Here is a 111,751-nt window from a genome sequence, read left to right as displayed (position 1 = left end):
GCAGAGGCAGCTAGGTGGCACAGTGGATAAAGCACTGGCCCTGGAGTCAGGAGTTCAAATCCAGTCTGACACTTAAAAATTACCTAGCTGTGTGGCCTTGGGCAAGCCACTTAACCCCATTTGCCTTGCCAAAAAAACCTAAAAAAAAAAGGTAAGTGCAAGGGATGATATAATGTTGGTATGGAAGTGAGAGAGAGCTGGAGGTTGTCATTGGGTTTTGACAAGATAAAGAGAGCAACAGAGATTCAACTAAACTATGAAAGATGTGTGGACATATTTTCCCAGAGTCATTTGGGTTGCTATTTCCATTTGTCTTTGGAGGGATTTGCACCTAGAATTTTCAAAATGTTTTGAAAAATACAGAAAGCAAACTCTGGAAAGTGGTGCAAAGTAGACTCTATTGCTTTTGGTGGTCTTGAGTCAGATGAGAACAAAGGAAGAGCTGAGAACTTTAAGACCTAGATCTAAAACAGACTGGAGAGAGATAGAGCAGATTAGAAACTTGTCACAGGAAGAGGAAAGACTTAGAGCAATCAACTATCACCATATTCCCCTGATCAAAGATAGAGCATGAGTGACCACCAATGAGATGATAATAATATTAATATTAATAATAATAATAATTAGTTCCCTGCCCTAATGCCTTCTGTCCCTGTTTCTTCAGAATGCTTGCTGACAAAATCTCAAATATCTATTCAATTCTTATTTTTCTCTCCCAGCTAAAATTAGAAAGGAGAGTTGGAAGGGGGATGGGAATTGACCATTGATTGGGGACTAAAAGTTTGTTTTATGGATTAGATTCTTATTCTTCTTGACTGCATTAATAAATCACATGATCTTTAACAGGGAATTATCAAATCTAATTAATTAGGGTGTTGTGATTGGAAAATGAATCTAGTCCATTGAATAGGAACTAAAAAAGAGAGATGGAATGGATTTCATAGCTTTGCTAATTTAGGGCATATCTAGATGTTATTATGAAATTTCTGCTATATCCCAAGGCCAGCAAGTGTCAAAGCAGACTTGAAAGAGAGAACAAGTGTGAGAACTTGGGTAGTAGGTTATGAAAAGAAAACCCAAGCACCAATTATGGACAAGTTATATATTAGACCACTTTCAACTGGAAGAATAAATTTTTAAAAGACTGGGAAGAAGGGAGAGAAGAAGACTGTGCTCTAGGTAGAGGGAAATAATAACAATGGAAGGAATGAGCTAACTGGAGAAGTACAACTCTTATTTTGCTTCTTTCTTTGAAGAAGAAAAAATATCTGACAGCAAACATAGACTCCATAATGGCTTTAATTGATATGAAGTTTGGTTCAAGGAAGTGGGAATTTTTTACCTTGAGAAAAGAAGACTTGCATTCCCCAAATGATAAAGTCAAAGGATATGAACTAAGGATATGAACTAAGAAATTAAAGTTATAAATGATCATATAAAAAAATCTCCAAATCACTATTGATTTGAGAAATGCAAATTAAAATAACTATGAGATACCACCTCACACCTTACAGATTGGCTAAGATGACAAAAAAGTAAAATGGTCGAAGTTAGAGAGGTTATGGAAAGATTGGGACATTAATGTGTTGTTAGTGGAGTTGTAACCTTATCCAAACTTTCTGGAGAGCAATATGAAACTATGCCTAAAGAGCAATAAAACTGATCCTAATTTTGACCAGTAATGTCAAGACTAGGCCTATATCCAGAAGAAATAAAAAAAATGTGAAAATTCCCACATGTCCAAAAATATTTATAGCAGTTCTTTTTGCAGTGGTAAAGATTTGGAAAATGAAGGAATACCTATCATTGAGGAATGACTGAGCAAGTTATGTTATATGAATGTTTTGAAGTATTATTGCTCTATAAGAAGCCATAAATGGTTAAACTTTAGAAAAATGTGGAAAGAATTACACAAACTGATGCTGAAAGGAGCAGAGCTAAGAGAACATTGTGCACATTAACAACAATATTGTGTGTTATCAACTATAATGAATGCAGCTCATCTCAGTAGTTCAGAGACCTGTTATGGGCAATGACATTCACATCTTGGGGGGAATGCAAAAAAATCCACCAGAATTGAATGATTGTTATGTTCAATTTTTTAAACATTTTTGTTATTTTTCTTCCTATCCCATGGTTTTCTTTCTTTTTCCTTAATGACTAATATGTAAACATGTTAAACACAAATGTACATGTATATTTACTTTTACCAAACTGTTCAACACTGAAGGGAGGAGGGTGGGAAGGAAGGATGTTAGAAAAATATGCAACTTATATATGCTAGTGGATGAATTTTGAAAAACTTCTATAACATGTAATTGGAAAAATAAAAGAAAATATCAATCTAAAAAAAGAAGAGAATACAAGATTTGGGGGATAGGGGAAGAGGTAATAGCTTTCTTAAAGCATTTAAATGATAGTCATATCAAAGATTAGATTAGTTCTAATTAGAATAATTCTGTTCCATCTTTGAGTATGTAAGAAAAAGTACTTATTTTTATTCCAATGGTCTATTTCTAAAGTCATAAAAACCCTCTAAATTTCCATATCAAAAATATCAAAATATGTTCCAAGTTATATCCTTTCTGTTCAATAGATTGATCCATGATGACAATATTTAATAAATCAATAGTGTTGAATTGATGGCTAAACTTGCAAAACTATTCCATAAAGAACAAATAAGCAAAATAAATGAGACAATAGATAAACAGTAAAGCAATTTCACTATTGAAAAGTTAAAAGTACAGCTTTTGGAGGTAATTAGTTTCTCTTATTGAAGGTCTTCAGATAAAATCTCTATAACTATTTGTTGAGTAGTTGTTATGTGTAAGGCTCTGTACAAAGCATTTCAAAAATGTCATCTTATCTGATCCTTACAACAACTCTGTGAGGTAGAAGCTATTATTATCTCCATTTTATAGTTGAGGCAATTAAGGCCAACAGAAATTGAATGAGTTGCTCAAGGTTACACAGCTAGTAACAATAACATTAAGAGTGTTGTTGTTGTTGCTGCTGTTTTTCTTCTACTATGTTTTAGACTAGGCCCTTTCCTGGTCTGAGATTCTGTGAGTCTGTGTAGGAACCATGTACACTCCCACAAAGGCAAAACCAGTTACCTCTTTCTTGGCTTGTACTTGTATCTTCAAGTTTTCTTGGCTTCATAACCCTGTATCTGTTCCAGATTAAATCATTGCTTATACTCTTTGGATACTACTTATTATATCATTTTGTGATTCATTTGTTGTCTACCATTGCAAGACATTGCTACATGTTTGAGTTCCTAGTTACATGGTAGCATCCCAGATTACACAACCCATCTCTTCTTTTGCAGGGGATAGTACAGTGGATAGAGCATTGAGACTTGTATTAGGAAGATTCATCTTCCTGGGTACAAATGTGGTCTCAAATATTTACTGGCTTTGTGACACTGGACAAGTCTCTTAACCCTGTTTGTCTCAATTGTCTTATCTATAATGTGAGTGAGAAAGGAAATGGCATAAGTATCTCTACTGAGAAAACCCAAAATGGGATAACAAGGAGTCAAACGTAACTGAAAGCAACTAAACAACAAAAGTCTTCTTTTCTCACATGGTTGGGTATGCTTGTGCAAAGCTTATTAAATGAACAACCAACTAGTAGTCTGACAAGTTCTTGCCATCTCTTCCAAATGTATTGTTAGAAACGGATCATTTGAGATCCACTGTCTAGGACAGCTGAAGTCAACATTCTAAGGTGCATTCTCATTTTTGAGAATTTTATAAATCAAGAATGATGTGTAAATTCAGAAATCTAATACTCAAGAGTCTACACATATTCAAAAGTCTAAAGTTCACTCTCTGAAATTTTCCTTCAAATAACTCACAGCACAGCTCAAATGCCATCAGGAGTTCTTTTTTTTTTTAGGTTTTTGCAAGGCAATGGTGTTAAGTGGCTTGCCCAGGGCCATACAACTAGATAATTATTAAGTGTCTGAGGCCAAATTTAAACTCAGGCCCTCCTGACTCCAGAGTGAGTGCTTTTTCCACTGTGCCACCTAGTCACCCCCCCCCCCCAGGAGCTCTTTTTTATTTCACATATGGAAGCTCTCTTGATTTGTTCCCCAGGAGAACAAGGGTCCTTTCCTGAGAAGATTCCCGACTTGAATCTATGATATTCCTCTGCAATTCAGAATCATCCCTAACCACAGAAAAGGTTTCTCTTTCTCCTGTAAAGATTATAGTTTTGGCCCTCCTCATGGACCCTCCTCTCTCTGCCACTGTGGATCAAGTTCAAGGTCTCTTTATAGATAAGACCTCCCTGTCTGGTATAGGGAACTTAGTTTTGACCTTACCCATAGGTAAACTTTTTCTTCTTGTTATAAGTAATGTTCTCACCCCCTTTTTTTTTAGTCTCTACAATTTGCTCTGTGACTCAGAAGACAGAAGACTGGAGACCTGAGTTCAAACCTGTTGTTAGAAATTTTCTAGCTGTATGACTTTGTGCAGGTCACTCAATCTCTGTTGGCTTTAATTGCCTCAACTGCAAAACAGGGATAGTATAAGCAACTACTTCCCAAAATTAATGAAATAATTTTTGTAAAGCACTTTGCACAGTGAATATTATGGTATTTGTTTTGTTGTTGTTAATCTACAACATCAAGCCTCATTTGCTCATTTAGGTCAATTATCTTTTAAGGCCTACCAATTTTTCCTTCTCAGGAAAGACTTTGGAGATCGATTCCTGGGGGTGTTTCCTTCTATGGATAGATCTGGTAGTTTGAATGATCATAAGGATCAGATAATTAATATATAAGTGGTCTCTCTAATTCTTACCTTGGTGTGATAGGGAAGCTAGATGTTGGAACAGAGGGAGCACCAGCCCTAGAGTCAGGAGGACCTAAGTTCAAATTGAATCTCAGACACTTGACTAGTTGTATGACCTTGAACAAGGCACTTAATTCTGACTTGCCCTCAAGGTCATCTTCAGTCATCCTCATCCAGTTTTGGCCACTAGATCCAGATAACTCCAGAGTAGAAAATGAGGCTGATGTCTTAGGTCAGCACCCCATTGCTCAGATCCAATTCACTTGCTTGTCATGACATCACCTCCCCTGATATCACTGTCTTCTTTGAGAAAGAAAAACAAATATTATCACTTGGCTGTGAATTATCTTGTAATTCCTTAATGCTTTTACCTTTCTTCAATGTACTTATTTTTATTCCAATGGTCTATTTCAAAAATCATAAAACCCTCTAAATTTCCATATCAAAAATTTCAAAATATGTTCCAAGTTATGTCCTATCTGTTCAATAGATAGATCCATGATGACAATATTTAATAAATCAGTAATGTTTAATTGATTGCTAAAACTTGCAAAACTATTCTATGAAGAACCAATAAGCAAAGCAAATGAGACAATAAACAGTAAAGCAATTTTTTTTGTTCAATTTTTCAGTTATGTCTGACTCTTTGTGATCTGATTTGAGGTCTTCTTGGCAAAGATAGTGGAATAATATGCAATTTTCTTCTCTAGTTCATGTTAAAGATAAGGAAAGTGAGATAAACAGCATTAAGTGGTTTGCTTAGAGGTCTTCTTGACTCCAGGTCTAGCACTCTATCCACTTTGCCACCTAACTGCCCCCTAGTAAATTGTATACTAACATTATTAATAATATAACAGCAACAACAACTTTTAAAGAAAGAATAGTTGGCATATCCACTTGATATGAGCAAAAGTATTCACATTCTTAAATATTATCAAAGCTCATACTTGATGCCATACTGAGCATTATTGCAATAGGTGCTTTGCATGAGTAGTTTATGATTTAAGCAAATTATGAGAGAGAAACAGAGACAGAAAGACAGAAACAGAGAGACACTGACAGAAGAGAAACATAGAGGAGGGAAGGTAAAGGAGGAGAGAAGATAGTGAGGAAAAGGAGGAAGAAAGGAGAGAGTCAGAGAGAGAGAGAGAGAGAGAGAGAGAGAGAAAGACAGAGACAGAGGCAAGGAAGGAGAGAGAGAGAGAGAGAGAGAGAGAGAGAGAGAGAGAGAGAGAGAGAGAATTAGGTGAGAATAAACAGTACATAAAACAAAATTTAAAGTAGTATCCAAAATATCAAAAGTGAAAAAAATTGAAATAAAAATTAAATATAGTAAACTAAAGTATTTACTTTATAAAATATAAGAATAAAAGAAAAATTCAGGGGCTAAATACAAAAATTAACATAATCAAATGAAGAAAATAAAAGGTAAAATGAAAAAAAACTGCTACTTCCAAAAAATATCTAGAAACTCTGGGCTAATGATGTGATAAAATTATAAAGAAAAATAAAAGAAATGCAAAATTTTGGTCAAGTGAGGTACACTCAGTTTACCCCTGCAAATATATTTAGGCAACCTGGAGAGAAAATATCTTCATACTTCCAGACTCAACTACCACTTATAATGACCAGGTATTTGAATAAGGAGTTTAGGTTTTGATTCACTCCTACAAAATAACATGTTCACACCAATTTAAATGATTTATACTGAATTTATTAAAGACACTGAAGCAAAACCATAATTACATATATGGGATAGAATACTTTCTAAAAGCACAGCTTAAGCATACAAATAGCAACAACAATCCCACTACAATCATTAAGGCAACTATAAGCATGGAGGAGAAAAAAAAAGAAAACATCACCAATCAGGGGAGCAACTGAATCAACAGCAGCTAGGGAGTTCTGGGAGATACAGCCTTGAGAATCCCAATTGGGGAAAAACCCCAGGCAGAGCGTCCTCTCCGATGGGGCTGCTCAATATTAGGGACTTTTAAGAGATCCCAAACAAAGGTGGCACACTGCCAATAGGCTTATAAAAGCTTTTTTGGCACTTAACCAGGGCATGTGAAAAGTACATGCATGACCATTGAAGAGTACATGCATGACCTGGGAAGACTTTCAGCCAAACTTCTGAAATTAATTAAATGTTGAACCTCTGGGCAGGTAGCCAACCCTCCCAAGATTCAGCCTCCAGGAATGGCTAGTTCCTAGAGGGAGTATCTGGCACACACAAAGACAGCCAAGTTCATGCAAAGATGATGGGGGACCTTAGGTGGGGGAACCAGTATATGGCCTTGATCAGGATCAGAATGGGTATTAACCCTTCACCAGGTGATGCTAAGAAACTGAGGGAGTGATCATGAATGTCCAGGAAACTACTCCCCTCATCTCCCTTCCTTTGGAGGAACAGGTGGAGCTTCTCTGGCAACTCACTTCTCTTTGGGGGAACCTTTATGCTTTTAAAACCATCTTGATTTGCCTTTTACAGTAAGGAAAATGGTTAAAGTATTAGGTCACTCTTTTCTGTGACTTTTACCAGCATCATGTTTATTAAGTGGCTTGTCCAGAAATTCTTTCCTTGGCACATAGAATATTTTATATCTAAAATATCGGAACTTATATTAGATCTGGTTGAACAAGTAGCTTCCCATCTTCAAAATAAGACACACACCCTTCCCCTTGCCCAGCACTATCTATGGATCAGATTTCTCACATTTGATGTCTTAGATGTAAAAGAGAACAAAATAGAGAATTAGAATAGAGAAGAAAGAGTATGCCACTGTTCTTTATCCTGGTCTGTGCTTTATCATCAGTGCAGATTTCAACCTGAAATTGTTCAAATTCCTTACTGTCCATGCACTCTCCATAATATTCCATGTGCTCCATTACAACTGCTATTATAGTGAGATCTCAGCAAATCACTCTTGATGCTTCCTTCTCATCACCTTTATTTATTTATGTATTTATCACATTTGCTTGACTTCTTGTTCCTTCCCCCCCATAATCCTACTTAACCATCTCCCCTTCCAAGACCAGAGTTACTTACTATTTAGTAGATCAATTTCTTCTGCTGAGTCTTTTTTGCTCTCTGTGGTCATAGTAAAATATGGGGTCCTGTGTGATAAATTTTCCCCATAACCATAGCTATGAAAGGTACATCTTTCCATTCTCTATGTAGGGGAGAGAATTTAGAGAAGGGAGAAGATCAAGAGAAACAATTCAGGAAAAGGAGAAATAAGTATCTTTGATTTCTTTGTTCATTCCACACAAGATAACTTCCTCAGCCTGAGGAAGAGAAATAAAAATTAACATATAAAATCTGGAAAGTCACCTTTTGCCTCAATCCCCTCATTATCCCAATCTACTTTATCTCAGAGAATTTATTAACTCAGAGAATCAGAACCATTGCCACCCCAACCCAACCACTTTCATTGCATTTGCCAAGATGTACTGCATACCAAGATACATCAATAAGTCTCACCTCTTGCTGTAATATAGATATCTAATCCCTGAGCACTATCACACTACAGAAACAAGATAAGAAACCTCTTATTTAGGGACCTCTTATTTAGAACAGGATTGTGATAACAGATGAAACCAAAGAGAGACAGTCTCTCCTCTTAGTTTCCATTTTCATATTCTAAGAGTAAATTTTGACCAGTTTTTTCTCTATACCCTGATAACATCTCTTTACTTAATTGAAGGTCAAAGTATAATCCCCCCTCTTCCATCTGGAAGAGAATATATTTATATTCATATAAATGTATATATATAGGACATGTATATGTATACATGTGTGAGTGTGTATATACACATATGTGTATATCTAGGACATGTGTGTGTGCATATATGTATGTATAGGCATGATTGATTGATTCTTGTCCTTCATTATTGAAGAAGACCAAAATGGCATCACTATGTTTGAGACTAATTACAGTGCCTGTGACTGTGGCTGATCAGAACAATACAAGCTTGAAATGCTCCACTCCAGGTTGGGCACAAATAGTCAATATTAACACCTGGAGCGGGCACTCCAAACTTATGAATTCCATCATTCCTTTGAGCTGCTTCAATTCTGCCTTTCTCATAGAGTGAAGTACTGATGAGGCATGCCATGCTAGGCAGTCCTTTGTCACTCTAATAACGTGTCCAGTCCATTGTAGTTGCACTCTCTTTAGTAATGTTGTGATACTTGACAGTTTAGCTCAAGAAAGGAACTCAATGTCTGGTATCTTCTCTTGCCAGGTAATCTTCAGAATTTTCCTAAGATAATTTAAATGTAAGCTATGCAAATTCTTGACATGATACTAGTACACTGTTCAGGTTTCAAAGGAATACAGCAATGAAGTCAACACACAGCTCCGATGATCTTCAGTTTGGTAGTCAGTCTACTACTTCTTCTCTTTCATATTCTCCTTCAGAGTCTCCAAAATATTGAGCTAGCTCTGGCAATGCATGTATCAAACTCATTGTCAATGTGTACCTCCCTGGAAAGTACACAGTCAGGGAGGCTAGGTGGCATAGTGGATAAGGCACTGGCCTTGGAGTCAGGAGTACCTGGGTTCAAATCCAGTCTCAGACACTTAATAATTACCTAGCTGTGTGGCCTTGGGCAAGCCACTTAACCCCATTTGCCTTGCAAAAACCTAAAAAAAACTTTTAAAAAAAGTACAGTCAAGATAAGTGAATTTCTCCATAATTCTCAAAACTCCTCCATTTGCTATAATCAATAGTTACACTACTATGTGGTCCTGGCTGATGCAGTTACAGCACTGATGGCAAATTCTTCAACTTGAAAAGACTACAAGCCAAGACCAAAATGGAAAGTGGGTTGGTGCATGATTTTCTGTTTGCAGAAGATTGTGCCCTCAATGCAGCTTCTGAAGCTAAGATGCAACAAAGTATGGATAAATTCTCTGCTGCTTGTGCTAATTTTGGTCTAATGATCATCACCAAGAATGTTCAGCCATACATATATACTGAGGCTTCAAAGGTTCATTTTTCTCTCTTTGTAGCCATTGTACCCAAGATAAATTCCTAGAATTGGAATATAAACCTATCCTCACCCCTCCCTAACTTTAAACAGGATCAGAATCCAGCAAGAATCAATCAATAATATTTATTTAGTACTTATTATGTTAGAAGAAAGATAAAATGGTACCTGTGTTCAAGAAACGACTGAAGACAACATGCAAATAAATAGATAAGTGCAAGTTACATACAGAGGGAACTGAGAGAAGTCTCCCTGCAAAAAGAATCACTTAAACTGAGTCCGCAGGAAACTAGAAATGTCAGAAAGGTGGGGAGAAGATGAAGAACATTCCAGATATGAAAGTTAGCCAGTAAAAAAGCATAATAAAGAGGGGATGTAGTATCATGCCTGACAAAGAGAAAGAAGAACTGGATCCCAGAGTGCTTGGAGGGGAGGAAAAGAAGATTAGAAAGGTAATAAAGGGTTATGTTCTAAGGAGTTTTAAATATCAGGTAGGTGACTTTAAATTGGATCATAAAGGCAAATGGGAACCCCTGGAAATTATCAATAAGGAGGTTGGCTTAGTCAGTTCTATCATTTAAGGAACATCACATTGGTAACTGAAGAAGATGGACTGAAGTGGGATAAGATTTGAGGCACAACCCACTAAAAGCCTATTGCAATATCCAGGAAAGAGATATTAAGGATCTAAAGTAGGATGGAGGATGTTAGAGTGAAGAAGATGAGCTATACAAGTGAACTATGGAGATGGAAATGACAATTTTTTATTTTCAATTGTTTTTTGAATTTTACAATTTTTTAAACTTTTAATTAATTTATTTTTTGAATTTTACAATTTTTCCCCTAATCTTGCTTCCATTCCCCCAGCCCACACAAAAAGCAGTCTACTACTCTTTACATTATTTCTATGGTATACATTTATCAAAGTTGAATGTGATGAGAGAGAAATCATATTCTTAAGGAAGAAAAATAAAGTATAAGAGATAGCAAAATTACATAATAATATAATGGGTTTTTAATTAAAGATAATAGTCTTTGGTCTTTGTTCAAATTCCACAAATATTTCTCTGGATTCAGATGATATTCTCCATCGCAGATACACCAAAATTGTGCCTTATAGTTGCACTGATGGATTGAGCAAGTCCAATAAGGTTGATCGTCACCCCCGTGTTGCTGTTAGGGTGTACAATGTTTTTCTGGTTCTGTTCATCTCTGAATTCCCATCCCTCCTGGTTTCTAATAGAACAATAGTGTTCCATCACACACACACACACACACACACACACACACACACACACACACACACACATATATATACACTACAGTTTATTAAGTCATTCCCACTCAATTTCCAATTCTTTGCCATCACAAACAAAGCTGCTATGAATATTTTTTGTACAAGTGATGTTTTTACACTTTTTCATAATCTCTTCAAGGTATAGACCCAGTAGTGGTACTGATGGATCAAAGGATATGTACATTTTTATTGTCCTTTGGACATAATTCCAAATTGCTCTCTAGAAAGGTTGGAAGAGTTCACAGCTCCACTAGTGTCCCAGATTTCCCACATCCCTTCCAACATTGAACTTTGTCCTTTCTGATCATATTGGCCAGTCTGAGAGGTGTGAGGTAGTACCCCAGAGATACTTTAATTTGCATTTCTCTAATCAGTATTGATTTTGACCAATTTTTCATATGACTATGGATTGCTTTGATTTCCTCATCTGTAAATTGCCTCTGCATATACTTTGACCATTTGTCAATTGTGAAATGATATGTTTTTTTTAATTTGACTCAGTTCTCTGTATATTTTAGAAATGAATCCTTTGTCAGAAATACTAGTTATAAAAATTGTTGCCCAATTTGCTACATTTCTTTTGATCTTGGTTACAGTGATTTTGTCTGTGCAAAAGTTTTTTAATTTAATGTAATCAAAATTATCTAGTTTGTTTTTAATGATGTTTTCCATCTCTTCCTTGGTCATAAACTGCTTCCCTTTCCATAGATCTGACAGGTAAACTATTCCTTGTTATCCTCATTTGTTTATAATATAGTCTTTTATGTCTAAATCCTATAACCATTTTGATCTTATATTGGAATAGGGTGTTAGATGTTGGTCTAATCCAAGTTTCTGCCATACTAACTTCCAATTTTCCCATCAGGTTTTATTGAAGAGAGAGTTTTTATCCCAGAAGCTGAACTCTTTGGATTTATCAAACAGCAGATTACTATAATCATTTTCTTCTATCTCTTTTGCACCTAGTCTATTAGACTGATCCACCACTCTAATTCTTAGCCAATACCAGACAGTTTTGATGACTGATGCTTTATAATATAATTTTAGATTTCATAGGGCAAAGCCAACTTCTTTTGCACTTTCTTTTCATTAAATCCCTGGAAATTCTTAATTTTTACTTCTCCATATGAATTTACATACAATTTTTTCTAACTCATTAAAGTAATTTTTTGGAATTTTGATTGGTAGGATAATAAATAAGTAATTTAATTTAGGTAGAATTGTTGTTTTTTATTATATTGGCTTTGCCTATCCATGAGCAATTGATATTTGCCCCATTATTTAAATCTGATTTTATTTGTGTGAGAAGTGTTTTGTAGTTGTTTTCATAAGAATTTTTTGAGTCTGCCTTGGCAGTTAGACTCCCAAGTATTTTATATTGTCTGAAGTTATTTTGGATAGAATTTATCTATCTAACTTTTGCTGCTGTATCTTGCTAGTAACGTATAGAAATGCTAAGGATATATGGGGTTTATTTTATATCCTGTGACTTTGCTAAAGTTGCTAATTAAATAAATAAAATCTTTCTTTTATAAAAAAAAGTTGCTAATTGTTTCTAGTAGTTTTTCTCTATGTATACCCTCATGTCATCTGCAAAGAGTGAGAGTTTTTGTTTCTTCTTTCCCAATTCTAATTCCTTCAATTTCTTTTTCTTCTCTTATTGATGAGGCTAACATTTCTAACACAATATTGAATAGTAATGGTGATAATGGGCATCCTTGTTTCACTCCTGATTTTATTGGGAATGCCTCTAGCTTATCTTCATTGCATATACTGCTTGTTGATGGTTTCAGATAGATGCTGCTTATCATTCTATGGACCAATCCATTTATTCCTACAATCTCTAGTGGTTTTAGTATGAATGGGTCCTGTATTTTGTCAAAGGCTTTTCCAGCATCTATTGATATAATCATATGATTTCTGTTAGATTTGTTATTGATTTAGTTAATTAAACTAACAGTTTTTCTAATATTCTAATTTCTAATATTGAACCAACCCTGCATTCCTGGGATAAATCCTGCTTGGTCATTGTGTATTGCCCTATTGATAACTAATTGTAATCGTTTTGCTAAGATTTTATTTGAGATTTTTGCATCTATATTCATTAGGGAGATAGGTCTATAATTTTTTTTTTCTGTTTTGACTCTTCCTGGTTTAGGTATCAGCACCATATTGGTGTCATAGAAAGAGTTAGGCAGAGTTCTATCCTCACCTATTTTGCCATAGAGTTTATATAGAATTGGAAGCGATTGTTCCTTAAATGTTTGATAGAATTCACTTGTGAATGCATCTGGCCCTGGAAATGTTTTCTTAGAGAGTTCAGTAACTGCTTGTTGAATTTCTTTTTCTGAGATAGGGTTATTTAGGTATTTAATTTCCTCTTCATTTAACTTGGGCAACTTATATTTTTATAAATATTCATCCATTTCACTTAGATTATTGAATTTATTAGAATACAGTTGGGAAAAAAATTCCAAATTGTTACTCTAATTTCCTTCTAAAAGGTGTTGAGTTCACCTTTTTCATTTATGGCAATGGTTTTTTACTTTCTTTTTTTAAATCAAATTAATCAGAAGTTTTATCAATTTTATTGGGTTTTTTTCATAAAACCAACCCTTAGTTTTATTTATTAGTTTGATACTTTTCTTGCTTTCAATTTTTATTAATTTATCCTTTAACTTTTAGAATTTCTAATTTGGTATTTAATTGGGGGTTTATAATTTGTTCTTTTTCTAATTTTTTAGTTGTATGTTTAGTTCATTGATTTCCTCTTTCTCCAATTTATTCATGTAAGCATTTAAAGATATAATATATCCCCTGACAACTGCTTTGGCTGTATCCCATAAGTTTTGGTATATGGTCTTGTTATTGTCATTATCTAAGATGAAATAATTAATTCTTTTTATAATTTCTTGTTTGATCCACTCATTCTTTAAAATGAGGTTATTTAGATTCTAATTAGTTTTAGGTCTATCTCTCCCTGGTCCATTATTGCATGTGATTTTTTATTGCATTTTGATCTAAGAAGGATGTATTCACTATTTATCCCTTTCTGCATTTGATTATTAGGTTTTTATGCCCTTAGTACATGGTCAAATTTTGTGTAAGTGCTATGTACTGCAGAAAAAAAAATTGTATTCCTTTCTATCCCCATTCAGCGTTCTCCAAGGATCTATCATATCTAGGTTTTCTAACATTCCATTTACCTCCTTAACTTCCTTCTTGTTTATTTTATGGTTTGATTTATCTGAGTGGGAGTGGGAATGGGAGCTTGAGTTCTCCCACAAGTAGAGTTTTGCTGTATATATCTTGCTATAACTCATTCAACTTCTCCTCTTAAGAATTTGGATGCTATACCACTTGGTGCATACATATTTAATATTGAAATTGCTTCATTATCTAGGGTACCTTTTAAGAGAATATAGTTTCCTTGCTTTTCTCTTTTAATGATATATATGTTTTCAGCTGCTTTGTCAAATATAAGGATTACTACCCCTGCTTTTTTTACTTCTGCTGAAGCTAAATATATTTTGCTCCAACCTTTTACCTTTACTCTCTATGTATCTCTCTGCTTCAAATGAGTTTCTTGTAAGCAGCATATTGTAGGATTCTGTTTTTTAATCCAGTCTGCTATTCACTTATGTGTTATGGGAGAGTTCATCCCATTCACATTCAAAGTTATAATTACTAACTCTTTATTGTCCTCCATGCTATCTTTCCTCTGTTTATATTTTTGCCCTTTTTTCACTTTATCCATATTCCCCAGTATTTTGTTTCTGAATATCACCACCTTTAGTGTGTTTGCCCCTTGTATCAACCCCCTTCCTCTTTCTTTCCCCTTTCCCTTTGCCCCTTCTTCCTTCTTTTAGTTGCTCTTTCCTCCCCACTCCCCCTTTCTCGTTTTAATACTTAAAAGGTAAGATAAGTTTCTCAACTTAACTGAGTGTGTGTATGTTAACTTTAGTCCTATATTGATGAGAGTAAGATTCATACAGTTCTCACATCCTCCCTTCTTCCCCTCTATTGCAATAGGTCCTTTGTACCTCTTCATATAATGTGATTTTCCCCATTCAGTCCCCTCCATCCTCCCATCTCTTTGATGTTCCCCCTTTTTAAGGGGTTATTGTTCTTAAATCATTCTATCAGAGTCTCAGATAAATCATGAGTGTCCACTATTTCTGGCTAAATATATTCTCTCTAATAGTGTTACAATTCTTGAGAGTTATGAGAATCGTTCTCCCAGGTTGGGATATAGCCTATATTGAATAACAGTTTTGTTATTTCTTTATCAATTTTTTTAACCTTTTTATGTGTCTCTTGAGTTTCCTGTTTGATGTCCAACTTTTCTATTTAGCTCAGGTCTTTTCATCAGGAAAAGTTGGAAGTCTCCTATTTTGTTAAATGTCCATCTTTTCCACTGAAAGAGAAGGCTCAGTCTTAATGCATAGTGAATTCTTGGCTACATTCCAAGCTCCTTTGCTCTTTGGAATATCACATTCCAGGCCCTTCAATCCCTTAATGTTGATGCATCCAGGTCCTTTGTAATCCTTACTGTGGCTCCTTGTTATTCTAAATTGTTTCTTTCTAGCTGCTTGGAGAATTTTCTCTTTTATCTGATAGTTTTGGAATTTGGCCACAATATTCCTTGGTGTTTTTGTTTTAGTATTCCTTTCCAGAGGGAATTCTTCAGAAAGTATTGTTTTTCAATAACTATTTTGCCTTCTGGTTCCATGATATCAAGGTAGTGTTCCAACAGTAATTCCTATAATATTGAGTGCAGGCTTTTTTTCCTCCTCAATGTTTTCAGGAAGCCCAGTGAGTCTTAAGTTGTCTCTCTTGGATCTATTCTCAAGGTCAGTGGTTTTGCCTATGAGGTATTTTTACATTTTTTTCAATTTTTTCAATTTTGTTTTGGTTTTGTTTAATAGATTCTTGTTTTCTCATGAAGTCAGTTTTCACAGATTCCATTCTTTTTTTTAGAGAAGAATTTTCTTCATTTACCTTTTGCAACTCCTTTTCCAATTGGTCAATTCTATTTTTGAAGGAGTTTTCCATTTGCCCAATTGTAGTTTTGAGAGAATTTTCTTTTTGTATTTGTCCAATTGTATTTTCCAAGGATTTGTTTTCTTGTTGTAAGATGTTAATTTTCTCTTGCAAGGTGTTAATTCTCTCTTGAGTTTCTTTTCCCTATTTTTCCAATTGATATTTAAACTTCTTCCTAATTTCTTCTAGGAAGTTTTTCTGGGATAAGGCCAATTCATGTTCTCCTCAGAAGTTCTAGATCTCTCTGGGTTAGGATCTTTGACTTCAAGGTACTTTTCAATGGGTCCCCCTTTCCACTGACCTTTCTTTATTCTCCTTAGATCTTGTGTTGGGGGAAGGCTGGCTCACAGACCTTTGGTGTTGAATATTCTAGAGGCTTTGCTGATTGGGTTTAGTGACTCCAAGTGGACCAGGAAGTAGGGGGTGCTGGTTTCTTTCTCTGGAGTGTCTGTGACTGGGCAGCTAGGTGGCACAGTGGCCGGAGCACCAGTCCTGGAGTCAAGTACCTGAGTTCAAATTCGGCCTCAGACACTTAATGATTACATAGCTAGCTGTGTGGCTTTGGGCAAGCCACTTAGCCCCATTTGCCTTGCAAAAAAAAAACCCTAAAAAAATAGTTTGGAGTGTATGTGACCTTGATTTGAGGCCCTCTCCCAAGGCCTGGAGGGGGTGAGGAGGGTAGCTAGATACTGTTATCCTTGAACAATGTGGACTGGACCCTGGAGCAAGTTACTTAATCTCCCTGTTCAGCTCAAAAAAGTGAAAAGGTTTGTTCAGAGTCAGATGAAAAGTAGGCAACATAGCAGGGGGTCAGAGCAAGGACTCCCTAGTCCCAGAGTTCTTTTCATTTCCTTTGGGCTCAAGGATTATTGCTGCTATCTGAGAGAGAGAGGCAAAAAATTCCCCTATCATTTAGTGATGATGAAAGGGGTGGGGTACCTCTAAAAACTTCCAAATATGATCCTTCTTCTGCCTTCCCAGTTCCTATATATCCACCTGAATTGCCCTGCCAGGACTTGCCTGTGGGATTGCAGCTGAAAAAAGTGATTACAGCACAGTCTGGATCCTGAGCAGTGTCCCTGTGTGACTCCACCACCAGCTCAGGTTCCTCAGTCCCCTTTCTATCCCTCTCCTTTTTGCCTCTATCCCCAACCTCAGAGCCTAAGATTTTACTTTCACTTCTCAGTACTGAGTCCCAAGTTGGAGATTCCCCTACCTGAGTAGTACCCAAATGAGCAAAGAAAAGCCATAAGTCAAAGATTCTGAATTTTTTTTAAACTTAAAAACCTTATTCCTGTGTTGGTTACCTCTATCTATCCCACCATGGAAAGACTTTGTATGGCACTGTGATAATGTTTGTCCTTCATTTTCAAAGAAGACCACAACATCAGAAAAGTTATGCCATGACAAGCATGTGAATTGAATTTGAGTGAAGGAATGCTGTCCCAAGTCACCAGCCTCACTTTCTCTTCTGTCATCTGGGTCCAGTGGCCAGATATGAATCAGGATGACTGGAGATGGCCCTGGATGCAAGGCAATCAGGGTTAAGTGACTTCCCCAAGGTCACACAATTAGTAAGAGTCTAGTGTTTGAGATCATATTCGAACTCCTGTCCTCCTGCCTCCAAGGCCAGTGCTCTATCCACTGCACTACCTTTTTAACTGTATGCTGCTAAATTATAATTATCAATTTTATTCCTGAAGAAGATATAAAAGATACCTCTTGCTTTTTTGTAGAGGCAATTATCACTGTGGAACATTAAATATATTATTAAATATAAATAATCAATATGATGATTGAATATATTGAACTGTTTTTCCCCTTTTTTATTCTTTATTATAAATATGGATCTCTTGAGTGGGGAGTGTGGAAAGAAGACCAAAATCTGAGATATAGACAAATCCAGACAAACTTGCACTAGGGAGTGAAGGACTGAGATGTGATGATACTACATAATTTTAGGGAGTTCTGGAAAGAATGCAGAGATAGTGAAGGAGAGTATCAACCTTTGAAGGAAGGTACAGAGAATATGGCCTGGGATAGTGATGAGTCAGGTTTAGAAGGAGTCAGGGGGTAACAGAATCCTGAGATCTTGTCTAGGATCAGTCATTCTGGGACAATGCATTAGATGATGGTAAATCAGCTAGGAAAGAAGAAGGAGTATGTAAAGAAGTATACTATCCATCAGTCCTCCTAAGATATTTTTCCTTTTACTTCCCTTACAAATCACCACAACTCTAACTAGATGATTTCAGATATGTACAAAGTCCCAAATTAAGTGGATGTTTGTGTCTACCTCAGGAAGGAAGGGTGTAAGACTATTTTCTTTTGCTGAGGAAGGTTTGTGGGGGAAAAAAGCTAATTACCAAAATTATTGAATGCTACCCAGCACAACTCCTACAAAAATAAACTCAATTTTTAAATATAAAAGTGAATTTCCATCCAGTCAAAATTAAGGGTAACAAAGCAAAATTGCTCCCACTGGAGTACACTCATGAATTCAATTCCCATTATTAAACACAGCCATGGAGAACAACAAATATAACAGGTCACATAAATGTGCCTGAAAGTCCCATGAAGCACTCAGGTGGCAAGTTGGACATCCATTTGACCAAAGAAGAAGATAAGGTCCAAGGAGAAAAAAGTGACCTAATACTAATTCAGGGATCTTTGCATTACAATTCCATGGAATGTTCACTTTTAAAACTCTACTATGTTCAAAGCATTGGGCTGGGGATATAAAGAAAAAATTGAAAAAAAAACAGTACCTGGATGCAGCTTAGAAAGGAAAGAACACTAACATGTTCAGAAAGATGGGAAGGAGTCCCAGAGAAGATGACACCTGAATTGAAACTTGAAAGAAGCAAAAAATGGTTTAGAAAATGGAGGGGGAATTAAAGAAAATTGTAAACATGGGTTTCAATTTGTATAAAGGAATGGTATTGGGACACTAAGTATCAAGATCAGGAAACAGCACAAAGGTCAGCCTGAGTATGTGACAAAGTAACTATAGTTTGGTAAAATGAAATGTCTTGAAAAGGTTTGTACTTTCAATGCCATACAGGGAATATGCTTTATTAAGGAACTGACAGGGTTTTATCTTCTGCTTTAGGGAGGATATTTTTGCAGCTCTGTGAAGGATGGATTACAAAGGCAGAGATTGGAAGCAGGAAAAATGTAGAGGGATTATCACAATAGTCCAGCAAAAGGTGATGATGGTGGAGCAGCTAGGTGGTGTAGTGGAGGGGTGGCTAGGTGGCGTAGTGGATAAAGCACCAGCCTTGGAGTCAGGAATACCCGGGTTCAAATCCGGTTTCAGACACTTAATAGTTACCTAGCTGTGTGGCCTTGGGCAAGCCACTTAACCCCATTTGCCTTGCCAAAAACCTAAAAAAAGAAGGTGATGATGGTTTAACTAGTATAGTGGTCCTCTGGTTGGAGAAAAGGAGAAGGATGCTAGAAATGCTATGGAGACAGACTTAGAAAGACTTTCCATTTATTGACTATGGAGAGACAATAAGGGAGAGTGGAGATGGAAACAAGACTATGATTTCGTTAACTTGGTAAAGTCAAGAACTGTAATGCCCTCAATAGACATAGAGAGAGTTGGAGAGAGATTGTTTTAATGTGGAGGATGAGTGCCATTTTGGACATGTTGAGTTTGAGATACCTATCAGATATCCATGTTGAATTGTCCAAAAAGCAGTTCTTATTTATGTCAGAAAAGCAGCTCAGAAAAAAGAGATTGACTGAATCTGCAGATTTGTAGAATCATCTGTATAGAAATTAAAGTTAAACATGTAATTTGATGAGATTACCTAAGCAACTAAATAAACCATCTTTGGTTTGTCTTGACCAGAGCAGTTTCAGTTGGGTAGTATTGACAAAAGCCAGAAAAAGGAGTCTGGCCTACAACCCCAACTGGGGGTTCCTTTTTCATAAATCCCCATATTAATTTTTGATCTAAGTCTGAAGTAATTTCCCCTTCAGCAGCCTGTTATTACTTCTACAAGACATCCTCCAGAAAAAGTTTTCTGCTAAGCTAACCAAAGATCTGCATTCTTTCAACCTAATTAACAGTTTCAACTTTTCTCTGGATTTGTATTCTGGGCCAGGACATTGAATTCCTCTATCAAAGACCTTAGCCTTGTTTATAGTGAACATTCCACATCCTTCTCAATTTTAATTTCTGAAGGCTAGACTATAAACCAGAAAGTGGTTATTTGTCTAATAACAGGCATTCAAGGTTCCCTGTTGTTTCCAAAACCTAATTTTATTTCTTTTATGGAGATGAGTGGATAAGGGAAAAAATAGAGATAAGCTACTTAAGGGACAAGATCTCTCTTCTTTAAATAACCACAGTCTTGTCTAACCAACAGTTAGACAAGTCTCTAAGTAGCTTGAGAAACAGGCACATTTGCAAGGCTATTTTCTGAAGATTGACATACTGAAAACAGTCTCTTTCCTCCAGAAGCTTAAGGTGTCCTGGGTGAAAGCATAGAAAACAGAAGTCAATATAAGATAATTTGCCAAGGTAGAGAGGAAATTAGCAAAAGTTAAGGAAGCCGAAAGGCTCAAATGAAGACAGAATGCCTTCCAAATATGGAAAGCAGCCTGCGCAAAGTCTTGGACATGTCAAATTCAATATCAAATAAAAGAAACAGCAAGCAAATAAGATTTCCTGAAATGTGGAGAACCTGAAGGGGATGAAGAGAAATGTCTTGAAAAGGAGATTAACATCCATTTGTGAAGGACTTAAAATGCCAAATGAAGGACTTTGTTTACCAAATGTAGACATAAGACAGTGTAGGCACAGAGACTAGAGTCTATTACAATAGTGCAGGAAAAAGAGGACTTAATGACTTGTAAAAATGGTAGATGTAAGAAATGTGAAGTTATAAACAATAGGAGTTGACAAATGATAGAATGGATGAATGAGAAGCTTCAGAGATGACAATGAAATTAGTGATAAAGCTGGGTGACTTCAGGATGGTGAAATCATCAAAAGTAATCAAAAAAAATTTGGGATAGGAGAAGGTTGATGAAGGAAGACAATTACTTTCATTTCTGGACAGATTAAGTTTGAGAGAATCATGGGACAAACAAATTGGAGACAAGCAGACAATTAAAAATGGCAGACTAAAGTACAGGAGGTAGATTATTTGGGGTTATATAAATTAAGTGCTCTTCTGAAGAGAGGTAATTGAACCACCTGGGAGCTAATGAGATTACTGGATTTTAGAAAAAGGAGAAAAAAGAGCCCAGAAGAGATTTAGAGGGCAAGACAAAGCTGATGACCTAGCAAACTCAGAAAGAATGGCTAGATAGGTAGGAGAACTAAGAAAGGGCAATATCATGAAAACAGAGGCATTGGGCTATTGCCATTGGAAAAAGAGGAAATACAAAACAAGAAAATACCACATTTATTTTGAACATCAAGCAATTCCACAATACTTCTGTATAAATCAATAGAGAATTGATCCTTCAATATCCCTCTGGTAACTTTCTTCCTTATTTTCTGGGCCCTATCAACTTACAGACCTTTAACTCTGACTTTATAAAAAATGGGTGATAACTAGTGTTATTATCTATCCTTTATGAACTCAAGAACTAGGCAGTAATAACAGATAATCTCCCAGGGGATAGCAACTGTTTTGTTTCTGTCTTCATATCGCTAGGATCTAGAAGAGTACTGCCACTCTTAATAAATGTTTATTGAAAGAATGAATGAATTGCCACTAAGTTGTTCCCATTACAGGTTTCTCACCTTCTCTCCATTAGTATTTGCAATATAATGAAGGAGTCTGAAGTAGCAAACTGTAAACCTAAAGAATTAATGTGGATGATGAGAATATAATCAGCAGAAGCATAATTTGGGTGTGGAAAATCTTCCTGGAACTGCTAAATCATATGATGAGTAAAAAAGACTGAAATTCTTCCTCTGTCACTTCATTTCCAGGAGATGAGACAAAAGCTGTGGCTTCCTCCATGATGGGAATTCAAGTCTGTCCCTCATTCCAAAGGAACTGAGTTCCCACATGTGGCCTCCACCATGGTCCAGTATCGGCCACCTTGCTCCATAAGTTGCCTATGGGTTCCATTCTCCTGAATAACCCCATTCTCCAGGAAAAGTATGTGATCAGCCCTTTCCACAGAGGTGAGTTGCTGGGTGATGAGGAGCACTGCTTTAGAGGTCTTCCTGGGGACATCATAGAGGAATTGCTCCACCTGTAGAAAGAAGGCATAGATGTTGTTAGTAGTTCACAAAGCCTCATGCACAAACCATAGTATTCATGCCAATGGCATAAACTGTCTCATCTAAATGGGCCCCTTACTGACCTCACATTCCAAAAATCTGACTGTAAGACTCCTATAAGCTCTAGGGAGAGAAGAATAAACCCAGCACATCCCTAGGCATAGTTCCATTGTTTAATCATGGGTTTTTTTTGGTGTTGCTAATGATAATGATGATGACAATGAAGAAAAAAGGAAAAGTTAAATTGAAGGATTTTCTCCAAAAAAATTGTATGGTAAAAGTTTTTCTCAAACAGAAAATTCTCTGTAGACAACAAGAAGAAATTAGGGTTTCCTTCAGCTTTAAGGATTTGGGAATTAAGAAAGTTGGAAAAGTTGATGTCTCACCCATAACAGATTGTCTGTATCCAGGGCACTGGTGGCATCATCTAATATGAGGACCCGGGGGTTGCGGATCAGAGCCCTAGCCAGGGCCACAGACTGCCGCTGACCACCTGACAGACGGCTCCCAGACTCTCCTATTTCTGGACAAAGAACCAGATGCATTACATAACCTTTAAAATAAAAGTCATACTTTTTCTGTCTTGGACTTGAGGGGTTGAATAGGACTGAGATCAGTTCCTCAACACAGTAGTGGGATGATAGACATTCTAGGAGAGTCCATGGGAACTATGGAATGAGATTCCAATGACCTTAATCCACCCATCTTTGTAACTCTGGCAGGAATCTCAACTAGCTAGACTCTTGAATCAGAGGGAGCAAACTCACCTATCCAAATATATCAAGTTAGACCAAGAACATACTCCACACACCATTCAGTCATCCATGTAAATATCTTGTCATGGGCTCTGCCGCTGCTTGTGGACATTTGCCTTCCCTTTCTACTTTTTCTTTAGACACAGTCATTCTATCAGTACCATTGTTTCTGAAAAGGACCTATCATCAGATTGTTCTATGAATTACTCAACATCGCTGTGATTCTACAGGCTAAAACTCTTTTCCAAGGCTTCTACTCACCTATAAGTGCACCTCCCTTTATTAGATCCTAAGCTAGTTGAAAGCAGAGACTTTCTCATTGTAGTATTTGTATCCCAGACTATTCTATACCCTTTACAATTTTATTTTACTTGATCCCCCAGAAACCCTGGAAGGTAAGATGAGAAAACCGAGGCAGAGGTTAAGTGACTTATCCACTGTCACAGAGCTAGTATTTGTCTAAAAGCTGGATATGAACATTTACATTGCAAAGACAGGTATCATTGTGGATAGAGATTGAGCATGGAGTCAGGAAAACCTGAGTTTAAATAAGATCTCTGACACTTAATTAGCAGTGTGATACTAATAAACCTGTCTCAGTTGCCTCAATAGCAAAAATGAAGTTTTTAATAGCCCCTTCCTCCCAGGATTTTTGTGAGGATTAAAGCTAACATTTGTATCAAGATGGATATAGCTCCACTCAGCAGTTCAGAGATCAAGGACAATCCTGAGAGACGTGCTGTGGACAATACCATCCATATCCAGAGGAAAAGAATTATGGGGGGGGGGGAGAAGGTAGGGTGTTAGAAAAATATAGAATTCAAAAATTTGCAAATATATGAATGTTGAAAAACTGTCATTGCATGTAACTGGAAAATTTTTAAAAATTTCTATTAAAAATAACACTTGTAAAGGACTGCCTTTAATGCTAATATATAGTAGGCACTTAATAAATTATTGTTCTCTTTTTCTCATTCCCTTCCTCTATTATTGATTAAATACTTTTTCATCAATTCATTCATTCCTTACCTGTCTCTGGTTTAGGATGAATATTCACAGTACCTGTGTAGTAGCCCTGGGGCAACTGAGAGATGAAACTGTGAGCTCCAGCCTCCTTGGCAGCCTCCATGACTTCCTCCAGCTCAGGTTTCGGGCTCAGCCCATAGACTATGTTTTCATAGAGACTCTGTCCAAACAGTTGTGGCTCCTGAGACACTGCAGCCACCTGGGAGGAGTCAGAAATAAGTAAAGGTGAAGGCAGGAGGTGAGGGTGCCCAGGTCAGTGTTTGGGTATTTCCATTTCTCATCTCTATCACATCCAGACCAGAAACTCTGCCTGCCCTTCTTTCTCCTCTTCATTCTTTTATTGACCTATCCTTTCAAGATATCCTGCCTCAGGTGACCTTCCTACTCTCACCTGTGAGTGCAGGTATCGGTGTTGGTATTGGGGCAATGGCTCCCCATCAAGTAGCAGCTGGCCCTTTGTGGGCTGATACAGATTCTGCAGCAATGCAGCCACTGAACTCTTCCCAGCCCCGTTGGGCCCCACGAGGGCTGTCACCTTCCCAGGATGCAGAGTGAATGTCACTCCCTAGAGGAAAAAGAAAGAAGGAATCAGGGGAGAAACAGAGACACCTATCCTCTGGTGGCACCATCACCAGCACCACCACACATGCAAACAGGGACATCCTCATATCATGAGACAGAGTTAGTGTTATTCCTGCAAAGAGAGGAGAAAAGATCAATAGAGGGTAAAAAGGAAAAAAATAAGACATCATTCTCCATTGTTAGAGAAGGAGGAATATGTGAACATCTCTGAGAGAGAAGTTTTATTAGCTCCCTTGAGACACCCAAGTCAATTTGTGAATTTGGGACGATCCTGTAGGTGGGTTCTCTCTGTTCCTTTCTCTATTTTGACTGGAATGATTGGTACCTGAAGCAAAAGCATCTCATCTAGCCCATGGATGAGGAAAAATGAACTGAGGAAGGGAAATATCCCAGAGAACATCTGATAGGCTGGGTGTTGGATAAAGTGGAGTGTATAGAGAAATGTGTGAAAGGTGATACCTGGAGGATCAAGACACCTGGTCGGTTGGGGTAAGCAAAGAAGACATCTTGGAACTCTACAAGGCCATATAGGGTAGGAGGTGCCAGGAGACCACTGGAAGGACATTGAGGTATTCGGTCTAAGTACTCAAAGATCTTCTCTGAGGATCCCACAGCCTTCTGAACACTGGGAAAGGTGGACAGTAAAGCCTGATGGAAGAGGAAAGAAACCATGAGGAGGATGAGGGGACACCATGTGTTATGTGGGATCTCTGACAGGAGAAATGAAAAGAGGCTGAAAGTGATGGGAGAGGAGGAATTAGGAGCAAGAGTCAATGGGGATCTCACCTCAACAGTAGTGGTAAACTGGATCTGGTAAAGGACAAAGGTGACAAGGTCTCCTCTATTCACATCCCCATGGGTTACCATCCTTCCCCCCATATATAGCATTCCCAACTTCAGTAGGAGTCCTAAGAGCTGGGAATAAATCAGAATACAATTTGAGAATAGAGGAAATCTATAACCATAGTTATGTCACATTCATAGGAATGAAGACTTTGGAACTTCAAGTATAGTCAGATAGTCACATCATTAGAGCCCTGAGCACCTAAAATCAGAATTTCCCGGCCTCCATGCAAAAAAAACAAGTGTGGGGTTATGGTAAGGAACTAAGGATCCTCTCTGAACTCTGATGTTAGCCTTAAACATAGAACAAAAAAAAAACATGTTCCCTTACTCCCAATTCCCCACCATGTACCCTGGTGCCTAAGAAGTCTCAAGAAAGGAGAGGCAAGATTGCAAGGGCCTCAGAGAATCCCATTGGTGCTAGAAAAAAATGATCTTATAAAAGAAAGATAGATTGTTACTCTATAAAGGAAGTAATGTTTTGGACCCCCTTGATGAAGGCAACTATCAAGAACCACAAATAAGAAGAAAACTTCTGAAATCAATCATAAAAATAGGTCTTTTATCTCAGGGTCTTAAAATAGGAAATTTGTCCCAGGAGTCCCTGAATGGGGACTTGGGATGTATAAGTCCTAGACTAAGAAGTGGGTTCTCTACCCACAGGTACTCACATTTGTGGCCCAAATGTTGAAAGTATAAACCAGTGCCATCTTCTGGTGAAATTCTTGTGTCTTCTGGAGCTGATGGGCAAACTTCCGTGCCTCCCCTTTCTCATTGGCAAAGCTTCTGACTGTGGGCATGGCAGACAGTGCCTCCATAGCTACCTGGCTTGACTCTGCCAGGGATGCCTGCACTTGGACTGCCAGGGACTTTGGGGAAAGAATGTTATACAGAGAAGGTTTTCTTAATACATCTTGATATGATTATACAGAAATTGATAGGGTGAAAGATCAGGGAAGGGAGATCTTCAGATCTGACCACTTACTATGTCCTCAGTCCAAAGAAGGGGACATTTACCCAGGGTCCTGCTGGAAAGGGAAACAATAGAAGAAAAGAATGCCAATTGTTCTGCTTATGAAAATTTAGGAAGCCTGCATCCCAGTGTCAACTCTGCTACTACCTGACTAATCATGGGATCTGACAAGTTATTTATGTTCTCTGGATTTCATTTTCCTTATTTGAAAAAAAAAAAGAAATAACACTTGCACTAACTAAACAATGGGAGGGTGTGAGGAAAGACCTTTGTAATCTATAAAATACTTTATGTATGCCTCATTAAAAATCATATTATGTGGGGTGGCTAGGTGGTGCAGTGGATAAAGCACTGGCCCTGGAGTCAGGAGTACCTGGGTTGAAATCTGGTCTCGGACAACTTGATAGCTGTGTGGCCTTGGGCAAGCCACTTAACCCCATTTGCCTTGCAAAAACATTTAAAAAATCATATTATGTGACATGCAAGTTAATTATAACAGAGAACTGAATTTGCAGTCAAGGAGACCTGAGACACACCAACTGTGTAACCCTGAGAAATTAACTTAACCTCTCCCAGTCTCAATTTCATCATCTATAAATTTGAGTTAATAATAGCCTCAACTTCTCAATGTTGTAAAAATCAAACAAGATAACATATGTAAAGTATTTTAAAACTGCTAAAACACTATGTAAATGTTCAAAAAATATTATTATTATCCTTATTATTATTGCTATTGTTCCTGATCTGTTATTCTCTGGTGTGAGGAGTCAAGAATTACAAAGACACAGGGGAACAGAAAAACCAGAAGGAAGGGACATACCAATCCCCTTGAAAGTTATAGGAACTTAGGGATTCCAGAAATTGAGTACACAGAAAAATGAGAATAGAGACAAAGGGAAAGAGTATCGTGGAACAGACTATAGAATATCTGCATAGTAAGAGGGCATGATGAAGAAAAATGAGTAGAAAATGACCTAGAGAAAGAGATTTTGTTAGAAAAGGGGAAGAGTTTAGGCAAGAGAAACACCAGGACAAGAGGATAAAAACTAATATGCCCTGTAGTCTTTTTCAGTATAGAGGCAAAGGATGGTCAAAGGGACACAGCTAAGAGTAAAGAATAAACTGGGGTCCATGAAAGTAGAACCAAAATTGGGATGTGATGCTGGAGAATAGAAATTCTCTGGACTTACCTGCTGCCATTTGCTCAGTTCCTTAGGCAAAAAGATGAGCAGAGGCAAAGCAATCAGTGTGACCAGGGTGAGGGTCAGGGACCCCCAGAGCATAAATCCCAGCAGACACAGTCCTCGAAACAAGTACCACAAAAGTAGGTTTAGCTGTTTACTCAGGGACTCACTTAGCATGGCTGTATCGTTTGACACCCGAAAGGTGATAACACCTAAGGAGGAAGAAGGAAAGTTGGGAGTATGGCAAGAGTTGAGGGTTTGAAATAGTTGGAAAGGGATATGGAAACATGAAAAGAGATTGAGACAATTAGGAAAATGCCTGGACAACTATTGGAGTGAGGGTAGGGGCTTATTGGTTCAGTCACTGTCTAAGGGTTTTCAAGGTCCCAAGAAAGTTGGAGAGGGGTGTGTGAGATTTGATGCTGGAAGGGGATCACAGCTGAGAAACTCTCTTTGGAAATCTAAACTTCCAGTTGCACAGTCATGGACTTAGAGGACCAAGGGATCAAATTCTAAATGTGGAAAGTTCTTGGAACTAGATAGAGGCATAGGAATAGTATTATGAAGGAAGTGTAGGATTAATATTTTTGTTTAAAAGGTCCTTTCCCAAATGTTGGCTTTAAAGGTCAAAGAAAGCATCATGAGATTTATATAGAATTTTATAAAAGACATAAAGAAAAAGAGGAGTGTGGGGAAAGAACTGTTCCATTCCCACTGCCACCACCCTGGGGTAGGCCTTCCCCCTAACTTCCATTCACTTGATCCACTGCAAGAGACTTTTTGTCCCTACTCTCTTCACCCTCCACTCTCATTCATGCCCCTGCAAGAAGAATCATTCTTATGCATAGATTTTATCATATCAACTTCCTTTCAGAAGCTCCCTATTGTCAACTAAATAATATTCATATTCATCCTTTCTGTCATTCAAGATCCTTCCTAATCCAAGTTGTCCTCTCACTCATTTCATAATACTCTCCTCTATTCAATCTGTGCTTTCTGTCCTAATAAGCTTCAATCTCTTGCTGATATCCTTTTGTTTCTTATGCCTAGAATGTCTCCCTTCCCCATCTTTGCTTTTGAATTCCTACATTCTTTCAAGATCAGTACCTGTACCACCTTCCTCTAAGAAGCCCATCCTGACTTTCTCTTATCCCTTAGAATGCAAATAGCATTTCTCTTCCCCATAACTTTCTATCATACTTATTATTTCTTATAGTGTATTGTAGCTAGCCATGCTACTGTTCTGTTCTTTAGATGTAATTCTACCCCTTAAACTGTAATTGACATGATTCAATGCCTTTCTTACATTATATATGTATATATTTGCTCATTAAGATTTTGTAACTTCAAGTAGCACCCTTACTCTCAATAATAGAAATTAATTGACATCATTGCCAGAAAAATGCAGACACAAACACACATTAAGAATTGAAATTTTATTGCTTCTCCCTTATAGAATTTGAGTTAACATACATATGTAGGATCTTTAGGAGAAAAGTACTAAGTTCCTTCATCAGAAAATCTTTGATTTTAACTTAAGAAGATGATGCAAAGTCATCCTCTTCTACTGGCCAAGATATTCCATGGGAATATCCTTACACATATTAATTACTCTACTACTATTCCACCCTGATGCATTCCTCTGGACATCTCCATCAAAGGGAACCTCTTTATCCTGCAAAAATCACTTTAACCCTGAGTCTGGGACTGCATCAATACCTCTGCCCCGGGGCTATCTTTTCCATCTTATTGGAAAGTGGAGAGCTTTTCCCAGTGTCTCCATTTAAGGAGAGTGCCCAGGCCAGATAACTTTTTATTTCCATCTCAGCTGCATTCCACTGAACTGGATTTTCCCATCATGCCTCTGACCTGTGTACTACTCCTCTGCCCCATCGCCTGCTTTTCAGCTTCCTTTTGTATATTGTCTCCCTTCATTAAATGATAAAGTTCTTGATGGTAGGAAATGTTCTTTCCTTTTTTTTATTCATAATGCTTAGTACCTAGAACATTTTGTTGATTGGCCTTGTTCAACTCTTTGAACTTATTTGGGGTTTTCTTGGAAAAGATACTAGAGATGGTTTGCTATTTCCTTCTCTAGTTAATTTTTCGGATGAAGAAACTGAGGCAAATGTGGTTAAGTGACTGACCACAGTTATTAAGTATCTGAGTATGAATCTGAACTCTGGTCTTCCTGAATCCAGGTCCAGCACTCCATTCACTGATGCACTGAGCTGCCTCATCTAGCACATAGTAGGTGTTTAATAAATTGTTATTTAATAAATTATCCTATATAGGTTATCCTTACTATTTTTTTGCTTTCACCTTTCTAACCAGTCAAAAAGATCTTCTCCGTCTTCTAAAAAATGACTACACAGAAAAGTATACACCTGGACTCAAAGGGTCATGCCCCATGGTAACTGAGATCATGAACCAAATCCTCCATCAATCTCCCTTTGTTAGCCAAAAATAGATTGGGAAGCATTTTAACCTGATAGTCTCCCCAAACCTCCACCTGCAATCAGTTATTACACTCAAAAATCTAAAAGCTGAAATGTGGAAGTAATGTTAAGATAATCCTTTGTTATCTGTAGCTTTCTGTAGAAACCCCTATCTCCTACTCCACCCCCCAAAAAAAGGCATTTGATGGATCTTTTCCTGTACAAAAAGGAAAAGCTAGGAAATCATATTTTTTTAGGTTTTTGCAAGGCAAACGGGGTTAAGTGGCTTGCCCAAGGCCACACAGCTAGGTAATTATTAAGTGTCTGAGAACGGATTTGAACCCAGGTACTCCTGACTCTAGGGCTGGTGCTAAGTTCTTTTCTCTACTCTAACCCCAGGGTCCTAAAGTCATCCCCCCATGGGGGATGCTTATACCCCAGGGAGAAACATGTTATTAGCATGGATGAGAGAGAGCAATTTCATTTTCTTTTTGTGTCTTGGTGAATTTTCACGTGATCATTTATTTGGAAAGACCTTTGAGATCAAATATTGGGGCAATTTATCAAGTCGCATTTTAAAGCTCCTTGAACTCACACAGATCTCTCATTCAAATTGCTGTGGTGAGTGGCTCCTCTTCACCCTATTAGACAAGTAAGGTCCAGAAGGGTAGGGCCTGGGTCTGACTTAAATGCTGGATCTCTCCTAGCACTTACCACAGTTCTCTGAATAAAGCTGGTGTTTAATGAATGACGTTTTTTGTTGTGAGGGAATAGAAAGAAAGGACTATTAGAATGTCTTGTGTTAGGGTACAAGGACTCACCTGTTTGGTTCTGTTGAAAAAAGTCAGTCTCCTGAGATAACACAGCTCGAAAAACTTGTCCCTGAAGGTTGCTGTGGGCTTCTGCCATTATGTAATTATAAATTCTATCACCCAAGAACTCTAACAAAGCACTGGAAAGAAATGAAAAGAAAGGATGGATTACTTGGAGGATTAATATTTGGAGGTGTGGGAGTCTTCTAGTGTATCAACCTGCCTGGTGCAGCCCTAGACTTCTTTAGTTTCTTAGTTCTACCTTCTCTCAGTTTCCAAGCCCAGTTACCAGACCTGGCTAGTGTGAGTATTGACATGAAAGCAATGTTTCCAGTCAAGACAACAGCTGCTTCATCCTGAAGGATCCCTTCTGTAAGGCGACCAGTGAAGAATGGGATAGCCATCTCTCCTGGAGGTGTTGAGGTTGGTAGAAAGAGAAAGTGCATCAATTAATCAACTAAAAGATACTTATTGGAAGTTTATTCTATCAGAGCTGGGGACTTCCAGCAGGACTACATCCTAGTCTTCCCTGGTATAAAAATAAAAGACAGGCCCCCCCCTCACCTGAAGTCTCCTTTATCACAACACTCTCACTGTTTCCACAAAGTATAGGATGTTAGACTTATGATTACATAGTCCAACCTCACCTTTGAGACAGAAGTCAAGAGAGGTAAGGTGAGTTTCCCCAAGTCATACAGCTTACACACATCATTAGCTCACAAGTTTTCTGACTCCTCGGTAATTGTGGTGCAAAGGCAAGACTACTAGATTTGGAGTCAGAGGCTCTCTGGCTCTGAACCTCCCCGACTCACGGCCTGTATTCATCAGTTCTCCCAGATGCACCCAGTCCCTTGCATCCTCCCCCTCCTCACCTAGGCAGGACAACAGGAGGAAGAACATCACGAGTGGGAAGCGACGCAGCTCTGGGCCCAGAAAGCCCAGCAGCCGGTGCACGATGGACCCCGAGCCCAGGGGACCCCCAGGCACCCAGAGACTTGCAAGTTTCAGCCACAGGGCGAGCGCCGGCAGCGCCGCGGCGTAGCTGAGAGCGAAAGCGTCGAGCCGGCTGCCCCAGTGCAGCGGCCCTGCCCGGCCAGCGCCGCCCGGAGCCGCCCCACCGCGCAGAGCCCTGAACGAGGCGAGCCCGGGCAGCGCCAGCCCCAAGGCCGCCGCCAGGGGCCCCAGCGCAGCCCTCCAGCGGCTGTCGCCGGGCCCTTCCAGCTTCACGGTCCAGCGCAGCCCCAGCCGCAGCGTGCCCCACCGGCCCAGGCCGGCCACCCAGACCCGGAGCAGCGGAGGCCCAGTGGGCAGGAGGAAGAGCAGGAGCCGAGGCAGCGCCGGACGGAGCAGCGCCCAGTCCACGGACAGCAGCAGCAGCAGCGGCAGCGCCTGCAGCCCCCCAGAAGGGGATCGGGGGCTTTGGAGTGACCCGGGAGACCCGGAGCCAGCCATGCTCCCGGCGCTGTCCGGGGTCCTGAGCCGGGCTCCTCAACGTCTCGGGGTCCGGGGGGCCGGTGTCGGTCCGGAGCCGGCTCCTGGGGCGCGCCGGGACAGGGGCGGGCCGCGGCCGGACTCTCGGGGAACTCCAGGCAGCGCCAAGCGGGGCCGTTTCCCGGAGGCGGGGGGCGGGGGGGGGGGGAGCGAATGCTACCTCGCGGAGACGTCCCTCCTAGATTCCTGACCTGAGTCTGAGACTCAAAATAAACCGGGAAATGAAGCCTCCTTGCCCCTCTCCCCTAGTCCCACCTTTCCAACCGCAATCTCATCCCCCAAGTTACTCAGTTTTCAGCTCAGAAGAACCGCTGGCTCCCACTGACCTTCTCAAGGGTGTAGCTAGGCAGGCAAGATGTGGGAGAGCTTTTAATGGGGTACCTTTCTGGAGTTGAAGTTCATACAGTGTGAATGAGGCTTCAATTATTTATATCCTAAATTGGGACACCCCCTTCACTCTCACTTCCAAATGGATTATAGAATTTATGTTTCTAACATTACCCCTTCTGGTATCTAGATGTGAAGGAGGGAGAGGGTGTGGACATTTCTCTGAAAAACCAACCCTTTAAGTTTCGATATTTCCTAATGATCTAGGAACCTTCACATGGGTCACTGATCAAAAAGACTGAAGGACCCTCAGAGGCCATCTGGTATGCAACTGTTTCATTTTATATATAGCAAAACCTTGACTGGAGACAGTTAAGTGATTTGTTTGTCCCTACTTTCATAAGATAGACTTAGAGGTCAAATTTGAACCTGTGTTTTTTGACCTCATGCAGTGATCTTTCCATGACACCAACCACATTACTCCTATCTTTGAAGTTTCAGGAATCTCAGAGAGCTCCTTGTAACTCTTTTCAGACATCATCATTCCAATGCATGTTCTCTCTATTTTTACTAAAGATATCTAGATTGCCAAATCCAATGGCCTTTTCTTCATCTTCATCTTTTTTTGACCTCACTTAAGTCTTTGACTTGTAGATCACCTTCCAGATACTCTCTTCAGTGCCTATTCTCTCCAAAGTTTTGTGGCACTGCTTTTTCCTGGTTCTCCTCTCCCTTGGGGAAGGGGAGGGGGAATGAGTGGTTCCAGGGAGGAGTAACAAAAAAGGGAAAAAACTTTCCAAAGAATGGATACCCTGGGTTCTGAGAATAACCTGAGAAGATAGACAAGATAATCCTGAACCAGGATAACTCGGCCTCTTCTTCTGCCTGTTCAAATTCTCAATATCTGTTGCTCTGACCATAGGTCAGGATGACTCCAGGGGATCTATTCCATTACCATCATAGCTAGCATGAAAACAGGAAATCATCCTAGTTCTATGGTGAGTGAGGTATCTTCACATATTGCTCCATTCCTTTGGAGTTTTTTTAACATATTTTTTTTTATATTCAGAGTCCAGTGAAGTCATTTGGAACAGCTCAGAAGATGTGGAAAGAGGAAAAGACATTGTGCTATAGAAACAAAAAAAAAAACCTGGACTGAGACTCAAAAAAAGTGTAACTGTAATCCCCATTCTTTCATAATTTGTATGACTTTGAACAAACTACTTCCTTCCCCTAAGACTCCATTTCCCTCATTTATCTCCTGAAGGAATTGACCCATATAATCTCTAAAAGAATTCTTATGATTCAAAAAATATAAGACAAAGATCATAGGATTTAGAACTAGAAAGAAATCACTACTGACATTTGTGAAATAAGCTTTAAGGTTTACAAAGTACTTTATTAATTTATCTCATCTGATCTTCACCTCAATCTTAGGAGGTAGGTGCTATTATGACCTGCATTTTTACAAATGAGAAAACTTAAGGCAACAGGTTAAGTGACTTGCCCTGGGTCACATTGAAGTGGGATTTGAACTCAAGTCTGAATCCAAGTCTAAAGCTCTATCCTCTTGGTCAATTCTCTTATGTTGCAAATGAGAAATTTGAACCCCAAATTTCTCCCATATGGATAATGTCTATGAAAAATAATCCCATCTTGTTGGATAAATATTCCTTAACTTGGAATAGGGTTAATTTTGTTGATTTCAGGTGTAATTTTGAATCTCTATGACTGGGAACATTAGTTTTGAAAATACATTTCTATGACATACTGGGATGCTTCTTCTTCCCCTAATGTCCCTCTAATAGATTTTTCAGAAGATTCCAGAGACACTTATAATTTCCAAGGTAGATCACTATTATGTACCAGGATATTCAGAAGAGGAAGAGTTATGGAGTGAAGTATAAATATTTCAGAGACAAACTGGAGAAACAGAAGGAAGATTTCAGAGTTATACCTTCATGGTTCTATCATGTCATGCTTCAACCAGGACTATTTCCAGTACTTGGAATATCGGGCTTGAGAGGAATATTAGAGACCAAGTCTTAAATCCGGCATTCACTGGTATTTGAGCACCTTATTGAACCTTTCTATATCTGTTTCTCCATCTGTAACATGATGTAAAGCCAATAAAAAGAAAAATCTATTACTTTCAATTTGCTAACTATGGGAATTTTGGTAGAAAAAAGAACACATTACCTCCCAGTTTGGAGGGTTTTATCACTTTGGAAGTTCCAGAACTTCCAGAAGACTCTCTCATGGAGAGGGTACACACAGACACACTGCATCATCTGAACATGATGCTGACATTCACTGGGTATGCTGAAAACATTCACTGAGTATGCTGAACCTGACAACTATTAGGGGTGGACCCTGAACTGTGTATTCTATCAGATCCTGGACAATGTTGTGGGGACAAGTAGAACAAATGGCATTGTACCTGAAAGCAACCCAGCTGCTTGTGTCATCCTTGCATCTTGTTAAAGCCCAAATCAAATTATGGAATTTGAACCCATCCTTGACTGTTAAACAAGTTATCAAAAAGCTGAATGAGAGATATTGATTTCTGTATCAACATGTATAAAAAAGTCACAAAAATACTGAATTGCTTCTTCTTTGAAAAGTAAAGATTCATTGATGAAATCAATAGTGTGACTGCAGAGAAGCTCATCTCTAATTGTGCTCTAAATATGGTACAGTCAGCAGCTCTTGATGAAATTTTTCAGCAAATGAAAGATATTGTGTATCACACAAAGTAGCTCCTTTTTTGTTAGTATTAACAAAGGTCCTATAGGACCCTGCTAATATCCAAAAATGAACATAAATATAAAGCTAGTATTGAAAAAAGGTAGTCTGCACTCTGTTTATAAGCCATAGCCTCTGCCTTGGTAACACAGTAAGGATATTAGGGAGGTGGGGGCCGGGGCCCTCCCCCAGAGAGGATGGTCATTACCAAAGAAAATGTCACTGGGGGAAGCCAAGATGGCAGCATGAGAACAGCCTTTCCTAAGAGCTCTCTCCAAAATATTTCAAAAACTTTAAAATTATGACTCTAACTAAATTTTCAAGAGACAGAATCCACAGAAAGATCCAGTGAGGCAATTCTTCAGCCCAAGGTAACCTGGAAGACTGTTGGAAGGCTCTGTTCCATGGGGTTGGAGGGGGCAGCAGTGCAGCTAGGATCACCTTGTGGGAACAAAGGAGTTCCAGCCCTCTAGGAACAGCCCACAGAGCACCTAGGTCCCTGGGAGCACCAGCTCCTGGCAGCAGAAGCTGTCTCCTGACTTGCCAACCCAGGGAAAACCAAGAACAACTTGGAAGATCAGTGGGGAAACCTCTGCCAGAGCAAGCACAAAGCCCAGAGCAGCATGGCCCTCCTCAGCACAGCCTCAGCCCTCAGCACAGCCCAGATCCCAGGAAACAGAAGCAGTCCTGCAGAGCAGCCCAGCAGGTAACCACTTGGCAGCTGCTTCCAGAGTGCTAAGCCCATGGAAGGTAAGGGGGTAGAGGGAGACTTTCAAGGTCTCTCCTCTGTCCCTGGGACAGGATTCTTGTGCTTTGACTATATTCAGACCCTGGTCACAGTCTAGAACACCCCATTGCCATAGAGCAGGGATCCTTCTCACAGCTCTAAGTCAGAGGGGAGGGCTTGTGGTCATCCACAGACCAGGAAAGCAGTCAGAACCTCCCATAAGACCTTGAAGGAATGAGGTTCCTTGCAGGGGTGTCCCAATAATAATATTCAAAAGCTCAGGAAGCGCCCCCAAAACTAGGGCACAGACCAGGGGAAATGAGTAAACAGAAAAAAAGGAACCTGACCATAGACAATTATTTTGGTTCCATGAAGGATCAAAACACACACTCTGAAGATGAGGAAATACAAGCTTCTGCATCTAAAGACTCCAAGAAATATAGGAGTTGGGCTCAGGCTATGACACAGCTCAAAAAAGATTCTGAAAATCAAATAAGGGAGGTAGAAAAAAAATTGGGAAGAGAAATGAGAAAGATGTAAGAAAACCATGAAAACCAAGTCAGCAACTTAGTCAAGGAGATCCAAAAAAAATGCTGAAGAAAACAACATGTTAAAACAAGTCTAGGCCAAGTGGAAAAAAAGTAGTCCTAAAAGTTAATGAAGAGAAGAATGCTTTTAAAAAGCAGAATTGGTCAGGTGGAAAAGGAGATAAGAAAGCTTTCTGAGGAAAACAATCCTTCAAGTGTAGAATGGAGCTAAAGGAAGCTGATGACTTTGCAAGAAATCAAGACAATAATTCAACACCAAAAGAATGAAAAACTAGAAGAAAATATGAAATATCTCATTGAAAAAGCAACTGATCTGGAAAATAGATCCAAAAAAGATCATTTAAAAATTATTGGGCTACCTGAAAGTCACGATCAGGAAAAAGAGCTTTGACCTCATTTTAAAAGAATTTCTACAGGAAAACTGCCCTGATATCCTAGAAGCAGAGGATATAGTGGAAACTGATAGAATTCACCAATCTCCCCTGAAAAGAGACTCAAAACAAAAACAACCCTCGGGAATATTATAGCCAAGTTACAGAACTCCCAAGTCAAAGAGAAAATATTACAAGCAGCCAGAAGGACACAACCAAATATTGTGGAACTACTGCCATGATCACAGGACTTAGCAGCATCTCCATTAAGGGCTTATAATAGGGCTTGGAACATAATATTCTGGAAGGCAAAAGAGTTTGGAATGCAACCAAGAATCAACCACCCAGCAGAAATGAACATCCTCTTCCAAGGGAAAAGATAGACTTTCAGTGAAACTGGAGAATTTCAAATGTTCCTGTTGAAACAGCCAGAGCTGAACAGAAAGTTTGCTCTTCAAGTACAGGACTCAGGTGAAGCATAGAGAGGGTGGAAGAGCAAGGTAAATTATGAGGGATTTAATGATGTAGAACTGTATGTATTCCTGCATGGAAAGATGATACTGTTAATACCCACGTGAACTTTCTCATTTAATAGAGTAGGTACAAGGAGCTTTTATAGATGACAGGAGAGAGCTGAATTTGAAGGTATAATATATTGTAAAAATGTAGTCAATGGATGAAAGGGAAATATACTGGAAGTAAGAGAAAGGAGAGGTAGAATAGATAAGATATTTCATGTAAAATAGTCAAGAAACAGAAACAGCTTTTGCAATGGAATGGAAGGAGGGAGGGTGAGAGGGAATGAGGGAGCCTTCATTCTCATCAGAAATGGCTCAGAGAGGAAATCCCATACACACTCAATAGGGTATAGAAATCTAGAAGAAAACAGAGAAAAAGGGGATGGGGGAAGGGAGGAGGATGTGGGTGATAGAGGAGAGAGTAGATCATAGGAGAGGATAGTCATATATAACACATTTTCTTTTTTACTTTTTGCAAGGTGGTGGGATTGGATGGCCTGTCTGACACCACAGAGTCAGGTGGTGACTGGGTCTCTGGGGTGGGATGTAGGCTTGGGGTCTCTGGGCCCCAGAGCTGATGCTCTGCAGTTGCACCACTCAGCTGCTCCCCAGCACATTTTTGAAGAGGAACAGACTGAAAGGAGAGAGAAAATATAATGAATGGTAGTGGGGAGGAATAGATGGAAGGAATTACAATCAGCAACAGCAACTGTGGAAAAATATGAAAGTAACTTCTCTGATGGACTTTTGCTAAAGGATGTGACCCACTCCTTTCACTTTATTTCTCATGAGGTTTTTTACTTTTGTTGGGGAAGTAATATGTAAATAAATTTTAAAAATGTAAATAGAAACCAGGAGGGATGGGAATTCAGAGAAGCCTGGAAGGATTTGCATGAACTGATGTTGAATGAGAGGAGCAAAACCAGAAGAACATTGTACACCATAACAGCAACATGGGGTTGATGATCAGTCTTAATGGACTTGCTCATTTCATCAGTGCAACAATCAGGGACAATTTTAGGGTATCTGCAATGGAGAATACCATCTGTATCCAAAGAAAGAATTGTAGGGTTTAAACAAAGACCAAAGACTATTACCTTTAATTTTTTAAGTTATCTTATTATGTAGTTTTGCTATCTCATATTTTATTTTTTCCTTAAGGATATGATTTCTCTCTCAACACATTCAATTTTGATCAATGTATACAGCATGGAAACAATGTTAAGACTACCAGACTGCCTTCTGTGTGGAGTGTGAGGGGAGGGAAGTGAGATTGGGGGGAAAATTGTAAAATTAAAAAAAAAAATTAAAAAATCTGCATTCAAAAAAAAGATAATGCCATTAAGGCTGAAAACAAAATCAGCCCCTTCACCGCTGTTGTATTTGTAGGAATGACCTGGTATTATGGAAGAACCACTCCCCTTTCCTTTTTATCTCTAAGAAGCAGAAGTGAAAGACTTTCCTTGAGTTTCAATCTCAACTTGGTAAGTGCACCCTGGTCTGAATGATGGATCAATTCTGGTGTCCTCCCTGAAGATCTTGGGGAAGAGCAAATGTTCTCCCAGCAGTGGAAGAGATGCTGCTGGAAGTGGAGTCTTTTTCAAAGTTTTCTTCTCAGATTGCCAGGAGATGCAAAAGGCATAAAGTGGGAAACTAGAGAGAGGCAGACCTAACTTTTGCAGTGAACTTGGCTCAGGCCATTTATGCATCTAGATAGGGAAAAATACCTTTTGAAGGGATGAAAAGTTGGCCTTTGAATGAAATTGTGCCTCCTCTGTCTGGAATCCTAGATTCTATGGCTACAGTTTGATCTCCTTCCAACAGATTTCACATTGTATTAATCTACTAAAGCAATTATATTGGACTTAATATAACTATTAGTTTAACACCATCTAAGGCACAATGGACATACTCCAAAAAAGTTTCATTTTATTGTAAATAAATCCTTTGTGGAATTTCAAATGTAACTTCTAAGAGAATTTTAAACAGATTGTACAAACTTCTATTCATATAACCTTTTGTCTTTTTTTCCTACCTATTTGTCTACAGCTAGCACTTTTTTCAGTAACAGAAATGCTTTTAGTATCTGCTAGTTTTTACTTTTCCTCTATAAGGCTTGTTTTGTTGCAGTACTGATATAGTTGCATTGTTGTGCAAGCAGTACTGATGCACCTTGTATTCTAGAGGGATGTGTTAAGTACCCTCTGTCTACAGTTTCTTGGGTAATATTAGAACCAAGGGTGGAAGCTGATAGGAACACTTGACACTGGTGAGGCCCTAATCAAAATTGTTCATCTAGATGTTTGTTACGATGTGTGGGTTTCCACATCAAGTTAATGAAAAATCAGGTTTGTTTTGTTCTTAAGGAAGAGTGGATGGGGATTACCCCACCTGGATGATATTTTCCATTTCAAGTTCAATTCTTGTAGCTTACAAAATAATAAGAACTGGAGTGTTTAGGTACATTGCCTGAGGGTCAATTCTTCATGAGAAATACAAAAGAAAGTTTTTTGTTCTTCAATTTGAGGGTCACAAGGAGGCAAAAAGTTGCTTATGGTGAGAGAGAAGATAGGACCCCCACCCCATGTATAACATTCTTGTCTCTCATGTACAACCTCCATCATACCCTTGATGATCTAGGAAAAAGGAAGGTTCTGGACTCAAAGCAGAACATAATTCTACTTCCTCTAAGTTCTTTTCTCTACTTTACCAGGGTCCTAAAGTCATCTGTCTGACCATGGGAGATGCTTATACCCCAGGGAGAAACATGTTATTAGCATAGATAAGAGAGAGCAATTTCATCTGAACAATAATGTGAGACATTTTAAGGGTGATGAAAGAGTAAGGGTGGATAATGAGATTGTCAATCAATTAGGAATGTGCAAAGGGATTGACTAGCAGCAGTGAGGGCCCAGTTAAGATTTTTCTAACATGAATCTGAAGTGGATCCATTCAGCATAGTTTCAGGACTTTTTCCAGTTTTATTCAGCATCACAAAAATGTAAACAGGAAAGAGAAACCATAAGAAATTCAATAAGGTGAAACTGTTTACTATAAGTTACTATATGGGAAAATAATATTTGTAAGTCCTAAAATCTTTCTCATTATTAGAGTAGTTAGGAGTATGCATAAACAGAGGTCACAGAGGATGTGATTTGAAAAGATGGAATGATTTCTAAAACAATAAAATTTAGGGTGAGATGGCACTCAAAGAAAAGGAAAAAGAGGAATATTGGGGTAACTTATTTCACATAAAAGAGGAACAAAAAGCTAAAATTTGAACCCACTTTCAATGGAATTAACTCAAAGATGGAATAGAATGCACCCTCGGTTTGGTATAGAAATCGATATTGTCAAACAAAAAAGTCAGATGGGAAAAGGATAAGAGAAGAAGGTAGGAGGGACTGATAGAAGGGAAGGTGGATTGGGTGAGGCAGTAGTTAGAAGTAAAACACTTTTGAAAAGGACTTGGGTGAAAAAAGAGAGGAAATAGGATAAATGGGGAAATTAGAAGGTAATCATAACAGAAAAAAAAAAATTATAGCAGGTTTCTCTGTTAATGATGTCATTTCTCAAATATATAAAGAATTGAGTCAAATTTATAAAAATAAGAACCATTCCTCAACTGATAACAGAAAAGGATATAAACATGTCATTTTCAGATGAAATAATTAGTTATCTATAGTCAAATTAAAAACTGATCTAAATCACTACTGATTAGAGAAATGAAAATTAAAAACTCTGAGATACCATCCCACATCTATGAGATAGGCTAATCTAACAGAAAATGAAAATGATAAATGCTGAAGGGGAGATGGGAAAAATTGAGGTACTAAGGCACTGTTGGTGAAGTGGTTTACTGATTAAACCAGTCTGGAGAGCAATTTGTAACTATGTTCAAAGAGCTACTGTTATTTGTCCTTTGTTCTAAAAAAAGACCAAGATATAAAGAGGTGATACCAAAACATGTAAGTGAATTAGATTTAAGTGTAGGGGAGGAGGTAGAGAAATGCTATGCAAAGTCACAGACCTTACTTTCTCCTCTGGAATCATCTGGGTCCAGTGTCCAGATATGGATCAGGACACCTGAAAATGACCCTGAATGCCCTTGGTTTTTTAAAAATCTAAAAATCCAAGTCACAGTTTAACTGAGGCCAGGAATGACCACTTCAAAAAAAATAATAAACTGGGAGAATAAGATCCTCAGAGTTTCTCCATGATTACAAGTGAGAAAGAAAAGAAGCAAGAAGAACCTCTTCTGCATAGTCAAAAGTGCTCTGAAACCCTATTAGAACTATATCCTTAGGGGGTGGCTAGGTGGCAGCTAGGTGGCTCAGTGAATAGATCACCAGCCCTGGAGATAGGAGTACCTGAGTTCAAATCTGGCCTCAGACACTTAATAATTACAATGGCCTTGGACAAGACACTTAACCTCATTGCCTTGCAAAAAGAAAAAAGAAAAAAAAGAAAAGAACTATATCCTAAGGAGATTTAAAAAAAAGAAAGAAAAGGTCCTATATATACAAAAATATTTATAGCAGCTCTTTTAGTGTTAACTAAGATTGAAAAATGAGGGAATGTCTATCAACTGGGAAATGGTTGAACAAGTTGTTTTATGTTAGTTGGTTGGTTCTTACCCTTCATTATCTAAAACCAAAATGACATCTTTATGTTTGAGACAAATTGCAGTATATATGACTATGGCTGATCAGACCAATATGAATTGGGAATGCTCTACCACAGGATGAGCACAAATAGTCCATGGAGTGCTTACTTTAAATTTATGTGCCGGGGCAGCTAGGTGGCGTAGTGGATAAAGCACCGGACCTGGAGTCAGGAGTACCTGGGTTCAAATCCAGTCTCAGACACTTAATAATTATCTAGCTGTGTAGCCTTGGGCAAGCTACTTAACCCCATTTGCCTTGCAAAAACCTAAAAAAACCTTATGTGTCACATTTCCTTTGAGCTGTTTCAATTCTGCCTTCCTCATAGAGCACAGTACCCTCATTAATGAGGGCATGCCTTGCTGGACAGTCTTGTGTCAGTGTCTCCCATGCTATACAATCAATTCTGAAGTTCTTAAGAGAGATCTTCAGGGTATCCCAGAATCACTTCTTCTGACTCCCTTGTGGGAACTTCCTCTGTATGAGTTCTCCATAAAATATCTTTCTGGTAAGCATACTTCTGGTGTTCTAATAATCTACCCAGTCCATCATAGTTTCACTCTCTGAAGTAATGTTGGAATGCTTGGCATTTTAACTCAAGAAAGGGCCCCAGTGTCTGACATCTTCTCCTGCCAGATAATCTTCAGAATCTTCCTAATACAAATTAAATAGAAGTGATCCAGTTTCCTGACATGGTGCTGGTAGACTCTCTGGCTTTCACAGATGTATAGCGATGAGGCCAGCAGAGTGACTAGTTAGACCTTCAGTTTGATAGTTAGTCTAATACCTCTTCTCTCTCACACTTTAGGAGTCTCCCAAATACTGAGCTAGTTCTGGCAACGTATGTGTCAACCTCATGGTCAATGTGCACCTCCCTGGAAAGCACTCTGCCAAGGTAAGTGAACTTGTCCACAGTACTCAAAACTTCTCCATTTGCTATAATCGATGGTGTGGTGCTGGCTGATAGAGCACTTGTTTCCTTGCTGTTAATTGTAAGACCAAAATTAGCACAAGCAGTTGAGAATCAATCCATACTGTGTTGCATCTCAGTTTCAGAGGCTGCATTGAGTGCACAATCATATGCAAACAGAAGATCATGTGTGAACACTCCCTCCACTTGGGTCTTGGCTTGTAGTCTTTTCAAGTTGAAGAATTTACCATCAGTGAGTTAGCTGACCTTGATGCTGTGTTCATCCTCAGTGAAGGGGTTTAATAACATGAATGATGCATCATGCTAAAAAGCAGGAGAGCAAGAGCACATCCTTGTTTCATTCCATTGGTGACTAGGAAATCTCTAGAGCATTATCCACCATACAGAACCCAGGCACACATGCCATCATGAAATTGGCATAAAATACTGATGAATATCTCCAGGCAACCAAATTTTGAAGTAATTTTCATAAGCCCTCATGATAGTATCAAAGGCCTTGGTCACAATCTACAAATGTCTTATACAGACCTCTATTCTGTTCCTGCAATTTTTCACCATATCAACTGTTTCTCCATCCTTTTTTGAAACCACACTGTCTCTCAGGGAAATGACCATCTTCCATGTGAAGGATCAGTCTATTGAGAAAGACTCGGGCAAGAATCTTACCAGCAATGACAAGACAATCTATTCCCTTTACCATTATACAGATGGACAATGGAGGGATTCTTGAATTCTTGGGAGAAAATCTCTTCATACCATATAACCTGGCAAATTTCAGTCAGTATGTGGAGGAGCAATGGACACCCCACCTTATAGATCTCAGCTAGAATAGAATCAGCACCTGGTGCTTTACCACTTGAAAGGAGCCTAAGTTCAGTTGGAACTTCAATTAGAGTCTGATTGACTTCAAATTGAGGTAAACAGTCATTAGTTTCTGCATTGATTGATGATGGTCTGTTAAAAACATTATGAAACTGTTCAGTCTGCTTCTCTAGGAGATTGTTAATCAGTGTGACTCTATCAGCACTGAGTAGTTGAAATGTATATAGGTCTTTGACCCTCAGTAGCCTTCAGGGCATCATAAATGAACTTTGGCTTGTTACTATATACAAAAAAACTGAATTTCATCTACCATCTGACTGAGCCAAGAGCCCTACATCTCTCTAAGCTTTTCCTCTTACTTTACTTTTTTTTTTTAGGTTTTTGCAAGGCAAATGGGGTTTAAGTGGTTTGCCCAAGGCCACACAGCTAGGTAGTTATTCTCTTACTCTACTTTTGATGGAATTAAATGCTGTCTTCATAGCACTATTCTGATGGTAAACTTTTCAAAGATCTTGTTTTTCACTTATCAGCTTCTGTATTTCCCTATCATTTTCATCAAACCAGTCTTGATGTTTGTGATTGTTCTAACCCAGATGAGTAAATGCAATGCTCTACATCAGATCTCTGAAAGTTGCCCACTCTTTGTCTGCTCCACTGTTGCCAACTTGTGTTGGCTCAGTTTTCTTGTAAGATAGCAACAAACTGTTCCCATTTAGAGAGACACTCTAATTTCTTGATTTAATTAATTCTTCTAGTGGTTGTTTTGCCTTGGGGATGCTGATTTAGTTGACTGTGAATATTTAGCTTGGAGAGGATGAACCTGTGATCTGTTCAGCACTGCACCACACATTGCTTAGTCATTCTCATATCCTGTCTATCTCTTCTCCTTACAATCACACTTAGATAGCAATGTTTACTATCCAGGAAGTTTTGTTATGTTTAGGTAAATGGAAAACAGTGTTTGTTGATAAGAAAGTCATGAGATGTACAACTCTTCAGTAGTAGGTTACCATTGCTTTTGCTGCTTCCAACTCCATTCCTCCAAAGGATTTCCTGCCATATCTGGTAATCTGAGCCTACCCTAGCATTAAAGTCACTATTGATGATAAGGGTCTCCAGGTCTTCATAAAATTTTTTCTTTGACTTTATCAGGGTTTGTCATGGTGAAAGCATAGGCACTGATGATGGTGGCATGACATTTTCTTGAAATTGGCAATCTCATTGTCATGAGCTTGTTGTTCACTCCTTTGGGTAGATATTCAAGCTTGTTTAACAGATTAGTTTTGATGACAAAATCTACCCCAGTTTCATGACACTCCCCTTCACTGTGGCCTCTCAGAATAACATATATCCAGCTCTGACTTCAGGAAGCTGGCTTTCATTTGCTAACCTTATTCCACTCAGGGCTGCTATGTGGATATGATACCTGCTGAGTTCTCTTGTAAGAAGAACTGTTCATCTGGTGATGTCCATGACTGTGTGAGCGTGTACACATTCCATACTCCAATGGTCAATGGAATCTTCTTTGGAAAAGTTTTTGAAGATTTGTTTGTGTCTCAACCACATTGTAGGATCCCTGCCTGCCACAGTAACTGGGCCAGGGTTGAGTAAGCAGACAATTTTTACATCACATTTTCTAGTCCCTCCCTCACATCAGGAGGTGACAGCGTGATCTTTAAAAGGGCTGCTCAGTCACTCAGGGGAGCTGCTGAATTCTACTGCTGCTTTCAGTTGGGAAATGATGCTATGGCCTAAGCCCCCTGTGCTCAGGGTTGTGACTAAAGCTCCCAGTGTATCCACACCTGTTGCCTGTCACTTGCTTATTGCCATAGGACTTTGAGGAATGGTAAAATATGGGTGATGTCTTTTGATGTGTGAGTAAATTGCATTTAAATGAAGTAGAGTTATATCAAGTCATTGACCTCACTCTTTCCTCTAAAGTCATCATGATCCAGTAGTAAGACAGAGTCAAGACAACTAGTGATGGGTCTTGATGCATTGGATCACTGTGGTATCTTCAATGTCTAACCAAGCTCTAAGTGCTCCACAGCACCTGTTTCAGCTGCCTTCATGACCATTGGAAGGAAGTGTTCTCATCTGCCCATTCCATAAGTGGAAGACTTTACATGTGTGGGGTAGGTACCCCCAACAACTCATGAATGAGTTTGAGACCTGATTTAATCTACCTGTCAAAATGGTTTACCATGGTATGGCCTCTGTGCATTCTATAGCTTCTTGGAGCAACAGGTCAGAGTTAGGTAGCTCAGGTGGACCTCAAAGGTAGAAACCATTCCTGAAAAGGGCTTGGTAGTCCTCACACCAGTGGTAGGAGTCTTCTTTGAACACATCCTACACCTCTGTTGTTTTATATGATTGTGAATGGAATATTATTGGGTTACAAAAAATGATTAACAGGATCCTCTTAGAAAAACCTGGAAAGACTTACATGAACTGATGTAAAATCAAATGAGTAGAACCCGGAGAACACTGTATACAGTAATTGTAATACTGATTAAATGAGAATGACTTAGTTACACCTAGCAATGCAATAATACATATAATTCTCTAGGACTTAGAATGAAAATGCTATATGATTATTTTTTTAAATTTTTTAAAATTTTTTTTTAATTTTTTTTAGGGTTTTTTTTTGCAAGACAAACAGGGTTAAGTGACTTGCCCAAGGCCACACAGCTAGGTAATTATTAAGTGTCTGACACTGGATTTGAACCCAGGTACTCCTGACTCCAAGCCCATTGCTTTATCTACTACACCACCTAGCTGCCCCTACTTTTTTTAATTTTTTTAAATTTTTTTTATAATTTCTAAAGAAAGAACAGATGGAGTCTTAATTGAAGCATATTTTTCATTTTTCTTGGGGTTTTTTTGGTCTTTGCTTTCTTTCACAATACGACTAACATGGAAATATGTTTGCTTACCTTCTCAATGGGAGGGGAAGGGGAGGGAGGGGTAGAAAATTTGGAACTCAAAAATTTAAGAAATAATTGTTAAAATTGTTTTTACATGTAATTGGGGGAAAATAAAATATCAAATTTTAACATTTTGTCTTAATTCTAAAATGGGGATAATAATGGCACCTAATTCAAAGAGTGTTTATGAGAATCAAATGAAATAACATTAAAAAATGCTTAGAACATACCTACCACATACCAGGTACTATATAAATGCTTATTATCTTTCCTTTCCTATTTGTCCCAAGTAATGATTCTATCCTATTTTTAATTTTTTTCTTGATCACAAAATTTTTTTAAAAAAAATCTCCTCACTCTCTTCTCCATGGAGACAATGTCTAGAGGACTAAGACAGGTTTTCTCTGTGACACCTAGGCCTTTGTCAGAGACACTGAAGACAGATTGGAATATGACATGAGGAGCACAGATACTGAAAAAATTCAAATTAAATCTCTATTTCCCAAACTTGCAATGCCATTGACATTGTGAATGAAGAGAATGAATTATTCTGAATCCTTATCTTTCTCATTCTCCTCTTTGACTTTTTATTTTTTTTCTCTTAATACTTGATCATTTGCTGTTGTTTGTTATTCTCCTGAAAGTAATAGTTCTGCCCCACTCTGTCTTAATCAGGCAGGGTCTAGTGAAACATATTCAATTTGGAGCATCACAGTTTCGGAAAGGCTCTAAACAATCTGGATTATCAGGATGATCAGAGAAGTAGAGGAAATGTTAAAGAGGATCAATTGGAGGAGGATCAGGGGTGTTTAATGTGGAAAAATGAAGACATCATAGGGACATGATAGATGTCCTTCCTTTTGGAAGAGTTAGATTTACATTCAAGAGGAATAGAAATAATGAGTGAAAATTGTAGGACTGATTTCTTCTTGACATTGGAAAAAACTTCCTAAAACTGGAGCTCTCCAAAGTTTACTCTGGTGACAATGGATTCTCCCTCTTTGGAAATTTTAAAGCTGAGATTAAATCATCACTTGGGGATCATTATTATTGAGATACAGGATGAATTAGATGTCATCTAAAGTCCCTTCCAGGTCTTAGAGTCTGTGACTCTGAATTAGCAATCTTAGCCTTTGGCATCTATACTTTCAAATGAAAACAAGATTCATTCTACCTATTCATTCAAATGGGAGAGGAGTGGAGAAAGGGAAGCTATCCTTTTACATACAAATATCATGAATGCATGCATTTATATATATACATATTCAGGATATATATGTAAATATTTATTCTGTGTATTAAAAGTCATAGGACTGGGGCAGCTAGGTGGTGCAGTGGATAAAGCACCATCCCTGCAGTCAGGAGTACCTGGGTTCAAATCCGGTCTCAGACACTTAATAATTACCTAGCTGTGTGGCCTTGGACACTTAACCCCACTTGCCTTGCAAAAAAAAAGTCATAGGACTAAGACAGAAGATGAGATTCAATAGTTTTAGCTAAAGGATGGGGTTCAATAGTTTTAGCCAAAAGAAGTTGGACACCAAATCTATCAATGGCATTCCTGGGACCTCTAAAATTCTAAGGATGACACTACTAGAAAGAAAAAAGTAAGAAAATGAGTAAGAAAGTGCTGGGAGAGAAATAATCACAATCTTCCTAACTGGGAAAAAATAGTTGGAGAATACAGTCATTCTGGAAAATAATTAGGAATTATATTTTAAAAGTTATTTAACTATGCATACTTTTTAATCCAGAACCACCAATTCTTGGTTTATACCCTGAAGATATCACATGAAGAGGGAAAGGACCTATGTGCACAAAAAACTTTACAACTCTTTTTATACTAGGAAAAAGATCCTAGAAAGTAAATTATTTGTGTAATTTTTAAAATAACTATTATAAATGTTCAATATTGATCTATGTTTAGCATGGTTATAAATGTAAAGCCTATATCAGATTTCTTGCTGTCAGGGAGAAGGAGAGAGAAAAATTGTAAAATTAAAAACCTTGCAAAAAAAGAATGGTAAAAACTGCCATTGCATGTAGATGGAAAAACAAATAAATAAAATATTTTTTAAAAGAGTTGTTATAAAAATATAACAAGCAAAAAAAATTCTAGAGGATTTATAGTAAAGAAGGTTACCTACTGCCAGAAAGGCATCAGATACAATATGAAGAAGGATATGTATGTATGTATATGCATGTATGTTATGAATGCAAATATGTATATATATATTCTGGGACATGATCAATGTGAAAATTTGTTTTACCTGACTGGCTATTTGTTAAATTTTCTTTTCTTTCTTTTTCCCCTTCCCTTTCTTTTCCCCTTTCCTTTCCATTTCTTCCCTTTCCTCTCTTTTTTTCTTTCCTCTGTCTCTCCTTTCTTCTTCTTTTTTATTTCCTTTCTTCTCTCTTTTCCTTTCCTCTCTCCTATTCTTTCCTTTTTTTCTTTGTTAAAGTATACAATAACAGCAATATTGGGTTTTTTTGACAATAAGATATCTATTTTTTTCTAAATTAAAGGGAATAGTCCTTGAACTTTGTTCAAACTCCATGGCTCTTTATCTGGATACAGATGGAATTCTCCTTTGCCAACAGCCCAAAATTGTTCCCAATTGTTGTATTGATGGAATGACTGAGTCCTTCAAGGTTGAACCTCACCCCCATGTTGCTGTTAGGGTATACAGTGTTTTTCTGGTTCTGCTCATCTCACTCAGCATCAGTTCATGCAAATCCCTCCAGACTTCCCTGAAATCCAGTCCCTCCTGGTTTCTAATAGAACAATAGTGTTCCATGACATACATATAACACAGTTTGCTAAGCCATTCCCCAATTGAAGGACATTTACTTGATTTCCAATTCTTTGCCACCACAAACAGGGCTGCTATAAATATTCTTGTACAAGTGATGTTTTTACCCTTTTTCATCATCTCTTCAGGGTATAGACCCAGTCGTGGTATTGCTGGATCAAAGGGTAGCAATATTGTTTTAAGAATGACTAAGTAAAAAAGCTATTTTGACTATTTTAAATGCCCAAATTAACTCCAAAGGACATATGAAGAAAGATGTTGTCTGTAGCCAGAGAAAGAAGTGACCAATAGAAGTATGTACAGAATAATTTTATATATATACACTTGTGTATTTATTTACATACATACATACATATACACACACAACCAACTAATGGAGGCCATTTTTAGGGGGAGGTGAGGGGGAGGGGGGAAATGTTGTAGCCCCAACCAACTTTTCTAACCTCATTAATCACCATTCATAGGATTAGGGATTTAAAGTTGGAAGAGATCACAAAGGTCATCTAGTCTAAATCCCTTACTGTATACCTGGGGAAACCGGGGCTCAGAAGTGACTTCCTCCAGGTTGTATACATAAGAATTAGAAGAGCTAGGATTTAAGACAGGTGTCCCAAGACTCTATAACATTCTTTTTCACTTCACCCTATTGTCTCCTCTATATGAATGGCATCAAATAATTATAGAAAAATACTTTATCAATCATAAAAAACATTGGTCTTAAATTTATTCCTCCATTCACCAAAGGTCCTGCCAGCAGCTTGGTGGGCACAGTAGATACAGCAATGACCTTGGCCAGGAAGATGGGAGTTTGAATCTATCCTCAGATACTTAACTCTTACTAGCTGTGTGACTTTGGGCAAGTCACTTTAACCCAGATTGCCTCACATCCAGGTCCATCCCCAGTCCTCCTGACCTATATCTGGCCATAGGATCCAGGTGACACTGGAGGAGAAAATGAAGCTGGTGACTTAACACAAATCCAGTTCACATGCTAGTCATGACATCACCTCCCTGATGTGATGGTCTTCTTTGAGAATGAATGACAAACAAGGTCCTATTATTTGTTTTGTCACTGCCAATCCTATAACTAGGATTACTCCCTAATCTGAGTTATTATAGAAAGTTAAGCAGTTGCCCAAAGAGGTAGTTAGGGTCATGTAAGTTATATAGGCATCAAACATAACTAGCAACACTAAAGAGGAAGACAGAACAAATAGGCCCAGAACTTTGCTGTTTCTAGGAAAGAAGAGAAAAAGTATTTAAGACTCTCAGAGAAGCCACATAAATGCTTTACAGATAATATCTCATTTTACACTTGCAATAACCATGGGAAGTATTATTACTTATTTATTATTATTATTATTATTATTATTATTATTCCCATTTTACAGTAAAGAAATCTGAGGCAGATAGAGGTTAAATGATTTGTCTAGGATCTTGCAGATAATAAATATCTAAGGTCAAATTTGAATTTAAGCTTTCCTGGCTCTAAATCTTGTGCTCTATCCACTGTGCCAAATAGGACAGTTTTTCTTATTTTTCAGTCGTCACTTTTATTTATATTATTTATAACTAGTGATAAAAAAAAACAGAAGAAAGGGAAATGCCCACATAGTAAGTTGTTGCCTGGAAGTTTATTTCCTTATTGTACCAAGGGAAATGACTATAGTGTGGGTGCAGAACATAGATCAAGCATGATGTTCAATCACAGTGGAGAAACCACAGACATTTCCCTTCTTGCCCACCTATATGTATAAGCTTTCTCAGTTCCACTTTGGTCCAAATTCAGGGCAGGATGTCCCATCAGTATGTACCTCTTAGAGGCTTCATTGGGATATGTTCAGTTGAAGTCAAGAGAAAGAAAAACAGGGAAGTGGCCAAAGCTGGTTAAACCTTGTTGGCAAGGCCAAACTGGAATAAGGGATGAAACCTGGTCTCAGATACTGCTGGGTGATTGCATGTCTGATAACAGGAATTTCCCTAACCACTCTTGGGAAAATCCTTATCCAAGGAAAGTAAGAGTTCCCTCCCATGAGATATCAGAATATTTGCTTCTACATAAATGATCTAAAATCTTGAAGATATCATTTTCTACAAAGATAGAAAAAATACTTAAAAGAGGGATAGAATTACAACTATTTTATTCATGTATTTGTGGAGACAATCAGATGCTTTTTTATGTGAATCTAGACATGACTTTTGTATAGTACAGAAAGTAACACAAAATGTAATAAGTAACAAAAGACAGAAAGTAAAAAGTACCAGAAAACAACTGGAAAAAGTAAAGTTCCCCAATTCTTTTGTTTTTTACCCCTTCCTTCTCCCCCCACCCCCACCCCCTAATCCAGCCTGGAACAAAAGGAACATTAAGGATAATTGAAAGCAATCTGTCCACTATAACTCTACTTAACTCCTTTACAATTTGGGGTGGGGTAACAAAATGGATTATGGTGAGGTCTAGGGATTATTTCTGAATATCTCAGAGGAAATTCACCTTGATTCTAGACTCATTCTCTCTTCCTCTCTCTTTCCTCTCTTCCACCCTCCCTCTGGCCTCTTCCAACCCATCCTCTTTCCTCTCCCTCTTCTTCTCCCTCCCCACCCAGATGGAGATCTCTCTCCTCCCCAGAGCCCATGACTATCCAGTTCAGACTGAGGCTTCTGCAAGATTCCCTTGCCTGGACTTGCTTTATAAGGGGGCAAGGACATTTGAGTTGCCCCTGGAGAGACACTTGCTTCATCCTCCAGGGATCTGAGTTGTACCTCTACTGGGCTCCTTCTGCATGCCCTGACTACCTTTTCCTTTTTCTTCAAACCTCCATACTCTAATATAGCTCCAACACTTTCAATTTAACTTCTTTGTTCTTGATGCCCACAGGGTCACAGTCCCCTGCCTTGAGCTCTCTTGGGGGGGGGGGGGGCAGGTACTGGAAAGAGTTCCTAAATTTAATAATTGAGATAATTATTAGTTTCTTGGTCTCATTCCCTGTATGTCACCTCTGCAAGGGCTTTCTGGAACATCTAATGTGGGGGTATTAAAATTTTTTAATTAAAATTTAAAGTGAATTAAAATAAATTGAGCTTGGAGAACTATATAAATCAAGGATAGGAATCATGAGGTCAAGCCCTGAACTCACCCACACAACTCTTGAAACTTGTCTGAGGTATTTAATTAGGTTTTTTGTGTTGAATTTCTAAGAGTTTTATTAGTTGCATGCTCAATTCATTGATTTGTTCTCTCCTTTGTTGAAACTGTTTAGAATTATAATTTTTCTTCTATGAATTGCTTTAGGTGCATTTTTAAAAATATCTGTATGAACCATGTGCACATGAATAACAACATTGTGTGATGATCAAATATAATGGACTCTCCTCAGCAGTATAATAATCAAAGATAATTCTAATAAAATAGAAAAAGAACTACCGAGTCTGAATGCAAATATATTATTGTTTTAAATTTTAATTTTTGCACCCTCTTAGGTTTTTTGTTCTCTTTTGTTCTGATTTGTCTTTCACAACATGATTAATATGGAAATATGTTTAACATAGTTTTATACCTGTATAACCTATATCAGATTACTTGCTTTTAAGGGAAAACTGGAGGGAAAGGAGGGAGAGAGAAAAACTTGGAACTCAAAATGTTACCCAAAAAAATGAATGCTGAAATTTATTTTTGCATGTAGTTGGAATAAAAAATAAGTAAATTTAAAGTTAAAAATATCTGTAGATAGTCTTATTGTTTGAGGCAGCTAGGTGGCACAGTGGATAGAATACTGGGCCTAGAGTCAGGAAGACTTATCTCCTTGAGTTCAAATTGGGCCTAAAGCACTTAGTAGTTTTGTGACTCTAGACAAGTCACCTACCCTATTAACCTCAGTTTCTTCATCTATAAAATGAGCTCATTTATAAAATTTTTATAAAATTTTCTTCTGAAAATGACAAAGCATTCTGATATCTTTGCCAAGAAAACCATAAATGGGGTCATGAGGTATCCTTCATGACTGAACAACTCATTGTTATTTTCTTTGATTAAATTATCTATTTTTTTCTACAATTTGTCTTTCACCCACAAATTCTTTTGAAATAATTTATTTATATTCCAATTAATCTTTAATAACAATAACAACCAAAAGACTAGAGTACTAAAATAGTGCACACGTATTGGGGGGATGTCTATCATGGCACATAAATGTAATGGGGTCATTATTATGCCATAAAAATGATAAAGTAGATATTTTCAGAGGAAACTGGGAATATCTAATATCTCTGAAATGATTCAGAGCAAAGTGAACACAACTAGAAGAATTATTTAGACAAGAATACAATATGATAGAAAAATAGCTTTGAAAGACTTTAGAATTCTAGTGGATATTGTGATAAATAATACAACCAATAAACATTTATTAAGTGCCCACTATGCGCCAGACATTGTGCTAAGTGCTGGGAATACAAGAAGAGGCAAAAAAAAAAAAAAAAAAAAAAAAAAAAACCTCTTCCCTCAAGGTGTTCTCAATCTAATATAGATATAAATATATAAATAATATATAATCCAGAAAACTAAAGATGAAATGTTCTTAGCAGAGAGTGGTTTGGAGAATGGAGCATACATTTTTGGATATAACTAATATGAAAATTTCCTTTTGCCAAGAGAGAGAGAGAGAGAGAGAGAGAGAGAGAGAGAGAGACATTTATTGCTTACTGCATTTTTATTTTTGTATCATGAAAATCTTTGCCACTCTGGTCAAGAAGCCTTTGAACTCTATGGTATAAGTTAATCATGTCTGTGATTTTTGTAAAGTAATGATTCTTGCCCTAGTTTCTGTGATCTTTGGGTTTATCAAACACTAGGTTACTATGTTGATTTGCTTCCATACATTATGCACTATTTCATTGTTAAATCACTCTATTTCTTATCCAGTGCCAAATTATTTTGGTATTATAGCTTTTTACTAGAGTTTGAGAATTAGTACTGCTAGATTTCCTTTCTTCACATTTTGCATTGATTCCATTGATATTCTTGATCTTTTATTTCCCCTGGTGAATTTTATTGTTCTTTTTTCAAACTCTAAGATGTAGTTCTTTAATATAAATGCATGAAAATAACATATTATAATTTATTATATAAATAATAATAACTGATATAGCACCAAATAAGTAAGTTAATTTAGATAGCAATGTGATTTTAAAAGTTGTGGCTTAAATAAAATGACAATTCTACCTAAATTTATCTATTTATTCAGTGTTATATCAAATTATCAAAAAATCATTTTCTAGAAATTGAAAATTAATAACAAAATTCATCTAGAAAAGTAAAAGGCCAAAAGATATCAAGAGAATCAATGAAAAAGTGTGACAGAAGGTAATCTAGTCATATTAGTTCTCAAACTATATTAAAATGCTCTAATCATCAAAACAATTTGGTACTGAGAAATAGAGTGGTGTAATTACCTAGCTAGTCAAGTCATATAACCCCATTGCTTTGCCAAAAAAAAAAACTCAAAAACCCCAAAACAAGAAATAGAGTGGAATAGATTAAGCACAAATTGCATTATAGTAAATGTCTATAATAATCTATTATAGAATTAAGCCAAAGATACAAACTTTTGGAATAAAAATTCCTTATTTAAGAAAAGTAGTTTGGAAAATTGGAAAATACTATAGCATAAATTAGGCATAGACCTACATCTCACACTGTATACCTAGATAAAGTAAAAATTGGTAGCTGATTTAAATATGAAGGGTTATTTCACAAGGACATTAGGAGAATATGGAATCATTCATCTGTTAGATCTATGGATAAGGAAAGAATTTAGGGCAAAACAAAATACAAAATATAAAAAAAATTGATTTTATAAAGTAAAAAAGATTTGCACAAATAAAACCAATGTAAATTAAAATTAGAAGGAAAACAATATTTATAAAAATACAAGTCAATTGGGGAATGGCTAAACAAACTGTGGTATATGATTGAGATGGAAGAAATAACAAACAAAATGATTTCAGTAAAACTTTGAAAGACTTACATATACTGGTGCACAGTAAAGTGAGCAGAACAATTATAAACAGAGACAGCTCTATTGTATGATAAATTGTGAATGACTTAGTTATTCACTGCAAGACAATCTAAAAGGGATAATGGTGAAACTTATTAGCCACTTCCAGAGAAAGAACTATTATTGTTTGACCTCAGATTGAAGAATGCTATTTTTCCCTTTCTTTAGTTCTTTTTCTTTTATTCAAATCTTCTTGTACAAAATAACTAAAATGAAACTGTTTTACATGATTGCACATGTAAAACCTATATCTGAATGGTTATCATCTCAGGGAAGGGAAAACGGAGAGAAGGTAGTAAATATAAAATTTGGAACTCAAAACTTTAAAAAAAGTTTTAAAAACTTTTCACATGTAATTAGTAAGAAATACAGTTTATTTTTAAAAATAAATTAAGGGGGCAGCTAGGTGGCGCAGGGGCGGCTAGGTGGCGGGCGCAGTGGAAAAAGCACCGGCCTTGGAGTCGGGAGTACCTGGGTTCAAATCCGATCTCAGACACTTAATAATTACCTAGCTGTGTGGCCTTGGGCAAGCCACCTAACTCCATCTGCCTTGCAAATAAATAAACAAACAAACAAACAAACGAATGAATAAATGAATGAATGAAGGAAGGAAGGAATGAATGAATAAATAAATAAACAAACAAACAGATGAATAAATAAATTGATTAATTAATTGATTAATTAAGGAGGTAACTAGGTGGGTAGGTGGTGCAGTGGATAGAGCTCCGGCCCTGGAATCAGAAGTGCCTGAGTTCAAATCCAGCTTCATACACTTATTAATTACCTAGCTGTGTGGCCTGATGTAAGCCACTTAACCCCATTGCCTTGCAAAAACCTAAAATAAAAATTAATTAAGGATAGAAAATCTGTGAAAAAAAATTTTTGGCTTAGTTAGCCACGAGCAATTAATGTCTAATTATTTAGAAGTATATTTGTGGGAAGAATGTTTTATAATGGTGTTCATATAATTCGTGTGTATGTGTGTGTGTGTGTGTGTGTGTGTGTGTGTGTGTGTGTGTGTACTGACAAGTATATTTTAAACTATCTGCTGTTATTTTAAATGGAATTTCTGTCTCTATCTCTTCCTTGTGGATTTTTTTGGCAATATATACACTGGTGATTTGTGGAAGATTTATTTTATAGCCTGAAAGTTTTTGAAATTGTTCATTATTTCAACTAGGTTTTTTTTATCTTCTACCAAAAAAAGTGATAGTTTTGTTCTCTCATTGCCTATGCTTATTCCTTCAATTACGATTTCTTGTCTTAGTGTTATCATCAGTTGCATTTCTTATGCATTATTGAATAATAATAATAGAGATAATTGATATATTTTCCTCCCCACATCTTATTGGAAAAATTTATAGCTTATTCCCATTACAGATAATGCTTGTTCTCAGTTTTAGATAGATGCTATTTATCATTTTAAGAAAAGTTCCATTCATTCCTATATTTTCTAGTGCTTTTAGTAGAAAAGGGTGTTATATTTTGTCAAAAGATTTTTTTGTAAATCTATTGATATAACCACACAATTTTGTTGATTTTGTTTTTGATATTCAATTATCCTATAGTTTTCTTAATATTGGGATAAATCCATTCTGATTATAGTGCATGATCTTTGTGATTTAGTTTTCTAATTTCTTTGGAAGTATTACATTTAAAAATATTGCAATCAAAATTAAGGAAGTTGGGCTATAGTATTTTTTTCTCTCCCTGCCTTAGGTTTTGAAATCTTATTTGTATGATCAAAAAGAATTTGATACAACTTCTTTGCTTAATTTTTCAAACAGTTCCTATAATAATATTGGAATTAATTATTAATTAAACATTTGGTAGAATTCGCTTAAACATCCATCTGGTCTGGGTTTGAGTAAGGAGGAGAAGGATCATTTATGCCTTGTTCAATTTTTTTTCTAAGATAAGAGGATTTAACTTTTCTATTTCCTCTTCAGTTTATCTGGATCATTCATGTTTTTACAAATATTCATCCATTTCATTTGGATTGTGAGTTTTCTTGGAAAATAGTTGGGGAAAATAACTCCTGATAATTATTTTTATTTTATCTTAATTGGTTATATATTCATCCATCTCATATTTGATACTGGTAATTTGGTTTTCTTCTTTCTTTTAATTAAATTAATGTATGATTGTCTATTTTATTGTCTTTTCATAAAAACCAACTCCTTGTTTTATTTATTAGCTCTTTTTTCCCTTTCAATATGATTAATCTCTCCTTAGATTTTTCAGAATTCAGTTTTAGGATATTTTTAATTTGCTGTTTTTCTAGTATTTTTAGCTACATGTCTAATATGTGCATCTATTCTTTCTCTCTTTTAATGATCAAGAGTTTAGAGATATACATGGTTTGTAGTCATGGAAACCTTTGCCATTCTGATGAAGTCTATGAAGACTTCAGAATAATGTTTTTAAATGTATGAAATAAAATACATAAGATTACAAGGGGAAGCAATTATATTGATATATTATTGTTCAGGAGCACCCAATCTTGCTGATGCTGTTAGGGACATTCCCAAAGCTAGTTTATTGGTAGTGTAAGTATGACCTTCACTTTTTTCCCTCTCCACATAGGTGAGCCATACTTTAGCTAATATCTGTCAATGTAACCCTTGAGCTATGTCTGTACATTCAGATAGGCCATAATATTCCTTATCTATGAACACATGTGTATATATATATATATGATTCTTTACACAAACATTTCATTGGTAACTACTTTTCCCACAGAATGCAGGGAAGGATTCATTGACCTTGTTTGTAGGAATTGGAGGGATTTAGGGACTCAGAATCTGGGCCATCCATAAACTTAGGAAGAGCATTTTTAGAAAGAAATTACAGGAAAAAAAAGAAATTACAAAGTTACAAAGTTTAATTCTCCCTCCCCTTTTTTTCAATGGGGAAAAGTTATTTTTTTTTTGCTAATGGAAAAAAAATTAATTTTTTTTAATTCTAAAAGGCTGAGTTCAGCTAGTGCTTGGAGAGAAATAATCAAAATCTTCTTACATGATGTGAGAAATGGACAGAAAATGGTTAACTAAGGCAGAAAGCCTGGGATATTCAGTAACTTGGTTCCCTAAGGGAAAAGAATCAAGGTAGCAGAGAAAACCGTACTATATGTCTAAATAGAGACATCATAAGGACACATGATCTAAGTGAGCAGTGCACTTACTAGAGATAAATATTTAGTATATGCACAAAAGTTTGAACTCTGGTTCTAAAGCAGAATTTCAGGTTTTAAAAGTGTTTTTAACACAGGCATATGCTAGAGCCAGCTCATACTGACTTCAAGAGATAATTGATAAAATTTCAGGGTGAATACTTACATCACTGGAAGGACAAGATTAATAAGAGTTAAGAATTACATCATGTCATCAATTTTTTTTTATTTTTACAAGACAATGGGGTTAAGTGACTTATCCAAGATCAGCTAGGTAATTATTAAGTATCTGAGGCTGGATGTGAACTCAGGTCTTCCTGACTCCAGGGTCTATGCTTTAGCCATTGCACCACCTAACTGCCCCATTGTGACACAAATTTAGAAAAGACTTTCATTACAAGACTGTCAATGTCATTTGAAAGAATTTGGAGAATGGTATCCCATGGTAACATTGCAAGCTTGTGACTTGGATAAATTTAAGTAAGCTTAAAAGGATCCATGATGATTCCTAGATGCTCTTCTTTTTGATATGACCATAAAAATCTCTCACTCTTCTAAATAATGTATTCTCATTCTTCTATCATTTCTTTATATGATGTTTTTCAATAAAGTCATTCATTTTGCATCAAATACAGTGTTCTGATAATTTCAACATATTTTTTCCTTCATACTGCCTGAAATTTATGTAGTTGCTCTCATTTCCTTTTTTATTTGAAGAATTGGTCACAGAATTTCAGGGTTAGAAATTGTCGCCTATGGTGTCACCCTATGATTTCATCTGTCTTGTATGCACAACATCTCCAGCCACAACCTTATGATTTCACCAAAAATGCCCACAATGTCAGTCACCACTTCCTGACAATGCCACCTAACTAGGTTGCTATGATATCACTTTCCCATATGTGCCATCATATCTCTCACCAGGTCCAAGTGATATCACCAAACATGTCCTCTATGTGGGAAAAAGACCACTTAAATAAATTTCAGAGATCTCTCAAGGTATGAAGAGAAGGCTTTATTCTTTTCTCCAGAAACGGACCACAATCAGATAGAGAGATTGAGGCAAAAGTGAAAGGTTCAAGAATCCTAATGCGATTCCCGCCCCCCCAACTGACCCACCCTCATTAATGAGGAATGTGGTTTTACAATCTAAACAGGAAAACTATCCTAGGGAAAGGAGCACAGAATTCAAACAAAGCAAACTAATCTAGGGAAAGGAGTATAAAATTCAAACCAAAACCAGATTATCTCTTTAGTCCCAGGAATTGAATAATTCTCCAGACATCAACAGATAAAAGGAAGTCAGTTGACTCTTCAAGGATATCCCAGAAGTTTGCTTTGTCAAGGGAGGAGGGGCACATAGCTAACCAGATTCAGTCTATAATTTTTACTGAACAGATCTCAAAACTTTATTCCACACACCTCTAAGTGAGTTTATAAAGACTGACCTGAAAGTTCTTGATATTCCAGCTGTTCAAGAATGAGCAGTTGTTGTGCATTGTTTCTGCCCCTCATTTTTTATAGAGTTGGTTGGCCTTTATTTTTGAATATTTACTAAATATTCCTTCCTTTAGAACTGATTGGTTCTACAAAACATGGGCAGAGTGGAAACTTTTAATATCATAAATAATATCTATCTAAAATCAAAAGCAAGCAGGATATGCATGGAACTTTTCCAAATAAATAAAGGAGCAAAACAAAGACAGCTGCTTTTATTTGATATAGTTCTACAAATACGAACAGCAATAATATAAAAAAGAGAAAAAGAAAATTAAAGCACAAAAAGGATACAAAAATAATACTTATTTGCTGAGAACATGCTGTTTTATCTAGAAAGTCCTAGAGAACCAATATATACACAAATATATATATAATTCTACACATATACATACATATATACATATATATTTATTGAAGCAATTAATAGCTTCCACAAAATTGCTGTCTACAAAATAAGCCCTCTAAAATCAAAAGCATTTCAATATTATAACAGTAATTTTTTTCTTGAATTAGGATTTTGTTTTTGTAGCTCTTCCTCTTCAAAGACAATACTTGCTCCTAACCAATACAGAGCCATTACTTAAAGTCAGTTGTTGGGTCCCTTTAAAATCTTCTTTTATCATGTTGAACAAGTCCTTAAACCAAATGACCTTCCCCATCCTGACTGACCTCATTTGGATAATCTTCCTAAAATGTGGTGTTCAGAAATGGACTTGTTATAACAGAAGTGGTCAGACCAAGGCCAAAAGGAATACCATCATGCTAAAATTGCCTTAGCTTTTCTGACTGTCCTTTTACTGGCTGGGCAGCTGCCCATCTTATTCCTGTGAAGTTTCATTTTTGAACCCACATATTGTAGCCACTCAAGTTGTTTTTGAGTTCTGGATTCCTTATCACAGCCAGCTTTGAATGGCCACAAATTGTTAAAAATATATATATATTCAACAGCACAGTGTCAAGCATATGTCTCTGAAAAACTCCTCTGGACACTTCTTTCCAAGACTTGGTGGGATCCAAATGACAGTTTGCCCCATCCTACCTCCTTTATATACCCCTTCTGCTCCAAAGGAGCAGCTAAGTGGTACAGTGGATAGAGTTCCAGATCTGGAGTCAAGAAGACTCATCTTCCTAAGTTTAAATCTGGTCTCAGACACTTGCTAGCCGTGTGACTTTGGGTAATTCACTTAATTTTGTTTATCTCAGTTCCCTCATTTGTAAAATAAGTTGAAGAAGGAAATGGCAAACCAATCCAGGATTTTTGCCAAGAAAACCATATAAATAGGATCAAGAAGAATGGGACATGACTGAAACAACTGAACAACAAAAACCCCTCCCTGAATTGCAGTTTCTATCCTGATGTCCTGGCTTGGCATGGATAGCATCACAGTAATAGGTACAAATCTAGAAAGGTAAAAATCTTCAATTTTCATTCTTTTGAGAAAAAAGAAAGAAAGAAGCGGGGGGGGGGGCATGGGGGAAAGGAAGGAGAAACAGAAAAAGCTCAAGCTTCAGGAAATAGATCTAAAAGACTAACTTCCCAAGAATGCTATTTTGTTGTCAGTTTAAACATTCAAAGTGCCAAGATTCCTTATGGTAAAGGATATTATGATAAGAGCAAAAAATTTCAGTAACCAATGTTCCAGGTGAACAACAAGCTATTAATGACACTACTCTTTGGGTCTGGTCATACATTAGTACCAAAGTCATCATCTAACTTACATCTCTTCATCTTGTTCACAAGAAGAGCATCAGAGAATTTCTCAAATGATTCAATAAAATCAAGATAAACTGTCAGTCATATTGCCTTCATTTTTCAGTCTTGTAATCTTATCACAAAAAAAGGAACTAGAGTCAAGCTGATATGATCTGTTCTTGGTTCATCTGTGCAGAATCATATGTTCACTGCTTCCTTTTTCATATGTTCTTGAACCATCCCTTTAATGACACTCTCTAGAACCTTGCTAGCAACTAAAGACAAGCTCACAGGTCTTCAAGAAGGGGAAGTAATGAAGGAAATAAGAAGCCCCTGATTTGATTATCTTTCAGTATGGGAATACTTACATAAGTTCAATATTGTAAATGGATTACTTAGATTAAATATGGATTTACAAATCAGGCAATCTACCTCCATATAAGACTCAAGTGATAAATAGTCTCGGCTCTACTTCTGGAATCAAAAACTCAATTTCCATCCCTGATTATGCTAGTCACAGGGTTTTGTTCATATTAGGTGCTAAATAATCAATTGAATTGAATTAAGTTGGAATATTCCATAGTTACATATGGGACTCGCCTTCTCCACACATGTGGAGAGAGATCAGCATCATGTCCTATCAAAAACATGATGTCCAAGAAAGGTGTTAATGGTTGTAACCCATATCCCTGAATTATAGCATCAATAATAGCATCAATTAAATTTATCTCATTCCCGAGTCCTATCTTAAGTAGTGCTTTTTCCAATAAAAGAAAAATTGATGATCAAGTTCTTCTAAACATTTTAATGCTCATTTTTGGTAAATGCCTGTCCAAATGAAGGATTTTGTTGCACTGGATGCAATTCACAACGTTAGGAATGTAGCCACTCTCCAAGATGCCTTCCTAGATGTTCCCTTTTGTTGTAAGAAAGGGCAAATCTTAGAAGAGGATCAGTTTTCCTCTCTTCTAGTGGGATTTAGGCAATGCCTGGTGGAGAAATAAGATGCTGTCTGTTAGAGATAACAGGTGTCATCTAGGATTTTGTAGTACTCTCATTTGTTAGTAGAATGGACAAAAGAAGTGAGAGAATCTAATCCATCCCAGAGCTTACTTTGAGCCTGTTCTTGTAGAGACAGAGACAATGACAATTCCAGGTAATCTTGTTTTATACTCAATAGTGAGTATAAATGAAAATGAAAAGTCTGAGAGACAGTTTTGGGTAATTAATAAACACTTTATTATATATATATATTATAAACAGTATATTATATTATTATAACTATCTAGTGGTTAAATACATTTGGAAACAGGTTTGTCCTTGATGGTTAGAAATCAACTCTGATCAGTTAACAAATAAAGAGAGAATGGATATTATAATGAGAAATAGGTTTATTCTAATAAGGAGCTGAGGGATCAGTGACTCAGATCATGCTACTTTTGAACATAGAGACTCATCTCTATCCAGATTCATCCATTCACCACCCAGACTTACCTGAGTAGAACAATGATGGAATTATGGCAAGAACTCCATCTAAATAGGAAAGCCTGAGTGGGGTGAATTTTGGGGGCAAAGTCAGAAATGTTCTTGAGAGACTGTCTGATTTTTATTGAGGGGAAGTGGGTTCCACATGTAAAACTACTTATTAAGATAATAAGAAAATGATCATTTTTCTCACTAGGTCTTTATTAGTGCAAATAATAAATTTCCCTAAAGTGGTCACAAGTATTCAAATTTAAGCTTTATAAAGTTATAATGTAAAATATGGTCATTAGTTCTAATCTAATGGAAATATGTAGTGAAAATTTGAGAACTTCCTCACAAAAACACAAAAAGGTAATGTTAATATTATTATTCACATTTTGCAGAAAAGGAATTTTAATCTACCCTCATCAAAAGAGGTCATTAAGAGATCCATCCCTCTCCTGAGACATCTTCTTGTTCAGGGAAAACTGAAAAAGAGTGGGAAGTTCTCAGAATGGAAATTGTAGTATCACACATAATCTATGTGAAATTTCAGGGAAAGGTGACACAGTTAAAAGTGATTGTATGTATGTGTAGTAAACTCATCTACCATTTTAGATTTTAAAAGACATATTCAAAAGATAAAAACAAAAGAAGGCGACTGAGGAGGAATACAAAAGAATGACTCAGTTCTTGTGAGAACAATGCCAGAAATGCTAATCTCAAAAAGAGCTGAGGCCAACAAAATTTAAAGATTTCATAGAACTTAAGTTCTTTGGGGATGAGGGCTATATTTTTGCTTATTTTTAGCACAATATTTTAGTTTTTTTCTTTTTTTAATTCAATTTTGTTTTATTTTTAACTTCAAAATTCTCTGTCTCCCTCAATTCTCTCCCCTTTCATTGAGAAGGCAAGGGATATTCTTTATCCACAATTTTATATGACTAACAAATAGGAAGTTTTTCTTTATCTCGAGCCAACATCTGATTTTGTGGCTTCCAGCCTTTGTTGCTAGTTCTATACTCTGAGGACAAACTGAATAAGTCCCTTTTTGATATAACACTCATGAAGATATGAATACATCTATCATATCCCCTCTAACTCTTTTCTTCTTCTAGATAAATATGCCCAGTTCCTTGAATTGATACTTAGCATGCCCTCAAGTCAACTCACTTTCCTAGTCATCTTCCTCTGGAGCAGCTAGATAGCTCAGGGGAATAGATCCCTTGATGGATAGACAGAGCTTCAGACTTCACTGGCCCTGTGATCCTGGTAAATCAGTTTTCTTAACTATAAAATACAGCTAATCATAGAACCATCCTCCAGAATAATTGTGAAGATCAAATGAGATAGTTGTTAAATTTTTAGTAAAATGCCTAGCAAATAGTAGGCACTTTAATAAATGTTTGCTTCTTTTCTTCTATATGCTACTTCACTGCAGGTCTTCAAAATGTGGTTGGATGACCTCTTCTTGGATGTCTTAAATGGAATTCCTGATCAGTTATGAGTTGGACTAAGTGTTCTCTCCCAGTTACTAGATTATGTTATTCTGCAATGGTGGAAATGACTTACTTAACTATTTTACTTCCCCAGATACTTAAGTTTTAGTACCTGGTGATGCACTGACTTTGGAGCATAAGACCTGGATTAAAGTTCCATCTCTGTTACTTCTCTGGGCCCTAATTTCCTCTAAGAGAAGATGCTAGATCAAACTAAATGTCCTTAAGACTTATGTCTGATCCCAAACAAGGAATCTTAGAGATTACATACTAAAAAGAGGGGATGTAGAAACCTTCCAATTGATAGATTTCAGGTACCACATTGAACCAGTAGGAAAGATGCTTTGAGGTACTATATACTTCTCAGATCACATCATTTCAAAGACCACCTACATAAGCTGAAAATAAAATCATTTCCCTCAAACATCCCATTTAGAAATTTTCTGTCAGGAGAGTGCCCTCTGTTGGAATTTTCTCCTGCCCTGAGCTTCACAAAGTCCCTTCATGATATAACAGGAAATCATATTTTCCATACAAGGGAAAGAAAGGTGTCCCAAGGAACAGAGGAGTCATCTCAGAAGATTTTTTTTTGATTGGCTGAATCTTTCTGATGAAGTTTTAGCTAATCTTAGGTGATCTTCCACTGTCAGCAGCAAAGATTTTATTTCCAAACCTCTATCCTTGGCTCATCACTCTCACTGCTCCCACTGCTCTGGGCAGTCATTGCTATGCCACTCAATCTCTTATGAATTCCTGAATAGAAAATAATTCACAACAGATATATGCTCCAAGGGGCTCTTATCCTGACTACACTACTGTGTTCCCAGGGAGTCAGAGCTATTAAAGGTGAGTCAGGGAGTCGGGGAAAACTTGGAAAAGGTAATAGGGATGGAAATTAGTCAGCATAAACTGATATAAGACTAAATATTCTCTAGTTCCTTCAATGTAGGCATCTGTCATACTGAGGAGAAAGTATAAGGAGTAACTGCCACTATGCACAGATGAAAACATGCAGATGCCATCACCTCCTCTCTCAATTATTGATCCAAATATCAAAATAAATATATTGGACTACAATAATTGTGAAACTTATTGGCATGATCTGAAATCATTTTTTCCTTTACAAGTTTTACAGTTTAATTTATTAATTTGTCAACCATAAACTTATATAAACTTGTTTGTTCTTTACTCTTTTTTTTTCCAAGGCAAATGGAGTTAAGTGGTTTGCCCAAGGCCACACAACTAGGTCTTAAGTGTCTGAGACCCGATTTGAACCCAGGTACTCCTGACTCTGAGGCCGGTGCTTTATCCACTACGCCACCTAGCCGCCCCTGTTGTTTATTCTTTATGATTTCTTAAGATGTCTATAAACTTTATTTCTCTTTTAATGAATCAACAAAAGAGTATTCATTAAATACTTAGTATATGTGAGGCACGGTGTTAGCTTATAAGGACAAAGAAAAAAAGAATCAGTTCTTCTGATGCAGGAACCTACAGTCTAAGTGGAAAATGACAAATATATAGATCTATATAAATATATATATGTATATAGAAAGATTAAAATATATGCAGAGTAAATATAAGAAAATTGAGAGCAGAAAAGACACCAGAAAATAGAGGAGTTAGGGAAAACCTCCTCAGGATAACCTCTACAAAGGCTATTGTTTGTCCTTCATTCTCTAAGAGGAGCAAAGACAATCCAAAGGTGATATCATGACTTTGCAAGTGAATTGGATTTAAAGGGAGGGGGGAGGTGGCAGCTGTGCAGATTCATCAGACTCACTTTCTCCTCCAGAGCCATCTGGGTCCAGTGGCAAGATATAGATCAGGATGACTGGAGATGACCCTGGATGCATTGGGAGTCCTTGGCCTTTTTAGGTTCAGGTCTTTTCCAGGTCTTAGTTTACCTAAGGCAATTCTATTTAGGAACTATGGCACAGTGAGCAAATGTACAAAGACACCATAGAAGGAAAAGGAATACCAAGGTTAACAAATAGACCAATGGACCAATTTGACTATTTGGTAAAGGGATGAGTAATAAGTCTCAAAAGGTAGGCTGGAGTTGAACTGTAAAGAACTTAAAATGCCAAACCAAGAAGTCTGTATTTAATCCTCGATAAAAATTATGTGACCGGAAATATAAAGTGAATCTGTGTCTCTCCAAGTCCTGTTTTTTCCTCTACAAAATGCTAGCCTCTATGTGCAGTTAAGTGGGGATGTGGAACTATTTATGAAAAACAAATATATACATACATATACATACATACATATATATATATATATAATGCATGCCATAATTTAAGTAGTACCTTCCACTAGTACCTTCTAGATTTTTAAATAATTTGGTAGATTTGTAAAGTTGGCAGACCCTTCCTTGTGCATAAAATCTCAATTCTAATTGTTTTCCCTGTGAATCTTTCTTTTTTAATCCTACCAAATTCATCTCTAAGTTCCCCTTTTTCACATATTCTCCCATAATCTATCTTCTCACTATGATCCCAACTCACTAAAGAGTTTATCCATCATCATCATCCTCATAGCTAATATTTACCTAATATTTATAATATAGACCTTGTTCTATTACTATCTCTTAGAACAATTCTAGGAAGTAGGTCATATTATTATTCCCATTTTGTAGCTGAGGAAACCAAGACAAATGGAGTCACCCAACTATTGTCTGAGGCCATATTTGAACATAGATCTCTAAACCCACTGAACCACTTAATTGCCCCTGATAAGAACAGAAATCAGTATGTATCTTCTATATTTCTCAGCATTATCTCTGCTGCATTTGCTTATATCTCTCCTCTAAATCTGTTAGTTCCATTAAACTGTTTACTCATCTCAAACTCTTTTCTCAGAAAGTCCCTGGATTTGAACCCCATACTCTTTGTATGTCAATAGTGTTGTTCTTTCTCTCCCATTCCCATATTCTTCCCCCTTCTCCCTCTCTTCCTTTCCCCACAGCTGACCACGTGGGCACCTTTGGCACAACTGTCTACCAGTTATATGGGCCCTCAGGCCAGTACACAAATGATTTTGATGAAGATGAGTTGTTCTATGTAGATCTCAAGAAGAAGGAGACTGTGTGGCAGCTACCTGAATTTGGCAGTTTTGCCAAGTTTGATCCCAAGGAAGGACTGAGAAATTTTGCTAAGATGAAGAATATCTTGGACAAGCTGATGAGAAGTTAAAATTATACTCCTGCCACAAATGGTAAGCAGTGTCATCTTAATAATGCCCATCTTCCCTATCACTCAGAATTTATTTCATACTATAAGACAGAAACTCTCTCCCACTTCCTTCTTTCCCAGGAGGCGCCTCAAGGCTTCCCACCTTGAGGTCAAAATCCACAATTGTTTTTTTTTTTTCTCTTCCTATTAAACTTTGCTCTGTAACAGAAGCTTCCCTGGTACCTTGGCAAAATTATAGCCTTCTCAGGACATTTTCCCTATTCCTCCTAGACTACAATATTTACACATATTTTCTCCATGGGTCCCTCCCCAAACCTGAAAAGAGTTATCACAGTATCAGAAGTAGGATGCTTTTTTTGGAGGGGGTGCAGAAAGCAAAGAATAGCAGAGACTTTCCCACTTTTAATCTTAGGGATATTTGGGGGTTGAAGGCAATGCTTATTTAAGGATTCAATTCAAAAAAAGGGACTCAACTGAGGGGAAATTCTCATCAAAATTATATCCTTGCTCTAGAATTTCCTGAGGTGACTGTGTTCTCAAGAACTCCCATGGAGCCAAGCCAGCCAAACACACTCATCTGTCTTATAAACAATATCTTCCCACCTGTAATCAATACCACATGGCTATATAATGGGCAGACAATCATCAAAGGTGTGATGGAGACCAACTTCTACCCACAGGCAAACCACTCTTTTCAGAAAGTGAGCTACCTCAAATTCATCCCTTCCACTGAGGATGTCTATGATTGCAAGGTGGAGCATCCAGGCCTTGAGAAGTCACTCCTTAAACATTGGGGTAAGGAATCCTTTACTTACTTGATTCCTCAATTATTTGCTTCACCCCTAACCCCCAGAAGCTATGTATTCTTCAGCCCTTAAGAAATAATTAACCTACCCTAAACTATATCCTTTCTCCAGAACCAAAAATAAATAAATAAACAAACAAACAAACAAACAAATAAATAAATAAGCAGGCATTTAAAATTTTCCTTTCCTTGTTCACTTTTACCATGCACATTTGTTGTGCCCTTTCACCTCAGGTCTGTCTCTCTTTCCGGAGCCTCTGAACCCCATTACTGGAGACCACAGAGAATCTTATCTGTGCCCTAGGTCTGACTGTAGCTCTATTGGGCATCATTGGGGGCACCATCCTTGTTGCCAAGAGCATGCTTGGGACAGTGTCTCCTGGCCTCAAGAATTCCTGTGAAGCACCACTAGACAACAGGGAATGCTTCAGAGAATATTGGAGGATGGAGGGGACAGGAATATTTACTGAAGGAAGAAAGAAGAATCTGAGATGAGGTAATAATGAAGAGAGGAGGGGGAGAAAGATTCAGGAAAAAAATCCAGGTTCCAATAGTTTCCTAGTGTTTCCTCCACCATGTAATACCCTTTTTCAAGAAATAGATGTACTGAATAAGAAATCCATTTAATTTCCTAATACGTCATTTCCTCTGATCACAGCTCTAAGTTAATGCTATCCATTCCCTCCTTGTTTCTTTCCCCAGCCCTGCATTGCTGCTGCTGTGAGCCCCTCTGAGCTCAACAAGCTCTAACCTTCTCTGAACTTTGCTGTTTCTTCCTGTAGTTCACTTTCTCTTCTTCCCTTCCCTGTGGGCTGATGAATCTCACAGTGAGCCTCTTGCACTACTCCATTAAAATGTAAGCTCCTTGAGGGCAGGTACTTTTATCTTTGTATCTTAGGTGCTTTTCAAAGGACAAAGGCTTAAAAAGTATTTATTTATCTGCGGAGGTCCAGCCTCCACGGGGTCCTTGGAACCTGACAGGAGGGATAGAGTCAGCGAAATGAGTTGAGTCAACAAGTGGGTAAAGGCAGGAGCAGGTTGACTGACTGTCAGCTGCTTGGATTTATTTTTATAGTTTCAGAATCATGTATGTTTCAAGCAAGCAAGCAAGCTGAGATCATTTCCTTGGTTACAAGAGTACAATTTTCATCATCAATCATATAGTTCATATGGTTACAAGTTTTAATCATGTGATTACAAGTTTAAGTAATAATCATATAGTTAATTAATTTCTTATCCCTACTCAGACCACAATGACCTTAACCTGTTTGCTACCATGCTCATTACTGCATTGTTAATTGTTAATTCATTTAGGGTTGTTAATTAAGCAATTCTTTTAATGGAAAATTTTTTATATTTTTTGTGTAGGTAATGTTTTTTCATACACTTAATTTACAGTCTGTAGTAAGGGCCTTTAGGCTTGTCCACCCATCCGTTAACTCTTACAATAACCAATTTTTCTTTCTGGCCTAGTTGGTAGAAGGCACAGTTTCTGTGACTTTTTTATTCTTTCCCATGAAACTAAGGCTGCTGGAGTTCACATATCGGTCACCTGTACTAACTATTTTCTCACCATCTTTTTCATATATTCCTGTGTATGGTAAGGGGAGCAAAACTATTAATTTCCCTGGAATTCTATCTGACCCATCTTGTATCTGTTTTCCCTGTATATATTCTGGTATCTCCTTGGAATTCCCAGTGCTGGGTTTTCCAGAGATTTCATAATGTTGAAGCCTTTTGTATGCCTCAGGGAGAGGCAGACCTGTTAAATTTGGACAGAGTTTACAATCTGCTTTATTCAAGGAATTTTTCTGAAATCCTTCCTTTATAGTCATTCCAGTATTAGGGTGAGTAACTATTGTAATCAATATTAACCTATAAATATTGGTATGCATGAAATCCATATATATATATATATTGAAGAAGGAAATGTTGTTCCATCTGGCAGTGTGACTGCCTTGAGTCTTCTTGCTGCGACTGTGTCAAACAGCTTAAAGACCCTGGCTCCCAACATTTATCTAACAGTGACAAACTTCTACTTTACCCAAAGGGGTCAGAATATTATACAACTCTCTGTTCTGTCTCAGATAAAAAATATGAATCAGGTAGAGATCTAAGAGGCCAATTTCTGATGAATTGGAGTTAGGCTTCCTATTCTTATAGATTCCAGCCCATTAAACACAGCTAACAAAGTAACATATATGAGTTCATGTGACTATATATGATCCTTCTAAACTAGGACCAAGAAAGTGGGTTTGTTTTTCAGTGATACATAACACACTCTCTCCCTCCAAATACTTGAGAGGCATCTCTGGGGAATCAAGTTAGGATGGACTTTGTTCCTAGGTGCCCAAATCTTGATACTCTAGCTCTATTCATTTTTTTGAAATATTAGTTAAGATGATAATCATTCTCATATTTTCTGCTTAGCAGTTCCTTAGAGTACCTTATAAGCCACTTTCAATGGAACAAAACTGATTAATAAATGAGTAAATTCCCCAAAATATCTATCTTAAAGGTACTGATGAAAAACTGGAGTCTCTGTAGTGAAGGAGCAGAGGGACTGGGGATAAGGTACCCCCCATTGCAGTGACATTTACACAGCCAGTTCTAGGCTTCCAGAAATGTTAGTCTGTGAAAAGGAGTGTTGTCTTCAATAGGATGTCCTTCTACCTTCGGATTATCCTGTTCTCTTTTAATGAAGCTCATGATTCATTATGGATGATTTTAGAATGGATGTCATTAGAAGATAAGTTAGAGATGTTGGGCTTCATGAAGTTGTAAGTCAACAGAATATCCTATAGTTCTTTTATCATCTTCAAGGAAAAATCCAAGCTATGATCTTAGTTAACAGATGAAATTCATCAGTGCTTGAGTGAGAGTAATCACATTTTTCTTGCCACATAGTCCCACCAGTTGTAAGAATGAGTCACCACCAATAGGAATGACATTCAATTGGTTGTGCTCTGGAGTAGGCTAGAAGAGTACTTGAAATTGTCCTAGAGAACACACACACACACACACACACACACACACACACACACACACACACACCCACAAACACACACACATACCCCTTGCTTAAAGAACCAAATGAATCCAAGATTTTTAAGCTAAAGCATGTAACATTGCATTGAAAAGCCTATTTTAGTAGTCTATTCAAATCTGTTCATCAAAACTATTCAGAGTCTGTAATACAGTCCTTCTATTCAGGAATAACCAGAAACTAGGCAATTTTCTTAGGACTATTTTCTTCCCTCTTTGGAGAACATATTTAGAACGTGTATGTTGCCTACATAGATTATATATGTGTCTATATTGGCTTATCTAAGTGTAACTCATGGGGATCTAGATAGAGTGACTATCTCTAGAATCTGATTCCCTTGATTTCTTCCTGAAGGAGACCAAGGGATTGGGATCATAAGATTAATCATTCTGCTTTCCTTAAAGAATATATAGGACTAGGGGTGGCTAGGTGGCACAATGGATAGAGCACCGGCCCTGGAGTCAGGAGTACCTGAGTTCAAATCCAGCCTCAGACACTTAATAATTACCTAGCTGTGTGGCCTTGGGCAAGCCACTTAACCCTGTTTGCCTTGCAAAAAAAAAAAACTAAAAAAAGGGAATATATAGGATTGGAATTATTTCTAACTGCCTGAATAAATATAACCAGCCTCGAGGAAATGATTTTTAGGTTCAAGTGACTTTCTTGGTCACTATTTTTAAAGGGAAAAAGTACCCCAAAATTATGTACTTAATTTATTTCCCAACAATGTCAGTTACACACAAGACTCACTATTTAGAAATAATGAATAATAAATCTACTTATCCAAGGAGATAGTAAACTTAAATCAGAAAAGTTATAATAGTTAGAATACATCAGAAAAACACAGAGTACATGAACTCTCCCATAGAATGTAATATATCTCAGTACATCCAAGAGAGTTATTGATCTTTCTCAAAGGCTCTAGAGAGACAAATTGGGAATCAGGGACATATTCGAGCACCATGCCCTCTATATCAGAGAAATCAATCTACTAATAATTTTATTACATTTACATAGCAATTACTACATAATATGAACTGTGCTAAGTGCTTCACAATTGTGACCTCATTTGATCTTCACAACAACCTTGAAAGACAGATACTATTATGATCCCCATTTTACAGATGAGAAACTGAAGCAAACAGAGGTTAAATGACTTAACCAGGATCATACAGCTAGTGAGTGTTTGAGACTGAATTTGAACTCGGATTTTCCTGATTCCAAATCCAGTGTTATCCTTTGTGTCTTCTAGCTGGTTCCTAATTGTACTGGTTTTCGTTTTTTTTATTTTGTTAAATATTTCTAAATTACATTGTACTCTTGTTTGGGACATAATAGAGAATAAAAGTTTAACACTTTTATTCTACGTAATATCAATGATTAAGCATGATTCAACACTAGAAAGACTGCAAATATAATCAATAATTAATAGATGACCTAAAGCCTTTGACAAAATCTAGCCTCTGTTTCTATTTATTCTAAATATTATTCAAGAAAAAAGCAATAAATGGACACTTTTTATTATAACAAATAATATCTGTCTGTGTTGTTCATTGTGTTGACCCCATTTGGGGTTTTCTTGGAAAATTAGAAAATTAAAGCCCTTTCCAATTCAGGGGTAAAGCAATAATGCCCATTATTACTGCTACTTTATAATATAGTGCTAAAAAGCTAACTATACTAATAACACAGGGAAAAAAATCAAAGGAATAAGCATAAACAAAGTGAAAATAAAATTATTCCTTTTGCAAATGATGTGATAATGAAAACTATAGACTCAACCAAAAATTAATTGAAACAATAAATTCAGCAAAGAAGAAGGATATAGAATCAGTCTATGTAAATCAATTGGGACTATGGTCCCAATAAAATCCAGCAGGAAGAGCTAGAAAAGGAATTACTCCAGAAGTAATAAAATATCTGAATATGCAACTACCCAAATGAATGCAGGAACTATAGGAATCCGACTATAAAGCACTCCTCACAAAAATAAAGTGAGAACTAATTGGTGACATTAATTTCTCATGGATAGCAATATAATAAAAATTAAAATATTATCTGTGTGGGATAAAGCTGAGATTTCTTCAGTAAAATATTATAGATTGAATCTGGTTAGCTATGTGCCCCTCCTCCCTTGACAAAGCAAACTTCTGGGATATTGTTGAAGAGTCAACTGACTTCACTTTATCTGTTGATGTCTGGAGAATCGTTCAATTCCTGGGACTAAAGAGATAATCTGGTTTCGGTTTGAATTTTATGTTCCTTTCCCTAAAATAGTTCTCATAATTAGATTGTAAGACCACATTCCTCATTAAGGAGGGTGGGTCAGTGGTAGGGGGGATCGAGTTAGGATAAATGTGATTCTTGAACCTTTCACTTTCGCCTCAATCTCTCTAACTGATTGTGGTCCATTTCTGGAGAAAGGAATAAAGCCTTCTCTTCATACCTTGAGAGATCTCCGAAATTTATTTAAGTGTCATTTGTCCCACACTTTATCTAAATTAACTTACTTGTTCTATACTGCAATAATCAAACTACCAAAAAATATTTTTATAAAACTGGGGGAAAAATAATGAAATTGATATGGAAGTAAAAAGGTCAAGAGTAGTTATTAAAAATGTGGGAAGAGTGGTATATAACAGTCACTAAAAATGCAATAAACGATTTAGCATTGGTATAAAAATAGAGATAGAGAGATCAATCATCAAAACAAATTATTTACATATTATATGAACAAGAGTATATATTTACATACTATGCAAACAGTAACAATTGTGTTCAATAAAACCAAAGACCCCAATTTCCTGGGTAAAGACTAAAAATTAGGATTAAATTTGGGATTGGGAGGTTGTTGGAAAATTAGGCACTTTTGGTGCACTATATTGAGTTAGACATTCTTGAAAGTAATTTGAAACAGTTCCCAAAAGCTACTAAACTGTGTATTCCTTTTGGCCCAATTATCATTGCAAGGCCTACACTCTAAAGAAATCATAGGAGACAAAAGAGTTATATGTGCAAAAATAATTATAACAATCTTTTTCATGGTAATCAATAATGAGAAACCAGGGGGTCTCCTATTGTGGAACAGTTAACCAAATTATGATATATTAACATAAGAAAATATTATTGTATAATAAGAAATGAAAAAATGGAGTATTTCAGAAGAATTTGGGAAGAACTCTATGAACTGATACAGAGCAAAGCATGTAGAATTTGAAGAATAAGTCATACAATGACAACAGCATTACAGAGTAAAATAATTTTCAAAGACTCTAAACTCCTGATGAATGTAATGATAAACTATGAGTAAAAAGGATTGAAAATGAAACATGCCACTCATATCTTGTCATAGAGATGATGAACTTTAATTTCACAGAAAAAGATACATTTTTGGACAAGGTGATAAGAGAAGTTATTTAGTTGGATTAGGCAAGTTTTAAATAAGGTGAGGTTGCAAATTTACATTTAACAATGGAACAAATAGTCAATTTACATCACAGACACAGATAACATTTTCTTACTAGACAGATATTTCTTCTACATTTCTCCTACATATTTCCCACTCAGCTGGAATTTAACAGTGTAAAAGATTACAAAATTTGTTTCCTATTACAATGTTCCCTATATCCATAATTCCCTGCATCAATATGGAAGAACAAAAGTTAAGGGACTTCAAAAAAAACAGAAAAAAGATGTAAAGGCAGCAGATTCAGCAATATCAGACTTTAAGCACTATTATAAAGTGAAAGCATTGTTTTGAGTATTTTTTTCACTTTTTCTTTTTCAAGTTTAAATACAAAATAAGAAAAAGTTGTCATGTGCACAGCAAAACCCTACAGAGATTCATAATAGAAAATGAATTTCAAGAAAGTCTATACAATAAATACATTTTTATTTTTAAACTTAAATACAAAATAAGAAAAAAATTTTCATGTGTGTGATAAGTGACGAAGTTTCATTTCTACAGGGGGCAGCTAAGTGATGCAGTGCACCAGACCTAGAGTTAGAAGGAGCTGAGTTCAAATCCAACCTCAGACACTTAATAATTTCCTAACTGTGTGACCTTGGGCAAGTCACTTAACCTCATTGCCTTAAATAAATTTTTTTAAATATTTCATTTCTATATTAATTATGAGAAATTGAGGAAAGTAGTTTATATTGATGCAGAGAATTATGAACGTAGCAGAAACAAATTCTGTAATCTTCCATGCTGTTAAATTTAGTTAGAGTAGAAGGCTCTTTGCTCTTAAGACGTAAATTGACTCCTACTGTTTCTTTGTTAAATGTAAAATTTATAACCTGTCTCTTCATTCCCAATCACTCCCCCCCATCCTCCAACTTTCTACCTTGTTTCAGTTATTTAAAGAGATAGGGGTTTCCCCTTTTCCCTTCAGTGCCCAGATAAGGGACAAGGCTAAAAAACGCTAGACCTCCGCTTTAGGCTGGTCCACCTCCCCCATCAGCTCCATTTAACTGTTCCTTCTCTCTCTCTCTCTCTCTCTCTCTCTCTCTCTCTCTCTCTCTCTCTCTCTCTCTCTCTCCCCCCTCTCCTCTCTGTGTCTCTCCTGTCTCTCTGTCTCTCTCTGCCTCTCTCTGTCTCTCTCTATCTTTCTCTCTCTCCTCTCTGTCTCCCAAGCAACTTCACCTAGCCTTTCACTCCCTGTCCTAAAGTGCCTTTTGCTTCTCCAGGAGGGAGATAAAGTTTTTTAACCTGTTTACTTTGTAATAATTTGCAATAAAATCCTGAGCAGTTTTAAAATCCCAGAAAGCATACGAATTCCTTCGTTATTCAATAATCCTCAATTTCTATCCTTTTTTTGGTTATCCCAAATTCTATTGGCTACAATATCTTACAAAGAAACAACTAGGGAAGATGAGGAAAGAATTTATAATGCTAGAATCTGAAGAATGTTGGCTTACAGATGTAAATCAAGCTAATCTACATCTTATTGGGTACTAGGGGAATCTCTCTATAGAGAGGAAGGGGATGGACTGGCAACAACAAGGGACCCTAGAATTAGGAGATTGGGTGAATTGGTGAATGAATTGGAACTAGTATTCAGATTCACACATCCATGTTATTCCTTTCAAAGACCTGACTAGCAGATTGTGAGAAAGAGGAGGTTTGATAAGGAATTTGAACCCACATGGGAAGAGAATTGGGTAGTTCAGGCAGGCCTTTGACCTTGGCAATACCCAGTCAACTGGGGACAAGGGTGGGACTTGCATTTCTAGACAGGAGATAAAAGACCATGATTTCATGTGCTACCTGTGCATCCATTTCTATTATGGATACCTGTCCACTATGATCCACTAATAGTGGTTCTGAGTTCTTGGTAAGGTGCTTGTTTCTTACAATGTGCACAGCAAAATCTTAGAGAGATTTGTAATAAAAAGCAATAAATTTAATTTCAAGAAAGTTAACATAGTAATACTATACATTGTGTTCAAAATTGTCCATCTTTTCTTTGTTTCCTTGTAGGTTTTCTTCTGCTTTCTGTTGTGCATTGTCACCTTTATTTTTCCTCTCCCTCATCCAGGAAGGCTATAATTAATCATGGATAAATACATATACATCTGTACATACTTTTTATGAATACATACATGCAAAAACACACATAAATATCTATATATGCATTTATAAATATATACACACATAAATACATAGATACATATACATATTCCTAGATATCTACATATTTGGTTTGACTATATCTCTCATTTTTTTTCCTGAGTTCACTTTTATTTATTTTTTATTCTCATTTTGTACAAATTTTTTTTACATTAATAAAATATTCTTGTTTACAAGTAAACAAAATACCCCTCCTCCCCCAGGAATATAGATCGACTTACTTGTGCGAAAAAAGTAAAGGGGAGAGAAAAAAATTAAAATAAAAAAATAAAAAAATAATAATAGTAATAATTGTAGGTATGGCCAGGTGGCGCAATGGATGAAGCACCAGCCCTGGAGCACCCGAGTCCATATCCAGCCTCATAAACCCAACAATCACCCAGCCGTGTGACATGCAACCCACCCATTCTCCACTGCCCTACAAAAACTAAAAAAAAGAAAGAAAAAAAAAGACATAAAATAGTAAGAATAGTAGGGGTGGCTGGATGGCAGACAGAGCATTGACCCTTGAGCCAGGAGCACCTGGGTCCAAATCCGGCCCCAGACACCCAAAAATCACCCTGCTATGTGGCCCCAGGCAGGCCATCCAGCCCCACTTTCCCTGCACCCTCCCCCAAATAATAATAACAAAAAATGTGCTTGAGTCTTTGTTCCAACACCAACAACTCTGTCATGGGTGGATCTCATTCTTTATGATAAGTCCATCACAAAAGTTATTTCCATATTTTTCCACCGTTGACACTGCTGATCGCAACTCCCTCCTTTCTTATTTCTCCACTGCCATGTACTCTATTTTCTCTCTCCTTTCACTCTGACTCTGCTGTAGGGTCCCTAAGTGGTGCAGCAGACAGATCCCTGGTCCTGGAGCCAAGAAGCCCTGAGCCCCCATACCACCGCTTAGGCCCAGAATCCACCTGGCCCTGTGGTCCTGGGCAGGCCTTCCAATCCCAGCCCCTTGCAAGAAGTAAGAAAGAAAATGTTTTATATCTGGCCACTCTTCCCCCATGGCCCATCCTCTCCTCCTTTATTCACATCCCCATCCCTTCCCCCTGCTCCCTGCTCCTTCTTACTCCAGATGTCTATACCCCATTGAGTATATATGCTGTTTCTTCTCCTAGCCATCTCTGATGAGAGCAAAGTTTCCCTCATTCCCCCTTGCCTCCCCCCTTCCATATCATTGCAATAGTTCATTGTAATAAAAAAAAATCTTGTGTGAAATATCTTGGACTATTCCCCCTCTCCTTTTTCTTTCTCCCATTCCATTTCCCTTTTTTTCTATTGACTCCATTTTTACACCATATTTTATCTTCGAATTCAGCTTTCTCCTGTGCTTCAACTATAAAAGCTCCTTCTACCTGCTCTATTAACTGAGAAGGTTCATATGAGTATTATCAGTGTCATTTTTCTATGCAGGAATACATGCAGTTCATCCTCGTTAAGTTCCTCATATTTCCCCCCTCTCCTCCAATCTCCATGCTTCACCTGAGTCCTGTATCTGAAGATCAAACCTTCTGTTCAGCTCTGGCCATTCCAACAGGAACATTTGAAATTCCCCTGTTTCACTGAAAGTCCATCTTTTTCCCTGGAAGAGGACATTCAGCCTTGCTGGGTAGTTCATTCTTGGCTGCATTCTAAGCTCTTTTGCCTTCCAATACATTGTATTCCAAGCCCTACGAGCTTCCAATGTAGCTGCTGCTAAGTCCTGTGTGATCCTGACTGCAGCTCCATGATATTTGAACTGTGTCCTTCTGGCTGCTTGTAATATTTTCTCTTTGACTTGGGAGTTCTGGAACTTGACTATAATATTCCTAGGGGTTGGTTTTTTGGGATCTCTTTCTCTAGGGGATCAGTGGATTCTCTCCATTTCTATTTTGCCCTCTGCTTCTAGAATATCAGGGCAATTTTCCTGTAGGAATTCTTTGAAAATGATGTCAAGGCTCTTTTCCTGATCATGACTTTCAGGTATTGCAATAATTTTTAAATTATCTTTCCTAAGTCTGTTTTCCATATCAGTTGTTTTTTCAATAAGATATTTCACATTTTCTTCTAATTTTTCATTTTTTTTGGTTTTGAAGTATTGATTCCTGATTTCTGTTAAATTCATCAATCTCCCTGAATTCTATTCTTTGTCTGAAGGATTTGTTCTCCTCAGATAGTTTTCTTATCTCTTTTTCCATCTGGCCAATTTTGCTTTTTAAAGCATTCTACTCCTAAATAACTTTTTGAACTGTTTTATCCATTTGACCTAAGCTGGTTTTTAGCATGCTATTTTCTTCAGCATTTTTTTGGATTTCCTTGACTAAGCTGCTGACTTCATTTTCATGCTTTTCCTGCATCTCTCTCCTTTCTTTTCCCAGTTTTTCTTCCAACTCCCTCATTTGATTTTCGAAGTCTTTTTTGAGCTCTATCATAACCTGAGCCCAATTTCTGTTTTCCTTGGAGTCTTTAGATGCAGGAGCTTGTGCTTCCTCATCTTCAGACTGAGTATTTTGATCCCTCTTGGGCTCATTTGCAAAACATTTCTCAATAGTCTTCCTTTTGTTTCTTTGCTTGCTCATTTTCCCAGCCTGGGCCTGGTTTGGGGGTGCTTCCTGAGCTTTTGGAACACTCCCACAAGGGTCTCAGTGTGTGAGGCTCTGTCCTCCCTCCTGGTCTGTGAATGACCATAAGCACACCCCTCTGCCACAGGGCTGATGTGGGGGGGGGGGCCCTGCTGTTCTATGGGGGGGCCTAGACTGCTATCAGGATCTGAATGTGGTCAGAGCCCCAGAGTCCTGTTTCAGGGGCAGAGGACAGAGCTAGGCAGTCTCTCTTCACTCCCCTCCCTCAGCTCAATGGGCTCATGCCCTGGGGGCTCCTGCTTACCAGCTCAGCCTGCTTCTGTTTCCTGGATCAGGGCTGGGGAAAGACCATGCTGCTCACTGTGTGCCCCGAGGGCTGGGCTCCACATGCTGGCTCTGGCAGAGGTCCCCCGCTGTTCCCCCACTTTGTGCCCGGTGCTCCTCGGGGTGCAGCTCAGGAGACTCCCCCGTTGTTCTGAGCTGAGACTCCCAGTGCCCTGGGGCTGCCTCCGGGAGGCTGAAGTTCTTTGGCTCTGGTGAGCCACCCCTCTGGCAGGCCACCTCTCCAATCTCGGGGAGCAGAGCCTTTCTGCTCTTTTCCAGGTTACCTTGAGTAGGAGAACTGCCTCACTGGGTCCCTTTGTGGGTTCTGTCTCTCAAAAGTTTAGTTAGAGTCCTTAGCTGATGAATTTTATCAGAGAGCTCCTAAGACTTGATCCCTTCTTGTCGCCATCTTGGCTCCACCAGCTATATTTCTCATTTTTATAACATTTCCTGAAAGCAACATCTTCTCCTCACCTTCTACTTTACTTCTACTTACTACCTTGCCCTCCTATTCCTTGATCCTTTCAAGAATCTCTCCCTAACACACCCTTCTATATAATCCCATTTCCCATTAATCTAGGCACTCTTCTATATACCCTTTGATTTTATTCCCTCACCCTCTGAGTACTCTTTCTTTCCCTCCTTCTTATTTATTTCTGAATTTATATACCCTTCTGTGTTTGTGTGTGTGTGTGTGTGTGTGTGTGTGTGTGTGTGTGTGTGTGTGGAGAGAGACAGAGAGCCTTCCCTCTTTAACCCTTTCACTATGGGAGTAGGTTTCCAAAACTACCACTTCTCTTTCCCAGTCTAATTCCTCTGTATCTATCCTTCCTCTCACATCTAATATCTGTAAGATGATAATTCTTTTTTTTCTTTTTCTGCATCATTTTACTTTTTAGAATCCCATCCTATTTAGCTCTATCTTAATCTCTCCTTCAAACTACCCAACTACTAATAACAATCTTAGAGATATGATTTACATTTCCACAAATATATAGTAAACAGTTTTTCCTTATTGGGTGCCTAATAGTCTTTTATGTTTATCTTATATTTCTTGTATGTCAAATTTTCTATTAAGTTTAGGTCTTTTTTGCAACAAAATTCTGGAAGTCTGGCAATTCACTGATTGTTCCTTTTTTGGCTGTTGTTCAGGTTTATGCTTAACTTTGCTGGCTATGATATTTTCAGTGATGATCCCAGTATTTTTGTTCTTCAATTTATAGTGTTCCAAGATCTGTGGTCTTTAATATGTAGCCACTACTAGGTCTTGTATAATTCTAATTATGTCTCTACCATATTTGAATTGTTTTTGTCTTGTTGTGCTTAATATTTTCTCCTTAAGCTGAGGATTTTAGAATTTAGCTATGATCTACCTGTCAGTTTTCCTCCTAGTATTCTTTTCAGGTGGTAGTCAGTGATTTTTTTCTATCTATACTTTCACCTCTTGATCTAACACTTCAGGACAATTTTTTTTATTTCTTTTACAATTATATCAAGATACTTTTTTTTGATCAGAGCTTTTAAGTAATTATACATATCAGTTGTTTTTCTTATGAGTTCTTTCACATTTTTTTCTATATTTCATTCTCTATATTTTGTTTTATTATTTCTTGATCTCTTACAATTTCATTGGCTTCCCCTTGCCCAATTCCAATTTTTAAGGAGTCACTTTTTACCTAAAATTTGCTATTTTTAAATTAAAATGTTCTTGTATAAATAAAGCATATTCAGTCAAGATTGAAGGAATGCAGAAAATTGGGGGGGAAACATTAATAGACAATCTCTCAGATAGGGTGTGATTGGGTTGGATTATTGCTGTGTAAGAAATGATGAGCAGCTTGATTTAGGAAAACATGGGAAGACTTGGACCTATGAAGGAAGGTGTTATCTACTTTCAGAGAAACAGATAATAGGAGAAATTAAGCATAGTACAGTGCTGCATATATATATATATATGTATATATACATATATATGTATATGTGTGTCTGTGTGTATATGTGTTTATAAAGATCTATCTATATGAATGTGTATATATATATATATATATATATATATATATATATATATGCTTAATTGTAGCCTTCTTTAAGCAGGGGAGAAAGAAGGAGGAAAAATAAAGTAAAAAGTGAACAGTAGAGAACAAAAGAAAACTGACAAAGGAAGCAGAGAAAAGCTGGGCAGGTCTGAAAATAATGTTATTTATTATATAGGTTTTCTTGAAATTGAAATTTGTTACTTTATATTAAACCCTCTCATATTCTGTTGTGTACGTGGCAATTTTTTTTCTTAATTTGTATTTTAAGTTTAAAATAAATAATAAAAATTGCCCACAAAAGATCAAAGGATCATAATTTACAAATTATATTACCTAGCAGTCAAAAATTATATCCTGGGAATATGAAATAAATCAAGGGAAGCCATCTGGGCTTTGTCTAAGGGACTTTTGGTCCCCTATTATGTAAATCTTAGACAAGTTCCAGAAGATCAGCAGAACATTTACATGATGCTGATAATTTTGAGATTCATCATTTTTCTTAAGTTGGCCCATCACCCATGAAATATTAATATTTCTTCAATTATTTAAATGTGATTTTATCTGTATGAAAAGTTGTTTATAATTCATGGATTTGTTTTGGCAGTTGTACCCCCCAGGTATGTTATATTGTCTAGAATTATTTTAAATGGGACTTTTTTTTTCTGTTTTCTTGTGAAAGTTTGTTTGATGGTTTATGTGCATTTACTTTATAACCTGCTACTCTTTTAAAATTATTCATTGTTTCAACTAACTTTTTATATGAATTTTTTGAATTTTCCATGATGATATCAAGTCATCTGCAAAAAGAAGTCGTTTTATTTCCTTATTCCCTATTCTGATTCCTCCTATTTCTTTTTCTTTTTTTATTGCCATTACTAGAATTTCCAGTGCAATACTGAATAATATTGGTGACAATCAACATCTTTATTTAACGTTTGAGAAGACTTACAGTTTATCCCTTTATAAATAACATTTGCTAATGATTTCAGATGAATGTTTTTTTTTTATCAATTTAAGGGAAAAATCCATTTATCCCAATACTTCCAAGTATTTTTAATAAAAATTAGTGTTGAACTTTATCAAAAGTTTTTTCTGCATCTATAGATATAATCATATTTTTAAAAAATATTTTTGATATCAATCATTTTCTTTATGCTAAAGGATTCCTGCATTCCTGGTATAAATCCCTCTCAATCATAAGATATAATCTTTATAATATAGTATTTTATTTAGGATTTTTACATCTATATTAATTAATTTAATTGTCTATAATTTTCTTTTTTTGTTTTTATTCTTCTTGATTTAGGCATCAGTATCATTTTTGCTTCATAATTATTCCAAATAATTTATTTAATATTGGAATTAGTTGCTTATTAAATGTTGGATATGTTGACTTTAAAGGTTTAACAACAACTTTGAGATGATATTGATTTAGCCACTCTTGCCAAGGTAATTGAGTGAATTCATGATTTCCCATGACCTTTTAACAAGTGTACATGTCAGTCTTCTCATAAGATGTGTGTATAGGGAAGCAGGTATCTATGCCAGTCCTCACAGGCATATGTGACAACCCTCTCATAAGGGGAACTGCACAGTATATGTGACCACCCTCACCTGTCAGGCAAGGGAGCTGCCTGAACTCTGATCTTCTTTTTTTAAAGAATCAGCATGACTGGCCCAGGATCACACAAAGTGAACTGAAATCAATGACTAAGGTCTCCTGGACTCCAGGCACAGTGCTGAGATGGCCCTAGCCTGACTCCCAAGATTAAAATCATAGTACCTTTTGGAGAATGTTACTTCACATAATTGATTCCTATTAAACTTATAAATCAAAATCCATAGCTTTCTCCACTCTCCTTCAGCTAGGTTAATCTCCACTCCATTGCAAAATGCTCCCAGCAACCTGACCACTTCCCCTCCTCCCCCCAGGTCTATGCTCATGCATAGCCCCTCCCACCTGAAATGTCCTGTAGCACTTTCATCCCAAGACTCAAGATTAATTCTTTCCAGACAGGCTTCTTTTCTTAGAGAATGGTATGAGAGTACTTTAACCCAGACAACCTCTGGCTAGAACAAAGGCAGATTAAGCTCCTCCACTCCCTCATCCTTCTCCAGGTCATATCCTCCCATGCCATGCTGACAAAAACTATGCACATCATGACCCAGTGTCTTTATTTTAGTTCCATCTGTTGCTCAAGCAGGTGGTCTCCAGGTTCTATCTTGGCAGTCCTGCCATCTGTGCCAGTCTAGAAACACCAGTGTCACTAGGATGAGGAACACCAGTCCAGCCAAGCCCATTCGAATGAGGTTGCCTGTAGTGTAATCCTGTGAAGTAGAATCTGGAGAAACAGAAATGACTACTCAGATGAATTTGTATAACTTCATCAGTACTGGGGAAACTGAGAAGTTAGCTAACTGAATTCCTGAAGGGGCATAGATTAGGATAAGGAGAAGGGTGAATTCCTAGCTCTATTTAATTTTTTTAAAAGAGAAGATAGACTACCTAAATATTCAAAAAGTATTATGAATTAGAAAGGGTGACAGGTTCCCCCCAAAAAATTGTGGGCCTGGTTACAAGAGAGGGGAAGGGTAAGAGCAGATAGGGAATTATATAGGGACCAAGATACCAGCCATGGGATCAGATACTAGGGTCCCTGAGAAGTCTATGGGACAGGATCCTTGGCTTCATGAGGGGGTTAGAGAGATAGCATCCAAGTTCCCGGAACCTCTTACCTGACCAACTGATGATCAAAGGGTCACTCCTCTCAGATAGGATGTATGGAGCAAATGGTGTATGATAGTAACAGCTATAGGTGCCAGGGGCCAAGGAGTCCTGAAGGGAAAAGTCAGCCCAAGGCTGGGCAGAGCTGAGATATTGCAGGGGCCCTGGGAAACCCACACGATAAAGAGCAAAGCTCATTCCCCCTAGTGGGCCCTGGCAACGCAGACTCACATTGCTGCCTGCCACCACCACAGGACCTGGCATCGCCACAAGCCAGGGCTTGGGTAACATGTCTGTAGGATGAAAAAGAGAAGGCTCAGGTGTCCTGCTATCCCTATCCCTCTGTTTCTGTGACCCTCTAGATCTGAACCCTCACCTCCAGCTTAATTTTAGTTCCCTTCAATATCATGTCCTAATGTGGCATGAGAGAAAAAACTGGAGAATAAGGCTCCAGTCCCAGTTCTGTCTCTGTGCTATTGCATGACCTCAGGTCTTTCCCTCTCTTTATCTATAAAACAAGGGAGTTGGTCTAGATCTCAAAGACCCTTTCCAACTTGAACATTTGGTACTCCAATATTCCATGCATGTCCATTAAACAGATAAGAGTTGGTGGACTCCTTCTCTGAAAGCCTTTCCAGTTCTGAAATGTTTATGTTTTAAGTAATGACAGAAGCTCCTTTATATGTGAAATCCCCTCTTTCCCGAATTAAACCTTTAAAATACATGGAAACAGTAATTATTGTCACCTTCCACCACTACAGTCACCATAGATCTCTTCTGTATCCTAAAATTCTCCCATACCTTCAACTGCTTCTCTTATGGTTTGATTTTCTATCCTATCACCTGTTCTGGTCACCCCCTTCTGGATATACCTTAGTTTGTCTATGTCTATGCTCATGTCCATGTTGGGGTTGAAATGTGAGTCTCCTAATCCCTAGGCAGGCCAGAGCTCTTCCCTTCACTGATCCTACAATATGGACCCACTCAGTCTAGACACAAGCCTCCATATGTCTGACAGAGACAAAACCATCAGGAAAATAGAGGATTCTTCATTTATAAGGATCCTTTAATGCTCTATCATTTTTCTCTCCCCCTGCACCCATCTTTGTACTCTTACAGTCCCTGAATCTCCATTCCCACTCCTCTGCCTCACCTGTCACCCACACCTCTAGGAAGTCACTTGGTTGAGACCAAGCATAGTAAGAGGCATGGGTCTGGTAGCAGCAGCTGTAACTGCCCCCATAAGAAGAGGTCACCCTTGCAAAGAAGAACTCAGCTCCCTCCTCTGAGGATTCCTGGATCTGGACTGGATGGGTCTCTCCCACTTTGTACAAGATGAATCTGGTGGCTGGAATTGACACTCGGCACCACAAAGTTATGTTCCCTCCTGGAGCCAATACCGGCCCTGGTCTAGCACTGAGGGTAGGTTTGAGATTAGAGTTCTCTCCTAAGAAAGAAAAGAATCTGAATGAATATCATCTGTTCTTCCCCAATTCCTCTAGGACTCAGAGAGCCTGGTTGGAAGTGGGGTGACCTCTTTATACCTCAGTTTTCCCATTTGTAAAGTGGATAAGTTGGAATCAATGTTCTCTCTGTCCCCATCTATTATTCTTAGGGTCTGAGTGGGGCAGAGGGAGGGAATAGGGATAGATTCCAATGGGGTAAAGGCAAGAAATGGGGACAGGATTCAATTCAACACAAGCTGAATGCCTGGTTCCTAAAAGGCTTTAGAGACTGAAGACTGAAAGGATTCAAGGGGAAGTAGGAAAGAGAGAGAGGAGGAGGGGAAGGATAGATGCAGTTACTCACCAGGTGGTGTGCTAGCCATATGACCCATATGCCCTACAATGATAGTGAGTGGAGGTCAGATCCCAATTTGCCTTTAGTCAGAATGATCTCCTCATGGAGCCAGACATGTCAATCCCACCCCCTGATTGATTTAAGTGTACATCTTATAACCTCACAACCTCTAATCAGAGTTTAATGAATATAGATGTCTGGGTCCTCAACCCTTGATCCCTCAGACACCCAGATGTCCATCCTCCCAACTTTCTTATTGGAGCCCCAGCAATTCTAGTTCCTGTTTTCTTCACTCATTGATGAGGAGTGAAGGGGGCAGGGGTGTAAGAATTAAGAGGAGATCTGAATGGACTCACAGAAGCTCAGTAGCAGGAGAAGGGAGAAGACCAGGGTCATGGTTGATGGCTGGAAATAGCTGAACAGACTGAAGGAGGGTAAGAAGGGACAGCCCCCTTGATGACCCCTCCCTTCCTGTACCTCAGGAAATGAGCTATTGGAAGTACAGAATCATAGCCTAGCCTGGCCCAGTTTTCCTATGGGCTAAGTTCCTGGGAGCTTAGACATCATCCCATAAAATTCCTTCAGTTTTCAAAGGAGGAAACTCAGTCTCAAAGAGGGGGAGAGATTTGCTTAAGGTTATACAGAAATAAGAAGAATCACATTCATTTCAGAGCTAGAAGGGACAACAGTGGCCATTTAGTCTGATCTATGCCTGAAAAAAAGACTTCTAGCCTTTCCTAGAAGACCACAAATCTTTCATATAAGGTATTCTTTCCATTTTAGGAAAGTTGACCATTGTAAGGAAATTCTATCAACAAGCCTCAATTGGTCTCTTGACCTTCTGTAACCTGCTCTTAATTCTGCTCCCTGGAACCAAACAGAATAATCTCTCTTATGTGTTCTGGGCCACTAATTCAGGCTCAAGATTGCAATGATATAAAAATACTGGTAGGCCATAGAATAATTAACAAAAGGAAACTTGTTCAGTATAGCATAAAAAAGTCAACAAAAAATCAGCATTGGAAGAGCTGACTGCAGAAGCCTCACCTCCAAACTTGGGAAAACCTTCTCAGACAAGTGTGAAATCTCCTACAGAAGGGGGAATTTTCTCAAGTCACAGAGGTACCAGCTACTCAAGACTGGACTTCTATATCACAGATGAGCAAGAAGCTAGAACAGCTACTCTAACCTTAGTACCTTGGACCAGTGAAGGTAATTTCATTGCATTGCTTTTGAGGATCAGAATAAGACCATGTAGGAGGGACTTTGCAGACTTACTGCCTTGGATCCCAAATAGATTAATAGCATTTGTTGCTCCTATCATTCCTAATCCTTAGTGGCAAGACTTTAAAAGACTTCTAGAGAACTTTCTACTTCTTCAGTGAATTGAAATTTGTTTCTGTTGTTGTTCATTCATGTCCAATTCTTTCTAAATCTATTTGGGTTTGTTTGTTTTTTGGCAAAAATTCTGGAGTAGTTTACCATTTCCTTCTCCAGCTGATTTTACAAATGAAGAATTGAGGCAAGCAGGATTCACACAGCTGGTCTGAGACCAGATTTGAACTCAGAAAGATGAGTCTTTCTGACTCTAGTACCAGCACTCACTCCACAGCACCCCCAGCTGCTCTTCAATGAATTTAGGACTATTAATTACCAGTTCTTGACTTCATTAATCTCAGAGAGGTAAGAAACTAGATATATAACCAGCTCTAGAGGAGAAACTGCATATACTCAGGTATGTATATAGAGATATATGCATTCATATTCACTTACACACAGATACAGAAATGCACATGTACACACACACACACACACACATATATATGTAGTGGGTAAAAGAAGAATGACTGAAGAAAAAAAGTTTGATCTGAGCATATTGATTTATTAAGCAATGAATGGCAATTATGTAACAAAGCAGGATCAGAACTGCTCAGCTTAGGCCTGGATCCAATACAGAGGAAGACAAACTTTTATACATTAAAAACTATCAATAAGGTCAATTAATTAAAAGAAAACAACATAGAATTAGGTAATCTGATTTCTAATTGGAGGAAAGATTTGGGACTTTCCAACCTGGGACAGGGAGAGTGAACAGATACAATTCCCTGAATTCAGTAAAGGAAACTCCCCAGAGTCTGTAAACAATCAAAGAACAAGAACATGGAAATAATAATTGATTGATCAATATGGGGCCAGATTTTTGAATGAGACATAGGGGCTGATTGTCTTAGGTCCTTGGTTAAAGGTTTCTAAGCAGCAGGTTCAATTTCCCAGCCATAGTTTAAAACAATTCCGCAAAGTTTTCTCTCAATTGCCACAATTAAATAAATTTTTCTCACAGGACAGAATTTAGATTAGACACATAATTGAATAGAAAGGGAACTGAGGTACCTCCAGAATTGAGTCACAAGATAGAGACAGCAAGTTTCATTCATTTATCACAATTAACCACTTGTGGTCCCAATCAATTCCCTCACATACACAGAAAGGCACATACACACATGCACATAAGTATATATAAACATACACACATATATTCACATAATAATACACGCTATACACACAACCACAATGCAAATAATCACAAACCCAATTGCACATACATATACACAAACTACAAAAATGATCCCCTGAAGTACTCAAAACCCAAACAGCTTCAGAGACCTTGATGATCTCAGGTCAGGGCAGAGTACAATACTACCATCCCTCTCCCCCAATCAACTTTTCCTTCTGACCTAGCACTCAACTATCTCATATTAAGATGAAAGTCAGTTCATTAAGACCTCCAGATTTTTGTTCAGATGAACCATTATCTAAGTCGGACTCCCCATCTTGCAGATTTGTAAAATAATTTTCCAAATCCACATGTTTTAGCCGATCCAGACAATTTTGAATTCTAAATCTGTTATCCCCAGTATTATCTCTCCCAGCTATGTGTCATTCACAAATTTGATAACATGCTATTGATGATACATTTTGGTTTTCCTATTAGAATGTAAATTTCCAGAGTGAAAGGGTTTAATATTTCAGTGTTTGATCAACCCAAAAGCCTTATGTTATCTAGGAATGAACTCCATATTTGATAAGAACTGGGAAAAATAGACAGGAGTTAGCAGAAATAAATCTTAGACAAACTTATACCATATTCACAATAAGTACAAAGTGGACTAACCTGAATACTAAGGAGCTTATTTTTCTTTTCAGTTGAAAGACAGAGATTATCTTTGTTTCAAAGACTTAAGTAGGGGATGAATTCTTAAGGAATTGCCAAAGATAAAATTGATCATTTTGATTTCATGAGACTGAAAAATTTCTGCACAAGCAAAATGAATGCATAAAAGATAGTAAGGAAAGCAGCATTGTTTGGTCCCTCTATAGGTACCTTCCCCTTCTCTGGAGGCAGAGGCCCAATGATCCCCTTTCACAGTTAGGACCTGAGTTTGAACAAAGAGATCGAAACAGTAGATTTTCTTTAAGTTGCAGAGAATAGCAAACTCAAATAATTGTCTGCTAACATAGCTTTAAACTTGGCAAGATTTAGTGTAGGATTTTTTCAACAAAGTTAGCTTCTTCTTATCTTGGTGTAGGACAAGAAAAATCAAGAATTCATTCAATTTTTAAAAAAATTTTATTTATTTAAGGCAATGGGGTTAAGTGACTTGCTCAAGGTCATACAGCTAGGCAATTATTAAGTGTCTGAGGTCGAATTTGAACTCAGGTCTTCCTGATTCCAGGACTGATGATGTTCTATTCATTGCATCACCTAGCTGGCCCCAAAATCAAGAATTCAAACTTTTGCTTTCACTAGGGAAAGTCAGTTGGAAGGTATTCACTTCTTTCCACCTCTCACCCTCCTTCATCTAACAGAATAGTCTCCCTCTTCTAGAAGGGCAGCAAAATACAGTGGAGAGTAGAAACATGGAAGTCATTGCTGAGTGACCTCAGGCAGGTTACTTCTTTTCTCAGAGCCTCAATTCCCTCATCTGTAAAACAAGATCCCACAGGCTGTGATTCTGTGGGTTCTGAAGCAAGAAAGGAATATAAAGGAAAACACAAAGGAGGAGAGGAGAGAGGGAAATGGCAGGAGAAGGAAATGAAGGGAAGAAAGATGAAAAAAATCTCCAGGAAAAGTGGTATTATCGACTTCACAGCTGCAGCTGCCCCCTATCTTTGGCAAAAATGCTTGAAATTTAAAAGTTGTCTAAGACTCTAAGCCCGAGAGATCAGAAGGGGCAGGATAAAGCATTCCCCTCTCCCAGATCAATTATATCCTTACATCCTTAGGCACGAGTTTACTTCAGCTTCTAAAGATGCCGAAGCTACTGTCCCCCTCTCTTGGTCTCCTGGTCTAGTTCTATTCCCTGAGAAGGCATCCGTGTAGACGGGGCTCGATCTCATAAGATTGGACAAGGGATGATGCCTGCAGATAAATGTCTTAGCCCCTCAATGAGGGTAACGGGAACCAGTTGGGGTTCTCATAATTAACCTTAAGACCAAGACCCCAGGGGTCTATGAATGGATTTCAGCGAATCCTTGAAATTGGGTGGGGGTGGAATAGGAAATCATCTTTATATGTAACTGAATTTCTTTGTAATTCTATGTATTTTATGTGTGCATTTAAAAACAGAAGAGGTCCCTAGTCATCAAATTGCCACAAGGACACAAAAAGAGGTCAAACAACCCTTCTCTACAGTTTCCTGTTCTATTCCTGCATCCTCTAGCTCAGAGCTAAGAAAATTCCAAGATCTGCGGGATCTCAGATCAGGCTATGGTCACAAGACTGGCCACAGATTGGAAAGTCCCCAGGTTTAAAGGAAAACATGAGTTTCTTTTTCCTAAAATAGGAGCCTTCCCTAAACAGACTGGTCAGTAACCAGTGATGTTTCAGAACCTTGTAGTTTCATTGCGTTTGGCATATGTGTAGGTACAAACTCTTAAATATAAACCTTCCGCTAAAATTAGAAACGACCTTTCTCCACTTTTGGATTCCAGCTCTGCCTCTTTATTTTGCTGGTTGTTTAAAGGGGACCAAAGCAAAATAGCTGCCCAAGATAGACAGTCTCTTGTAAAGGCAATATTTCTGGACTAGTATTCAGGAAACCGAGGGTCTAGTTCCCTTTCTGCCACCTTGCTGTGTGACTAGAGAATCAGTTCATCTTCTCAAGCCTAAGTTTTCTTAATTGTCATAAAAGCATTTTAATGTTTAAATTATATTGAAATTATAGCTACATATGTATATAATAAAACATTGTAATTAGAGCATTCCACATTGCATATCATAATTTATTCACCCATTTCCCAACTGATGAACATCTCTTTTATTTCAAGTTCTTTCTATCACAAAAAAAAAAGTTCTTACAAATGTTTTGTAAATGTAAGATCTATTCCTCCTTCTTTGACCTCTTTAGAGTATAAATCTAGGAGTAGTCTTGTTGGTTCAAAGTGTATGCATAGTGTAATGATTTTTTTTAAAAGTCATAGTTCCAAATGACTTTCCAAAGTGGTTGTAAAACATTCAGCTACATCAGCAGTACATTTCTGTGCCTACTTTACTGTGACCCCTCCAATATTTGTCACTTTCCTTTTCTGTTTATTTTGCTAATTGGATGAATGACACCTTCCTTTGTGTCTAAGCTATGGGCTCAACTATTTTGTTATAGTGTGAAATATTGATCTAGACCTAGTTTCTGCCAGACTGCCTCTTTGGAAAATTAGTTCTCACTCTGGGCGCTAGGGTTCTTAGGTTTATCAAATACTTGGCTATACTTGTCATTGCTTCTTTCATGTTGCATACTGAATCTGTCCCTCTGATGACAAAATCTCTTTTCATGATTACTGTTTTGTACTATACTTTGAAACCTATTGGTACTAGAATCACTTCCTTCCCATGTTCTTCATGATTTTCCAAGAGGTCCTTAAGTTTTTATTTCTCTAGATGGATTTTATCTATATGGCTTAGATTCAGCCTCATGTCAGAAAATTGCATAGATAAGACCAAGGAGCAATAATCAGTTTTTGTCTTGCTCAGGGCACATGGAGAGTGCTGATAGCATGCATGGTCCTATCTTCAGCAGACTCTGAGAACATGGAATAAAAACAACACAATAAGAAAATTCCAGTACGACTAGCTCAGATCTTCTCTCCAGAAGTATGGAAAATATAGCACCAACATCATTAGTCCTCTTCTCACCATTATGTTCATCCTTGGAAAATTATTTATTTTAACACTTTATTTAGTATTTTATTTTTCCCAAGTTAAAAGTAAAAATAAGGTTAACATTCATTTTTAAAACTTTGAGTTCTAAATTCTTTCCCTTCTTCCTTCTCCAACCTTCACCCCATTGAAAAAGCAAGTTGATATGTATTATAAATGTGGTCATGTAAAAGTTTTACATAATAGTCATGCTGTGAAAGAAAACATAGACTCCCTCCCCCCACACACACACAAAAAGAAACCTCAAGGAAAATAGAGTTTAAAAAGTATGCTTCAATATGTATTCAGACACCATCAACTTTTTCTCTGGTGATGGATGGTATTATTCATCATTAATCCTTCAGAGTTGGCTTGAGTCAACAAAATGATTTGTTGACTGATGTGCCAGACTCTGAATAGAAGTAGAGAAACAACATAGTCTCTTGAAAGGGATATCCTTGGGGAAACCTCTTGTTCAAGGACTCATCATCTCCCCAGCTATAGAGACTATTATACAAGGAGCCCAGGCTAGGAACACTCAGAGCAAGAATTGCCCTAGACTTAGAGATCTCCAGTATAAAAAGCAATCCCCCTTCCTCCAGGACTCATTCTTCAAACTGTCGCTCTACCAGACGATAATAGAGACCCCTCTGGTCCATGAGCTCAGTGTGGGTCCCCTGCTCCACCACCTTTCCTTGATCCAGCACCAAGATGTGGTCAGCAGCCTGTACTGTCTGCATCCGGTGTGCAATCACCAATACAGTTCGACCCTTCTGCAGCATTCTCTCCTGAAGCTGAGGATGAGAATATTGGGCATTACAGAAACAAATACAAGGGGAGGCTAGGTGGTGCAGTGGATAGAGCACTGGCCCTGGAGTCAGGAGCACCTGAGTTCAAATCCGACCTTAATAATTACCTAGCTATGTGGCCTTGGACAAGCCACTTAACCCCATTGCCTTACAAAAAAAAAAAACACAAACACAAAAATCTCCATGCTTACCCTAGTACTGCTTACTGCACCTAAGATAATAAGGGGAATGTGACACATCACTGGATAGGGCAGAATTTGAAAGAAAAAAGGGAGATAATCAAAGAGGATCCACCATTACCACCAATATCCAATAATCACTCAAAAGATTCTCTTGTGCTCTATCAATATACATATAATTTCATCTTGGCCTTACCTCCTGCTCACACTCCACATCCAGGGCACTAGTGGCTTCATCCAGGATGAGGACACGGGGATTACGCACCAGAGCCCGAGCAATGGCCAGACACTGCTTCTGTCCTACAGACAACTGGCTCCCCTTCTCTCCCACAGCTGAAGAAACAGAGAACATATACCCTTTCTCAAAGAGGGGGTCCTGTGATTATTCTATGAAGACAAAACACTCTTTTGTCCAACTTTTGATGCTGTTGTTCAGACATTTTTCAGATATATCCAACTCTTCATGATCTCATTTGGGGCTTTCTTGACAAAAATACTAGAGTAGTTTGCCATTTCCTTCTCTGCCTCATTTTACAGATGAGGAAACTGACGTAAACAAGGTTAAGTGACTTGTTCATGCATGTTGTTAGTAAGCAGTGAGGCCATATTGAGCTCACAGAGACTTCAGGCCCAGCACTCTATAGATTACACCACCTAGCTGCCCCAATTTTACCTTCTCCAATCTTACCCTCCACCTTCTCCCTCAAACCAGATCAAGAGAATCACAGGGATGTGCCCAGTGGTGTCAACAAGGGAAAGGTGATGATACTCCTACATTTCACATGAATCACATGGTCTCCTAGGCAAAAACCCTAGGTGAATAAGTCCTAAGAACTTTCATGTAAATCAGAGTCAAGGAAGAAGGAAAGATAAGAAATACTCAGATTTACTATACCCAATGGCACTTTGATGACTTCATTCAGCTCTCTTTTATCTAGAAACTCAATGTAGCAGTCTTAATGATTAATGAATGTACCTGTGTCCAGTCCATGCTCCATATTGGCAATGAATCCATCAGCATGGGCTGCCTGGGTAGCAGCCCTCACCTCATCATCTCCACAGTTCTCTAGTCCATAGGTAATGTTGTCCCTTATAGAACCTGAGAATAGCACAGGCTCCTGCCCAACCACAGACACCTATATGGGAAAAGAACAATGGGTGAAATAATTCAGGGCAGGACCCAAGGGACTCTCCCCTACTCAAAAGGTCTTCAGGAGAAGAAATCTCTTTCACCCTTACCCATTCCTTTCCACCCTCCCAGTATTCCTTTCCTCTACTTCATCTCCCTCTCTTCTTTATCCCTGGTCACCTGTGAGTGTAGGTACTGATGCTGATAGTGAGTCAAGGGCTTCCCATCAAGCAGCAGCTGGCCTCCTATGGGCTGATACAGATTCTGTAGCAATGCTGCCACTGAGCTCTTCCCAGCCCCATTGGGCCCCACTAGGGCTGTCACCTTCCCAGGGTGTAGAGTGAATGTCACTTTCTGGAGGGCAAGGGGAAAGGAAGCAATAATCAAGGAAAGAAATGGATTGAAAACCTCCTCCCTCACCTTAGGGTAATCACCATCTTGTGTGGCAGGAAAATCAGAATTAAAAACTAGGGTCAGTACCATCACCCCTTTCACATAGAAGAGAGCTGAGGGCTACAAATCAAGATGTCTGGGTTACCCCTCCCCCATCTCAGGCACCTGGAGGATAAGCTTGTTTGGTTGATTGGGGTAGGCAAAAGAGACATCTTGGAATTCCACAAGGCCCTGAAGGAAAGAAGGGACCAGTGTCCCAGGAGGAGGCATCTTTGGCTCACGGTCCAGGTATTGGAAAACCTTCTCTGCAGCACCCACATTGCTCACCATGTCCCCACAGATGTACACTAGGGTCTAGAGAAATATGATGATGCATTGTCATAAACTAGAATCACTACTATTCTTCAGTAACAGAGCCCCCACCATTTCCCCATACAAAATCAGCTATATGGATATCAATCTTTCAACCTTTGGCATCCTACCCCTAACAAAGCCTGAAACTGAAATACAGAGTAGGAGCTCATTGCCTTACCTGAATATATGTACCCACATCCCCCTGATACAGCAGAAATGAGACAAGCCCTCCTCTGGTGATCTCCCCAGCCAGGATTTGCCGTAGCCCACAATTCAGCATTAACACTTGCATCCCCAAGTGAAGCACCTGAAGGAGAAAAGAAAATTGGACTGAGAATGGGGCTGATCATCTCACCAAAGGACCTGTCTCCAACTTTAATCCCTAGGCCTCTTGCTACCAGTAGTGATGATAATGATTAGGAAAGAGGGAACCTAGGGAAGTACTTACTATCCTTGATGACCCTTGATCATGACCCACTTGTTAGGCCCACTCACCCGCCGGAGAAGCAGATACATTGCCCGCTCCCAGTCCCGGCGCCACTCTAGCTGACGCTTTCGCTCCAAAACTTCCTTATACCGCTGTATCTCATGCTTCTCTGCTCCAAAACTCCTCACAGTTTTCAGGTTACCCACTGCCTCCCGCACCACTTGTCCAGCCTCTGCCACTGCATCTTGGATCTGCTTCAGCACTGCCTGGGGAGAAGGTATCAGAAGGAAGGCTAATGAGACCACAGGACAAGAGACTTCTTTCACATACCCCAGTGTCCTAGCTCCCATATTGGAGACATCCTTCCCACCTCAATACCAGCTCCCTCCTCCCCCAACATTTATCCACATCCTTTCTCTCAAGGTTCCTCCTCCAGTTCATCCTGCCAGCACACCTCTTTGCCTCTCCCCTATACCTGATGTCGGACATTGTAGACCTTCTCAGCAGCCATTGAGAGGGGCACTTCAAGCAGGGAGAGGAAGGTAAGTTGAGGTGAGAGACTGAACATGAAGGCATACAGCCCTATGACCTTTACCACACTCCGAAGGAAAATATTGGCATTAAGAGGGAGCCAGCGGCTCATCAAATTGGTGTCTGAAGATAAGCGTGAGTTTAACTCCCCTGGAAAAGAAAGAATGATGCTATGCTTTAGAATGGGACAGACAGACCCAGAAACCACAGTTAGGGCAGCTCACCCTCAGGGTCATCAGAATTCAAAGAACTGCCTCTGTGTCCCTGCCTGTTCCCCTCTACCTGAGGGAGAGAGATGAAATTATCACAACCCACTCTTACAGGTATCGGACCAGCTCAATGCATATCCAACTATGAAAGGAGAGGGATAGAGCACAAAAGGAACCCTGAGGGTTCAGGAAAGCCCAAAGTAACCAAAGATCCAGGGTCTGAAACCTACCTGTCTTGGTCTCCTGGAAGAAACTGAGGTCCTGATGTAGCAGGGAGGAAAAGAGCATATGCCGAATACGGAGGTTAATTCGGGAGAGAACAAGGATGAAGAGGCCTCCTCGGCAGCCAGCAGATAATGAGCTAGAGGATAACAAAGACAAAAGCATCCTGATCAGATGGGAAAGAGTCAACATATGGAGTCATGGGAAAAATGGACAAAGAAGAGAGGAAAGAGTCAATGAAAGATGATAGACAAAGGAGAGACATAAAGTATCCCTTCACCTCCTACACTGGGAATAGAGTTAACCTTAACATAAAATTCTAAAACAAGAGAGGATATAGGAAAATGAGCAAATAACCAAAAATCTGCTCAGGTGACAGGGATGATCAAGACACAAATAGAAGAAGACAATGAAGTCAAAATATACATGAGCAAAGTCTCAAAGAAAAATGTAAAATCCAACAAAAAATCCTGGAAGAGTTTTAAAAATTATTTTCCAAATCAGATAAGGAAAGGGAGAGGAAAAATTAGGTTAAAATGAAAACAAAGGAAAAACATATGAAAAGATAAGAACTGTAAAAGAAGCAAAAAAATTCTGAAGAAAACAACACCTTAAAAATCAGAAATGGTCAAATGGAAAAAGAGGTACAAAAAATTACTGATCAAAATAATTCCTCAAAAAACAGGTGAGGTCAAATGGGAAAAAAGGTACAAAAACTCTGTGAGGAAAAAAATGCCTTGAAATTTAGAATTGGAGAAATGGAAGCTATTTCCATAAGACATCAAGAAATAATAAAATAAAGTCAAAAGAATGTAAAAATAGAAGGAAATATGAAATACCTCATTGAGAAAGCAGGAAAACGTATCAAAGAGAAATAATTTGAGAATTACTGGATTACCAAAAGCCATGATCAAAAAATGAAATTATCAAGGGAATTTTTTCTTGATCCTGGAGGTAAAATAGAAATTGAAAGAACTGACCAATCACCACCTGAAAAATGACTGCAAAATGAAAAGTGCCAGAAATATTATAACCAAATTCCAGAGTTTTAAGAACAAAGAGAAAATACTTCAGGTAGCCAGAAAGAAACCATGAAAGTATCAAAGTCAGTATCACAGAAGATTTAGCAACCTAGCACATTAAAACAGTGGAGGGTTTAGAAAATTATATCTTGGAAGGCAAAGGAGCTGTGAGTTCAACAAAGAAAAAACTACCCAGCAAAACTGAGTATACTCCTTCAAAGGAATCAAAGAAAGTTTAATGATTTAAGGGACTTTCAAATATTTCTGAAGAAAAGACCAGAATTGAACAGAAAATTTAACTTTCAAATACAAGACTCAAGAGAATTATAAAAAGGTAAAATTGAGGAAAATGATGTGATTCAATAAAGTTAAATTGCTTGCTTCCAAATTGGATGATGATATCTTTAACTTCTAAGAACTTTATCATTACTATGGTAGTTATAAGGAATCTGCATCTAAAGAGAGTGCTACAGTGTTGATACTATTGGAATGATTTCAAAAAAATGAAATGATAAGGAAAAGGAATGCTCTGGGAGCAAGAGGAAGGAAGAGAAAGAAGAGTGGAAATTAGGTTGCATAGAAAAGACACACAAGGGAAAGTTTTCATAGTGAAGAGAAAATGGGGGGGCAGTCAGTCCTTGAAATTTACATCTAAATTGGTTGAGGGGAGATACACACACACACATATATACACATTATGCACATGCACATATATACACATACATAGGTGTGTACACATACAAACACACACATATATACGTGAGTGTGTGCAATTGGTAATAGAAATCTATCTTACACAACAGGAAAGTTAGAGAGGAAGGGAATAAGAGATGGGAGTGGGGGTGATAAAAGGGAGGGCAGATAAAAGGCAGGGATCAGAAACAAAACAGACTTTAGAAGGGAAACAAGATAAAAATAGAAAAGGATAAGCAGAAGAAGTTAGTATGGAGGGAATGTACCTTATGGTGTTAGTATGGAAGGAATAACCATAACTGTGAATGTGAATATGAATGGAATGAACTAATCCATGAAATAGAAGTAGATACTAGAATATATTAGACCCCAGAATCTGACAATATGTTGTTTGCAAGAAACATACTTGAAATATGGAGCTGGAACAGAAACCACTGTGCTTAAGCTGAAGTGAAAAAGGCAGGAATAGTAATCATGATCATAGACAAAGCAAAAACAAAAATAGAAGCAATTTTAAAGGATAAATAGGTAAACTACATCTTGATAAAAGATTACAAAAAAGTATACATAATAAAAGGGCATGGAAGCATAGATTAAAAGTTAATTGGTTGGGCAGGCAAGGACAATATGAAAAAATGAAAATTTTACCACAATTAATCTATATTGTCAATATTATCCCAATTAAATTACAAAAATTTATTCTATGGAGCTACAAAAAAATAAAATTTATTTAGAAGAACAAAAGTTTAAGGATTTCAAAGGAAGTGATAGAAAATGTAAAGGAAAGAGGTTTAGAGAAACCAGATCTTAAACTATATATAAACGATACATATATAAGGCAAAAATTATCAAAAACTATCTGATGCTGTCAAAGGAACAAAAAGGTAGATCAGTGGAAGAGAGTAGACATGCAATCCTCAGCAGTTACTCAATATTTGACAAGTGCAAAGAAATAAGTTCTGGGGACAAGAATTCATTATTTGGTTAAAAAAATTGTTGGGAAAACTAGAAAATAGTCTGGCAGAAAATGAGCATAAACCAATATCTTACACTATTTACCAAGGTAAGACCAAATACCTAGAAATAATGGGAGATAGAATAAGAATATAGAACATATTACCTGTCAAACTTATGAATATGTAAACAATTTATGAACAAACAGATAGAAAATGTTGTGAAACGTAAAGTGGATAATTTTGATTACATTAAATTAAAAAGCTTTTGTACAAACAAAACAAATGGAGCCAAGATCAGAAGGAAAGCAGAAAAGTGGGAGGAGAATTTTCTAGAAGGTTCCTCACATCTTAACTATATAAAGAACTTTTTTCAAATATATAAGAATACAAGTCATTCCCCAGCAACAATGAAAAAAAAAGAAACAAGTTCTCAATTCAAGATAAACTAGAGGAACTTCAATAAAGGTTCATCTAATGTGGGTAAAAGGAGAGGTATAGCTCAGCACAGGAGGAAGAGCTGAAAAGCCACAGCTGCTCAGGTCTGGACTCAGCAAGCCGGTGGTGCAGTGGGCTAGCAGTGAGTGTGCCTAGTTCAGAAGACAAAGTTCAAACCCCAAGAATGTTGGTTCAACAGACCAGACTGACTTGGAACTCTAAAGCAAGGAACAAACCACTAACAACTGAAATGCCATAGGCAAATGGTTAAGTCAGGGACCAGACCCTCAGGTCCTGAAACAAAAAGATTGGAACTGTGCACCCCTTGTACCCCAGAAGCAGAGCTCATTCAAAATGACCAAGAAAAGTGTTAAGAATAAAAAGCTACTGTTTAGTTAGGGACAATAAAAATGCCATCCCAGAAGAGGAAAGCAATAACAAAATACTTACATATGAAAATTCAAAGAGATTTTTGAATTAATTAGTCTCAAAAACCAAAAAGACCTCTTATGAGTTCAAAATGGATTTAAAAAAAACAAAGAAAGAAAGATTTAAAAATAGAGAAAAGAAATGAGAGTCATATAGGAGAATTATGAAAAATTGATTGAAGAAAACAATACCTTTAAAAGTAAAATTCACCAAATGGAAAAAGGAATCAACTTCTCTAAAAATAAAACTTAAGCAATTGGTAAAAGAAAAACAAAAGATAATGAAGAAAATAAAATCCTAAAAATTAGAACTGGACAAATAGAAACTAATGCCTCTTTGAGACTGGAATACTACATCAAACAAAACCAAAGGGTTGAAAAAAATCGAAGAAAGTGTAAAGTAGCAATGACTGACTTGAAAAGTAGATACAAGAGAGACAATTTATGAATTATTGGTCTACCTGAAAGCCATGTTCAAAAAAAAAGGGCCTAGCAATGTCATGCAGGAAATGATCATGGAAAATTGCCCTAATACCCTAGGAAAGAAGATAAAATAGACCTTGAAAGAACCCCAGAAAGAAATTCCAAAATAGGAACTCCAAGGAATATAGTTGCCAGATTTCAGAATTCTCAAAAGGAAAGGAAAGGAAAAGGAAAAGAAACAATGCTGGAAAACCACAAACAGGATTACACAGTCCTCATTAGCTTCATCATGAAAAGATCAGAGGGCCTGGAATATGATATTCCAGAGGGTAAAGGAGCCTGGATCACAACCAAGAATCAACTACCTTGCAAAATTCAGTATATTCTTTCAGGGGAAAAGATTGATTTTTTTTTAAAGATGAATTTTTCTTTTTAAAAAAAATTTATTTAAGGCAATGAGGTTAAGTGACTTGCCCAAGGTCACACAGCTAGGCAATTATTAAGTCTCTGAGGCTGAATTTGAGCTCAGGTCCTTCTGATTCCAGGGCTGGTGCTCTATCCACTGTGCAACCTACCTGCCCCCAAAAGATGGATTTTTCAATGAAATTCCTTGAAAGACTTAACAGAAGTGAACAGAAAATTGATCTTCAAATACAAGACCCAAGAGATTTGTAAAAAGGTAAACAGAAAAAATAAGACTAACACAAGACTAAACATAAGTATAAACAGGAAAATATCTGTAATTCCTGATAATTGTATTTCTCTTAGGACAGTTGAAAGGAACACAATTAGACAGAGGGTGTGGGTATAAAACGATCATGTTGTAATGATATACTTCAGTCCTTGAGAGTTGCATTTCTATTGGGATAGGAAGAGGGAAGGTACTTGGACAGAGGGGCATGGGTATAAACTGATCATGATGTAATGGTACTTTGGCTCATGAGAGTTATATTTCTACTGGGACAATTCAGGTTTATAGTTGAAAGAGGAAGTGAGTACAAATTGATCAGGATGGTAATGTGTATGGTGAGAATTGTACTTCTATCAGGATAATTGAAAGGAGTATACTTTGATGGAGGGTGGGAGTATAAAACAATTAAGACATAAAAAAGGGATTATACTGGGAGAAGAAAGATAAAATGAAGAGACACAAAGGATCTATTATAATAGAGGGACAGAAGGGTTAGTGTAAACACTGAGTAAATCTTACTCTGAACAGATTTGGCTCAAAGAGGAAATGATATAGATTCCTCAACTGAATTTAGAAATTTATCCTACCCTACAGAGAAGGTAGGAGGGGAAAGGGGAAAGGACAGTATGAGACAGGCAGCAATCAGAAACAAAACAGTAGGGATAAGGGGAAAAGGAGAAAGAAGTGTCAATAGGGGGAATATAGGATAGAGTGAAACAAAAAGTTTTTATTATTTCTCTCTCTCTCATGATCTTTTTTCCCCCTTAGTTCTAATTCTTCCTTCATAACAAGCCTAAAATGTTAAACATGATTGTATATGTACAACCTATATCAGGTTGTTCATTGCCATGGCAGGGGGCAGGAAAGGGAGAGTGGCAGAAAAGTGTGGAACTCAAAAACTTGCAAAAAAGGATGAATGTTGAAAACAATCTTTGCACTTAATTGGGAAAAAAGAAAAAAATGAAGACTTAAATGAACTTATGCAAAGTGAAATGAACAGAACCAGAAGAATATTATACACAGGAAAAGCAATATTGTAATGTGATCTACTGTGAATAATTTAGCTATTCTCAACAATACAATGATGCCAAAAAATTCTGTAGGACTTGTGATAAAAAGTGTTATCCGGCTCCAGAGAAAGAACTGATGGAGTCCTAATGCAGATACTTTTTCTTTACTTTCTTGTTGAGCATTTTTTGGCTATGTTATCTTTCACAATATGACCTAACAAGAAAAATTGTTTTTTTCATTACTATACATGTACATCCTATATGAAAATGCTTGCTTTCTCAATGAGAGGAGGGGACAAAGAGAGAATCTGGAATTCAAAATTTGGAAAAAATGTTAAAAATAGTTTTTACAAGTAATTTAGAAAAAATAAAATATTAAAGAAATTTTTTTAAATGGAAAGACTTGGACTTTTGAAGAAGTTATCCACTGATAAAGGAAGAAAAAACATAGTATAATTTTACATAAAAATGTATGAGTATATATATAGATGATAGATATAGATATGTATATGTGTATGTTTATAGTTATATATATAATATATAATAATTGCTATCATATCACTTTCATCATTTATCCTTTACCATGGATAAATAGATAGCTTAATTATTATCTTCTTGGGTTGGGTGAATGAAGGGAAAAAATAAAATAAAAAGTGTACAATAGAGAACAAAAGAAAATCAAACAAGAAAGCAACGAAAAACTGGATAGTTTTGAAAACAATGTATAGTATTTATTCTATAGGTTTTCTTGAAAGGGAAATTTAATATTTTATATCATATTCTCTCTTTTGGTCTTCTGTGTTCATAATAATGATTTTTTTCTTTTCTCATTTTATATTCAATTGTAAAATTTTTAAAATTATCCAAAACAGGTTAAATAAGTTAATCCTAAGAATGAGTAGATCAAAGAATAAATCAGAAAATAATCAACGCTTAGACATTGAACAATATTCCAAAATTTTCAAGATGCAACCAAAGTGATACTTAGAGGAAAACTTATATCTCCAAATGTGTGCATCAATAAAAGGGAGAAAGAGTAGATCAATGAATTGAGCATGCAACTAAGAAAACTAGAAAAATAACAAATTAAAAATCCCAAATTAAACACCAAATTGGAAATCCTTAAAATTGAAGGAGAAATTAATAGAATTGAAAGTTATAAAAACCATTAAACTACTAATATAGTTAGAAACTGTTTTTATGGAAAAGCCAATAGAATAGATAAAGTATTGGTTAAATTGATGAAAAAAAGAAAGAAGAAAGTCAAATTGATAGTTTCAAAAATGAAAAAAAGACAAATACACATCAATGAATATGAAACTAAAATATTAAGAATTATTTTGCTCAATTATATTGCAGTAAAACTGACCATCTAAGTGAAAATGGATATTTACAAAAATATAAACTTCCCAGATAAACAGAAGAGAAAATAGAATGCTTAATTAAGCCTATCTTAAAAAAAGAAATTGGACACTAAGACATTACTCCCTAAGAAAAAATCCCAAGGACCAGATAGATTTTAGAAGTAAATTCTACCAAACACTAAAGGAACAATTAATCTCAATATTATATAAACTATTTTAAAAACTAGGTAGAGGGTCGGCTAGGTGGCGCAGTGGATAAAGCACGGGCCTTGGAATCAGGAGTACCATTTGCCTTGCAAAAACCTAAAAAAAAAAACAAAAAAAAAAACAAGGTAGAGAAATTCCTTGTATGACACAAAGATAGTCTTGATACCTAAACCAGAGAGAGCAAAAAATGGAGAATGAAAACTACAAACCAATTTCCTTATTGAATATCAATGCAAAAACTTTAAATAGAATACTAGCAAGGATATTACTATAATATTTTTCAAAGATCATACATTATAATCTGGTAGGACTTAGACCAGAAATTCAGGACTGATTAAATATTAAGAAAAATATCAGCATAATTGAACTTATTAATAATAAAAACAACAAAAATCATATTGATTATATTGATTTTGTAGTTCAGTCATTTCGGTCATGTCTAAACTCTTCATAACCCTATTTGATGTTTTCTTTGAAAAGAATGGATATTGGAATGGCTTGCCATTTCCTCCTCCAACATATTTTACATATAAGAAAAACTGAGGCTAGCAGAGCTAAGTGACTTGCCCGAGGTCACACATCTAAGAAGTGTCAACTAATGAAGATGAGCCATTCTGATTGTAAGCCCAGTGTTTTATCTACTATACCATTCAGTTGCATAAAGATGCCAAAAAAAAAAAAAGCCAAGGAACAAAAATACACCACCTATTCCCATTAAAAAACAGTTAAAAGCAAAGGAATCAAGGATACTTTTGGTAAAATAATAAGTGGCATCTGTCTAAAACCATCAACAAGCTTTATCTGTAATGGGTATTCCCAATAAGATGATTATCATCACCATTAATCAATATTATGCTAGAATCACTAGCTTCAGCAATGACAATAAAAATCATTGAAGAAATAAAAAATAGGCAATGAGAAAAAAATTATCACTCTGGAAGGATGATATGATGGCATAATTAGAGAATCAATTCTAGATCATTAACTAAAAAAACTAGCTGAAACAAAAAACAACTTAAGTAAAATTGCAGGATATAAAATGAACCCACAAAAATCATCAGCATTTCTATATACTATCAACAAAACCTAGCAGTAAGAGATAGAAAGAGAAATTCTAATTAAGATAAGAGCAGACAATATAAAATAATTGGGGGAAAACTTTTATAGACAATCTCTCAGATAGGATGTGATTAGGTGGAATATTGCTGTGGCATAGGAATCTACCTGCTAAGAAAAATCCAGGAATTATATGAACATAATTACAAAAATACTTCATATAAAAAAATGGATCTAAATAAATGGGGAAAGTTAGTTACTCATAGGGAGACGAAGTCAATGCAATAAAATGACCATTTTACTTAAATTAATTTGCTTATTCAGTGCCATATCAATCAAACTATCAAAGATTTATTTTATAGATCTAGAAAAAATTATTACAAAAACAATCTGAAAGAATAAAAGGTCAAGAATATCAAGAAATAGGGGCAGCTAGGTGGTGCATGGATAGAGCACCAGCCCTGGAGTCAGGAGTACCTGAGTTCAAATCCAACCTCAAACATTTAATAATTACCTAGCTATGTGGCCTTGGGCAAGCCACTTAACCCCATTGCCTTGCAAAAACTTAAAAAAAATCAAGAAATAAATGAAAAAATGTGAAGGAAGGTGGCCTAGTAGATTCATATTTCCAAGTATATTATCAAGCAGTAATCATCAAAACAATCTGTTACAAGCTAAGAAACAGAGGGATGGGTCAGAAGAGTAGATTAGGAACATGATACACAATAGTAAATGATCATAAGTAATTTAGTGCTTGGTACCCAAAGATCCAAGTTTTGGGGGTAAGAGCACATCATTCTTGGGAAAACTGGAAATTAGTTTGCAGAAACTTGACATAGACCAATAATATCACACCATACACAAAGATAAGATCAATATGGATACATGATTGTGATGTGACCGTGCTATAAGAAATAAAGAGATTTCAGAAAAACCTGGAAGGACTCACATGAAATGATGCTGCTGAGCAGAACCAGGAGAACATTGTACATAACAGCAACAATAATGTAAGAATGATCAACTGTAAAATAGTTATTCCAGTCAAGACAATGATTCAAGAAAATACCAAAGGACCCTTAGAGAAAACTTATGAGTTACTGAATACAGATTGAAGAATCCCTTTTTAAAAAATCTTTATAATTTGTTTTATTTTGTCTGTGTTTTCCTTTGCAATATGGCTAAAATGGAAATATATTTTCAAGGCCACACATATATAATTGATGTCAAACTGTTTGACTTCTCATGAAGAGAAAGGTTTGGAAGAGAAGGAGAGAATTTGGAGTTTATTTTTTTAAATGCTATTGAATGAACATAAATATAAAATATTTTTATACAAATAAAATCAGAACCAAATAATTGGAATAACATTTATTATTCATGGGTTGGTAAAGCCAATTAATTTTTAAATAACAATTTTACCTAACTAATCTATTTATTTAATGTTATCCCAATTAAATTATTTTTTTAAAAATTACCAAGTTATAAAAAATAATAGAAATATTCATTTGGAATAACAACATATTAGGAATTTCAAAAAAAACAGGGGAAAAAAGAAGTAAAGAAAGTAAATCATTGATGACCTCTGAGAATAGTATTTCAGTAAATTGATAGGACAACAAACAAAAGACAAAAAGTTAACAAAGATTAGGGAATGGGGGCAGTAGATGTAGGTCATACTAGACCAGGAGTGAGGAACCTTTTTTCCTGTCAAGAGCCATTTGGATATTTATAACATTATTCTCAGGTCACATAATATCCATATTTCGTCAAACATTTAATTAATTCACCCCTCAAAAAGCTCCTAGATTTATTGAATTTTGAGTCACACCTGTAGCTGCTGTGGCAGCACCAGACAAAATAAGTTTTGCTGGCCCCATATGGCCTGCACGTGCTTCTTTTGACATGGGAAGGTCTGAGAATGTTTGGAAGTGAATGTGCTGCAATACAACTGACCAAGATGATGAAAAATAAGAATGTTGGAGGACTTGTAGAAAGGCAGGCTCACTAATACTCTATGAGTGAAGCAATGAACAGGTCCAACAGTTCTGGATTATGCAAGTCAAGTGATTATACTATCCAAACCTTCTGACCCAATAATCCTAGGATTGGCCTTTTATTCTAACCAAATCAAGTAACAATGGTTCAAAATATACGTTTATATCAGTACTTTTGACAGTAACAAAGAAATGGAAGTCAGTGAGGACCCATTGACTAGGGAATGCCTTAAAAATGAAGTTATCTGGATCTAATGGAACATGATTGGGCGGTAAAATGGGAAGTTTAAGTTTTATAAACTAATACAAAATGAAATTAACAGAACTGAGACAAAAATAAATATGACTATATAATGTATATGAAAAGATCACTGAAAAAATCGAAACTTTGCATATCTAAAAAAGTCCAAGAAGGTCCCTGAGAATAGATAATGCACCATACTTCCCCTCTTGTGGCAGAGAAGGTAGCTGATTACTAGGACACAAAATGTTCCTATTGTTTGATGCTAAATAAATACCTCTAATGAATACAAAATTGAGTGAAAATAGGCATATATTGTTGAACCCTTTGTCAAATGTATGACTCTTGTCTCTCCCATTAGTCATAGCTCTGGAATATAGGATTACCTCATCTGCATCAACAGAAAAAGAATTTCCCAAAGATAGAAAATATATTCCCTCACTATTACACTATTACACTGTTGGTGGAGCTGTGAACTCATCCAACCTTTCTGGAGAGAAATTTGGAACTACACCCAAAGCACAACAAAAATAAGCATATCATTTTGAGCCAGCAATACCACTACTGGGTCTATACCCTGTTGCTTGTACAAATATATTCATAGCAGCCCTGTTTGTGGTGGCAAAGAACTGGAAATCAAGTAAATGTCCTTCAATTGATGAATGGCTTGGCAAACTGTGGTATATACATATATATATATATATATATATATATATATATATATATGTCATGGAAGGAATTCAGGGAAGTCTGGAAGGATTTGCATGAACTGATGTTGAGTGAGATGAGCAGAAAAAGAAAAACAGTGTACACCCTAACAGCAACATGGGAGTGATGTTCAACCTTGAAGGACTTGCTCATTCCATCAGTGCAACAATGAGGGACAATTTGGGGCTGTCTGCGATGGAGAGTGCCATCTGTATCCAGATAAAGAGCAATGGATTTTGAAGAAAGTTCAAGGACTACTCTCTTTAATTTAGGAAAAAACCCAGATATCTTATTGTCTGATCTTGTTATCTCTTATACTTTATGTTTCTTCCTTAAGGATATGACACTCAGTTTGGATCAATGTACAACATGGAAACAAAGTAAAGACTGACAGATTGCTTTCAGTGGCGGGAGGGGGGGGAGCAGGGGGAGGGAAGTAAGATTGGGGGAAAAATTGTAAAACTCAGATAATATCTTTAATTAAAAAAAAAGAATGGGAGCTCCCAGAAGAAGGATAGGGCCTATGTCTCCTACCTCAGAGTAGGAGTATCTAAAATATCTTGTGGATCCAAGCCTTTTGGGAGAGATGTTTTCCTTGCCTTTCAGAAAGGCTTCTAGAAACAGCTAGCTAATGGATATCACAAAGTGTTTGGGTGATAAGTACCCTCAGAACCATAGAATTTAGAACTGTTAAGCTCTGGCCCAGTTTCTTTCATTGCATTGATTAAGAAACTAAGACCCAGAAATATGATATGATGCCTCCAGGTCACACAGCCAAGAAGTGGCAGAGCTCTAAAAGATATAGAAATAATTTTCCAACCTCCTCCCACTTCCACCAAGTCACTCACCTTCCAAGGGAAAAGAGGCACATGAAGAAGATGGCAGTGACAAAGGTATCAGGGTCAAAGTCCTGGCCCAGGATGTCAATCACACGACCAGTGTAGTGGGGGATAAACATCTCACCTGGGGGTGGGGTATGAGCAGTATGTGTTGGGGACAACATCAAGGACCCTTTTCTATGTCCATTTAGACTCTTGCTCTCCCCCTCCCACCTTCCCCTTTTACCTAAGACTGCAGCAGTCAAGAAGAAGAAAGCACCAACAAGGAAGGGGAAGTCAGGCCAGGACAGTTTCAGCAGCCTCGACATCATGGCTTTGTCCTCCTGGCCAGGCTCCTTCTCCTTTGCTGAGGTAGGGGCTTCTGAGGGGCTCAACACCTTCCACACAGCCCAACCCAGTCCCATTCCTCCATAAGCCAGCAGGACCCAGGCCCATGGGGCTGAGGCTAGGAGCACAGGCGGAGCTCTCAACGCCCCGGGAACCAGGGCCCTCATGGACAGGAACAAGGGGGTGCTCAGGCACAAGGTAGGCAGCAGCTCCCCCAGCTTCCCAGGCTCCCCCAAGAAACTTAACATTCCCCACATGATCCCCATCCGAAAAACCCCCTCCAGCCAGAGGGCAAGGAGCCCTGGAGTGGAGAAGATTCGTAACAGCCCCCCCAACAGCCAAAGCAGGATCAGATCGGTCAGGAGGAGGGCAGGGACCTGCATGTTGCGCCTACGAAAGAATAAGGAGACAATATTCTTATTAAAATTGCTATAATATTATTATGATTATTATATTTTTATAAGGAGCGGCATCTCCAATGCAGTCCACCATTTACCGCTTCCCTGGGATCGCTTCCCTCTCTACCAGAAGGAGCCCAGGCGCAACCCTGCCATAGCTTGATTGATCGGTTCCTAGGAATTAGTGTTGGTAGGGGTCAGAGACCACCGGGTGAGTCCAACCCCAGCACTGCTAGAGAGGAGGAGACCGAGGCTAGGAAATGAAGAGGCTGCTCGGGGTCGAGTATGGGGTTAGGGCTGGGGTTCAGGTGCCAACTCCCCACCCCAGAGGCTCAGGGCTGGTGCTGAATCCCCCATCATGAGGTGAGGATGAAAGGCGGGGGTCCTCTAAACACCTCCAGATACGACCCCCGCCCGCCTCCCCAGGCCCCAGCTCCACCGCCACCCCCCGCCATAACTGACCTGTTTGTAGGGTGGCCCTGCGGGACCGCTGCGGGAGAGGCGCCGAGCAGAGTCCCCCGCGCCAGCCCGTCTGCTCGGGGCCCCAGTCCCCTTTTCATCTCTTGCCCTCCTGCCCGAAGTCTCCAGCCCAGTCTGGGGTTTCACTTTCGCTTCCCAAGCCCGGGACTCCCTGACCCAGCCGTCCACAAGAGGGCGAAGAAAACCCTTAAATGAAAGAATCTGGAATTCTTTATTAAAAATCTAACCTTATTCCTGTGTGGGTCACCTCTATCCATCCCACCCGGGAAAGCTACCCTAAGCTTTTAACTGTATGCTGCTAAATTATAATTACCAAACTTAGTCCCCAAGAAGACACAAAGCCACCTTTTGCTATTTTTTGCAGAAGTGGGCAATTATCTCTGAGGAACAATAAATTTATCAGACATTCAACATGATGATTAATTGTTAAATTGTTTTTCCCTTTTTTATTATTTATTATTCTCTGAGATGGATTTCAGAAAAGGAGGGGGAGGATACTATGAGAAACATAAAAAGTATATTTATTTTTGAAAAATAGTGAATAGATGGGGAGAATGGAAAGAAGACTGAGGCATGGTCAAGCCCAGAGAAACTGACTCTGGCATGAAGGTGTGAGGATACTGCATAGTCTGAGGGAG

General features: G+C 37.5%; 3 protein-coding genes and 1 pseudogene across 3 annotated transcripts; 1 reads left to right on the top strand and 3 right to left on the bottom strand.

The window, feature by feature from the left end:
* Nucleotides 1-21,879: 21,879 nt before the first annotated feature.
* Nucleotides 21,880-32,549, bottom strand: LOC141489592 (antigen peptide transporter 1-like). Its single transcript, XM_074190141.1, has 11 exons — nt 31,880-32,549; nt 31,302-31,416; nt 31,017-31,147; nt 27,764-27,969; nt 26,272-26,469; nt 25,544-25,672; nt 25,217-25,405; nt 24,567-24,740; nt 24,212-24,374; nt 22,781-22,917; nt 21,880-22,366 (listed from the first exon to the last, which is right to left on the bottom strand). The coding sequence occupies exons 1-11, from the start codon at nt 32,457-32,459 to the stop codon at nt 22,151-22,153; spliced, it is 2,238 nt and encodes a 745-aa protein (XP_074046242.1). The 5' UTR covers nt 32,460-32,549; the 3' UTR covers nt 21,880-22,150.
* Nucleotides 32,458-69,766, top strand: LOC141488394 (HLA class II histocompatibility antigen, DQ alpha 2 chain-like; annotated as a pseudogene).
* A 13,154-nt stretch (nt 69,767-82,920) lies between these two features.
* Nucleotides 82,921-93,187, bottom strand: OSCAR (osteoclast associated Ig-like receptor). The gene is given in 6 exon segments (XM_074188398.1): nt 82,921-85,212; nt 85,607-85,888; nt 86,749-87,042; nt 87,405-87,437; nt 87,752-87,928; nt 93,118-93,187. Coding segments are annotated over 6 exon segments (1,002 nt in total). The 3' UTR covers nt 82,921-85,066.
* On the bottom strand, nt 87,902-111,218 carry LOC141523428 (antigen peptide transporter 2-like). The gene is made up of 12 exons (XM_074236609.1): nt 111,096-111,218; nt 110,135-110,625; nt 109,918-110,032; nt 97,850-97,980; nt 97,355-97,560; nt 96,948-97,145; nt 96,631-96,759; nt 96,264-96,452; nt 95,886-96,059; nt 95,553-95,712; nt 94,773-94,909; nt 87,902-94,382 (listed from the first exon to the last, which is right to left on the bottom strand). Exons 1-12 carry the CDS (start codon nt 111,191-111,193, stop codon nt 94,194-94,196), a joined length of 2,217 nt encoding a protein of 738 aa, XP_074092710.1. The 5' UTR covers nt 111,194-111,218; the 3' UTR covers nt 87,902-94,193.
* Nucleotides 111,219-111,751: the final 533 nt, after the last annotated feature.

This window comes from Macrotis lagotis, chromosome 5 (assembly GCF_037893015.1).
Source record: "Macrotis lagotis isolate mMagLag1 chromosome 5, bilby.v1.9.chrom.fasta, whole genome shotgun sequence".
Taxonomy (NCBI): domain Eukaryota; kingdom Metazoa; phylum Chordata; class Mammalia; order Peramelemorphia; family Peramelidae; genus Macrotis; species Macrotis lagotis.
This window is presented reverse-complemented; position numbering and strand designations above follow the sequence as displayed.

What these genes read in the sequence shown, in the direction of transcription:
- LOC141489592 (XM_074190141.1), bottom strand. Translation starts at nt 32,459, where the DNA reads ATGGCTGGCTCCGGGTCTCCCGGGTCACTCCAAAGCCCCCGATCCCCT. An exon ending in TCAACATTTGGGCCACAAAT is followed by an intron (nt 25,673 to 26,271) that starts GTGAGTACCTGT and finishes ATTTATTCCCAG; the next exon opens with CTCTTAGGACTCCTACTGAA. An exon ending in GCCCCAGGGCTACTACACAG is followed by an intron (nt 22,918 to 24,211) that starts GTACTGTGAATA and finishes TTCTTTGTCCAG; the next exon opens with AAATAGGAGAGTCTGGGAGC.
- LOC141523428 (XM_074236609.1), bottom strand. Translation starts at nt 111,193, where the DNA reads ATGAAAAGGGGACTGGGGCCCCGAGCAGACGGGCTGGCGCGGGGGACT. An exon ending in TGTATCTGCTTCTCCGGCGG is followed by an intron (nt 96,760 to 96,947) that starts GTGAGTGGGCCT and finishes TTTCTCCTTCAG; the next exon opens with GTGCTTCACTTGGGGATGCA. An exon ending in ATCAGTACCTACACTCACAG is followed by an intron (nt 95,713 to 95,885) that starts GTGACCAGGGAT and finishes TTTCCCATATAG; the next exon opens with GTGTCTGTGGTTGGGCAGGA.